Consider the following 144179-nt stretch of genomic DNA (forward strand, 5'->3'; position numbering starts at 1 on the left):
AACAAAAGGTATGAGTATGATTCTAACACCGCATTAAGCCAAACACCAAAAAACAACTACGTGTATGTACATCCACACACACACACACACACACATATATACACAAACACATTTATAAATTCAATATATTATTTCATTTCCATTTAGTTTGTTGAAGTATTAAAATAACACAAATTAAATAAAACAAAAATGTAATAAGACCTATACAGACATAATAAATTCAGATATAATTTAACTAAAATTAAAATAAATAACAAATACAAATCAAACGACAGTAGTTTATCAGTAATCCTTAAAAATAACACTGCCAAACACACATGCTGAAAAAAACCACAATTTAATAATTACACATAGTAAGAAATGGTTATAAAAACTAAAACAGAAGTGAAACAAGTAGTAGGAAAGAGGAGAAATAAAAAGCGATACATATATTATATATTATACATACAGTCAAGGCCAAAAATATCAGCACCCTTGGTAAATATGATCAAAGAAGGCTGTGAAAATTAATCTGCATTGTTATTCCTTTTGATCTTTTATTTAAAAAAAAATCACAAATATCTAACCTTTCATTGGATAATAAGAATTTAAAATGGGGAGAAATATCATTATGAAATAAATGTTTTTCTCTAATACACATTGGCCACAATTAACGGCACCCTTTTATTCAATACTTTTTGAAACCTCCATTTGCCAGTTTAACAGCTCTAAATTTTCAGAGCTGTTAGATCAGAGACCATTCCTTCATCCAGAATCACTCCAGATCCTTTAGATTCCCAGCTCCATGACGGTGGTGCTTCTTCTCTTCAGTTCACCTCACTCATTTTCTACAGGGTTCAGGTCAGAGGACTGGAATGGCCAGCAGAAGCTTGGTTTTGTGCTCAGTGACCCATTTTTGTGTTGTTTTTGAGGTTGGTGTTTGGATTATTGTCCGGTTGGAAGATCCAAACATGGCCCATTATAAGATTTCTAACAGAGTCAGTCACTTGTTGATTTTTTATCTGTTGGTATTTGATAGAATCCATGATGCCATGTGTCTAAACAAGATGTCCAGGACCTCCAGCAGAAATATAGGCCCACAACATCAAAAATACAGCAGTACATTGTACACATCGGGTACTTTTTATCCCTGTGTTCACCAAACCCATCTTGAGTGTTTGCTGCTAAAAAGCAATTTTTTTTGTTTCATCTGACCATAGAAGCCAGTCCCATTTGAAGTCCCAGTCGTGTCTGATAACTGAATATGCTGGAGATTGTTTTTGGATGAGTGAGGAGAATTTTTCTTGAAACCCTCCCAAACCACATGTGGTGATGTAGATGTTTTTTTTAAAGGTTTTCTGACCCCGAGACTAAACTATTTTCTGCAATTCTCCAGCTGTTGTCCTTGAAGAGTCTTTAGCCACTCAAACTCTCCTTCTCACCGTGCATTAGGACGATATAGACACACGTCCTCTTCCAGGCAGTTTTGTAACATTTTCTGTTGATTTGGAAATTCTTAATTATTGCCCTGATGGTGGAAATGGGAATTTTCACTGCTCTAGCTCTTTTCTTAAAGCCACTTCACTAATTTGTGAAGCTCAATTATCTTTTGCTGCACATCAGAAATATCTTCTATGGTTTTTCTCATTGTGATGGATGATTAAGGGAATGTGAGCTTTGTTTTCCCTCCTATTTATATTTCTGTGAAACAGGAAGCCATGGCTGGATGATTTTATGTTCATAATCACCCTAGATTGCTCAAAATTGTAAATATGAATGGGAATATACTTGAGAGATATTTTACTCATAAGAATTTCTAGAAGTGCCAATAATTGTGTCTGTGTATTTAAAAAAACCTTTATTTCATAATGATATTTCCCCCCATTTTAAATTCTTATTATCCAATGAAAGGTTAGATTTTTGTGATTTTCTTTTTTAAATAAAACATCAAAAGGATTAACGATGCAGATTCATATTCACAGCCTTCTTTGATCATGTTTACCAAGGGTGTTGATATTTTTGGCTATGACTATGTATATGTGTGTGTGTGTGTGTGTGTGTGTGTATAGATGTATGTATATACGTGCTTGGTGTGTATGTATGTAGCCTCTGACCTGTAATAACTGTTTTGTTTTGCACAGTAAAATATCTGCAAGTAGAACAAGGAAGTGTGTTCCGGTTTCTTGCGAATCCCACCCGAAGTGCAAATAATCAGCCGAGTCTGCATTATCCTGGGCTCAGTTTAGACATGCTTTTCCTGTGTGACTCATAAGTCATAACCGATCTGTGGTTTTGTTGGCAGAGCTCATCCTTGCATGGAGGTGACACACCCATCGACAGGATCAGTGCACCGCGCTCTGTCCAACCGCTTTATGAGGTACATCATTTCCCAAACATGAAGCAGTCACATGCTAGTTCGTTTTCATAAACCTGAGTTGCGTCACTAGAAGCCTCTAATGAAATTGAGATGCTCATATAGCTTGTGCAAGAGTAGTCTTTAACTCATTATTTTTGTCCCTACTGACTTGCTGTGTGCTGCAGGAGCTCCAGATGCGGCGCAGAAGTCTGAACGTCTTCCGGACTCAGATGATGGATCTGGAGCTGGCTCTCATGAGACAGCAGTCTATGGTCTTCCAGCATCTTAGTCCAGATGAGAGGTGAGGAACTCATAGATCCCCAAATCACAAGCCACAAAGAGCAAAAGCTTTACCCTCTGGCTCCTTTTGCCCAAATCTCAGACACTGTAAGATTTTCTGGTCTAGAAAGCCAAACATTTTTTTTTTTTTGTGGCATGTATCAGGGTTCTGAGGACCACAAAAAAATTAAGAAAAAAATATAATACAAAATGTATTTTGTACTGTTCTGTAAATATTTAAATGTTTTTTTTTTTTTTTTTTTTTTTTTTTTTTTTACATTCACCAAAATAATAGACTCAATCCTTAAAAAGAACAAACTTAAGGTTATGTGTATGTTTGCACCACGGTTCTAATGAAAATATAAATATTATATTAATTTCCTGTTGTCCTAAATGCCTAAAAACGGATATAGCCATAAATGAATCATTAAACAAAGAACCCTAAAATGTGTAAACAAATCATACATACTAATGATTTATCAGCATATCAGAATGATTTCTGATGGAGAATCATGTGACACTGAAGACTGGAGTAATGATGCTGAAATTTTAGCTGTGCGTCACAGGAATACATTATATTTTAAAGCCTATTAAAATAGAAACATCTATTTTTAATTGGAATAATATTTAACTGTTTTTACAATATTTTGTTTTTTAATTTCCTGTAGCACTGAATGGCTGTGCAGTTTGACATGGAGAAAAGACATATATAGCAATAAATCAATCGGAAAACAAATAACCCGAAAATGTGTGAACAAAACATAAATATACTGTAAAAAAAAAAAGTTTTCTTATAACTTAATTTTTTGGTGAGTTAAAGTAATATGGAATTCAACTTAATAACAATATAATTTAAGTTCAAATGAGAGCCAATTGAAGTAGTAGTTGTTAGTAGGTGGAAATTTTACAGCGTACTAAGGATTTTTCAATGTTGAAAAATAAATAAAGAGCATCAAATTGGTACTGGATGATCACAGTGTCAAAATATTGCTTTTCTGTATCAACCTTAAATTCATATGATCACTGCCTCCTCGAATAGCGACTTGTGATAAAACGAATTGTGAGAAACTTGAATCCTTACATCTTTTATTGCAGGCGGGAGGCAGAGCAACTTCAAGCACTGCGGACTGCAGTCAGGCAGGAGCTGCAGGATTTGGAGCTGCAGTTGGAAGATCGTCTGCTCTCCCTGAATGAACAGATGCGCAGCAGCTCGCAGCACCCCAGCTTTTACCGTCACCACATGGTCAGTGCATATAACTGCTACATAATGAAGTAATACTCTAATTATGATGTAATAGCATAGCGTACCTATTCTACTGTACCTAATATGCAACCTAAAGTATTTTCCTGTTAGAAAGTAATCGAACAAAACATTTATTTCTCATTTTTATTATAACCTCTCAGGATTGGAATTACAGACTAGTCTAAGTGTGAATTTCACTAAACCTGATGGATTTAGAATAATTTAACCATAAACAGACATTACATTGTGATTGTGTAATATCTAAAACATTGTTGAGTTAAATTTACAGTTTTGTGACAATTTTCAAAAATGACAATTTTGGTCACACCCTTAGCACAGACTGAAATATGAAAACTAGTCAAGTGAAGAGTACGGTTTAAACGTTTGTAGTCAGTAAATCAGTATTTTTTTAATTAAATTATTATTTTTGAGCAGGGATGTATTCAAATTGATCAAGAGTAAAGACAACTTTGAAGAATCACACATTTTTTTATTAATCAAAAAAACCTGAAAACCAAATGGTTTTCACAAAAATATTAAGCTGCACATCTGTTTTCAACATTGATAATACTTTTTCTAGTTTCTTAACTAGTAATGTTTCTTGAGCAGCGAATAAGCATATTAGAATGATTTCTGGAGAATCTTGTGACACTGAAGACTGGAGTAATTATGAAAATTCAGCTTTGTATCACATGAATAAATAATATTTAAAAATGTATTAGAATAGAAAGCAGTTATTTTAAACTGTACTAATATTTCACATTATTACTATATTTTTCTAAGTAAACGCAGCCTTGGAGAGCATAAGAGACTTAAAACAATAACAAATTTACAGACTCCAAACTTTTGATTGGTGCAGTTGATGTTTTTTAACCTTTAGTAACAGATATGTGTCTCGTAGGGCATGCACATAGGTCACAGCATGGAAAGCCTGTCTAATTCTTCAGCACTGCGGGCCATGGAGCCGGTGAGTGGATCATTCTCATGTTACAGGGCCCTGTATCAGATATCATCTGCATGCCTTATTCTACTCTCAATTTCCTCTCATCCATTATAAATTATTTTATGTGAATGTACAGGTGACGGACCTCCTGAAGGAGCAATTGTACCTTCAAACTGAACTGGGATATGAGGCTTTCACACCCAGTTCAGGCCGCTCATCGAGGGCGTCCAGCCCTGGAAGACTCAACCGAACGCTCGAGTCTAGCTGTTCTTCCCCACAGAGGGGCAGCGTTTACCGGGCCACCCTTAATCTCACACCCACCGTACCTCCACGGCCTGGAATGGAGGTTGCTCGGCCCGTTTCTCCAGAGAGAATGGAGGAGAGCATGACACCTGCTTCCTTTGAGTTGAGCAGAGATGAGGACGAGATGTCACTGGATGGTCGCAGGAGCAGGGCAAAAGAGGACTGTAGTCCCACAGAACGGAGGAGTAGAAGTGGAGGGAATGGTGACCTGCAACATCTCATACAGGAGGTGACAGAACTATATCTGACAGCTAAATGCCACAAATGACTTATCAGAATTGTATGGTCTTATTTTCGCCAAAGATTTTTTTTAAAGAAGATAAGATTTTTATCTCACAGTTCTGACTTATTCTGCAATTCTAAGTTTGCAATTAAGAATTGTGAGATAATAACTTGCCATACTGAGATGAAAAGTCTGAATTGTGAGATACAACACTCAAATCTGTGACGAAAGATGATTTGCGAGATATAAACACTGAATTCTGTGACTAAAAGCCTGAATCGCGAGACATAAACACTCATTTGTGATGAAAGGTTTGATTTTCTGATATATTAACACTCAATTCTGTGAGTAAAAGACTGAATTGCGAGATATAAACACTCAATTTGGTCAGGAAAAATCTGAATTGTGAGAGAAACCCTCAATTTGGTGGGGAAAAGCCTCAACTGCGATAGATAAACACTCAATTTTGTGAAGAAAAGCCTAATTTGCAAGATATAAACACTAAATTCTGTGAGTAAAAGCCTGAATTGCGAGATATAAACTCACAATTAAAATTTACCTTTTTATTTATTCATTCATTCTTTTATTCATTTTTTGTTCCATGGTGGAAATAAACTTCCATGGAGAGACTTGTAAGAAATACTGTTAGATTCTGCCAAAGAATCTAGAAATTACGCTGTCAAGCCTGAAGACACACAAGTGGCTTGTGTTTCCTTCTCCATCTCAAAAGAAAGCGGGAAAAAGCATATTTAACTGTCTTTGGCACCATTTGACACAGTTCTTTGTAGCTGTAATGGTTTTTGGTGGTGTTTGTGGTGATTGACAGATTTGCTCATGAAATATCATGCATCAGTTTATGCAAATTTACTAGACTCTCATGATGGTCCAGCAATTCTGATGCTTCTAAGGGAAACTTGGACTGAATTGGATCCTTGTAGTCACCTGGGTAATTTCATGGCCTGTGGAGTGATGTAACAGCCTGGCAAGACCTGATGTTCCTCATCGGTGTGTCAATATGTGTTTGACACTGCACAGCACTGCCAGTTCTTTGGATTTCATATATGGAGAACTGTTCAAATAGTTTAACATAAATGACCTTGTATTTTTTATGGCAGGTTTATAGATACCTATTCCCAAACAGTGTTGGGCTGTAACTAAAAGTTGTATCTTAACTTTGTCAGCAGTATGATCGTAGTTCAGCTGGTTTAAAAATAAAAAGTTTAGCTTTTCTAGTAACAAGACATTTAAACGCCAAGCCTAAATTAATTTATTTCATGCAAAAGTGAACTTTTTTTTCATGCGAAACCGTACCACTCTCATTCGGCACAAATATGCTTGTATTCCAGAAAATACTTTTTGGTAACTCTTAATTTTAAGGTGTCCTTGTTACACGTTACACTTACTATTATAATAATAATTAATTATGCATAATTGCATGCAAGTAACCCTAAGCCAAACCCTAATCCTAACCATATAGTAAGTACATGTAGTTCATTAATATTGCTTAGTACTTACATGTATAATTACACTGTAACAAGGACACGTTAAAATAAAGTGTAACCTACTTTTTTGATGGAAATATTAGTGGTGTGTTGCCAAATATGTGTAAATAAACAGATTAAGATAATTTTTTACCGATTCGAGTCCCTATGCAGCATTTTATGTTTGATTTCCTGCCTTTAATGCAGTCTAACATCATTTCTTATTCATCCTCCCACAGATTAAAGAAAGTATAGCACATGAAATCAGGCAGGAGATAGTGAACGAGCTTCTGGCTGCTGTGTCACCGCATAGGTCTCCGCTCCCAGCCAGGAAGCCCCCTGTGTAAGCATCATAACAGAGGATGGAGGTTGGTTTTGATGGATCACATTATGCTTAATACAGAACTGTTGATCTGTTGAATGTAAGATGAATACATTAACTTTTTGAAATGAGTCTCTTATGATTACCAAAGCTGCATTTATTTGATTAAAACACAGTAAAAACATAATATTGTGACATATTAGTACAGATGGTTTTCTATTTTAAAATGTTTTAAAATGTCATTTATTCTGTGATGGCAAAGCTGAATTTTTAACACCATTACTCCAGTCTTCAGTGTAAAAGTATCCTTTAGAAATCATTCTAATATGCTCATTTGGTGTTAAAGTAATATATCTTGTTGAAAAATATTCAGAATTTTATCCACTATTTGTGTGAGCTGTATAATTGTACTCTCAATAGAAGGCCGTAGGCAGGCAGGTCACTAGGTTTTGGAACAATCATATCAATCAATATCACTCTTTTGTTTCCTTTGGCAGGTGAAGAAGTAGTAGTGAATCCTGTGAAATAGTCACAACAAACACTGGTTAAAGCTTTGCACTGAGAACGGCCCAGCACTTCTCTCTGGCTCGGTCTGTGAAGCCCTTCCAGGCTCATCTGCTTCTGGACTTTAGTGCTGCAGGGAATCTTATGCGTTTGATTCCAGATCCCACATTTGCAGTGGTTGAGATCTTCCACTGTCCGAATCCACAAAGGGCACGCAACTTATTGTGGTATCCGTCTGGTACATATTACTGCAATGTAATGAATCTTTTGGGATGTATAAGTATGTGATGCAGGTTTTATTGGATGTTTGCAGCGGTTGAAAAGATTTGTGGGAGACTAAAGTTTTCTGTGTGAGTGTCTTTGTCTGTCTAGGACAAAAATGTCTACTGTAAATCAGACTTGTTTTCTAATTCAGCCTCTGTGAGGAACTAACTGTGCAATACATTTCACTTTTTTCTCTAAAACTTGAACTGACCAATCACAACTACTGTTCTACTCAAAATGCACACCGCTGTCTTCATTTCCTGTTGCTAGTCTTATCACATACTGTATGTATAGACACTTAAGCTTTCAAAGCACATTCCTAAACATACTGTGCTATGAGAAGAAAAAGCACTAAATACTATTTTTATATATATATATATATATATTATAAATATATATATATATATATATATGCACACACATTAGCACGCCCATAAATATATTTTTATTCTTGCAAACAGCAGAGGATAGTCTGTCAAATCTTCTGATGAGGATTTAAAGTGTTCGACTTAATTTTCCTCAGTGTGAATGAGTTTTTGTTTTTTGTCTAAGCTGTAATGAACTGTAATACTAATTGATTTATGCGACAAAGGGGACATGTTCCCTTTCTGCTTGGGATGCATGAGGGATAATTTTTAATGCAAATCATTAATAAAGATTTATTTATTTTGTACATACACTTGCTGAGTCATCATTGTGTTTGAGTTCCTGGAGATGGTGGATGGTGTTAGTATTATGTGTCATTGAAACAGATTTGGAGAAATTCAATGTTACATCACTAATGGATCCTCTGCAATGAATGGGTGCCGTCAGAATTAGAGTCTAAACAGCTGATAAAAACATCACAAGTAATCCATACCACTCCGGTCCATAAATTAACAACTTGTGAAGTGAAAAGCTACATGTTTGTATGAAAACAAATCCATCAAGTCCTTTTAACTTTTGCTTCTGGCCAAAGTCCATAATCCATAATAATGCTTCCTCCAGCGAAAACATCCATCCCCTGTTGTCCTCTCACATCAAAATCCACTGACATATTTGTTTAGAACTGTTTTAGGCGGATATGGCTTGTAAAAAGGTGCATAATATATGCATATTTCTCTCCTTATTCAGGTGAGACTATTTTTTCCGCATTTCATTTCTGGGTTAAAAAACAAAAAATGAATGGACGCAAAAGTACACGGACCAGAAAGGGAATGTTTACCTCTCTACCCTGCAAATTCCCTGTAGTCTGGATGATTTAGACACTTTTACAGCTGTAATAACACTCAAGTTTGTATAGAAGAGTTCATATAAGTACTTCAGTAAAAATATGAGCTGCACATTTGTGCTCTGCAAGTTGCAACCTCTGGTGTGCCTCGGCCCATAAACGTCTGAAAGGTGGCTTTACAATGCCTACTTGTTATTATTGTCATTATTAAGCTTTCCTTTTTAGTTTATTAATGAGTTTGAAATTAAATTGACTAATGATTGTTATTATTGTGCCATCAACAGTTCATTAGTCTTCTTAATCAAGTGCATTTATTCACAGCATGTTTTTAATCTTTTATTATGTTTACACGCTGTGTGTGTGTATTTAGGATCTGAGAGCTGACTGAAGATCTTGCCCAGTACAGGAATCCATTTACAGTGTTTAATCAGGTAACTCGGCTTCCAGAAAGTAAACATGCATTGACGTTGATCTTCATTTGTTGCCTTATGTTTTATGTTTCTTATGTCTTAAATTCCTATGTTTAATTATGTTCTTATTCTTATCTTGGGTACATGTGTTGATGCTGATCCATGAAAGAAGTACTTATTCTCACCAAGGCTGCAAAAATACAGAAAAAAAAGTGATATTGTGAAATATTATTACAATTAAAAATGACTGTTTTCTGTTTTGATATATTTAAAAATGTAATTTATTTCTATGAATGCAACTCTGAAGACTGGGGAAATGATGCTGAAAATTCAGTGTCACATGATCCTTCAGAAATCATTCTAATTTGCTGCTCAAGAAACATTTCTTATCAATGATGAAAACGGTTGTTCTGATTAATATGTTTTATAGAAGCTGTGTTACATATTTCAGGGTTCTATGATGAATAGAAAGTTCTAAAGAACAGCATTTGTTTGCAACAGAATACATTATACCTGTATTTACCTTGGCATAGTTGAATAATAAGAGTTCTGTACATGGAAATGACACACCGTGAGCTTCAAACACCATAGTTTCCTCCTTATGTAAATCTCGTGAATGCAAAAGACCACTGAAAAATAGCTGAATCATAATATAGTACAGTACGTTACAGTCGGGATCACTAATAGTTATGCCCCCAACATTTGCATATAACCGCCCATATAGGACAGCCGTCAGCCAAACCATCAGAAGTTCTGCAGGTATTGTGAAGAAACAAGCGAGGACATCAGCGAAAATGGCTGATCATGGAAATAAATGTTATGTTCCAGGCTGTGCAGGGGATGTGAAGTAATGAATGGGTTGTTGTCTGTATTGAGAAAGGCACTGAAAGCAAATAACGTGTTCTAATAAAATAACGCGAGCCACTAAAAGGACATGGTTAGCTCCTTGCTAGCGGTAGCCTGTTACATTACAGTACATAATATTTCACTTACCACATAAACAGAGTAAGGAGAGATGACTGAGGATGATGGTGAATGATTTACAGATCCTGAGCACCACTGACAAGCATCTGATCTTGTAAAAATCTTGAAAGTGAAACTAAAAAGCGGTCGTGCATTCGAAAGCGGTTTCAATGCCCAGCATATTAATAGCGGCTCCCTGATGCCCGCATTTTATTTGCAGTATAATTACCCAACTAAATAACTGCGCGAGAAAGCATTGAAATATCTTCCCTGTATTTCCTTCCTGCTGTGTGAGCTACTGAAATGAGCCCACTGTGAAACAGCCCATCAGAGCAGAGCTCAACATTATTATTCATGAACATTCCAAATAAGGTAATAACAGACCATTTCATTCTAGGGAGAAATCCAAGGGTTGTAATGAATGTGGCATTTATATAGCGCTTTATTGTGTATTGTTGTACACCCAAAGCACTTTACAATCATTTAAGGGGTCTCTCCTCAACCACCACCAGTATGCAGCATCCACCTGGATGATGAAAGCACAACGGCGCCAGTGCCCTCACCACACACCAGCTACAGGTGGAGAGGAGAGAGTAATAGAGCCAATCAAATGGATGGGGATTATTGGGAGGCCATGATTGACAAGTGCCAGTGGAGGGAATTTGGCCAGGACACCGGGGTTACACCCCTACTCTTTACGAGAAGTGCCATGGGATTTTTAATGACCACCGAGAGTCAGGACCTCGGTTTAACGTCTCATCAGGAAGACGGTGCTCTTTTGACAGTATAGTGTCCCCGTCACTATACTGGGGCATTAGGACCCACACAGATCACAGGGTGAGCACCCCCTGCTGGCCTCACTAACACCTCTAACAACAGCAACCTAGTTTTCCCAGGAGGTCTCCCATCCAGATACTGACCAGTCTCAACCCTGCTTAGCTTCAGTGGGCAACCTGTCTTGGGCTGCAGGGTGATATGGCTGTGGCTAAATGGACATCGTAAATGTACATGTAAAACATTGCCCTTACCTAAGCCACATACCTTCTATGTAGATATCAGAGAACAGTTTAAAATATTGTATCAATGCATTCTATGTGACCTTTAAGGGTTCCAAATATTAAGCACCCAATAGAACTGTCCTGTTTTGTAATCATGCTTGATCTGATACAGGCTACGTTTTTCGCTGCTCTTTTTTTTAGTCCTGATCGTGCTTGTACTTTGCTCTTAACATTTATAATGCGGACAACAATGTTAATGGCAGACTCCCACTGCTGTGTTTAGCCAAGTATGACGATGAAAATACCTGTGGGTCAGAAAAATTATTTTGATACATAACTCAATTCGGCCCACTGTTACCATGGCAACACATCTCTGAGATAGAAGGTTGGCAGGAGAGTGAGTTTGATATTGTGTACACGCTTGAATAGATTCAGAGGGCGGCCATTAACATAAAAAGGCTACATTAGACCTGGGGGATACTGATATACATAACAGAAATGGGTTGAATAACTTGACGATCGAGTGGGATTTTCATTTAAAACTGTTAGAGCAGCTCCAGTACAGCAGCATAAAGGTGTTTTGTGTTTGTCTACAGAAGAGACAGACTGGGTAGTCAGGAAAAATTTTGGTTAACAACTATTTGAGTTTTATTTTGTGGAACAGTAGTACAAAACAAAAATCAGCTGTACAAATTTAAAACCCATCCCACCCCTTGGTAGACTTAAAAAGTAAATAAAATAACATAATAATAATAATAAACACATATTAATTAATATTAATAGATAAACAAATAACAATAAAATAATTTTTACAAAGATTTTAGAAAAGACACAACATTAAAAGCTGAATGCCATGAATTTACAGTTTTCACGTTAGATCCATGTATACGAGAAGTAGAGAGTTCCATCGAGATAATGTCCAACAAATACACAGTCCAGGTTCGTCTGTCCATTCTGTGAGGAGGATTCCAACGGTTGACAAGCTATTATTTTTGCTGCTGTGAGAGCAGCTAACAGTAAAGATCTTTGTTGGACGGACAAGGTGAAGTCCCAAAAGTCATTCATGAAAAAATGGCGCGGAGTCAAACATATCTCAGTACCCAACTAATGTGATAGGTCCTGTGAGAGCTGAGTCCAAAAAAAGTGAGAGAGAGGGCACTCCCAAAAAAAATGCTAAAACGTGCCTAAAACTCCTTGGGAACCGAGATTACTCTTAGGAGAAGACGGCAGATTCATATAAAAACGTTTTATTGGAGTCAAGTAAACCATATGCAGCATTTTCCAATGAATCATTTGGTGATTAGGGTTTTAGAAGACAATTTAAACATACCCCTTACCTGATCGGAAAATAAAACATGCACATCCTCATTAAGATCCTTAGCCCAAACAGTAGTAATAGATAAAGGTTTGTATGAATGCTCAAGAAGAAAGAGATAGATGACTGAAGCAGAGGAGGGAGATTCCTCAGAAGGAAGGATTAGTTTGTGCAAAGGGTGAACAGGCAGTTGAGAGTTCCAAGGCACCCCATACACCCGTAGAGCCGATCTAATGTGCAAATACATAAAAAAGGAGGTGCCTGGCAGATTATATTGAGTTTTAAGATTCTGGAAGGATTTTAAACCACTATCCTCATATATATCTCCCAGAGTGTTTACTTTATTATTTACTTTACCATTGCGGACAATGAAATGGAGTACTGCCTGACAAAAGGTTATTATTGTGGAAAATAGGCGAATGCCTATGCCATTTTGTAGCTAGTTGTGAACGTCTTTCAACATCCCTCCATGTGGAGAGGAGATGGGTTACAATGGGACCAAACCGAGATTTACACTGCCTAAAAAACAAGATGCTTCAATTTATACGGATAAACAATAGATTCCTCAATTGCTCTCCAAGACACAGAAGCATCAGGATCAAACCAAACTGCTAAAGGGCGGAGGGAAAAGACTTGAGCATACAGTCTAAAATTAGGGAAAGAAAGACCTCCATGTAATCTACATCATTGTAAGGTAGTCAGTTTAATACGAGGACGTTTCCCATCCCATATATACCGTGAAACACATGCATCTAGTTTATTCCAGTAGCCAACCGGTGGAGCAAGAGGAATCATGGAAGAAAAGAAAAGAAAAAAAGTGAAAAACTTTCACTTTTTTTAAGTGAAAGTTAATTTCCCCATGAACTATGGCAGATCAAACCAAGAACAAACCTTGATCTGCCAGCACCCCTTAACATGGTCAGCAAAACCCTGCACATTACTGTAGCACCAACATTTGGCCCCATAGTCACATATTGACTAGTTAGTATTTCTATTTAATAAAATAATAATAAAAAAGATAGAAAGAAAAGAGAGAAAGAATGCAACTAAAACAAATAAAATATCATAATCAGTAAGCGATACTGTATGCACAATGATCTATGAATTAAGAAGTGAACATTAAATTGAACAGTGAAAGACACCTAACCATTTAGAGCATCTCCTCTCCGATTAGACAGCAAATGTCCAGCTGGAGTTCACTGAGAGTTGGTGGATGAAAGGGATCTGAGAAAAACTCTTGCTTCTTCTGGGGAGTATAGCATTTTAGGTTCACCTTGATTGAGAATGACCTTCAGCGTTGCAGGATAAAGGAGAAAATTCCGGATGCCAGCTTCTCTCATTTCCTTCCTAATTGGCGCAAATGCACTTCCTCTTTTTGTGGTGACCAGAGAAAAATCTGGAAAGAAAGACAGCGTTGCTCCGTCGGAAGTTTTCACCAGGGCATGAAGTCTGGCGGCCCGCAGAATGAGCTCCCTGTTCGTGTACCGCAGCAGTTTAAAGATGAAAACCTGTGGTTTAGCTCGATCTGAGGAGAGCCTTGTGTACACGCGATGCGCTCACTCCACTTCAATCTCTTTGCCCGCCAGAGACGGGAGCCACGTCGGTAGAGATCTTTTGAAAAAGCCCATAGGGTCATCCTTTTCGTAACCTTCAGGCAATCCAACCAGACGCAGATTGCTGCACCTATTGCGATCCTGTAAGTCCACAACCTGTTGCTCAAGCGCGGCAACGCGCCTATCGTGATCTGCGACAACTTTCTTTTGTTCTCTCATCTCCCCTGTAAGAAGATCCAGTTCAGAGCTTAGCGACTGAACAACTGACATGTGAGAAGTGAACTCGTTCCGCATCGCCGTCAACTCGGTTCTTAGAATGTCCTCAAAGTGTGTAACAGTGTTCGCCATCTTGTCCATCATATCGCTTGAGCTCGGTGACTTGGATGTCTTCCAAACTAGTCTCATGGCATTTATTTTTATGAGACCAGGTTGATTTCTTCTTAATCGGAGAAGCCGACGGAGACAACTCCTGATGTTTACGACTGCATGCCATCAGGTAAAGCACAACCAATGAATAAAACTTAAAACAAAATGAAAAAAATCAGCAAAAAGAGTCCAAACGTACGGAGCACTACTCAAGTGCGACTAGGTTCAAGAGCACGTCACGTGACTCCCCCAGTAGTCAGGAAAAATTAACTTTATTACAGGCACTATTAGATTTCACTCACCGCCACGTCTAAGAGAGGGTGCTGGATATGTTTCCCGACCGCTCAATCCCTCTTGCTTCAGGCAAACACCCATGAATACAAAGACTCTTGGACATGACAACCTGATCAGTCCAATGACATCACTTTGCTTTTTCATCAGTCCTCAATGATTTTGACAGCTTGTGTGACACAAACCTCTGCTGTTTAGATTAATTGCACTCGCTGTGAAATCTGTTAAATCTTGCATAACGCTCTGTCAGACGCACTGGGACGTGAGTAATAAACAGTGCCTGTTTTGTGCCTTCTCCGCTCTATGACGTTCACTAAGCTCCAGTAATTTCCTCCCTGATATTACCTGCTCCTGATGATAAGGGTCATGAGGTCAAGCTTGAGTGAGGTCAGGTGGTTTGGTACTGTTTGTTCCAGAGGTCAACAGGGTGACCCGATGTGAGTTCGTTTCTTCAGGATTCTTTGACTCCCTTTTTTTTCTCAGGCTAACCCCAGGTTACGCCAGCTGACTCCTGACTACAATATACTATTTGTTGAATCTAGTTTAACAAGCGGAAAAAACAGAAAAAAACCTGTTTCGGAACAATTTGTTTAGCTATGGCTTTAGTGATTTTTAAAAAAAATCAAGGAATAAATTAGCTAACTATTCATGAAAATAAGTTTAGTAACTTAAAAGAGTGAAAAACTGAAAAATATATTAAGATAAATAGTCATATAAAAAACTAAAAATTTAGTTAAAATGAAAAAAAGCACATAGCAAAATTACTAAAACTAAAATAAAAATAAAAAACTACAAATATAATAATAAAAGATAACTCTAAATGTTTAACCCTGGAGAACCCACGGGGTCAAATTTGACCCCTGTTAATTGCTGCTACCCAAAATGAAAAAAAAAAAAAAAAAATGTTAAATTTAACATCAAAAGCCCAGAGTGCCACTTCTGGCCCCTGCATAGAGACACCTAGTGGATGAATATTGAACTCACAAGTGCCAGAGTGGTAGTAATAATATGGCTGACCACATGCTGTTTTGTTGAGCTGGAAACCTAGCCAAACAAAATCGTTTTCTCAGCAAACCAGCGGATGGTAAAATTGTGTATTTTTTGTTAATCTATTTAGTATTAGCTTGCAGAATGCCTAGAAGTATGTTTTATATTATTTTTGGATAAATTAGCAACTCTGAGCTAGTTCAAAAAACGATGGGCCAAAAATGACCCTCTGGGTGTATGGGTCAAAAACATGTTGGGTCAAAAATGACCCTTTGGTTCTTTGAGTGACTTTTATGGAGAATGGTGACAGTCCTGTGTTTGGCTAAAGCCTTGAAATAATTTCATTTGTATAATATATTTGAATAAGTTACCTCAGTAGTACAGGGCCAGAGACTAATAAAGTAGTATATCTTTTCAGGGAGTATAGCCGCTCCCTTTTCAGGACAGGGAAAGCAGCAGAGAAAGGTCACTGTAACACAAGTATTGGAGCAACTTGAAGCTGATGATAGTGACTTTGGCCCTGAATTGGACAGCGATAGCGATTATGATGAATTGTTTCAACCACATGAAAGTGATGGTGGTGAATCTTCTGCCCAAGACAGTGACTCGTCCAATGACTCGTCCAGTGATGAAGATGTGCCGTTTGCCGAGACTGCTAGCCCACAGATGGAGCCAAATCGTGCCACAAAAACTTACAGTTGGCGATAGAAAGGCTTTGAGTTGCCTGACGTGAACTTTCAAGGTGAACAGGTTGAGTCATACCAGGATGCCGCGACAGACATGCCACTGGTTTACTTTCGACGCTTTGTTTCCCTTGATATGTTGGAAAATATTGTTGAGCATACCAATCAATACAGTGTTCAAAAGCAAGGGAAATGTGTAGACACTTCAGTAAAGGAGATGGAACAAGTTCTAGGAATGTATCTCAGGATGGGATTAGTTCAAATGTCTGGAGTACGTCAGTATTGGGACAGTGAAGTTCGTTATGGGCCTGTGGCAGAGGTAATGAGTCGCAACCAATTCAACATGCTACTCTAAGTCATTCACTTTGTAGACAATGAAATGGTCAGTGAAGAAGTAAAAAAGGATCGACTTTGGAAACTGAGACCATTTTTGGATTCTTTTCGTAGACAATGTCTGACTATAGCTCCTCGCCAAAAACAGTCCATCGATGAGATGATGGTGCCGTACAAAGGGAAATTTGGTGGCATAAGGCAGTACATTTGAAATCCAGTTCTAACATGCAACAAATAAAGCAAAAAAAAAAAAAAAACATTGTTAAATGTAGCTGTGTGGTTGACTGATTATTTTCCTAAATTTAAAATAGTTTGCATTGACGGTGTTTGTTATTGTTATTCTGTGAAGTTATACACCTAAAGCCCAATGGGTCAAATTTGGCCCTAATCCTAAATTAGGGAATAAAGGGTTAAAATTTAAAAAGTGGATATTTTGGTGTTCAGTGAACTTATAGAAGTAATTTAATGCATAGTTCATAATTTTCCAAAGAAGAAAAGGGTTCTTGGGTTCTCCAGGGTTTTAAACTATTCACACAATTTAATATATAAATGGATATATATATATATATATATATATATATATATATATATATGTATGTATATATGTATATATGTATATTTATAATACTAAAATACACACATAGGGCACACACTTAAACTTGAAATATTTTCTCCATCTCAATTCTCTCCAGTTCCTTGAAAAAGAAGCATTGGCATTGTTTTGTGGATAAAAGTAAACTGTGGCATATTAGTTGTAATTCTTCAAAGTGTGACCATGTATTGATCCTAACCATAACCCAGGACAGACTCCACCTATGCTGCTTGCTCGGGTCACTGGACCATCTGCCAATGAGATAACTGCTATCGATCCACCTGCCTGCTTTGAAATAGGTCATTAGTCTGCGGCCTGTCTAAAACACAACCTGAAGGAGGAAATGGAGATATTTCTTCAAAACTATAAACCATAGTCAAAATAAATGATAAAAACGGTTGGTTAAATGGTATTGGACATATTGTAATGGTAGGCTCCAGTTTGCAGCTAAAAGCTTTTTATTATCAAAAGGTTGGTTCTTATCTTATTTTTTCAGTTAGTTACAAAGGCAACATTTCTATTTTTTTCTAGTTTTTAAAGTTTTGTTTTAGGTTTTTCCATCTATGTTTAATGTCAGCTTTATGTCAAGGTTGTGGAAAAACTAGTTCATGTCTGAATATATAACAACATTCTTAAAGCTCAGTGGCACAAAGGGTGTTGTGGTTGATTGCCAAGGCTATGTTTTGTTGTTACTTATAGCCCAAGTCACCCCCCAAAAAAAAAAATCCCACTCCCAGTTCTCTATGATATTCAATGGCATTTATTTATTAATTTAATTATTTATTGCCTGTTTTATCATCTGCCATGCAAGTCTAGAAACATAATAGCACACATCTACCTCAATGTACCATATAATTTGAGCTGTCAATCATGTCTGTAGACCAGAGAGTACAGTTCAACATGTGCACTCAAGTTTAATATACCTTTTATGTATAGTTCAAGTTTTGTTCATATACCAAAACCTAGAAATAGTGATGTTTGCCTTAGAAAGTACTGCTAAATATAAAACATATGAGCTAGAAATTGGTCTTTGTGAGTGCAATCTTTATTTAATGAATCCCTATGCCAGTCCCAGATGCCACAAAAATCCATTGTATCAAAAGTACTGGAATCTTCATTTAATATTTTACATATTACTATACATCATAAACATGCTTCACTTTTGTCTCAAACCCTAGATTTATACTACATCCGCTCTGGTTAAAAATAAAACGGCTGTTTTAGCAGGACAGTGAATCATTCCCACCTCCCAAGAATCCCTGAATAATTAAAAATCCATAAATGAAGTGCCAGTGTGATAGAGCTTGTTATACATTATAAAGAACATTCTCTTGTCTCACAGTTTACCCATGTCCGTGCAGAGAAATCCGGCCATGTGATGTGAAAACTGCCGACAGCATCCTGAATCAGGATCATAAATAATGTAGGGGCATCAGCAGGTCCCGGTGGGGGCTTATATTGCATTGCTCTGAGTCTTGCTAATGATAGTGAGAGAAAGAGAGAGAGCGAGAGAGAGACAGCAAAGCAGAGAGAGATCTGAGCGTGTCCCGGAGCAGTCGGAAAACTCACACTGAGAAGACCTGCAGCCATCTCGGCTTCTCTGAGGTTTATGGGACACAGGACCACAGCAAAGTGAGTGGGACAACACAAATGTGGGAAGGACAGACTGACTATTTGTTCTGCTGTTTTTCTGTGTGGCTCATTCTCTCTCTCTCTTTCTCTTTGTCCGTGAAGTAAAGGAAGGCGGGCCGTACAGGAGAGAGAGGAAATCACAGGGGCTGATAAGTAGGGTCCAGTTTGTCTCTATCTCTCTCTCTGTCAGATCTCTTGTTCAGCATGGAGCCCAACAGCCCTAAGAAAATTCAGTTTGCCGTTCCACTCTTCCAGAGCCAGTTGGATCCCCAGGCGGCCGAGCATGTAAGTAGAGAGAAGCTCTTTTATTGCATTGTGCCTAATGGAGACTGGCCTGCATTGCTCTTCGGCTCCCTTGAGGCTGTCTTGAAGCATCAGATCTGTGCAGATTGCTGCCAAAATCAGTTTTATGATATGATGTAATACTGTACATAGTGAGATTGTAGGGCTTGGAAAATATGTAATTTTTTAATGCACGCCGCTGCAATGGCTTGATGAAATAGTGTTTTGCATGCACTTCAGTGCAAGGAGGGAATTAAGCATTTGCTGTTTGCTGTCAGATTTCAATACAAAAAAATTTGTGTTGACTATTTTGACAGGAGTAATTCAAAGAGTGTGAATTGCTGTTTTTTTGTTCTTTGTAAAATTGTCGTTCGTGCAGCAGAATAGATTCTTATTGTGTTCCTGCTATAGTAGAGCTGTTCATTGATGGATCCGCATCCAGCGGTGAGGCCTCATGCCCGGCAGTAAAAGTGTTTGATGTTGGTGCTGTTGCTGACAATGTCATAACAGGAAAGTGCTGGGCTGATTTTATGATGATGCCGACTTGTCCAATCAGTGGCAGTCTCTCTTGTGCTGAGCAAGTTCTCTGTCAGTAAAGGTAGTGTTTGCTCTTGTTTCTTGGAGCAATTTAAATATATATATATATATATATATATATATATATATATATATATATATATATATATATATAAGAACCTTGTCTGATGCAGGCTCAGTGATTTTATGTGTCAGGCTAGTAGTTCAGATTTTTACTGACCCTGCAGGAGGAGAAATACTTTTATTCATTTATCATTTGCCTTTAGAGGAACCCATGACTCCCACCAGAATTAAAAGATATTAAAAAGGTTGTTGTCAAATTAAAATGATGAACATGTATGGGGATTTTTGTGTTAAAAGTGTTGTATTTATGTATTTTACATATATTTTACGTATTATTAATGCGTATTGACCCTGATTAAATAATATCTGCAAATTGAAAGATGCTTTAAGATCTAATCCAAGGTCTTTTTTTTTTATAGGTAGTAGTTTTTGCTCAGCTTTTGCCATTTTAATATAATGTTACCTTGGTGTCATCAGCAGCATTCGCATCATATAATGCAGCAACATCCAGTAAGGTCATGAGAAACTTGTGGTCGTGCAACTAGTGAGTTGGCTGGGCTTGATAACAGATGTACACGATCAACAAACATTGATGTTGTGAGAACGCAGTACTGGCTCGATAGGTCAAGTGACGGCTCCTGAATCTCTCACACACACCGGGTCATTCTTATAGGTTATCTTATATTTAAAATAGACTCAGGTATATTTCAAACCGCATGGAGTTGGACGACATTGTTGTGTGTGAGTTCATGCTGTTTCACATGTGTTGAGACAGCACGTTGAGGCTAAAAGTGATCTAAACCTGGCAGCCTTCTTCAGGGAATTGATTGTATTGACCCCAGTGAATCACCCAACAAATGCTGGTGTCTGGACACATGGGGTAAATCAGTCAACATGAACATTTTACACCCATATTCCATCTGTTATTGTCAGTTAGTGCTTACAAAAGTACCAATAATTACCATGGTAGTACTACAACTGCAATCTAAATTCTGATTTATACATATATATATATATATACACACACATGGTATACGTAAGTGTTTGGAATGTTTATTAAATATAAGCATACTATATATTACTGCCCTATGCACAAATAGATCTATTAGTATTATTCTATTATTTTCATTTAGATTATTAGATTATTATATAAATGTTGCTGCTTTGCTAAACAAATTAACAAACAAAAAATCTTTAACTAGCTTAATCTGGTTTGCTGGTCTCCAGGTTGGTCTATTAACTGGTTTTAGAGGAGTTTTAGGGCATTTTCCTATTGGTAGGGCTCGGGTAGCAGCTTAATCCAGCGAATCAACTTTAGGCTTGGGGTTTTTCCAGCAGGACATTGCATTAAATTAAACCGATAAGCCACTCAAGGATGTGTATCATAGTGATTTTAACACGGTTAAATGGGTTTTACTACCTGCACGGTACTTTTGTTAATGGCAGTATAATTAGTATAATTCTTTTTTTTTCTCTCTTCAGATTCGAAAACGCAGACCTACTCCAGCCACATTAGTCATCTACAATGAGCCCAGTGCATCAGGTAAGAGCCTTAAACCATTAAACAAGTTGTATGCTTCTTTGTAGTCACATAAAGAGTGGGTTCAACCTACATGGACCGTTGGGTCATAGCAAACAAGGCACTATTGAACTATAGCCCTTCTGAGCATCTAAATTCAGAATCTACAGTGTCTCTCATTAAGATGTAATTTAAGGGTAAAGTTCTCAGTATTCTCTCATTGTGCAGATCTCCAATTATGTTTGCTTCGGTTAACTGGATCAGCATCCCTAATGCATTAGTACTAGAACTCATGACTTGAATGAGTTCTTTTCAAAAACAAATAAGAGTTGGTCTATTTGTGCATCATTTGGAGGTGTTTTTCAAGGTTCGGTTGCTATAGTATTTCAGCCGTGGAGTATTTCTTTTGAATTTCCGCTATTGTTTACATAAAGCCTTGGATTTCTCTATTGTTATGAAAATAGGCCCTCTCCAATTCTCATGTACAATCATTATATGATATTGTTGGACGAAATGTGCTCTTCTGGTTTAAAGGACAACTTGATAGGTCTGACGAGGTCATTTCATGTCGAAGCGTCTGTAATCTAGCCTTGGGTCGGAAGAGCACAACACGCTGTGAATATGGCAACGGTCAACAGGCCGCTATCAGCACAAACAACCCACCTATGGCGTCAGCATATGCAGCCGGACAGGCTGTGTGGCCCGTTGCACTGTAGCTCTTTCATCTTTTTCAAGTGTTGTCTCTTCTGGGTGAACTTTGAGTTTAACCTCAGTGTAGAACGATACGGCTTATCTATGAGTGTAATTCAGGGTTATTTGGGAAATGGACGGGATGTATTTTGCTGAGATTCAATTATAGCTACTATCTGCAAATGACCCTTTAGAAGGTTAATACAGAAGCCTGTACTTGCCTCAGAGTAAATAAAAAGGGAATTATGACTTTATATCCCACATGGAGACTTTACATACCACAATGTGACTTTATAGCTCTCAGAGTGACTTTAAATCCCCCAGGATGACTTCATATCTTACAATGTGACTTTAAATCTCACAATATGACCGTGTACCTCACAGTGGGACTATATCCCACAACCATGGCTTTATACGTCACGACAGTGACTTTATATGTGACTATATATCTCACAGTATTAATTTAAATCTCCAAATGAGATTTTATATGTCCCCAGTGTGACTTTATATCTCACAATAACTTTAAATCTCACAACAGTGACTTTATTTTTCATGATGTGACTCTGTCTCACAATGTGACTATATATCTCACAAATGTGACTATATATCTCACAAATGTGACTATATATCATAATTGGCTTTATTTCTCAAAATATTGCAATATATCTCACATTGTAAATTTATACCTCACAATATGACTATATATCTCACAATTGTTACTATGTAACTATGACTATATTTCATTATTGTGATTTTGTGATCTCACAATGTGGCTTTCTATCTCTCAATGTTAATCTATATATCACAATTGTAACTTTATATCTCACAAATAATGTGGCTTTGAAAACCACAACTTTTTTCTTATACTGTAATTGTGAATGTTTATATCACAATTGAAAATCTCACAGTGTGACATTTTATCTCACTTAATTTCTTATTTTAAAACTCACAATTACCCTTTTTATATTTTTACACTGAGGCAGAAACTGGCTTTACGTACAGTAAAATACTGTAGTTGCTCCTAAAGACTTTCATGGAACATTCATGTGGTCTATAGTACCTGAGGTCTTTTGTTTTCAAACCTACATTATGCTGAGGAAGTTCATATGTTTTCCACATGCAAGCTGAATCAATAAAGTTTTCCACTTGAGGGAAATGCCAGCACATTAGCGTCATCAGTAAACACGGTAACCTCGACCCTGATCCCACTCAACAGCCCACACGAGAAACCGGTTTTTGGCACTGTAAATGTAGAGAAACCATTCCAGAGAGTCTAAACAAATGCTGCCTTCAAGTCATGTCACGATTTGGGCATATATGAATGCCATCACAATGTTTTTGCTTGTAAATTAAACAGTGAAGGTGGAAGCTAATTAGTATAGTTCATAATTACGTTTTAATTGTAAACGTAGTCTGTATAATTTACTATGTACTTTGTATTTTGATGAAGAATAACAACAAAGCTCGCCAGACAGCACTTCTTATTTAGCTACGTTTATGAGGCGCCAGGCTTGTTGGACAAAACATAACATAATTCTCTGCGGCATCATGAAAATGATGAAATACACAGATAAAGCATCATTTCCACACCTAATGCGCATCCTTTGGTCTAGTGTTGCATTAATGCTAAAAACGCTTCCTGTGTTTGTCAAGTGAAAAGAGAGAAATATGAAATTGCTCAATGCGTCCAATTTATTCAGACCAAAAATCTATAACGCATCAAATTGTAATTGCGACTTCCAAGCTTGTAAGTTGAACCTTCCCAGAAACACTTGAATGCAGAAAAACACATAATGTCATATGCTCACGTTGTGACAGTGAATTATTTCAATGCACTGGCTACTCTGAGGTCAGACGTCTGTGATTTTTGAGAATTAGGACAAAACAGGCTAGAGAACTGAAAAATCAAGTTTACTCTATGTATTAAGGAATTGTTTAGAATGAATCTTTTTCAGCATGCTCAGAGGTTTTCATGTGTTTGGGTCTTGTTTCTTTAATTTCCTCACAAAGTTTGTGATACTGGTAAATTTAGCATTTGTTGCTGTTACATGATGGTTTCCAGTTGATTTTCAATTCTATCTACTAAACTGTTACTTCCGTCAGAGAGAATATTATATTTTCCGTTTTATTTTGCATATCGCAAATGTATTAAATTTAATTGCTAACAGGACCTACTAAACGTATGTGAAATTCCCAAACATTTTTGTTTACAATGTAAGCTGATATGCTGAAATGGTTGTGACAGAAAAAATAATAATCACTCTTATATATAATTAAAAAAAATGTGTAATTGTGTAACTCACCAGATATATCAGATACATCTATATATATATCAGATACCTGGCAATATTTACAAAAATAGAGACAGACCACAAACCTGTGAAACATTATAAAACAGTTTTTTTTTTTTTTTTACATTAAACTTTTTAACATAGTAATGTTTTTAAATATTATATTATATTATTTTTAATATGTACAAAGAATTGGTTTGAGGTGATGTTTGGGGTTGTGAGTGATATTTAATGTCATAATTTTGCTAAAAATAAACCATAAATATAATAAAATGAAGTGGTTTATATGTATTTTGAACATTCCAGTGATTGTCAAAACTAATGACAGGTAAAGATGTGATATGTTTTTTTCCCCGAGTCTCAAGAATCAGTGATATATTTTCTTAAACATCCAGTGTCAGAGTGTCTTCATAAATGGTTCAATACCAGTGAATAAACATAGCAATGATCCACCTCATCCGAGTGTTCAGGACTAGTCTTGGCTGGAAGCTCACAGAGATCATATGTGCCCATACTCTTGTGTTTGACTTGGCAGAGATGGCTGGTTTTCTTGATAAAGCTTAACTAAACCTCCTCGCTGGAGCCAGCATTGCCATCTGCCAGTTTTGCTGGAGAAGAGGGCCTTGTTATGAGCTCACAAGCTTCTCTTGACTAAGAGCGTTTATTGTCTCCCGTCGGTTGCCAGGTCTTACTCAACAGAGATGACATGCTCTCCAGCAAAGCCATTCAAACCTGACAAATGACTGGGAAGTGCTGTTAATTTCAGAGATGTTTGTTTTTCCTGATTAATGCAGATGATCGCTGGGTGGTTGTTGTGGCGTTGCGGTTGTGCGCGGAGAACGGCTGCCTATTTTCCCCTGCTGATTTTGGATGTAGATCGCAGGGGCGTGTTGAGGAGGTGGGATGCACAGAGCTGCATTCACAAAACAAGCACCTCTTTGTTTGGCTGGCATTTCTTCCTCTGATCCAAAACACTTGGAATTGGTCCCTTATAAAGAAAGTTTTTGAAGCTTTATGAACTTGCGTCACACGATTGCTGCTTGTCATAAACTGGGCACCGCGTAACCGCGAGCAGAAGATGAAGTTGAAGAGCGGCTTGGCTTATTGGGGTTAGAGTGGGAATTTGGTGCAGCGTTCATGGAGCAGAACCTGTGGCTTTGGCAGGGACGTTTTGTGCGATGCGTCTTTGTAATAAGGTCCTCGTGTGTGGAGCCAGTGGGCCCATAAAAGCAGATAGCTCTTCTGGCTACTGTGGTTCACTGTGTGCCTCTGATTCTACTTAACGTCAGGTCTGGAGTCATAATCCAGCATTTGCTCGGACTCCATTTAAAGTCTTAAGTGGCTATTAGGTGAAGGGATAAAGATGCTCAGTGGCTTTAAGAGAAATCAGGGGCTTTTAAAGTCTTCTTTCCACCTTAAACAAGTGTAACGTCAGTCCAGTAGTGGTGCATACAGTCCTTGGACTACATAATAGTTTTCATTGTATGAAAGTACAATACAAAACATAGACTACATTCAAAACAATTCAGTAAATGTGTCCCTGGACCACAAAACTAAGTAGCACAGGTATATTTGTAGCAATAGCCAACAATACATTGTATGGGTCAAAATTATAGATTTTTCTTTTATGTCAAAAATAATTAGGATAGTAATTAAAGATCATGTTCCATGAAGATATTTTGTAAATTTCCTACCGTAAATACTGTATATCAAAACTTAAATTTGGATTAGTAATATGCATTGCTAAGGACTTAATTTGGACAACTTTAAAGGCGATTTTCTCAATATTTTTTTGCGCCCTCAGATCCCAGATTTTCAAATTGTTGTATCTTGGCCAAATATTGTCCTATCCTAACAAACCATACATCGATGGAAATCTTATTTAGTTAAATAAATCTCAATTTCAAAAACTTGACCCTTATGTCTGGTTTTGTGGTCCAGGATCACATATGTTAAATATATACAGTGGCCCTCCAAAATATATGAATTTCATTATCAAACTAAATGGCATTTACAAGCAAATTATTTTGTCATGACTAACTGGACTATTTGAACCATTTTTGCAATGATTTAAGTTGATTTTAGTGGATGTATCGAGTCATGTGTCCTGTGCATTTTTCTTCTAAATAAATACAACTAACTAATACATTTTAATGCAGTAACATCTGAAGATATTTTGGTGGCAAATATTTACTACTGTTCAAAAGTTTTAGGCCAGTATGTTTTTTATCATGAAATTAATATTTAATTCAACAAGTATGCACTAAATTGATCAAAAGTGACAGTAAAGACATTTATACTGTTACAAAATATTTCTGTTTCAAATGCTGTTGTTTTCAACTGTCTATTAAACAAATAATCATGTAAAAAAGGAAAATGGTTTCCACAAAAATACTATTTTCAATATTTAGTTCCAAATTAACATATTAGAAGGAATTCTGAAGGAAGGAGTAATGCCACTGAATAAATTCCAGGAATAAAATACATTTTAAAATATACATAAAAAAAAACAGTTCTTTTAAATTTTAGTTAAAAATGTAGTCACAAAATTGCTGTTTTACTGTATTTTTGATCAAATAAATGTGATCATTAGAGATTCCTTTCAAAAACATGAAATAAAAATGTATTAAATAAAACATTTTTATCTGAGAAAAATAATTCTGTGGAATAAATTCCGTGACAAAATGATAAAGAATAATTTGATGATTCTGTTTTATTGAAACTACAGCAATAACAACCTTCCAATTATACTAGATTGCAAATGTTCCAGTCCTCACTGAAAAAAATCCACCATTTAAAAAAGGTTGAACATTCCAGAAATCATTTGGAGTCCATGGGCTCCAAACACTTCATGCAGGGATGACAGAGTAAAACTCAACACTGTAAAAACAAAATGTTGAGCCAACTTAAAATTTTAAGGCAACCAGCTTCACCAAATTTTTGAGTTGTTTTTTTTTACAGTGAAGACACATAAGCTTTGAGAGCATGCATGAAATTGTAAGATGCTCTGAAAGAAACATGATGACCCTGGACGATAAATTGGTCTTTCAAGTCCTGAAATGAACAAATAGCCCTTCATTTCAGAACATCTGAAATAATGTATAAGCCTCAGTGCAGTCGCAGAAAGAAATGGGTCGGCTTCCTAAAAGCAGTTTTGCATTATGAAAAAGAAACTTGGGAGTGGAATGTAAAATCAAATTTTGTTAGTTGCCTAACGCATTCCATTCTTGAATCAAGATATAATTGGTCTAAATTTGGCTTTGCTCTTAGTGTCCTTTAACAGAATTTGTGGAGATAGAAATTCAGGAGAAATGAAGCACGCAGAAGTGACCCAGTCTTACAGATTAGATGTGACTCTTCGAATGTTAAAAAACGTGTTGTGGTCCCTGAACTAAAACAACAAATTTGTTACATTGCAGCTAAGATAAATGTTTTTTTTTTTTGCTTATGTGAACATTAAGGCAACAGTCTATTTATTCATTTTGCAAACATTATGTGAATGTTCATTTTAAATGTTCTTTAAATATCCTGAAACAAGTATTGACACTTAACACTTAGAAAAAATAAGTGTTTTGTCTGAAACACCTAAAAATGTTTCAGACAAAACGTTGGAAGAATATTTGTTCATACTTTAGATTTGGATGAATCTGGATGTCATTCTAGTTTGCTGATTTGGTGCACAAGAAAAAATAATTATCAGTGCTGAAAACAGTCATTTTTGTGGAAAAGCGGTATTTTCCAGCATTATTTATTGAATAGGAAGTTGAAAACAACATTTATTTGAAATAGAAAGCTTTTGTATAAATGTCTTTAATGTCACTTTTAATCAATTTAATGCATCCTTGCTAAATAAAATAATTAATTTCATGCAAACTTTTGAACAGTACTGTATATATGCCCCCTACAAGTCACATTAATTAATATATATATATATATATATATATATATATATATATATATATATATATATATATATGTATATGTATATGTATATGTATATATGTATGTTTATATATATATATGTACATTGGTGGCCAAATTATTAGAACATTAGTATTTTGACCAGATAAAAAATCTTTTTTAAATCAGATATTTCTGTCTTTTGCTGTAGTGTGTCAGAATGAAATATCAGTTTACATTTCCAAACATTCATATTGCCATTAATTGTAATAATCCAGTGAGATCTTTTGTTTGCACAAGGAGTCTGACAACAGCCAGTGCTCCACACAGAGATCTGATCATCCATCATCCAGTCTGTCTGGAATGACATGAAGAAACAGAACAAACCGAGACAGACTAAATCCAGAAGAACTGTGGCAACATCTCCAAGATGCTTCAAGAAACATACCTGCAAAGCTTCCTGAAAAACTAAGTGCACCGAGGGCAAAAGCTGCTTTAAACGTAAAGGATGGTCACACCAAATGTTGATTTAATTTAGTTAATAGAAGTTCATTTATAAATCAAATCGATTTATGGCATTATTTTTGACAGCATCCTCATTTTACAGCATTTTTACACAAGTGCATAAAACTTTTAAAAGTACTGTAGCTTTGCAGGTATGTTTCTTGAAGCATCTTGGAGATGTTGCCACAGTTCTTCTGGATTTAGTCTGTCTCAGTTTGCTCTGTTTCTTCGTGTCATTCCAGACAGACTGGAATGGAAATGTAAACAGATATTTCCTACTGACACACTACAGCCAAAGATAGAAATAACTGATTAATACCATTTTTTAGCTGGTCAAAACCCCAGTGTTCTGATTGATCGATCAGTTCAAATAGCATTTATTTGAAATAGAAATTCTTTGCAACAATGTAAATGCATTTATTGTTACTTTTAAAACTTTTAAAGTATAAATTTAAGAATAAAGTTTTTCTTTGTAGCTACATTTCTAAAGCATTAAAATGGTATTAGAAGTAATTCCCCCTGTTATTTTTCCCCTTCAGGAGATGACAAGCAGACTACAAGCAATCAAACAGAGGTGAGTACTGTATCTAAAGCAATAACAGAGACGAGAGATTAACCCTAGCACTTAAAATGAGCATTAGATTTGATCTCCCTCACTCCTGTCTCCACCATCACTATATCAGACATCACACGGTGTTCTTTTCAGCCGTCTTAGTGGATGTGGCGGTATGTAAGCTAAGCCTCCGGCTGCTTCTCTGCAGAGCTCTCTATGATGCTCAGCGGAGGGCTTGCTATGAGATGGATGGAGCTCTGATGCAGTTGTCATTGATTACCTGCTGGAGCAAAGCTCCTGAAATAGAGTCTGCGTGAAATCAGATCCCCTCTCTCACGCTGTGCTTTTCCACTGTCCACGCTAGGCCCAGAGTGCCCAGCTGTCTCCAGCCCAGAGGAAACAGAGCGTCTACACGCCACCGACCATGAGAGGTATGAGGCCTGCATCCAGCCATATGCAGTACACCATCTGCATATTATGTGACGTTTCAGACTCTTACGTAACCACACCTTCTGATTCATTCCTGTTATGCAGTACCATTTGAGTTCGATAACATTTGAAAACACAAATATACTTTTGTCATGATTTAGTATTTCTATAAAAGGACCCGATTTTCAGAATAAAGGCCAAACTCAGAAACCTGAAATTTAATATGTATAACTTAATTATTTATACAATTACAAGAAATTAACTGGATGATGGGAGCTTACATTAGCTTACATTTGATATTTTTCTATACCTTTGTATACTAGTTTTATCATACTGTTTTATACTGTAACTGTACAGTATCAGTCAAAATGGATTGTTTTAGATTCAAACAACCCAATTAATATTTAGATTTATACAGTTAATATGAGTAAATATATTTATAATATATTATTATTGCCATATCATTTATATTTATAATGTGCACATCTGTACATAAGTCTTCTGCTTACTCCATTACATGTATATTATTTTTCATTTTTATACTGCTTTTTTATTCTTAATCTTACTTATTTGGACACTTGGCAAATAAAGATTGTCGGATTCTGATGCACGGAACATAACAGCTTTCATCAAATCCATTGATAATTTCTATACTGTTATATTACATTTTTTGTTAATATTCATTATTTTTTTATTTTTTTTATTTTAGTTAAAGTTTTAGTAGTCTTTGGCATCTTTATTAGCTTTTTCTTTTCTTTTTTTTTTTAAGTATATAGTTTTTATTAGGTTTTATAGTATTTTGTTTTCATTATTTTAGCTTTAAACAAAAATCAGAAATGTTTTTATTTGCTGAAGTAAAATTACTCATATTAGCTATATACAGATATATATCATGGTTTTAGTTTTTGGTTTATTTAATGATAAAAACCCCGGTACTTTTTTATTGATGGTACATAAACTTATTGATGTTTGTGCTGCTGTTTTCCCTCCAAAATTATATTATGTAATTCAGGAGCTGATTTTTGTTACTTAAAAGGATTTCAGAAAGGACTAACAAGATGGAAAGTGATTCTGGACGTGACACAGAAAAGAAATCTATGAATTGAGTTTCAGTAAAAAAAAAAGAAAACATATTTTGTTTTAAAAAATGAAACATTTGAATTAGTTCTAAATAATACTCCAGCTTTTTCATGTTATAAGTTATTTATTATCAGGGGTGTAAATTATGAAATAAATCTCTATTGAAATTATGTAAAATTCCCTCCTAATTGTGATTACTAATATGATTTAAATCTTTAAAAAATAATATATGAAGGCAATGAAAAGTTACTGCATAGTAGGAATGATATGTCTATGCCATCTGTGTGTACAGTATGATCCACAGTACACTTACTCAGTCATGCCATTTTCTCCATTAACATTCACACTACATATTTCACCGATGGAGGCGGCGTTTTGCATTCAATGACCCACACATGCATCCCACTCAACAGACTACTCGCACTGCACGTGCTTATAGATCAGTCGCTGATATTAATACAGTTCCTCCGCTCTTAACCACGTACAGTGAGGTCCAAAGTCTGAGTACACTAGTGAAGATGCATCTGTTTTTCCCAGCATGATTTGAGAATCATCCAAAGAGCATCTTGAGCTCCAACAAAAGAAAGAACATCTAAGAATCACATGATCATTGTCACAGATTTGATTAATAGCCTAGAAATACTGCAGAATTTTAAAAATGCCTTATTTAGAATGTTTCAGTGTTTTAAAAATTCAATAATCCCAAACATTTATGGGTTAAAATTCAATTCTGAATGCCTGATTTTCAATGTGGTCTCAGACTTTAAACCCACAGTACAACATACAATACACTGCCTGTGTCCATTCATAGTTCTTCATTAAACACCATTTTTATTTGAATCTGAAATATTTGTCCATTATAAGCAGTGACTTAATTCAAAGTAAAGTCTTTTGCACAGATCATGGCAATACATCTAGTGAACAGCTTTTCAGATTTGATTAAAATTTTAGTTTTCCTATCAAAAAGCACTTCATTTATTGTTCACTCCTTCCTTATTTTCAGCTGCCGTTATTTTATTTGCAATTTATTTATGTTTATGCAGTTTATAGAATGTTGAATCTAATTTTGTAATGATTCTGTCACTCTTAAAGTTTTTCAGTGTGTATGTGGCCACTGTTTCTCTTTTCTTGTGGGGTTTCCACTCAGGGTTTCTCAAAATGCATCAAAAAGCTCTCCCGCAAATTAAGCCTTAAAAAGGATTTAAATCAGAGCAGAAAGTCTTAAATTGCTTAAATTGCAAAAATTGCTAAAAAATTAATATCTTCCAAAATCTAAACATCCTTAAATTAAGATGCTTTTTACTTGAAATGCAAAATGAAGATATGATCTTGTTTCCTGAGAAATTTCCAAAACTTAGGTGAGTTTATGCTTAAAACAAGAACAAATATCTGTTAATGGGATATGCTTGTTTTCCTTTTTAATTAAGTTGACTTTTCTGAGCCTGTTGGCAGGTATTCTTCTTGTTCTAATCATAATCTCTCTTCATTTTGATTAGTTTGATGATTAAAAAAAGCCAAGACTTCTTTTCTTATCACTATGTTTCTCAAGTAAATTTATCTTGATTTTAGAATACTTGATTTGCACTGGAAACATCACTTGATTGCAGTGTGATCAGAAGTTACTGTAAAAGTATTTTAGTGGTTGGGAGCAGAGCTATTTAAGCCTTAAGAATTTAAGTGAATCATTTTAATTTAATGAATTTGAAAATTCAGGTTGAAAGTTGTATTTTCAAACTATGAAGTATTGCTAATGCAACTCATTGTGTGCACTCTAGACATTTACATTTAGAAAACGTATTTTGTTCCCTTCAATTTATTCCTTAAATTTTCTTTACTTGATCTTGAAAAGGTCTTTAAAAAAATCTTAAATTTACTTTCATAAAACCTGAAGAAACCCTGCCACCAAGCGATGTCACATGTGACACATGTGTGATCTTTCTTCAGAAATCACTTTTTATCAGTGCACATGCAATCTTAAGAGTAGAGTAGATTGCTTATTTTTTGTCAATGACAAGGGCAGTAGAGAGCAGGAAATTAGCCACACTGGATTCAAACTCGGGTCATCTGCACAAAAGTGCCACCGTGCAACATGCCAGAACATGTGCACTGTCCGCCAGGCCACGCTTGCGACAAAGTCGAGGTTTTAAGACAATGAGATGGGGGAGGGAGAGCGGTGGAGTCCACCTCGCTGACTCATAGACAAGGCCATTTCCTGGCATGGACCTGCTAAATTCACATTAGCTTGAGCTATTGATTGGAGTGGGGGGAGGAGAGGTAGATACATCATTCTAGAGAATGCCTCAAATGGACAGCCTGGCAGAGCAGTTTTGAATGAACACTCAGCATCCTTTCGGTCGGTGGAGGGCAGAAACAGCTAAAGCAATCTGATTTGCAGTGATGCCAAGCTAGTGTGCTGTGCTGGTGTGGGCTAGTCATGGTTCAATGGTGTCAGAACCTCATTTGTGTAAGTAGGGGTCTCTCATCTGTGAAAAGTTTTGAGAAGATTGCTTTGGATAGCGACAAAGTGGTGAGCTGAACTCATTCCAGGGTAAAACTGCTGAGTGTATGTAGCGGTTCATTGAGCGCCCACATTTTAGTGCTCTTGATTGCGGGAGTGTTTTCCCCATTCACTTTCTCTACTGGGATTTCAAAATACTCTTCAATTAAGAGTTCAAAGCCATGAATTAAACCAACTAGCTCTAAGTTCAATCAAAATATTATATTAGTGCTGTCAAACGATTAATCGCCAGTAATCGCATCCAAAATAAAAGTTTTTGCTTACACAATATATATGTGTACTGTGTATATTTATTATGTGTATATAAATGCACACACATACAGTATATATTTTGAAAATATTTACATGTGTAAGCATTTATATATTTATATTCTTATTTTGTATTATACATAAATATATTTAATATATAAACATAACATATTTTTCTTAAATATATGCATGCATGTGTTTGTATTTATTTATATATACATAATAAATATACACAGTATACACACATTATGTAAACAAAAACTGTTATTTTGGATGCAAATAATCGCGATTAATCGTTTGACTGTACTATATTATGTATTTTGATTTGAAGCAAAAAAAGAAAAAAAAGACTTGATTTCTTTGTTTCAAGATTTGTGGCTTCTACAGAAGCATATTTAAATAAATAATTCACCCAAAAATGAAAAATTGCTGGCCATCCAAGATGTAGAGGAGTTTGTTTCTTCAATGAATCGGTTTTAAGTTAAACCATCTTAATGATGGATTTGTTTCTTACAAACACACACCTTTTCACTTTACAATGTACTGGAGTTGTGTGGATTATTGTGATGTTTTTATCAGCTGTTTGGACTCTCATTCTGACGGCACCCATTCACTACAGAGGATCCATTGGTGGGCAAGTGATGCAATTCTAAATTTCTCCAAATCTGTTCTGATGAAGAAACAAACTCATCTATATCTGTTGCGCTCTATCGTGTAGATCACAGTTCTATTTTGTTACCAGTAGTCTATTATTCAGGATTCCCTGATTTACTTTTTGTTTTTATTGTATTTATTGTCTTCATTTGATTTAAATTTTTTCCCAAGGTATTTCAGTTGATGAATTCTCTCTTTTAAACAATCATTTTTAACACATTGGTAATTATGATGTTGAAGATGAGTATGTTAGGCATCATTATCATCAGACAGTTACATTTGGAGGTCTGCAGATGAAACCTTCTGAAAGCTCTTAAGATGCTTTCAGACCTGTTTCATGAGAGAGCTATCAGCTTACAGTGCATTAGCTCTCTACTTTGATACGTCACCAAGAAATATAGTGCTGTTGATCAAAACAATATATCACCCAGCGCCAGTTGGGCTGACATCAGAGTATTCATGATTTTATTTTTCATAGTTCCCTTCCAGGAACGTCGAGCTGCGTCCGGAGACGCTATGGCGTTCCCATAGCGTCTCCGGACGCAGCTCTCGTTCCCTTCAGGGAACCTGGGTTACATACATAACCTAGGTCGTTTTTTTCTGATTAAATAAACTGAAGCAGCACTGAGAATATCATTATTTTAATGAGATTTTTTGGCCATTATGTTACTTAAAGAGCTTGTCATTAGAGTAATTTCATAATTTTGACTTGTCTTGTGGCTCACTGCTAATATGCACAAAACAGAATAGCATTGGCAAGTTTATTATTATATTATATTATTAAAATTACTAATATAATCTAATATTTATAAAATATTATTATTTTTAGTAAAACTCTGTGTAAGAAATTATTTTATTTTATTTGTTTGCTATATTGCCAAGCCCTAAGCCCAACTTCTTAAACAAAACTGTTGCAATAAATACTTTTAATGACTAAATACTTGTCTTTTTGTTAGAACATTTTTTTGGTTTGAGATACACAGCATGCATACATCTCGCAAGTCATTCATTTTCCATTTCATAGACGCCCGTTGAGTTTACTTTGATGTCATACATTTGGATGGGGTTCGGAGGTCTCACACTGTTCTGCACAATGCACGCCTGTGCTGATAGCCTGTGGCCACTGTGTGGCGCTGTGCTGTGTGTCCTGTGTTGAGTGCAGAGCTGCAGCTGGTGGTGGAGCAGCACTTTCAGAGGCAGGAGCAGCAGGAGGCGGGGCTCTCTGACAGCCCAGACACGCCCAGTCCAATCACAGCACAGCATTTTGCCAACGAAGCTCAGTGGGCCAATCACAACAGCTCAGAGCCCAATGGCAATGAGACTTATGTCAGTACTGAGGGGCAGCCAGGCAGCAGTGGGGCTGGGGGTAAGTCCAGAACAAAAAATGGGACGCAGTGATAATATCGTTCCTTTGAACAATATACAGGTAGCTAGGAAAGTACATGTAACAATCCCTCACTTGTAAATATATTAAAATCAGGTTAAAATAAATCTGTGCAGAGAATTATGGAGGACCAATGTACTCTAAATGAAATAATGAAATCAATTAAATAAATCATTAAGTTATTTCAATTTATTCGATTAAAACTTTTACAAAACTACTGCATTTAAATAATACCTTTTAAAATAATTTAATTATGAAAAAATCACTCTGTTTCCGTAAATTCATGGTTCATCAGTAATAATTTAGAAATTAAGCATGGTATTATTAACAATGATATCTTGAAACCAGTGTTACTTTAGTATCATTGAGATACTATTGTTTATTATAATATTTTGAATCAGTTTGTATGTATTTTAGTTAAAGTTTTAGCACTTTGTAGTTTATTTTAGTACATCAAGTTAAACTAAATTAGAATGGTAAATTGGCAACTAGCTAAAATATATACGTACAGTAATTTTTTTTATTTTTTTTTCACATAACAAAAATGTTTCAGTTTTAATTAACTAAAAAAACCCTGCTGGAAATATAAACGTTTAGTATTATCAAAAAAAAATAATAATAAATATATATATATATATATATATATATATATATATATATATATATATATATATATATATAATGCATAGGTTTATTTTATGCAGTGGTTTAATGTAAGTGGATATCATGAAAATGTTTTTAACATTAATTTTTTTTATCAAATATTACCAATTAAATTGATACATTTATTGTTTAATTGTATCATTGCAAAATCTGCTGCAGTCTACTGACAAGACTTTTTTTGTCTCTCCACTTTTTGTTAAATTCTTATTTTTGTTCTATTATTATTTTGAATATTATTACTTCCATTGTTTTGTACATTCATATACAGGAGACAAAGCAGACACCTCAGGAAGTGAGCAGAAAAACTTGAGCAGTCCTTCATCTGTCTCTCGATAGCCGTAATAACGTACCTGGCACACCGTAGACCCTTCCTAAACATTTACTGTCCCCTCCACTCTTTGGACTCTGAATAAGAAGACATGCTTTCTCTAAATTCACGCATTGTACTTTCTCACCTCTTTCTAAGTACCAGTGATGACTTCCTTATAATCAGTTTTATTTGTGTGAAGTGAAATGCTTGTTCTTCACTTTGAACTCTGTACTAAAATGATCTGTCCTGTTTGTTTTTCTATTTGATAAAATGGCATTTGAAATATTTCCAATATGTATATCTGTGAAATGCGGGCAGCATATTTTTGGCACTTTCAGATCAGCTGTAATAATTTCTTTATGGGTTTGGATTTACTTGTGAAGTAGAGACAATGAAATAAACTTTTTTGGAGCTTGAAATAAAAAAAAAAAATAAGGAATGATGTAAATAATTTTGAGTAAGTGCTGTTTATCTAATGTTACTGTCCTTTTGGTTTTTCATCTCCCACTTCCAAAATGTCCCAATCTTAGATAAATAAATGAAGACTGAATAAAGCGTTGCAGTGATGATGTATTTTGGTAGGCATTTTTGTAAGTTAGCGTCACCCTGATTCCCTCAACAAAAACCCAATAGAATTGTTCCATTGGCTTTTGGATTATTGCAGATCTGTAACCAAAAAAAGTTTATAATTCTTACATGATTTGATCATCATGATAATCTTCACAAATTAACTTTTTTTTTTTAAGTAAAAAGCTACTATAAACTACACCAAGGTTGCTTGACTTCAACGTCACCACCATTATGCTTCTGCAATTATTTAGATCTTTATTTTTATTTTTTTAAATCCCTGAAAGTTAGAATAGTTTGCAAGAGTGTGAATATAAACAGCGTGATTGTAAAAGTGACTACTGAGTCGATGAGTTTACCTCTTTGTTGGGAGGATGTTTAATGTCCCTGACAACTTCAGAAGTCCCGTTTAGCCACTTTTTTTGCAACCAACTTTTTCAAGACAAGTAAAAAAATCACAAGGAGGTATAACTCATGTATTTTATGTTGTAGAATAAAACACTAAAATATCTTGCGTTAACTACAAACCTTATCTTATCCAATTAACCAAAAACCAATTCAAAAAATGCATTGGCTTCAGGACAGTGGAAACACCTAAAAGTACTAAAATGCAAACTCATTTCTAGGTTTTGGCCTACAAAAATATGTCATCCTTGCAGCACGCTATGCATTATTTTGCTATAATACATGTAATGAGGCTTAAAGGTGAAGAATGTCATTTCTGTGCATACTAGCAGCAGCAAACCAGATTCTCTTCTCTGTGGAAAGAGAAGAAAAATAATTGGGAAAAATCACCTCAATTAATATGGCAACTGTAAAAATTAAAGTCCTGCTTTTCAGTTCAGCTTTTTAATAAAGGCATTGTTTTTTTAAGAGACTATTCAAAATGTCAGATTTTAGTGCTGATTTGAAAATATGTCATAACATGTTGGTCTTTCCCCTTTGAAGTAGATATGAGCAGTAACTTTGTCTATTTTTTAATGTGAAAGTGCATTACAAAGATCAACAATTTTGTCCAGATGAAAGATAAAACTAAAAACAAAAATTTATTCTGCAGTTGGGTTTGCTAAAAAAAAAAAAAATTCTTCACCTTTAAGAAAAGGGCTTATCGTATCCTCCTAATCATCTATATTCTTCTGCATCAAGATGATCGCAATCAAACTTTGAACTACCTTAGTCTAGTCAACTGGCTCTAGATGGGTAAGTCAGGTCACACTGGGACAGGTGCATGCTGGGACTCACGCTGTGTTCGTCCTGCAGGTAGAGAGCACAGCGATAGCCAGCAAGAGGAACGAGAGAGTCAACATCCTCCGAGACTCTCTCAAAAACACCTGGACACACTGTCTGAGGAACCCGGAGACCTGTCACCACGGCGCAAAGACACACCGTACCAGCACCAGCCACCCTTCGTCCCTGGTAGGACCAGATCAGAAGCACATAATACATAGCCTAATACTGCAGAAACATGACATGTAGGACAAAGTTTCGATTTTGTTGGACCATATGTTCATGTTGGTATTTTATAAAGATGCTTGAGCAAAAGAGAATCCAATGCCACATGCACAAAGCAACAGAATACAGTCAATCCTGTATTTTGAATGTATGCTGTCGTTCAAAAGTTCATCTCTTTTGCTCTGCAAGGCTAATATTGTTAAATATTATTAAAGTTTGAAAGAACTTTGTGATGACAAAGCTAAAAAGTGTTGAAGTGGCGCTACACAGGCCGATCGAAGTATAACATCAAAGTATCGTGATTCGAAAGCATAAGTAGTAGTCTGTTCTCTTATCACTCTCGCGTTACTTTGATGTCATACACGACCGGTCTACGCAGCGCTGTATTAAGTCGAAGACACCTAAATTTTCAGCATCATTACTCCAGTCTTCAGTGTCACATGATCCTTCAGGAATCATTCTAATATGCTGATTTGCTGCTCAAGAAACATTTCTTATTATTATCAATGTTGAAAACTGTTGTGCTGCTTAATATTTTTGTGGAAACTATGCTACATTTTCTTTCAGGATTCTTTCATACATAGAAAGTTCCAAAGAACAGAATTTACAGAATCTTCACAGACATTTCGTTTATTTAACGTTATCAGTATAATCGAATTCTCGGCCGTAAATTTAAAGCGAACCTCTTCTATTTTCTTGCATGCTCCACCCACTGCATTGTCACGCATTTTAATTTGTAGTTTCGGTTACTTGCTGTACAGTTTGGAGATATGAGCTGTCTAAGCTGCGCCTGTCAGTTTTACTGTATATTCTCAAATAAATCACTTTCCGGTTGTTCTGCTATTGGTTAACTAAAATTTGGCTGCAATCTTGTTACGTAAACTAAGAAAATTATTTCCACTGTTATTAATGCCACTGTGGTTACAACCAGGTAATCTAGAGCGAGAACGGGGAAGGGGATTGACATCGGGTTATTCATAGGCCTATATTGTTAATAAGGTTTAGGTTCATATAGTAAGCTTTTGTGTGAACGGGATGGTTTAAGAGTCACACTTGTTGTGTTATGGAAAGGTGAAAGTTGACTCTTGGCCAAATCTCTTCTTTTCACAGGGGTAAAGATGCTGAAAGACCAGACAGACCCATCCTCACTTTTCCAGGAGGAAGAGGAGAACAGTCAGGAGGAATGGAAAGACAGTCAGACAGAGTAACACTGCTTGAATTACATGAGGAAACGAAGTCATTTATTATACTGTTTGGGAACTTTTTTTTTGAACAATTGAAAATGGGGGAAAATCTCATTATGAAATGTTTTTCTCAAATACACGTTGGACACAATTATTGGTACCCCTAGAAATTCTTATGAGTAAAATATCTCTGAAGTATATTCCCATTCATATTTACAATTTTGAGCACTCCAGGGGGGTTATGAACATGAAATTATCCAGCCATGGCTTCCTGTTTCACAGAAATATAAATAGGAGGGAAAACAAAGCCCAAATTCCCTTAATCATCCATCAGAATGAGAAAAGACAAAAGAATATATTTCTGATGTGCAGCAAAAGATAATTGAGCTTCACAAATTAGTGAAGTGGCTTTAAGAAAAGAGCTAGAGCAGTGAAAATTCCCATTTCCACCATCAGGGCAATAATTAAGAATTTCCAATCAACATAAAATATTACGAAACTGCCTGGAAGAGGACATGTCTATATCGTCCTAATGCACAGTGAGAAGGAGAGTTTGAGCGGTTAAAGACTCTCCAAGGACCACAGCTGGAGAACTGCAGAAGAAAGTTGAGTCTCGGGGTCAGAAAACCTTTAAAAAACAAATTGTCAAACAGCACCTACATCACCACATGTTGTTCATGGTTTCAAGAAAAATTCTCCTCACTCATCCAAAAACAAACTCCAGCATATTCAGTTATCGGACACGACTGGAACTTCAAATGGGACTGGCTTCTATGGTCAGATGAAACTAAAAAATTTGCTTTTTAGCAGCAAAAACTCAAGATGGGTTTGGTGAACACAGGGATAAAAAGTACCCCATGTGTACAATGAAATATACTGCTGTATTTTTGATGTTGTGGGCCTATATTTCTGTTGGAGGTCCTGGACATTTTGTTTAGACACATGGCATCATAACCTCATCAGGCATTATAGGAGAAAATTTAGAGCTGTTAAACTGGCAAATGGAGGTTTCAAAAAGTATTGAATAAAAGGGTGCTGTTAATTGTGGCCAATGTGTATTAGAGAAAAACATTTATTTCATCATGATATTTCCTCCCATTTTAAATTCTTATTCTCCAATGAAAGGTTAGATTTTTGTGATTTTTTTTAAATAAAAGATCAAAAGGATTAACAGTGCATATTAATTTTCACAGCCTTCTTTGATCATATTTACCAAGGGTGCCAATAATTCTGACCACGACTATATATATATATATATATATATATATATGCGCAAAATAGAGGCTTTTTTTAGGAGTAATCTCAAACTTTTTTGTCCCCACTGTACATTCTCTCATATTGTGATTTAGTTCATAATATTAACTTCCATGTAGTTGTATTTCATCATGAGTTGTAATATGAAAGCGAAAGAAAACTCATGCTCCACAGATGATTTAGCAATACATGGGGAGGACTGCGAAGCCAATCACATCCTGCCACATTATTTTGAGCTCGGGGCTTTGATGTAACTTTCTCTGACAGAAGCAATATTTTTGTAGGAATATGGCTGTTTTGTATGCAGACGTGACTCTGAAGTCCCACACGGCTGTTGTACAGCCCACCGGCTCTGACATCAGTGTCTGAAAAGTGGGCATTATACATGGAGTTAAAGCTTGATACTGTACATGCTAACATTATTAGAGTATTTTAGATCTTCTGCAACACCCCCCCCCCCCCCCCCCAAAAAAAAATCAGCCTGCATTAATGTTATAATACTGTCAAAAATACATGTTTTTTTTTAATGACAGGGCAGTTTTATTTTTTGTTTGTTTGTGTAAATGCTTTTGAACAGATGAGTGCTCCTTAGTATCCTACTAATATTGTTTGTAACATTAAATGTACCTGTAGTAAATTTGTGGAATATGTATTTCCAAAAATATATTATATGAATTACAAAATGTACATTTCAACATCTCATTGTTGACTTTAGTAGCATAAGTATAAAGAAAGTCTAAACAAGTATAGGCAAATCTCACAAAAACTGTTGAGAAACGTAGGTACATTTCAACCAAAAAAAAAATCAAATGTAGGTTTTTAGTTTTTTTTGCATGATTTCATTTTCATTGCAATGAAAATCTCCTTTATAATTTGTATTAATGCAAGAAAAAATTTAACTGTACAATACATCTGTACATTTCTTTTTTTGTGTGCTTAATTGTGCTCAATTGTGATGAAAATGATATCAATGCAAAAAAATTGATATGGTTCTCGAGACCATTTTTTCTTCATGAGATTAATCCTTATAAAACAATTCTTTAGATCAATTTCATCTGAAAGGCATTGAGGAGTTAATTTCAACAGATATTCTACAGGTGTTACTGTCATCCCTGATAGATAAATGAAATGCAGTTTTCTGTTTTTTGAAGCTTTTCTGTTTAATAAACTTTAAATAAACTTACTTTCTACAATTTAACAGACCCTGAGCTCAAATGTTCTTTTCAAAATGCTTGTGAGGGTGAAGACAGCAGTGTTACATCAGAATTTAAAAGAGATACAAATGACAAAAATCTTGTTTTGGGCGGTTTATGTCATATATAATGCAAAAAAAAAATTGATCAGTATTTTCACAAAGTTATAAAACATGATACAGTGATTTGGTAGCACATGTTTAGTACCTCATGAATGTTCTGAGAGAACAGTGTAATGCACAATGGCTGCGTTCAGAAAAGCATACTATTACTGTTTCTCAGTATACACTACAGGGCATAGTATACATATGATGAAATACCCAAATGATTTACCACATGTGCCAAATTGCTTGATTTGACCCCTTCATTTACAGTGTATCATGAAACGAATGCAATATTAGCGATTTCTAACATTAGACTAAAACTTTTTTTTAACACTAAACAGAGCATTTTCCTTTAAACTGTTACATAATGCACTCTGTTTCACAATTTAAACAATATATACTGCACAGTATTCGGTGAGTAGTAAGCTAGTATTCCATCCAAACACAGCCAATGTATGTAACATTTATTTAGACACTGCTATGTACTATAATACTGTATACTCTATCAAAGATTTAAAGGGACACAGTTTTGTTCATTTGGAGAATTTTTTTTTTTTTAATGAAATAACGTCCCCTTGAGGACATCTACCTCTACCGTTAAAAAATCGGCTCATGATTTAATAGGCGGCATGTTCTACAAAAATTTTACAGCTGTGCATACTATACCTGTCATGCTACAATAAAAAGATGCTCTTTATGGATTGTTCTGGAAATTGGAGGAAATAACATTCATAAGTCCACAGAGACATTTCATGCCAGAATGAAGTGAAATATTCTAGCCTTTCTGTCCTAATGTGCCGCAGAGAGCCGGTAAGCATGACCGTATCGAGAATAAAATACTGAAACTAATTGTGGTGCAAAGTGTAGCTACGTAATCTTTAATAAATAATGACAATCTAGAAACAAAACAAAAAAAGAGAGAAAAGAAAAACATTTATTTTACATTTGGTACTAATTGAACCAACAGGAATAAAGCCCGGGAAGCAAATAGGTAGCATTGTGTTTCAGGGACTTGCTAAATCCTCCTCAAGGGGACGATAGAGGTCTGTCTCCAGCAATAACACAGTCGCAATGACAACACTGCACACTACCGTTTCTACGATGCGCTGCATGGACATTCCACGCATCCATCTGCACAATTAGCCCTCCCAGCCCGAGAGTATAATAGCATTACAATACAATGAGGACAATGCTATGTACATCATCCTGTTTCTGATTAAAAACATTCAGGCTTGGCACCGTCCGTGTGACGTCAGGCGCTTTTGCCGTTCCAAGGCAGAGTTTCTGAGCTGTGCTCCTCTGGCGAGCCCGGGGACTGGGCACTCTGGTCCAGAGAGTCCTGGGAAGAGTGAGTGGAGTCTGTATTGTTTAGTTCGTTCAGGGACTTTGACTCCGAGTCGTGACTCCCTCTGGCTGGACTGCTGGGGGACAGTGTGACTTGTGTGTTTCTTATGGGCTCCTCTTCCAGGTCTGACATTCTCTCGTGTTGTTTGTTGGCCAACTCTGGGAAGAGACATGAGGTGAGATCAGCTGTAGGACAGTGTGTTATCCTGGGCACTATCTCTCACTAAACACAACTGATGGGTCACTATTCAATGGAGTAGAAAAAAATTTCACTCAGAAATTACTAGTAAATTTCAAGAATTATGACGGAATCAGCAAGTAACACTGAAATGAACAGGAAATTTTAAAGCAGAAAGAAACAATTTTTTTGTATTTTTTTTTTTACAGTGTAACGAGCAAAGGGGTCATGTCTGTGGAAGAGTTGTTATATTTTGAAGGAATACAATAGAAGTTAAGTTCAAGAATTTGTGGCATAATGCTAATTAGAGCTGCAAAACGATTAACCACAATTAATCACATTCAAAATAAAAGTGTGTTTACTATATATGTGTGTACTGTGTATATTTATTATGTATATATAAATACACACACATATGTACATATTTAACAAATATTTGCATGCATGTTTATACTTGTATATAATTTATATTATATATAAATATTTTATATATAAATCTAACATATTTTTCCTTAATATATACATGTGTGTGTATTTATATATACATAATAGATTTACACATTACACACACATGCATGTAGTATGTAAACAAACTTTTATTTTGAATGCCATTAATCGCGATTAATCATTTTGCAGCCCTAATGCTAATCACACACACAAAATACAAACAAACAACAACGAAGAGACTTTTAATTGAATCAACTGACTTTTGTCTCGTGTGGCTAAAATAAAAAAATAAATACAAAATAAATAAAAATAAGCACATAAGCTAGTAAAGTGTTTAAAATATAAATGGTGAAATCTTTTAAATTTTTGAAAACTATACATAAGTGATTTTATCACAGTCATAAAACAAGGTGTACTTTAATATTTAATAATAAAATAAAATATATAATTTTATACAATATTAAATCAAATAAAAATATTTTATTGTTTTATTTTATTCATTATTTTATTAATATTTTACACTTGTATTTAAATGTAAATATATTTGGAGGTTATTTATTTAATTTAATAAAATTTAAAAAATTATATTTTATGCATTATGTATTTATTTTTATGTATTTTGTATTTATACTTTATTAAACAATTTTAAATTAATATTAAAATTTTATTTTAGTTCATATTTTTTTTAACAAAGTGAGGTGCAAACTCAAAGTTATTCTTTGGTTTACAAACATTATGTGAATTAATAATCTACCATAATCTACGATATGTAGATACAGTATAGTACCACTATATGTTTGTTCCTTCTGTTACTTAAACACCACCACTCAAATGTTTAGAGACACTCAACTAAATTTACTGTATGTTTTTAATGATAATTAAAATGTTTAATCTAAAGGCTTCTGGCACATGCGGCACATTTGGCACATTTTTTATTCATTTATTTATTTGTAATGAGTGAATAGGGGATAGAAACACAATCAGATGTGTGCAGACCTTGAACAGACAGCTCTTTCCAGCGCTCCTTGTTGTTCTGGATGATCTCAGAGAGCAGGTATCGGACTCGTTTCAGGTCAATGCTGCCCAGTGAGTAATCTGTAGTGCCTCCAAGCTCGTCATTCGAACCCCGACCGCTGTGTCTCTGTACTGACTCCACCACCGCGGCCGAGCCCCGACCCGTCAAACTGCACCACCACAGCAGATTACACACAGATTATCATCTCTCTATCAAACACCTTTACCATCATGAACACATGACCGTCACCTCACCTTGACCTGCGGACACCCCCAGATTTAACAGCTTCCTCTATGAGAGGACTAATGATCTTCTCTGTGGTGTCGACCAGAACAGAGAACGTGGGCTCGACGATGAAATCGATGAACCCTTTGAAGAAAAAAATGGTATTTGTTTAGAAACCTTTGTTATTTATTTTACCAGCTAGAAACTCATTAGCAATAATGGCTTTTGATCCAATCAAGACGCCTTTAGTTATTGTGTCATTAAATCAAAACACATTTATTTTATGAGCTCCATTAAATATTAGAAGAGAGCATGTGATTGCCTTAGCAGCCTCTTGATGGCAGTAAAGAGCTGAGCATGACTGCACTAAAGGCACGTCTGTATGGATATGCTCACAACACAATAGTAACATACTGTTTTCTCTCATACTGTGATATTTCTACAGTATTATAATATGTATACTGTGCACAAATATGCAAATTTAGCATAGAATGCATTGATGTTCATGAGTGGCATCAAGTTATCATCTTGCAAAAAAGTTACTAAGCATTTCTAACTTTATATAGAATTATAATATACAACTTTATATATAATCTATAAATAACTTTTTGTATTTTATTGTTTTTCTAAAATATATTTTAAAAAAACTTGTTTTCATTGTCATTCTGAAAAAAACAAAAACAAAATTAAATATATTTCCAAATAAAAAAAAAAAATCTTTTAACAAAATATATAAAAGCACAGAAAAAACATAGAAAAAACAATGTTATTCATTTTACAAAGATAAAAATCTGTATGAGTTGCTCCGTCTTGACTACTGCTCTAACTAAAAAACATAATTTCATATTTAAATATGCTTTAAAAAAAACATAATACCTATTTAAGTTTATACAATGTTGAATCTAAATATTTCTTTCTAAAAGTAATTTTTGTAATGTCTATTCAATGCTTTTTCTCAACTAAAACAATAATCACCTTAAATTATCATTTGTAAAGGGTAATTTCTCAGCTAAAATTTTGATTAATTTGTGATCAATGCATTAATAATATAATTTGATGAATTAATAGTATAATAAATTAATAACATAATATAATGAATTAGATTAAAAACTGTAATCCCTCGACAGCCCTATTCTAAATAAAGTATTTGAAGGTGTTAAACAATTGTTTTAGTATTAACATTAACACCTAACATTTGGTAAAAAATGACTCAAAATAATATTTATTAAGCTGAGCATAAGGCATTATGGAATGCAGTATTACAATTATAGAAGACCGTCTGTCTATTTCATGCATAAACATTGTAAAGCAAGCAAATACAAGTACTATACAGTGAAGTAGAATGTGAGCATGCTGTTACTCTGTGTGTGTGTGTGTGTGTGTGTGTGTGTGTGTGTGTTAGCTATACTGTACCTATCTGAGACTGGGCAATCATGGTAGCTTTCCGGTCACACAGTGGAGAGAAAGGCAGCCCTAGTTCTGCCTCCTTGTCACCCTGCAGAGAAAATAAAAGAATCAGACAGAATTACTCACCCACACTTATTCAGAGTCCTGCGAATAGTCTAATAAAACTTTCCTCTTCCATCTTTGTGCTTGAGAAGCAAAGCAGACAGAGACATCATGTACCCGTGATTTCTGAGCCAATGGGATTCTGAGTGCAACTTCCAAAACAAACTCAGAATACAAATGGATCCTGGTTAAGTTCAGTTGCAGCTTTGCATGGTTCGTTTTCTTCTATTCTATTCTATTGTGATTAATATTTCTTCATTAAACGTATGTACACTTAAAAAAAAAAATAAGAAATGATTCACACACAGACAGACACAGAAATTCTTTGTTCATGTGCATAACTTCTTAGATATGGTTATTATGGTTTAAACTAAAATAATAAAACCATTTTTGTAATTTCAAATAAAAATAAGTTTTAACTTAAAATTATATTACATTTTTTAAATGTTTAGCTAGTTGCCCAAGATACTAATTTCTCACTTTCATTCAGTTTAACTTGTACTAAATTAACTAAAACTTAACTTTTATTTTACTTTGTTTATTGCTTTTCTTACTGTATTTCATGTTAAAGTTTCTAAAAATCAATAAAGACAGTTGAAAAAAAAATATATATATATATCCAAACTATATAGATATATTTAAAACAATAGCTAATAAAAAATGACAAAAACACAACAAAATTACTAAATATTAAAGTTTTAGTTATTTAATTAAACATTTAAATCAAAATGGAAAAAAAAATATATTTTTAAAAGTATCTTAAAATAACACAGCTCTTTGATGGACTCCAGTTTTCCCAGATAACGTTTGTATCTAGTAAGTGTGTGTCTCTGGGAGTTCTGTTTGTGTTATGAGAGATAAATATTATTAAGTGCACCTGTCTGAAGAACTCCTCCATGAGGGCTTGTGTCCAGCGGTAGTGCAGTTTCCAGCCCTTAGCGGGATGGCTGATATCAGCCGCGTGCAGCATGAGGGACAGCACTTTAGCCTTGTCTATTCTGATAGACACATTCATCAGAGCTTCATCAGTCACATACAAACACTTCATCACAAACACAAGCTGTAAAATCCACTGGAGTGCGTGAAAACAAATTATGAATCCATAAATTACACACACACATTCACAAAGGACATGAGAGGATCGTGTCTAAATGGCGCCATCATCCTCTGTCTATCACTCTGTTTCTCTGTTTAAAATGTGTAATTTGCAACTGTAGTAACTATATTTTGGCAGAAACACTACCTACAGTACTTTGTTTTTATTATAGAGTTTTTAAAAATATTTACACTGCTAAGTCAGTTTGGAAAAAAGACTACACTAAAGGAATAAATAAAAAATAAATACTACTACCAAATGTATTTACAACAAGTAACTTAGATATGGTCAAAATCTTTTAGTTCAAAATGATACAGTTATATTATATTAAGATACTTTGACTGCAAAAATGTATTTCCACAAAAATATTAAGCAGCACAACTGTTTTCAATCAGCATTGATAATAATAAGAAATGTTTAATGAGCAGCAGAAAATTACATTTCAAAATATATTAACAAAGAAAACAGTTATTTTAAATTGAAATATTATTTAACAATATTGTAGTTTATAGTATGCGGCTCATACAGCATAATTGTCTGACTACAAACTTTTGTATAGTAGTGCATATCCACTTTTCAGTTTATTATCTAGTCACTTTAGCATATAATTTGTCTTTGTCACTGGCAAAAAAAGTCCTAGGTAAAGATTAGACAAGCAGACTTTAAATAATTTAAAAATAAACTTAAAATGTGAAATTTAAGACATCAAGAGTCTTAAAATAAAGTCCTGTTAAAAATAATTTCTGCCAACGGAGCAAAGGATTTCTTCCATCAGAAGGATGCATCTGAAGGACAAAATAGAGATAATAAAGGTTCTCATAGATCTGAAATGCCTTTTTTTCCTGGGAAAATAGACCCTGGAGTTTTAGTTGTTTTTGTTAATAATCTTATGAGCCTGGTTAATGATCTGTGTCGACTGATTCTGTTTAGAGCTTAATGGACGCAAAAACAAATAAAATTATTTATAACAAGTGAATGAAGAGAAAAGTCTGTCGTCTTGAAGTATTTATTTCATCACACAGCACATCCTTCATACAGTACCACCCAGTCCTAACGGGTACTACGCAAGATATGAGACACATTTCCATAAGGCGGACACTCCATCACAGTAATTCATTAACGGCCTTGTGTTCACACACTCTCAGAAAACAGCAGGAGCGCCACTCACCCCTCCGGCTGCTGCAGCACGTTCCTCATCGTCTTGATCTGCTGGAAATGGCAGGACATATCTGTGCTCATGACCATCTCGATCACCAGCGTACGCAGCTCCCTGTGTAAAACACAACACAGCACAACTCAAAGCACATACACTTTACCAGAACAGACCCTCCATTCCACGTAGGAACAAACCGCAGCGTACCTCCAGTCATCCTTCGAGAGGTTGACCAGGATGTTCATCTCATCTTCTTGCATGAGTCTGTAGGCTGCGCTCACATGGTGGTTTTCCAGAACCGAGCGATCGTTGTACAGGATGGCCACCTCTGATCTGTGCAGGACCAAAGAAAGAAGAGTCCAAAAATATCCTACATTTTCTCAATAACTTTGTAGTACCTTGTTAGTTCAGTCATAAATGAAAATTTCATCATCATTTAGTTGCCTTTTAAGTTGTTTCAAGTCTTTCTTTTGTGGAAACACAAAATACGTTTTTTATGAAAGCTTATTGTCACCAGGGGCTGTCAAGCTTCAAAAAGGACCAAAAAAACAACAAAGTAGATGATATGACTCATACAGTACCTTTCAAGTGTTCTAAAGTTTTGTGTGAAGAAATGACGGAAATTTCAAAGTCATTTTGGCTGAAAATACTGCCCTCAGTTGTTCAAACCTGTCAGGTTGTAACCAGTCATGTGACGCACAAGAACTAATTTGGCATCATTGATGTCAAACTTGGCATGATGGATATAAAACAGCTGTTTTTAAATTTAACACAAGATTTGTGATCTCAGTTGCACTTGCACGTATACAAAATTTGACATACGTTTGGTTCTGAAAACAATTGGGGCTTTAACATTTAATGTCAATGATATATTTTAGCGCACCAGTTTCTTTTTTGTTATGAAAAAAAGCAGCTTGGATATGCATCAGATCATGTACTATATACTATATTAGCTAATATAGCTAAAGCAAAGAACCTGCTGTATATTGTAAAATAAAGAGCTTGTACACTACCGTACAAAAGTTCTCAGTAAGATTTTAATGTTTTTAAAAGAAGCATCTTATGCTCACCAAGGCTGCATTTATTTGATTAAAAATACAGTAAAAACTGTAATATTGTGAAATATTTTTTACAATTTAAAATATCTGTTTTCATTTGAATTATATTTTAAGTGTTATTTTATTCCTGTTTTCTCAGCATTTATCTTTCACCTATTACTGCAGCCTTCAGTGTCACATGATTCTGCAGATATCATTCTAATATGCAGATTTGGTGATGATTTGATTTATTATTATTATAAATGTTGAAAACTTGTGGTGCCTAATATATTAGTTTGATCAACAGAAAATAAAAAATAGAAATGACTTTACTGATACTGACTTTAAAAGACTTACTAAAACCCAAACAAGCAACTCTTAGGCCAAAATTGTTTCTTGATAAGAACAGGGCTTTTTCTGAACCAAAAGTCCCGAAGACTTAACTATATCATACTGATTTACTTTTCATTCTCTTGAGGAGTAAATTTGAGGAGAACTAGCTGAGGTGGAACATCGGTGGCAATCAGAGATATCAAGAGTAATGGCTCCATTTTTTCCATCACACAAGTCTCGTCTCCCACAACTCACTGATGATCGAACGCTCCTCCAAAATCACTGCATGCTGCAGTACCAGCGGTTTCTATCTGCTGCAAAAGCTAATGCCGTGATGTACTTCTCAGAATAATGACGTCTGCCATGAGCTGTCACACAAAATAAGGCCTGTTACTGTAAAAAGGATCTCAAGGATCCTTTGGCATGTATTAATGCAAAAAATATGTCCTGCCTGATGTGAACCAACACAGAGCAACAACAAAAACATGAGTGGAGATTCTGACGTAGATTCTGCCACTGAAGATTAATTGAAAACATGATAAATTCTGCTCCACAATAACCCACCAGAAGGAAGATAAACTGTTAGAATGTGACCAGTGTATTCTCTCTCTCTCGAGTACATACACACACACACTATCTCTGTGGCTTTTACACTAGGCTCCAGTCCAAAACCTAGTAAGCTGGCTATGTAGGCAGCATTTTAATGCATCATAGACACGCTCCAGATTGGAACACTGTTCCAAATGGTAGGTAGCATCATTCTAATGTTAATACTACTCCATAGTCAAATTTTAAGGCAGCAATGCAATTTAAGGCAATAATGCAAATGCATTGAGACAAGCTTGCTTTAAAAAAAAAAAAATTCAAGACATAAGAAATGCTGATTAAAATTATTTATAATAATACAAAATGTATAAATATTTTACAAATATGATTACATGCCATAATGTTTTCTTTTAAATAATGTTTTAAGTTTAATTTTTAATATATTATATTTAAAATATTTATTAATATTTTAAAAGAAAAAAAAGTTTAAGAAAATGTAAAAATGAAATATATAATCAACATATGATTTCATTTATACCAAGAAACAAGTATACTAAATATCAGCTTGCTTATGTCTAAATTTCATAGAACTTGCTGTAGATGCAGGTTTGATGTTATTGTGTCTTTGAAAGCCAGTCTAAAGCTAGTTTTCATAGCAGGCACCTTCATACAAAGACATTGTCCATCATTAGCTCACTGAAAAATTAAAGAAATGAAACCAAAATGTAACAGATTTTGAAAAATTTAACATAACACCACTTACTCACCAACGGATCCTCTGCCGTGAATGGGTGCCGTCAGAATGAGAGTCCAAACAGCTGATAAAAACATCACAAGCAATCCACACCACTCCATCTTGTGAAGTGAAAAGCTGTGTTTTTGTAAGAAAAAATCTATCATTAAAGTGTTTTAACAGTTTGGACTCTCATTCTGACGGCATCCATTCACTGCAGAGGATCTATTGGTGAGCAAGTGATGTAATGTTAAATTTCTCCAAATCTATTCCTGTGAAGATACAAACACATCTACATTTTTCTTATGGTCACCACACACCTGGTCTGGATGTGGAAGTTATTGGTGGTTCCAGTGTGTTCAAAGTCGTGGATAGCAGCAGCAAACACCATGGCCAATATTTCCAGTTCAGTGAGCCAGTGCTGTGGGAGAGCAAACCAGTCAGCCATTACCCAAATAATCATCATTACCATGATTCAACATCATCAAAATGAATTTCAACAGCTGCGCATATTAACCTGCAAGTTAAGACCTCAAGCGTTCAGCTCGTATTGACTACAAACAGATGTCATAGTTGTCGGTGCGAGACATGCATGCACAATTCACTTAGCACTCACTCACCATCATGCCAGTGTGTAGCATCAGATAGTGTGCTGTCTGCGTGACATCGGCAGCGTGGATCAGATTGTGGTAAGGGTTTCTGTGCTTGCTGTAGCCGATTTCCAGAGCTTCCACAAATGACACCAAAGAGGACACTGGTATCTGCACAGAAAAGAAGAAAATCACAGTACAACTACATTTAAACTACACTACTGTTCAAAAGTTTGGGGTCAGTAAGAATTGTATTTATTTATTTAGAAGAAACGAATACTCTTTTTTTCAAATGTAATTTTTATGAGTTTGACATGATATCTCAAAACTACAAATTTATTTATCTAAATGTATCATTATTGTGACTTTATATCTCATAATTGAAACCTTATATCTCACGATCTTAAGTACATTTATTTATTTATTTGAATTTTTTGGTTTATATTTGTTTAAAACTTTCTCTCACAATGACTTTATTTTTACCTTGAGGCAAAAACAATATTGTCTATTTTTTCTATGTCATGTTTCAGTGATTTGTGAGCCTTTTTGCACTCTATGTTCCTTCATTACATTAAATTCAGACTGCAAACTCACCACCATAAATCTTTATTTATTTATTTATTTTGGCTTGGAAACACTATCTTAAAAATCTGTATTCTTTCACCAAGCTGGATGAAATGCTGTACCAAAATATACTGACACTGTTGTTATTGTTAACAAATTTATTTTTACATTTTTCTGTAATTAAAACTAAATATAATATAAAATATAAAAAATGTAAAAAGCAGAAGCAAAATATTAGATGAAAATGTTACATTGGAAAGTAAAAAAAAGTTTAAGATGAAGTACTAAACTAAAACTGAAATAAAAAAATAAATGAAGGCTAAATAGAAATATTAAGAAAATTTTAAAAGCAATAGTTGGTTTAAGATCCATTAACAGAAAAAAAAAAAAAAAAAACGTGTTATGTTTTTTATTTTAATGGAACTGATTCTTGATTTCCAACCCCACTAGTGACACAGAATGTGCTTTCAGGCTTCAGTCTGAGGCCTTATATTTCCTACCACAGCAGATTAATGGAGCATGATACAGGCAACCGAAGTGTGAAGGACCCATTTGCAGGAGTGTTATATCCATGTGTAATCACATGAAGAGAAGGGACTCCATACCTGACCACCTAAACCCAAACACAGGCCACATGTGTCGCTTGCATTTATATTGTAATCATGAGGCTCTGTGTGTGTGAGTTTAGAGTCTGTCGTCACTGCACTTGTGAAAAGGGTAAGAATTGATGAGAGCTGACACAATGGTGAAAAACAAAGAAAGCATGCAGATGGAAAATGTCAGATGACTCATATCAGATGTATATCACATATAAATCTCCTGTTACAGGGGAAAAAAAACATGCATGCTTTGGAGACAACCTCAACTTTGGTTAAAACTTTGGCTAAGAAAAAAATATTCCAAAAGGATGAAATCATAATATATTATAGAAATACATAACAACCCACTTCAATGTTGTTTCAAACCTGTACGAGTTTCTTTCTTCCATTGAATGCAAACAGAAAGATTATTTGATGAGCTAGTTACTTTTTCTATGCAGTCACAAAGAATGGAGTCTGAAGCTTTTAAGCATCAAAAATGAATCAAAAGAACTATAAACATATAATAAAACTAGTTCATTTAACTCATGCATTATATTTAAAGTCTTTTGATGACAAATGATAGCTTTTTGTCAGTAGAACGGATTGCAATTTAAGTTGCTATTCTTGAACCATTATGAATTTTTTGTGAATAAATCATTATTTGAGTCAGATCTTTTTAATTGATCATTCAATCTGGTTCATAAGACTGAATCACTGAATCAGACTGAATCAGTTATAGAGAACTCCTCAGTGATTGGAATGATTTAGTGATGAAAAATGGAATGACGACTTAAATTTCAGTCCCACACAAAGTTACATGCTTTCAGAAGACTTTAAATAAAGTGCATAAGTAATATACACTAGGCTACAGGTATAATTTTGTAATGATTTTTTGTGTGTGTTCTTTTTAAAGCTTGAACACCTCAGTCCTTATTCATTGTAACTGCATAAAAAAGGAGACAAATACATATACGGTTTGAAAGGACATACGGGTAAGTAAATGACAGATTTAATTTTATTCAGTGGCAGCATGGTAGTTTGTGGGTGTATGGGTGTATGAGTCAGTATCCCAGGTAAACAATGCGTTTAATATCACAGTTTTGGTGTGAGTCTGGTTTTCAAGTCTCTCATACCCTGAAGCGGCTGATCAGGTCATATCTGGTGAGGAGTTCATACACCAGGAACTTCAGAGCATGTTCACTACTCGCCTCTTGAAGCGTGAAGACATCAAATGACCATTTATCAGCATCCTGAAAAAGAGGAAGACTCTTATGAATTGGTGGTAGATACAGTATAAAGTATAGAGCTATAGTCTACTGTAAAGATAATCTGTACCTTTAGAGCTGTAATTACAGATGGTGGATAGGTCAACCCTGCCATGTTGGATGTTCTTCTGTACATTCTGCAAACACACTCAAACCGTCATTAATCTTTTTTCCTATGACCTTTTAAACAAGACACATTTTAGTACAGATTTTTTTTTGTTAACAAATCACAATGTAATGCCAGATTTGCATAAATTCATAAATCACATGTGAAAATTGCATTTGGGTAGTTGAAATTGAATACTTTGAAAGTCTTGTGGTGTTACTGCATACTCCATCTAAAACTATTTTAAAAAGCTCATTCTTTTATACATGCATATTATCTGTCACGCCATGTAAAATGAACCAGTACAGGCTAAATATGATTAAAGTGGTTGGGAACTTCTGAATTTAACCTAAAATATGCATTTTCTTGTTTTACATTCATATAAACATTAACCTAAATTCTTGATGTTGATTAAAAATGGGTCAAGAGAGCTTTAAAAAAACTTAATTATGTTAATGATATTATTAATTATGTTAATGATATCAAAATTATGATATTTAAATGCAAAATTTTTTTTTGGAATTTAGGTAAGTGAATCTGCGAGAACCCTTTAAGCTTACACTGTAAGTGACATTATACAAGACCATTAAATTGTTAATCACAATCAGGAGGGTTTTATTAAGGTCTGGAGTATAAATGGAGCTTTACCGAAGTGTTTAAGAGATGAGGACGGAGGAAAGGATATTACATCCAGGGATAAAACTGCAGAAACAACACTGGACTTTCTGGATTTTAACAGCGGCAATAAATTCAGTTGTGATCCATCTACATATGGTTGATTGAACCTTCACAGAACTTTATTCCCCTGTACAAGTACATTCAAGTGGGAATAAAAACAAAGAATATGCAGGACATAACACTAAAACTTTCCTTTTTTAATGAGACTGGAAAAGCACTTAAAATGCTATGTTATTTCTTACAGTCCAGAGTCCAAAATAATAGTACATAGTGATCAAATTCAGTTCCAGCGTTCTTATTAACAATCACAATAATGGAAAATGAAGAGGTTTGCACTATGCAGAATTCTCTTATCTCTTAATATCAACTAAATATCTCTTAATATCAACTAAATCATTCCAACTTTAATTTTGATGGTAATTATATATATATATACAGTGGTGTGAAAAAGTGTTGGCCCCCTTTTTTTTGCATGTTTGTCACACTTTGTTTCAGATAATCAAACAAATGTAAATATTAATCAAAGATAACACAAGTAAACACAACATGCAGTTTTTGAATGAAGTTTTTTATTATGAAGGGAAAACAAAATCCAAACCCACATGGCCCTGTGTGAAAAAGTGCTTGCCCCCTAAACCTAATAACTGGTTGGGCCACCCTTAGCAGCAACAACTGCAATCAAGCGTTTGCGATATCTTTCAATGAGTCAGTTACAGCGCTGTGGAGGAATTTTGGCCCACTCATCTTAGCAGAATTGTTGTAATTCAGCCACATTGGAGGGTTTGAGCATGAACCGCCTTTTTAAGGTCATACCACAGCATCTCAATAGGATTCAGGTCAGGACTTTGACTAGGCCACTCCAAAGTCTTCATTTTGTTTTTCTTCAGCCATTCAGAGGTGGATTTGCTGGTGTGTTTTGGATCATTGTCCTGCTGCAGAACCCAAGTTCGCTTCAGCTTGAGGTCACGAACAGATGGCCGGACATTGTCCTTCAGGATTTTTTTGGTAGACAGCTGAATTCATGGTTCCATTTATCACAGCAAGTCTTCCAGGTCCTGAAGCAGCAAAACAGCCCCAGACCATCACACGACCACCACCATATTTTACTGTTGGTATGATGTTCTTTTTCTGAAATGCTGTGTTACTTTTACGCCAGATGTAATGGGACACACACCTTCCAAAAAGTTCAACTTTTGTCTCGTCAGTCCACAGAGTATTTTCCCCAAAAGTCTTGGGGATCATCAAGATGTTTTCTGGCAAAACTGAGACGAGCCTTTATGTTCTTGTTGCTCAGCAGTGGTTTTCGTCTTGGAACTCTGCCATGCAGGCCATTTTTGCCCAGTCTCTTTATTATGGGGGAGTCATGAACACTGACCTTAACTGAGGCAAGTGAGGCCTGCAGTTCTTTAGATGTTGTTGTGAGGTCTTTTGTGACCTCTTGGATGAGTCGTCGCTGCACTCTTGGGGTAATTTTGGTCAGCTGGCCACTCCTGGGAAGGTTCACCACTGTTCCATGTTTTCTCCATTTGTGGATAATGGCTCTCACTGTGGTTTGCTGGAGTCCCAAAGCTTTAGAAATGGCTTTATAACCTTTTCCAGACTGATAGATCTCAATTACTTTCTTTCTCATTTGTTCCTGAATTTCTTTGGATCTCAACATGATGTGTAGCTTTTGAGGATCTTTTGGTCTACTTCACTTTGTCAGGTAGGTCCTATTTAAGTGATTTCTTGATTGCGAACAGGTGTGGCAGTAATCAGGCCTGGGTGTGGCTAGAGAAACTGAACTCAGGTGTGATAAACCACAGTTATGTTTTAACGGGGGGGGGGGGGGGGTCTTAAATGCCACTATAAATTATAACATTATTGTCATACTGAATATCAAATCAAAATTAAATGAAAAATAATATACAACTTAGAATGTTATATTATTCTTAAATAAAATATTATAATAAACTTAAATTAAACCCCTAATGTAATGTAAGCTTCCTTACTGAGAAATTAGCTATTTGTTGGAAATTAAAACAAACAAATGTGCACAAACAAATTATAATTAATAACGTTTTAACACTTAATAAACATTCAATGCATATTTCTGAATTTCTGAGTTTGATGTAGCCTTTTATTCCTCAAAATAACAAATGGTATCATTAAGAGAGCCCTAGCATGCGTTCAATATCACACAGCACCCGGTGATCAGCGCTTCAAGCTCAACAGGTGTCAATGACATTCTGAATGAGTTTCCATGGAAATGAGGAGCTCTGCCCATGTAAGAGCGAGCGGCTCGTGCGCATTACTCAGACATGAGGGTACATGCCACAGAGACGGCTGCGATGCAAATGGAATGGATCGAGACAATCATTTTCAGTTACTGGAAAAGATTATGCAGAACAAGCCCTTAAGTGTGTTTTACGTGTCTGTAATCTTGGTAGACATTTTCCCAGTTAGTAGGAAAAAAACCGGCAGGTCTGTGAAATGGGACTGTCTGCTTGATTTAAACTCACTTAGAGGCCGCAAGTAAAATGGTCAAACAAAGGCTCTATCCCAAAACCTAGTGAGCAGCCCACCTAGACCGCTACCTTTAAAGGAAATACCTTGGTCAAGATGGAACCCAAGTAACTGATTTAGAATGCTCTACATTCTTTTTTAATTTGAGTTTAATGTTAGCATGTTTCTCATTCAACAACGTGATATTCATTCACACTTTATTTTAAGGTCAGATTCTTGCTATTAACATACCATTAACTATGACTTTTGCCTCAATAAACTTCTAATTTGCTGCTTAATAATAGTTACTAAGGTAGTTATTTAGGTATTGGGTAGGATTAGGGATGTAGAATATGGTCATGCAGAATATGTGCTTTATAAGTACTAATAAACAGCCAATATGTTAATAATAGTCATACTAATAAGCAACTAGTTAATAGTGCAACTTTAATAAAATGAACTTTTACTGATATTTTTCAGTACTGAATCAAATATAAGTATATTTCTATTTATTTTGAAGAATGTTGGTTATCAAGATGTTTCGGTTCCCATTGACTTCTATTGTATTTATTTATTTTTTTTGTCCGATGGGAACTGAGACTGTTTGGATACCAACATTCTTCAAACGATATCAGAACAACATTAGGGTGAGTAAACAATGACAGAATATTCATTTTTGGGTGAGCTTAATAAATATTATCATGAGGTTTTGTGTAAAATGTTACTGACAATGATTAACTTAGCATAAAGCACAATGCATTTATTATTAAATGAATCATTGAGAGTTTCCTAATCATGACCTTTGGTCATGTTGAAGCTAATTATAAATCATTTCTGATTATGGTGAACATACTAACTCTTGGATAACAAACAGAATAGATACCGTTCAACAAAGATCCCAGCCTGAACGGCGTGAACGATGCTGCGGAACCTGGGCTTTTCTTCCGGCCGTCTGCGCACCACTCCCATCTTCCTGGTGAAGGTGGAGGCCAGCCAATCTCGCACCTCCATGGGCACAGAGTCTGCCTGGATATCACTGAGCTCATCCTCTGTGTCCAGAAGCCGCCTGGAGAACAACAAACATTTTCACAGAGGACATTACCACAAAGAGCCTACAGCAGCTGCTGTGAAGAGCCTGCAGCATGACCTTTACCAAGATAAATATTATATGCGAAGTAGAAGAGTGTAATTGGTAGCAATTGTGCAACTGGTAGCAGTTTTTATTTAACTGATTGAAAATATTTCTTAACCATAAAATTGAAAATTGTCTGCTTTCAAATATTAAGTTCTAAATATTGCAATTAGAAAAATAAACAACAACATAAGTAAATAAAAACAGAAAACATTCATCACCATCATGTCAACTGTCAACACTGTTCTGGGCTGGGCTGTCAACGTTAACGCATGCGATTAATCTAAAAAGTTTTACGTGTTAATATTTTTTTAACGCAAATTAATCGTTTGATAAGGTTTGACCCCAACTTCTTGCCGTCATCGCAGCGTAATTATTGGTAATTATTGCCTGCGTCTCAATGTGCACACTATCCATTCTAAATTCTATGTGATATTAGTAATTTTCAATACTATTTAGGTGGATAGTATGCACATTGGGACGCAGAGATTGTGTGATTGTGAGGTGCCGGGCTAAACAAAAGTGACGCGTATGCGAGAGAGAGAGCGAGTGTGTCCGAGAGAGAGCGAGTGTGTCCGAGAGATATACACTCATATGTGATAAGGTTTACAGCGAACCAGTGTTGCCAGGGTCACGGTTTTCTCCCACAATTGGGCTATTTTGAAAATACAGTCGCGGGAAAAATTACAGATCCTTGGGTTGCATTTTTTTTACATTTACATTTATTAATTTAGCTGACGCTTTTATCCAAAGCGACTTACAATTGCTATATATGTCAGAGGTCGCACGCCTCTGGAGCAACTAGGGGTTAAGTGTCTTGCTCAGGGACACATTGGTGTCTCACAGTGGATTCGAACCCGGGTCTCTCACACCAAAGGCATGTGTCTTATCCACTGCGCCATCACCACCCCATTTTTGGGCTACTTTTACAATGTACAAATGTTGCCAGTATAAAGGCTGATAATGTCTGAATTAAAACAAAAGAATAAAAATAGGGATTATGTCTCATACCTGGCGGAGGTGTGAAAGGTTCTGTTTCCTTAAACTAGTTTGTCATGCATGTCTTTAGATCACATTTACAGGTAAATCCTAATATTTAAAATTTGCGATTAATTGTGATTAATCACAGTCCATGACTGTGATTAACGCGATTCATTTTTTTAATCGATTGACAGCACTAATATATATAAATATAAATAAAACAGATTCTCATTACTGTATATATATTACAATAATGAGAATAAAAAAACTAAATTAAAATGTATAATTGTCCTAAAATATTAATTATTTTATTTATGCAATAGATCTCTCTATATTATTAATAGTACTGTAGTAGTATAAAATACTATACAATTTCTTTATACTTTTATACAAAGTAGTAGTATATGGTAAAATGTGATGTTTTTTGTGACCAATAAACCCAAATGCAGTTCCACACCTGTGTGATGTTCTGAACTGAAGGTGCTGTTTACAAGTACGTGCAGACAGAGAGCAAGAAAACGTCTCCACAGTCACTTGCTCATTTTCTCATAGTGCCGTGACTCATCCTGCCCTCGCTCTATTGGAGAGAAAGCCGGCATTCAACGCTGAAGTACTTTAAGCAACCAGCATAAGATTAAATAAATAATCTTTTCCTGAGAAATGAATGCGGCAGAAAGAATAGCGACTGTTATTGCTCAGTCTTACGTAGGAAGCCCGACCGGCGCAGGAAATGCGACATGTTATCATAACAAATATTCGCCGAGTTCCAGTAACAAGCTAAAATTGTTCAAAGCTGCTACCATGGAAATACATCCTGTGCCTGTCATTAGGAAAACGTAATTAGCCATAGCCAAGTCTGTCTAAACACAAGCCCATCAAACGAGAGGCTGTCACGGCTCTAGTGGGACAACGCTAGCGCTCTGTACACGTCAGTCTGAAGCAAATCCGAGCGACAGAGCTCTAGGTCTCAGTTAATTAGGATCGAGGGCCCATGGGACACGCGGCTCTGCCGACTAACTGTGAGGCTGACTTCTGCAGGAAGCGAGCTGAACATGAATACTCTTCAGATGAATGTGAAACACCTCCTGCTAACTGCTGGAGATAGAGATGAGAATGCTTGAACAACAAAAGGGTGGACAAGATGAATAATCCTTCAGGGAGAGAGCACTCATACCATTTATATGTGTTGAACCCTTCCCATGGTCTCCATCAAAGTAAAAAACAGAGAAGGAGAGACAACCAAGCAGCTATGATTATCTAGAAGAAAACAAGATGCATCCTTAAATGGGAAGGAAGAAATGTTAAAATCATGAAACTACAAGAGCAGCTATAAGGCGTTAAATCCATATACTGTTTGTCCCATATTTTAGCGTTTTACTCTCAAACAACTGAGAATGCATTTGAATAAAATTACAGATTAAACAAAATATTTTGTGTTTTTTTTGTCTCTTATGCTATCTTATGTTAAGTAAAATCAGTAATATTGTGAAATGTCATTACAATTTAAAATAACTTCTTTGTATTTTCATTCAAATGTATTCAAAGCTGAATTTTCAGTTATTATCATTACTCCATACTTCTGTGTCACATGCTCTTTCAGAAATTTGCTGCTTCAGAAATATTTCTTATTATTACCAATGTCAAAACTGTTGTCCTGCTTAATATTTTTGTGTAAACTGCGATTTGTTCAGGGTTCTTTAATGAATAGAAATTTTAAAAGAACAGCATTTATTTGAGCAATGCAAACGTTTTATCACTTGTGATCAATTTAACACATCTCTGTTGAATTCAAGTATTAATTTCTTTTAAAAAATCAAGATCAAGGAAAATCAAGAGCGATTAACAGCAACTTTTATATGTTGGGTTTTACAATTTTGTCTAAATGCTGATGATATGTTTATTAATGTCTAATGCTGAAGTTGAACTGTCTGTAAATATTTAAAGTTCTTTACACTTTAAAAAATATTTGAATAAGTTGTATAGCCTATAAGTTGTAAATAAAACAAAACTCATTGAAGCTGCTTGAAATTCAAGATCAAGAAAATAATGTTTTAAACTTTCTACTTCTAAAAATATCAAGTATTACTTTCTGGTATTTGAATGTCCGAGTGAAAATTGTTTCAAAGCCTAAGTGTAGTGTTATAAATCACCATGGTAGAAGCTAAACTGATATGTATGTAATTAGAAAGTGACAATTTACAAGGCCATTAAAGATTTAATGAACTCATAAGCCAAAATCATAGCTAACAGGCATATACTGTACTGCGCTGTACAGCATTTTGATTTTGTTGACAACATAGTCTGCTGTCACCTGCCACCAGAATCTCAAATGGCATATATTGTACAAAGAACAAAAGAGTGTAACTTCTTTTCCACCGCTGAAGTTAGCAACCTTCTATGTGAGACTGTTGAAAGCCAAGCGTTCACTTACCTAGTTTCATCAATGTACACGGCTTCCAGAACCGATGCGGCATATTCAATGTTTTTCCTCAGATCTACGACATTCACCTCCCCCTTATCCAGCTGCTTCACCAGACATCTCAATCTGCAGGAAAACAACAATCGCTGCTTCAATGTGAGGAAATTCAGGAAAATTCCACATCTGATCTGAAAGCTCTGATGTTATTCTTTGACATTCCACTATCGGCTACAGAAATAGTTCACATTTTTACATCATTTATTCAACCTCATATCGGTATTATGTTCTTTCATCTGTGAAACGCAAACAGAGATGTTCAGAGTTTGGCTCCGAACCCTAAAGCACTGTCTATTTTCATTAAAAAGAGCAGCTCTGAAAGGAAGTCATACGGGTTTGGAATGACAAGAGGGTGTGTAATGATGATAAAAATTCTCATTGTTGTGTGAATTTTTCCGTGAATAACTACAATGAACACACACAGAGAGATATCTGTCCGTGACACGCAATCTGTTTTATAAAACAAATGAAATGGATAAATGAGACAGACACTGCCAATTCCACACCCACAGAAAAACAAAGAGCGTTAAACATATAAAATAAAAGATTACAGTTCATCAGCATCTTAATCATCAAATCTCATGAGCCAAAACGCTACGCTCAGTTAATCTCTCATGGCACTCACAATAAGACTTTTTTTTTTAATAAGCAGAGCAAATATCTTGGCAGAGTTAATGTGAGGTAACCCTGTAAATATGTAGGTCGAAAAAACAAAGTTAACATTTGACAGTAATGAATTCCATGTAATCCAATCACATGCTGCCTCCCATTCCTTGTTTTTTGAACAACATCCCTCTTATCGCTCCTGAAAAACGATAGCGTAGCAATGATTTACACTGTGCAATGAGATGAAAGCACAAAAATATATTACAAATATCACATAACTCCACCGAATACTCATTGTCATGTAACAATTTAGTCTCTGATGATTCTCTTAAAACAGTTATTAATAATAAAAAAAGAATTAGAGGAACTCAGAACATTGGTCTTTTTTATTTGGCAAAATCTAATCTGACCTTGTTTGCACCTTGTGGTGAACCCTGTGTATTTGCTCTGGTGAAGTCTTCTCTTGATTGTACTTTGACAGTGAAACACCTACCTCCTGGAGAGTGTACTTCTCTTGGCTGGATGTTGTGAAAGGGTTTTTCTTTACCATAGAATATTCTCTGATCATCCACCACTGTTGTCCTCCGTGGACGTCCAGGCCTTTATATATTGCTGAGCTCACTATAGTACAGTGTTAATTTTGGCAGGCATTTTTGATTTAGTCTTAGTCTTTATCTTGAGACGAAAATGCTTAATAGTCTTAGTCACATTTTAGTCATTTGAGTCTTTCATAGTTTTAGTCGATGAAAAGTCATTGCATTTTTGTCAACTTTTAGTCATTACTTTTAGTCAAACTGCAGTTACCAACATTTATTTTGGTAGCTATTTTATATGTAGTATTCAAACAAAAATAGTCATCAATACTTCTCTCTTTAGACCAAAACAATTAAGCTTAATTATGAGAAATTTGAATCAAGGATTGAATTTGGAAAAACTGGAATACATTTTCATTTTTTGGTAGAAATATAAATTAAACTCATTTTTCAGATACAGTAGGTTTACTTAACAAGTATACATTTATTTAACATCTTTTGTTGGTTAACATTTATGACAGATAATTAGGCATGCTGTCCATTTAAGACAGAAGGTATGTATGTAATAGCCTACTGACATTCATTCAGTTTTCACCCACCTGTTTAAGCTCACTTAAACCATAACGGACTGTATTTCCGTGAGATACTCTACATGAGAGACATTTGGACTGCTGTGTGTGTATTTGAGCACTGAGAACTGATCGCGCGCTGTATGAGAACTGAAGAAGTGGAGCGCGCGCGAGAGAGAGCACTTCTATCAGCGTGTTTCTGCCTATCGCACCTTCACTGACTTTAAGTTAATCGACAATGAATTGTGACTCCCGGGAAAAATGGGACGTCTGGTCACCCACTCCCTAACCCTTTCGGTTGCTGAGGCCATTGTTTCAGATCGCTAGTTCGCGTTTTGGTAGTCTATCCGTCCACCGCGGCTACTGAGACTAGATATGCAAACGCCCCTTATCCAATGACAGAGACGCACATTTTGAAAGACAAGACAGTTAACTTAGCCTATAGGATGTATTTTGAATGTCAGGTAGTCCTCAAATAACATTTTAGTCCCGTCTCGTCTTGTTAACGAAGATGTGGCATACATTTCGTCATAGTTTTTATCATCAGATATTAGTTTTACCTCGTCAACGTCTCCTCTTAGTCACAGAAAAAAGGTTCGTCGACGAATATTTTTCGTCGTCGTCTTCGTCAACGAAATTAACACTGCTATAGTACATTATTTTTTTCTCAGAATGTCTCCCAAAATATTGATTTGGCCGCTCCTAATGTTCCTGCTATCTCTCTGATGGATTTGTTTTGTTGTTGAAGCCTAACAATCGTCTGTTTCACTTGTATGGAGAGATCCTTTGACCGCATGATATAGGTTCACAGCAACAGCTTCCAAATGCAAATGGCACACTTAGAATCAACTCCAGACCTTTTACCAGCTTAATTTATGTAGAAATAACGAAGGAATAGCCGACGCCTGTCCATTTTTTACTTTTGGTTCCTTGAAAAAGAGGGGAGGTACATATTAAAGAGATGTAAATCCTTAACCGTTCCTCCAATTTTGATGGGAATATCCTCAAATTAAAGCTCAGAGTGAGCACAATAATCCCATATTCATTATATAACTGTAACTTGAATATGTTTTGGTCAGCAGCCAAAATAATAAAAAATTCTTTATTGGTGAGGTATACGCTAATCCATTCAGATGAGTCCCAGACAACACCGAAGTAGCACCCACTCACCTGTCAATCACATGGCACTAAGGTATCTAACAGGTATCTGTAGCTTTAAAAGAAACAACCATGTGATTGATGGCTAACATTGGCACAGTCTGTCATTCAGTTAATACAGGTATTCCACTAAAAGGGTAGGTAACACTTCTGTTAATCAACCAAGTGGGCAGAGTTATGGAGCGATAATCTCAAAATGGCCAAATGTCCTCTGATTAATGTCTGTTTTCAATCACCCAGTCGCTTTTTTGTTTATGACTGGTCTGTAACGTAACAATTTGAATAAACACCTCTTCATCAGTGTGCTATTGACAGATAACACGTACGCCTGAACTCAAACTGGATGAGGCTCTCTGCCACAGAAACGCCACGACAGGATGAAAGACAAACAACAGCAGGAATACAAACAGATGAAACCATTGGTTAAGTGAAAAACTGAGTGAAAGAAACAGCAGTGAACACAGAGCATGTTGTTTTTGTCGGTGTTGATTCTCTTGAAGTCTGACCTGATTCTCTAGCCATTTCCAATTCCAGTCACGATAGGATCTGGAATGATGTCTGACTCTGATTGTCGTCTGGGGTGGATCAGAATAACATCTGATTTGAAAATGATGCAAATGTTCACGGTAAACTGCTCTCAAAGCCAAGCTAGTCATTCTTGCATTCATTGCAAATTGTCTGTCAAGTGTGACCGGAAAGAATTAATTACCTTTACTGTGAAAATGTGGGTCTGATATTCCTGCGGCTCCTTTAATGTGAAGATTTTGTCAAATTACTGGATTTCATCACCACAAACTGAGAGCAGAAGTACGAAATGCTTCATGATATAAGCATAAAATGATATTCAATGACATCCAATGAGTTTTTGCAGCCCAGAGGAAAATATTATTGCTCACACGTTGTAAATAAAACTAATCATTCTTTTTTCTTCAAAATTTCATGTTTGATTAAATGTTACTTTGTTGTTCCTTGGTAATTATTTGTGAAATTTACTAGTGATTTCTGACTGAAAATAGTTTCAAAGTAAACCCTACACCTTTTGGACTATTCATTTCAACTTCAATTTAAACCGAGCTGCAAAAATAAGGAATGAAGTTTCCCGAAAACTTCCCCCATCTGCTATTGGTCATCCAAATTAATGCCATTGGTTAAGCCAATCAAACAATAAGAGCAGCAAACAACAAAGAGTTTTGATAGCGATTTTCCCCAGAATTTAACCAACAAATGGATATTATGCTGGGACAGGAGAAAGGAACCACATTTAAAGCTTAAATCAATAGTTCACCCAAAAATGAATATTAGCTGAAAACGTACTTATCCTTAGATTGACTCTTCATCTAAATAGATTTGAAGAAATTTAGCATTTAGCTTGCATATCATTTGCTCTCCAATGGATCCTCTGCAGTAAATGGGTGCCGTCAGAATGGGAGTCCACACAGCTAATAAAAACATCACCACAAGTAACCCACATGACTCCAGCCAATCAAGTAACATTTTGTGAAATGAAAAGCTGATTGTTTATTAAAATCAAATCCATCAAGTTTTTAAATTCTAACTAAAATACAGGTCCTCTATCCATAATATTAATTTATCCAGTGAAATTACTTGTGGATTATTGTAATGTTTTATCAGCTGCTTGGACTGTCATTCTGACGGCACCCATTCACTGCAAGGATCCATTGGTGAACAAATGATGCAATGCAAAATTTCTCAAAATCTGCTGAAGAAACAACCAATGAAGAAACAAACTCATCTACATCTTGGAAGGCCTGAGGGTGATCTAAATTCAAAAAGCCTTTAAATCTAAATTCATAAAGATAAACAAGCACATTAAAATAACATTAAACATTTGTAATGTGAATAGAGTTGTTGCCACACAACAATCAACAGGAGTATGAGTGAGGACAGAATTTGGCTCAGGTTAAGAGGCCGGGGGCGAACAACACTGCGGTGACATGTCAGCCTATCAGGGCCTATTTTTACCTGGAGTGTGTGAAAGTGCGTGAGAGAGACGGGCTCCATCTGACTTGTAGAGAGTGGCAGAGGAAAAGGGCAGGAGATTGATAAGGACTTTGGAAGCATTGTGAACAACACTAATTCCTTCCCTTGCTTTATGGTAAACTACTGTGTCGATCCCCGACTTTGAGCATCTGGGTAATGAAGTATAATGGAAAGAAGGGTGTGTATTACACACACAAACCCACCCACCCACCAAAAATGTCACAATATGTATAAGTATCACATAATTTCTGCAGGCTGTAGAAGGGAGGACTTTCCAAAGCATAATAACCACACAGCACTGTGTAAGGAAGGGCTTTACAGTTCACAATCAAGATCTAGTAAAGATCTTCTTTACTCTTTTCTCTGGTATCATCCTGTCTAAACATTGTTTCACGAGTTTGCGTGCCCATATAATCTTAGCATTAGTGGTAAACAGATTTGGCTTGATGTCTGCAATGGAGGGCTCAGAGAGACTATTCTACTCAAGCTCTGATAGCCCCCCTATAGACAGAAGGATAAATGAAATAAATATGCATAAAGGAGGAGATGGGGAGGGATGCCAAAAGAACTAACAACGGAAGTAGTAAGAGGCTGTTTTTAATATTCTGATATTAATTGGAAGATTAGATGGGCGTACTCCTCCCGAAATTATGTTAATAACTTCACTTCTTTTTCATTCTCTCTTTAAAACAGTTTTAGATGAAGATAACAAACATTTGAACTATAGGTTATTTTATAGTTAACTAAAACTAAAACCATAAAAAACATTGTCGCTACTTGAAATAAAATGAACTAACTTTAACTAACAAAAATATATCTAATATGTAAAATTTTAACTAAAAATTTTTTATAATAGCATCTCAATGATACTAAAAAAATAATAAATAAATAAATAAAACTGGTTATTTAAATATTTACCTTAAATATTGTATACCGGAAATGGCGCATTTCACAGACGAGAATCCATAAAACACATTATTAGACTGGTTTCCAAGGCTGCATAATATATTAAACCTATTTAAAATGATAATTAAGCATAATTGTGAATTCACAAACGCTATGATTTAATTAATTAATTATATGCAATGCAGTTCTAACACAGTATATGCGCTTTAACTATTTAAATGCGTGTAGGTTAAAGGGATAATTCACCCAAAAATGAAAATTCTGTCATCGTTTACTCACTCTCAAGTAGTTCCAAACCTGTATGAATGTCTTTGTTCTGCTGAACACAAAGGAATATATTTTGAAGAAAGTTTGTAACCAGGCTGTTTTGGGACACCATTGACTTCAATAGTAGGAAAAAAAATACTATGGAAGTCACTGGTGCCCCAGAACTGCTCTGTTTCCCACATTCTTCAGAATATCTTCCTTTGTGTTCAGCAGAACAAAGACATTCATACAGGTTTGGAACTACTTGAGAGTGAGTAAACGATGACAGAATTTTCATTTTTGGGTGAACTATCCCTTTAAGTACATGCATCTCACAGCGGCCCCGTTCACAGTAGTTCCACAGAAACATCATGTACATGTGTGGAGCGTCTCAAACTCCATCTCTGCATGTTGTTGTGAGTTTGGGTTTATTATAACGTTCATCTGGGAACGCAATGTGCGCCATTTCATCAGATTTGTAAGGTAAATAATTTATAAATCTATGCAAACACAGGAGAATACATCGCGGTTTCAAAATAAAAGCTCAAACCCTCACTCTGAGTTTACATGTTTTGATGTCCACATATTCATTTAATTACAGTGGCTATGGCATTTCTGTCCTAAAGAAATGGCCAAATATTAAAGATTAAGTGGCCATTTGAATTAAATGTTGCTTGGTCAATATTAAACATGGATTAGATCGCACAGTAATGTGTAAAAACAATGGTCAGGCCGTTGGCGCCCCTGCAGGCCTTTGTTGTAATGCGTAATTTACATTAGCTCTATTGTTTATAATACATGATGTATTATAACAGATTTGTTCAATAAAACCATATGATTTCTTGCTTTTGATACTTTATTTGAACTAATTATTATTGCATCATTGCTATTATATGTATTTTAAGTCATTTTATTATAGGGCAGTATGAAATCCATTTTATTTCCAAATTCAATTTTTTTTTCCATTTTCATTTTTCTATACTCTGCTTTAATGGTTAAATTAAATTGTATTAATCAAAAAGCCTGTCTAATTAATTGAGTTTTACAGTTTTATCTGTACCAAATTCTGTTTTCCATTATTTTCTGGATTCCATTTGAATGGTTCCATTAAAGTTTAATAATCAAAAGCATCTCCAATTAATTGATTTAATATTTTTATAAAAAGTATTTATTTATTTATTTATTTTTCAGAAATACTGCACATTTACATTTTTCACCTAAATAAATTCTGGTAAATAATATTTCTGGTAAATACTCCTTTAAAAAGTGTTTTTTTTAATTATAATTTTAGTATTAGTAGACTAGAACATGTGGATATGTTGTCATTCTTACACTATAATACTGAACTTTGATTTCAGTGATTTGGACTATGAGATGGATGCTTCTTGCACTCTATGTTGCACTTTACTTTTGCTTTAAAAAAAGGATTTCATTATCAAAATTTTAATTTGGATTTAATTTGGTTTAATAAAGTATAGTTTAATAAAATATTCCTAAGTAAAATTGTTGATTTTTGTGGGAAATTAATCGTTTCGATTAATCGACAAATTAGTCGATAGATTAATCGAAATAAAAATAGTCGTTAGTGGCAGCCCTAAAATATTAAAATTTGTTTTACAGGCAAAACATAATGTGCCTAACTTATAAGAAAAGAAAGAAAGAAAGAAAGAAAGAAAGAAAGAAAGAAAGAAATCAATCAATCAATCAATCAATCAATCAATCAATCAATCAATCAATCTTTTGGACACCACATACTTCCAATATCATCTTTTGTGTTACTTCATTATTTTGATGAATTTTATTTTTTTCCTACATTTTAGTAGAAACAGAATAGTAATAGTACGACTAAAGATGGTAATAGTAAGAAAATAGTAATAATAAAGAAATAAGTGTGTCCTTTTAACTGCTAGTGTAAGAGAACAAAAATGCAAATGCTTTTATTTCGCATTTTTCTCATTTAATGCACCATTTTTAATATATTATTTATAAAATAACATTTGCAAAAACTGATTTCAGAAAGTCTTAGTATTCAGTTTGTCTCTCTTTTGATTTAATGACAACAGCGCTGATGCTGACATGAACAAAGCCTGATGATCATGTGCTCCAGCAGAGTTCCAAATAACATCTTGTGATTTAATGGAAGAAAGAAACAACATCAAATCCTAGTTTGTGGTCTCAAACGTTTGAACCCCTCTGTATATGACATTTAATATGACACAAATGCAACGGGATGCAGAGCCTTGAGTGCATCACCCTCCCTCTGGTCCCCTCACAACAGCTGTTGTGCTTATCAGCATTCACATGAAGCCTGTAAGAGTGTGTTTAACATTGAGGACAGCAAGAGAGCAGAACCTCCGACATGTGCTGCTCACTCAGATGATATATTAAATGTACTCATGCCAGTGTACTCTCAGTCCTCCTCTGATGTTTGCTCACATTATATTTGCCAGAAACGTTTATCCAAAGTTTATTCTAAGTATACATTTTAGAATTCTACAACACCACTTATTGAATACTGTGCAAAATATACTTTATAGTGCCTGCTATTTGCCATAATAGTGTATGTGAAATATGTGAATATGTATGATATGTGTAATATAATATGCGAAACAGCATGCATCGTGCAATTTTGTTTAAAAATGTCTTAATTTTTGGCAATTTGGTCAGAAAGTAAGCCAAGAAAGAGTTAATCATTCAAAGCACTGAAGGTCAAAACAAGTGCATTAGATTACATGATGCAGCCTTCAAATTTGTTATATATCACACATATTAGCAAATGTAGTAGGTCACTGGGGCATCGCATGCACATTTTTTGCATATTATGCACATTATGCATGCTATATACTACAGAAATACTCAAATAAATATACTAGTTTACAATGCACAGTGCATAAAACCTTCTCAAATGTGATTAAAAAAACGACTGTAACAAAGTCATCTGGTTATTATCAGAAAACAAACACTGACAGGGTGATCAGAACACAAAGCAGAGGGGTCTTGCATCACTCTGAAGATTTTTTATTTGTTTGCGATAATCAGCTTGTATGCTTGTTTTCAACATACACAATATAGCCACTAATAAATTAACTTATTGTTCAATAAAAGAAAAGAAGAAAGTATAATATGACTAATAGTGTAATAATGTGTCCTTTTGTTTTTTTTCTAAAGACCTAAGATGCAAATTAGCCTGTGCAACAACCTTTCAGCTAAGAATACAAATAAACACATAATAAAATAAAATAAAATAAATGTTTTACATGACATATTCACTATGGAGAGTGCTACAGTATATGAAGCCGTTATTAAAAACTGTTGATTAAAAACTGAAATAAAAAAAAATTGTAAAAAAAAAAAAAAAAATTAATGAAAATGAGCAAATTGGCAACAAAATGAAATAAGTTGAAGTGCTAAAATGACAAACAAAACCTGAAATAAAAAGAAATTGAAGCAATAAATATTAAAAAATGACAAAAGCATAAAACAAAATTACTAAAACTTAAACTAAAATTAAAATGAAGACTACAAAAATATCAAAATAAAACCTAAATCAAAATATAAAAATATACTAAAGTAACACCAATATGGAATCTGCTACCAATAAAATCGCTGTTTTTTAAAAGAAGTTACTGACAATTTAGCTGCAATCATTTTTATGGTAAGCGTATACTGACCATCGTAAAACTCTGAAAGTGATTCAACGGCGCCAGAGCCATTATATGACAGGCTTACGAGGCACCAGTGCCATCTTCTCTGGTTTAGTGGCCGTTAAACAGAAATATCTGACAAAATAAAGCAACTGACCAATTAAAATCAAGTATCCCAAAGAGTTGTGTGAATATGACTGCAAGCCTAGCTGAAAAACACATGAGATGAAGCGTGACGGGTTGACAGACCCATCCTGTCGAGTGGTTTCAGAGCACAGCCACTTAGACTGACAGTATTTTTGGAGACTTTGCCGTGGCCCCTGACACAGTGTACTGGGGATGGTCTTCAGACCCATATGGAAATGAAAATAAGCATCTAAAAGAGGCCTGCCTGGAAACAGACTGTTTTACTTCTATAGCAGGCCTCCCAGAAGCAAAAACACAGTAAAGAGAGCTGTATCGTCCTCTTTTAGCTGCATCTGGACTCTTCTGACCATGCAGTAACATGCTGCTCCATCTCAAACGTTCCTCAGGGACCTGTTCCAATCCATCCCCACCCCTTTTCTAAGTCCCCTGTTTCAAAATCTAGACCAACCGAGGCTTTTCATAGCTCAGTGTATCCGCCCAGGTCAGATTAGGGATTGCAAAACAAAACAAACCCTGGAAGTTTGCTTTGAGTTTTTCAAGAAGTGCTCCAGCTCGTTCTCTGAGGGTGCATGAGAAAGCCCTGGAGAAAGGCCGAGGGGTATGTTTCTCGTCGTCACTAGCAGCAGCCCAGTGAGACGCTGGCACAGGCAGTCGGCAGGCCATTGTGCCCCAGTCACACAAGTACAGAGGAAGGTCAACCTCAAACATTTTCCCATGAGCTTGCTGTGCCATTCTACGCGCAAAAGTCCTAAACTCAGAGCCGCTGCCGTCACTGACGGTCCCTCGGGGATCCGGCGAGGGCTTGGCGATGGAAAGGAAAAAAGAAAGGACGTGCTGCCAGCCTCTCAGACAGCTCTACATTCCTCACCCCACCCAGATGGCACCCATAGGACCACTCTGACCTGAGAATAATTAGAGAGGTGGGGAAGAGCGTGTGATGAGTCCAGAAAAGCAAACCAGCTCCTTTTAAGTACGAAAAATCGCATGCATAATCTGCACAAGCCGCCGCAAGCTGTTTCCCGCCCCATTTATTCTGACAAATAAATGGAAGTGTTCTCTGATGTCACAAATATCCTGCTGCTAACTTTTTAGTTCCAAAAAAGTCCCCTTGGCAACAGGGAAAATATTGTCACAAATTGTCCTCCCTGGATGCCAAGACTGCTTACCAAACGTATTTATAGACAGATTGTGAACACAGGCGAATATTTGGAAGAAAGTGGACTGTCATCATGCGTCAGTCCAATTTACTGACTGAGTTATGAATTTGAATATGAGCGAATATTACATTGAATTGAATATTACAGTAATAGCATACAATTAAAAGGCTTATGAAATAAATTAAAAGAACATAAAACCAAACTAAGGTAACACCTTATTTTAAGGTGTCCTTGTTACATGTTGTATGTACTTACTATTATAATAACAATAAATTATGCATAATTACATGCAAGTAACCCTAAGCCAAACCCTATAGTTAATTAATATTACTCAGTACTTAAACATATAATTACACTGTAACAAGGACACCTTCAAATAAAGTGTAACCCAAACTAAAATATTAATCCAATTACTGAGTCATTAAAATATATATTTAATAATAATAATAATAATATATTATTGTTATTATTAATTATAATTTAATTTGACTAGTGCTTTCTTTTTTTCAGTTTAAGACTAGTCATCTCCTCAGTAGTGGATGCACCTGTATGCATGTTTCTTATGGATTACATAATCTGAGAATAATACAATTTTAAATTAGACATTTCACTCTCTATAGAGATTTTTTAATGTCGGTAAGGCAAAGATATACACAGAGTTTCACGCTCAAGTTCATAGAGAACGAGACTGCAGAAAGCGCATACTGTTGCCTTTCATTATTTTACAAAAGTGCATTTTGTTGTTATTGTGAGTGTACACAAATAAACGTAGAGTCTTTACAGATTCGAAAGATGTATTACTTTTATCTGTATGAGCAAAAATGACGGAGTATTTTAAGAGCAGGTGAACGCACCGGTGCCTCCATCTGTCCAGCAGTGCAGCTTCCACGCTCCGCAGACACCTGAACAGTGCACATTTTTCTACATTAACAGATTGAGCTGCCATGTAAAGTTGCTAATACTTACATATTTCAGATGATAAGTCATATTTGAGGTGGATGAATGATAGGCGAGCGTTTGGATGTCCTACCCGATATACTGTTACCACATAGATCAGCCGTTAACGATCTGTCCGTCACGGACTGCATGACTTCGCCAATGTGGATTTTTTTTTATCATTTTTTTTCTGCGACTAATAAAATTTTGGTCGACCAAGCCTCTTCTGGTCGACTAACGATTAGTCGACTATTAGGGGGCAGCCCTAATAATAATAAAAGAAAAGATTTTCATTATATAATAATGTATTGCAAACAAACAAACAAACAATAAATACTAATATAGCACTTTTTCAAAGCTCAAGGTCTTTTTACATGAAAAGAAAATTACTGCATCCAATTAAATACATGGTGGGAGAAAAAAGGTGCTGCCATTAGTTTGGAATACCACACATAAAATGTCCCTACAGCCTGACAAATATCACTGAAGTAAATGTCTTGTTTGGATCAGGGAAGCAACCCACACTTTTTTAGACAATCAGAAAACTAGCCAATCAGAAACTCTCTTAATTTATGAATCAATTTGTACATTCACAGTTAACAATTTCTTATCATTCAGACAATACATCTTGTAATTGCTACAAGAAAGGGCCTGCAAAGAGGCTGGTGCCCAGCAGTCACGCAGAACCATAATTCCTGCAAGATTGTGCATGCATGGATTTGACTGGAGTACTTCAGGCCCTCTGGTGATGTGTTAAACCCAGGTTGACATAAGCAGTCTGCAGTGATCTGCGCTGCCAGAGAACAATTCCTCGAGCCAGCAGAGCTCTGATTAAACAAACATCCCATTCTTTACAAGCCTCAGTTTCTCCACAGGCCAAGTACTGAAGCCACATCTTAATGCCCGCAGCACAGGTTGGTTTACACTGCGTTGTAAACTAACCTCTTGAGTTCCCATTTGGAGCAGTTAAGCTGAAGCTCTAAATGCAAGAAACGTCGGTCTAGTCGTGTTTTGGCAGCACAGAGGGCACTGATTTACTGGCTAAGACTATCTCTGTTAAACATCTCCCCGTGCTTATCCTCCGCTAGCGATGTAAATCCCAACCCTTGGGGGATGTGAATGACTTTGTCATGACTATGTTCAAGAAACTGGACTAAAAAATAATGCCAAGTTGTGTTGTGATTAATTGTAATTTAAATATTGAAATTAAGGCAATTTATCATCTCTACTAAACCTGTAGGAGCTGTTTACACATCAGGACACATTCAGGACACAACATGTTCTGCCACAATAGCATATTACTATCTCTGAATTATCTTCATTCTCAGCAAACACTGATATATTCAATTAACTGCAGTTAATTAGATTCAAATGAGGAGCCCTACTATGAATTTAATCACAATAATAAAATAGCCATATCATAAAATAATAATAATTATTATGATTAAGATTATTATTATAATTAACTATTTTTTTTTACAAAAATATAACAACATCCAAATACAAAATCCATACATCAGTCACTCACATTTTTACATGGTATCCCACTACCAGCATATAAATATTATTAATATGAATAATAACTAATCAATAAACTACTATTACAACTAATTATTATTATTAATTATACCATTATATTATCAAATATGTAATTATATTATATATTATTTACTATGTATCATTATTTAAATCTTTAACATGCTTTCCAAAAATATAATGACATCTATTTACAAAATCCTTACATCAGTCACTCACAAGGAATGATATCACAGCATATAAATGATATTAATAATAATAATAATAACAGTAGTAATAATAAAATAATAATAATAATACTTATTATTAATAACAATAATTAGAATTATTTATAAAATAAATCAATATTGTTACTACACCGAATAATAATAATAATAATAATAATATCTATACATTTTTCATTATGCAACAGCAGCAGCAACAACAACAACAATAATAATGATTATAATAATACAAAGCTTAAGGCTTAAGAAACATCCATCAAATTAGGAGCCCTATTAAAAATGTCATCACAAAAGAGACCAAAGTCTGCCTGCCATTGGCCCTGAATAAATCTAGTCACTTGCATCAAAACATCTTTTCCTGAAAAGGACATTTAAAGAGACAATCACAAGATAATCAGGCAGAGAATCACACTGGAGTCCTTGACTGCCCTATTAGGACTTTAACAATCACTTTAATTTTGTGATTATCAGTCAGATCAGTCTGCCCTTCAATAGAATGATGGAGCCATCGGCAACAAAAATGCTTCGTCAACTAAGTTACAAAGTCAATATTTGGGTTTTACAACTATTTTGAATTGTCCTGTTCATACCTCATAATTACTGTGAATAAAATATGTAACCATAGTAACAGTGACTAATGTGAATATCAAGGATGGTGATTTCCATAACAAACCAGAAAGTCTTATCGCAACTGACACGTTATTCAATAAATGGGAAAATTGAGATGTGATGCAATCAGTCAAACTTAATTAATTGAATGCTTTTATAAGTCACTTGACACTTAACAAAAATAATGAGATCATGCTGAGATGAGGTGATGAGCTTACAGCGAGCTGTATAAAGTGTGCATTTAATGCAGATTTAACATGAGATGAGCTTTAAGATGGGATTTTTTTAGTTGCTAACACTGATGCTAATATCTAGAAAAAAAAGGTCTCTGGTATAATACCGATATACAGAGGCACCTAATAGTACATCAGCAGTTAAAAATGAAGTCATTGCCTAAAGCAAAATATCAAACCAGGTGGCAACATAATAAAAAAAAAAAAAAAATTAATTTAATGTAATTTAATTTAAATCACAATAAAATCACAATTAGATATTATTTGATTAAAATGAAAAAATTATGCAAACTTTATCCAAATCTGTTGCAAAGAAGAAACACACACTCATCTAAATCTTGCATGGCCTGAAGATCAGTAAATATTCAGTAAAAACTATTCCTGGGTGAACTATTCCTTTAATTCAAGGAGGAACAGACTTCTGATAGTCCAGGAAGGCCTGGTTATCAATACTTTGCTCTGTATTCACAATGTTGAGTAAATTACACACTTGCCTATTCAAATTAGGAACAAGTCCAGGGTCATGAAGGTAAACACTCCTACAGCCGTTTAAATGATAAGAACCCCTAATCAACAGAAATTCAGGAAATTCGCCCGCCTTGTTTCATTTTCACTCTGTAAACAAGCTTCTATTACATCCGCCGCCTGCAGAGTTCTTCCGACCGGCTTCCAAAGGCACCACAACATCATGTCAAATGATCCAGAACAAATGCAAGTGAGCTGTAGAGATAACTATATAGTTACTTCTTTCAACAGCTCCTTCTGAAAGAATTTTTCTTCTTTCAACCAACCACTGAACCATTGAGGGCTATCATAGTGAAGGACCCATCTATACTGCTTACCAATGAAGGCATCTTAGTATAAAGGAAAACCTCAGAAACAGCTACATGCCCCTGAACTGGTCATTTATCACAAGCCCAACCATACTAACAAGATGTCTCTTTTTAAGACGAAAAGTTGATGCAAATCTGCAAATCACTCTGCTCTTGGTTACATTCTTGGCAGCTACTTTCCAGTCACATTAGCACAGCTTGGGTCTATTTCAATGGGGACAAGGCAAAAATCTCCAAAACAGAAACATACTTCAAATCAGCAATAAAATCTAAAAACAACTGTATCTAACTTTGCTTCTTTATCTCAAATCATGCCAAGAAAAAAAACCCAAAAAACTGTATTTCTCTGTTGATTCTAAAAGGTTACTGGCTCTTTTAACTAACAGCAGTTTATTAAAAAAGACTTCATGGAACAGGTTTGGAGAAATTTAGCATTACATCACTTGCTCGCCAGTGGATCCTCTGCAGGGTGCCGTCAGAGAGAAAGTCCAAACAGCTGCTAAAAACATAATAATCCACAAGTAATTCATACGACTCAGTACAATAATTAACATTTTGAAAAGCTGCGTGTTTGAAAGAAACCGACCCGTTGCTTCAGGCCAAAATACCGTAAGTCCATAATAATAATGCTTCCTCCAGTGGAAAACGCCACACCCTGTTGTCCTCTCACATCAAAATCATGTAAGTTTAGACCATTTTGGACTGTTTTTGCTTATTAACGGTGCTTGATCTGTTTGAGATTTCTCACCTGATTCAGACTAAACGACTTTTTACTGGACAGCAATATCTCCCATTTATTACTCTACTAGCATTCATTATTTCCATTCATTACTCTGTGTCATCCTACCGTCCCTGAAAGTAAACATTTCATACAAACTTTCAGAAAAACAAAACATAAAAACAGGCTTATTTCCATCACTTTATTGTTTTAAAATGTCACGTCATCAAATTATAAACTGATGGATTAATGTGGCAAATGAATGTGACAGAGTCACTGTGCCTGTGATTTATTTGACCAATGAATGCACAAACTCCTGAGTATTTACACATGAAAGGCAAATTAATCAGACAGCGTATTAATATGATAAGCAGGGTAAAATAGCAGTAACATAATCATCCAATCAATGTATTGCCGTGTCATGCCCCTTTAAACACGTGAGCGGTGATTGAGCTAACACTATTTTTTCACAATTTTCACATTTATCACATTGCATTAGTACGAGCTGTTTCTCTACTCTTAAAAAAAACCTTGACTAATTTCCTTTTAGAAACAAGCCAGAGATGTCAGGAGACGTGTTTCTGAGGTCAATGGTTTGAAAGCTGAATCTCCCCAAAGAGGAATACACAATATGCTCTTCGGGGTAAATAAAGGCTAGGTTATGATGACTGTGTTCATATTTTTCATTAACATCCTGAATGTTGCTGGCTTTGACGAGAAACTATGGGCCAAAGTTTTCCCCACTGGCTTATTCCACAGTGACAGACATTAGATATCATACTGTATGTTCTCAAAACAGATTATGGAGGACTGATTCTGGTTTGCAAATCCTTATATGTTTCAAAGATTAGTGAGATGCTATTGCATTATGGGTTCAAGTGATGAGTCATGTGATACAGAATGCATCTCAGTCTCACAGGACAAATTAACACAATCCAGCTAGAAAAAGCTCAACGAATTTCAACATGTATAATCAACCCTGGCAAAGACTTCAAAAGCAAAATCTACAGAAAGCTACAGAGGCCTATTAGGCTGATTTACAGAGGTTTCAGGCAACAACTCTGCATAATTTATGAAAGTAAAAATCTACTCTTCAGCTCATACATTCTACATAGTTTGGCTTCAAGGTAAACTGAATTTTTCAATCAGCTGCATTCTATCATTGCTATATTTAATATTTACATTAATGCACTACTGTGTAAAAGTTTGGGGTCGTCATTTTTTATGTTTTTGAAAGACGTCTTATGCTCAGAAAGGATGCACTTATTTGATCAAAAATATTAAAAATAGTAATATTTGGACATTTTAATACAGTTCAAAATAACTAGCTTCTATGTCAATATATTTTAACATGTAATTTATTTCTGTGCTGCAAAGTTGAATTTTCAGCATCATTACGCCAGTCACATGATCCTTCAGAAATCCTTCTAATATGTTTATATACTGCACAAGAAACATTTTTTTATCAATGTTAAACACAGCTGCTTAATATGTTTGTGGAAACCATTTTTCCATGATTCCATGATTAATAGAAAAAAACAACATTTATTTAAAATAGTAATCTTTGTAACGTTATAATTGTTGTTACTATATCACATGATCAATTTAAAGAATCCTTGATGAATAAAAGCTTACATTTCTTTAATAAATAAAACGGTACTTGAACGGTACTGTATATTTTGCAAAGTTATGCTTTACCTGTAATACATTTCAGAAACTATTACTCACATTGCAAAGTTTATTACTAAGAGTATACGGTATAGCATGTGCCCACTCTCAAGCAGACAGACAGCTGTTTTGTGTTACAAACAAATGTGTTTCATGTATGCAGGTTTCATAACCAAAAATCGTTTATATTCTTCTGTATTCAAAGCCACACTATGCCGACTATACAGTCCAACACTCATACTATTCAGCGTCAAATATTTGCTCTAAAGGTGTGAGAAAAGATCTGCATAAATATATTTTTCCACTACCTAACTGAGGCAACTAATGTCAAATGTAAGGAGTAAATTCAATTGACGTCCTCTGTGCTTTGTAATTAATTCCTAATAGCTTGCAAAAGCAAGATGTCAGCTCTGACAAAATGTGCAACACTCCATTGCTTTCCCTTGACATTATGATACTATCTGCAAAAAAATGCAATCGGATAGGTTCTGTTTAATCTACCTTACTAATTTAGTCTTTATTCTCTTGGACAGCTCCCTAGATGATTCCCAAAGCTTGCATATCCACAAAGATAAGACTGAAAAAGCAGCATAAAAAATATCATATAGGTATCATCAGAGATTGACCACTGAATGGTTTCAGCCAGTGTGCTTTTGATCAGACATCACATATGGACTATTTTTATGATAATTTTATGGTACTTTTGCATCATTTTAGAAGCATAACCTAACCAGCAATATTTTTTTGCTTGCTAAAAGTACCAAGCAGGCCAAACAGTTTCTCTAGCTAAGTTACCAGCATTAAATAAGCATAAACCAGTCTGGACCAACAAGCAAATACAGCAAGGAAAGGAAAAAAAGAGATGATAATTGGTTGGTTGAATCACAGCTGATTCAGTTTGTCTGTTTGGTCCTCATAGTAAACAACCATGCTTTAAAGCGCTCCATGTGATGGACTGCAGATGTCATGTAGAACTGCTCAATGGGATGTTACTCACTGCAAATAAATGATAGGAAAAGCTTGATTTCCAGAGCCTTGCCTGGAAGTTTCAGAAATCTTATATTCCCATGCAGGCCTCCCAGCAGGCTGATATTGGAGTCAGTAAGGAGAGGAACCTCAAGGGGAACATCAGGGATACAAAACATACCGTGAAACCCCCAAGACAGAACAAGAGTCACATACAGAAATACATCCCAGGATAACTGAAAAGCCAAGAAGTCCCAAGAAGCCAAGAAGTCCTTCAAACAACCTTATTGCAAACTCAGTACAGCTGACAACAACAGTTGTTTTAGGTTACATTCATTGTTAAAAAAAACTCAACTAAAAACTGTTTTCTATAATTTAAATACAGCTGAAATAAAATAAAATATTAGATGAAAAACTTAAACTCAGAATTGTAAACACAAAATGTTCCTTCTAAAACTGCTAAAAACTAAAATAATTTGACACTATATATAAATATATTAACAAATAAAACTATTCAACAAAAATGAAAATTACATTTTTAAAAGCATAAAATAATTCAAAATATGAATAAATTATTTAATAATTTTCTAATAATTCTGAGATTAACACTGGAAGTTAAGACATAGCAGGACGGCTTCTTGACACAAAAACTGTTGCAAAAACTTTTAAGACAACTTCTGGCTAAATTCTAAAGGCATTACTGCATATAGAAGGCAATCCCATAATGCACTGCAACAAGTTCAGTGAAAATTTCCCTCAAGATGAGAGATATGCATATTATAAGCATCTTTATAATACATTTAATAACAAAATTATCTATAAAAGTATTGTACTGAATATGTGTGCATGCTATGTATTTTTATGCTTATATAAGTACAATTAGCTTTGCAACACGTTGCAAATTAAATCAGTTGAGCTTTGTGTGAGAACTGCTATTTTTATGACGCATGTTGTTGTTGTCTATGCAGCACGTTCCAAATCAGTTGCTTATGAGGTCCCATGTTAGTTAGTACCTTGAGTACTATGTACACAGGCAGATCACTAGGTTTTAAAACAGAGCTATTGTGACTTTATCCTCAAGAACGTATAACTGTAAATCCAGTTTGAGACTACATACGAAAGTACCTGTTGCACATCTGCTTCCGTTTTACATGCAAAAAAGCAATTAGCAACCTGCTTCAAATAACGAAGAATGCAATTAACCACAGCTTAATATTCTGCCTCTAATGACCGCGTAACCACATTAAACGGGGCATTTGGTGAGGGTATTTTGCTCCCATTCTTTGGAAATGCACTATGGCTGATAACAGAGCAAAAAGCAGATACGGTTGGAAGTGCCCCTGGGAATCAAAGTCATGCTTTAGATGCACTATTCACTCTCAAAGTTTTGTTTATGTATTGACTTTGTCTCAGATGTTTCTCTTACAACTCTTAAAGAGAAATGGGACAATTGTTGTAAGAGTATATCTTTATGAAATTCACACAAATAACTTGGACAAAATTTGATAAATCCGTACTCAGATATTTAACTTTTGAGTGGTGTATTAACAAATCTGAACTGATCTCTTTTGAACTCAAGGAGAGACACGCAAGTTATTTTTCTCAGGAGAAACATCTAAGCAGATTACTTAATTACAATATTAAGCTAAAGCCAAACTTCTTCAGACTTATGACTACAGAAAACAAACTTACAACTTCAAAACAGAGTTCCCTGACAAAATTTAACTGGAGTGACCAGAGAGCCGCAGCTGAATCCCTCTTACCTGAAAATAGGTCCATGGAGAAGCTTCCTTTTGATGGTCACATACTCATCCATTTAAGAGCACGAGTCCAGAGAGTGTGTGAGCTGAGGTTTCATTCAGACTGTCCCCAGCTGCTCCTCACATCGCCGTGTGCTCTGCCCGATCCAGCCTCCCTCTCCTCTTTCTCTCTCACTGACGGCCCAGTGCAAAAGACCACAGAGGCCACATCATAGAAAACGGTCAGGCAGACACCAAACGCTCGGAGAGAGTCAGGTGCCCAACGGAGCTCCTGTGCCAACTCTTATCTCTTTGTCCCTCATGCAAAAACGCTTCCCATATGCCTGCCTCCTCTCGGAGTCACGTCCTGTACAGCCGCTCTCCCTTCCAGAAAAGCTGTCGAGCACGCAAATTAACGCTGGCGCACAGGGTCTGGTCAAAAAATGGGCTGGACCCTTGTCAGGAAACAGTAATTATATCACAATCTGGCTTGCGTTTAGTGTGATGTGTGGACAAAGTTATGCGATGCAGAGCGGGTCCTTCTTTCGGAGGTGTGCATTTAAAATGGTTGTGTCATGAGGAATCTGATTTTCCTTCATCTTTCGGTATAGTTTGCAAACATACTGTAGCTTTTAAACTCGGAATAACTTCTCCAGACGGTAAAATAGCTCGTTGTGACCTTCTGCTTCTAGATTTAACTTTCTGATGTCACATTTCAACATAAATTTACACTTCAACCATGCCAATTTGGTATTGAGAAACGTTATCTGCATGTGGAAAAAAAAACTGATTTGAAGCTTGTTGCATCATGCCTGGTTAGGACACAGTCAAAGGGTCAGGGAGAGAGTGGAAAATTGTCATGGAAAACTAAATACTGACTTTTTTTTGGCGCTACAAAAATGTTGCTAACATTATAAGTGGACCTCGGGGAGAACATAAAATAAGAAGAAGAAGAAGAGGAGAAAAGAAGAAAGATATAACCTCTTCAGGGGAGTCTCTCCTGCCTTAATCAAAAGGAACTTGGCTCTTTAGCTGAAGCGGGCCAGAGAAGCACCCAGTAATGACTCAGGAACAGTTGCAAACGCTAAAATGATCTTCAGGAGAGAGGGGATGTCAATCACAGAGACTAACGGCATGGACACAGATGGAGACACATCAAAAAGGGAAAAAAAAGAAACATATCTGGCAACTACATTTGCTGGATCATTAAAACCATCTTTAAAAAGAACACATAAATGACTCCAGGTTCACAGTCTGTCAATTGTTCAAAATATGCAAGGCACAACTTTATGAAAAACACCTTTTATTGTAAGATTTATTAGCTACTAACAAGTACTGATCTATATTACACTCTTAGAAATAATGGTTCATTATTGGAATTGATGGTTGCATGAAGAACCTTTAACATTTGCAGAACCTTTCCATTCTACAAACTCTTTTTTTATAGAGAGAAAAGATTCTTTAGATTATTGAAATGTTCTGTAATGAAATGTGAAATGTTAAACACAAAGAAAAAAACTCTTTGAAAACCTGTTAACTGAAAGGTTCTTTGAGGAGCCGAAATGATTCTTCTAAGGTATCTTTATTCTTGTCCGGAGAGAAAAAAATTAATAAAAATTAAACCTGTTCTAAAATCTCACGATATTCAGTTTTCTGATCTGTCTTGACATTTTTTCTTGACATAGACAATTAGGGATGGGACATTTTCGATGGGCTTGTGTCTTATTAAGTTCAGATATATCACGTTAAGTCTAAAAAGTGTTTTTTTCTCAAATCCAAAAAATAAAAAAAGCCACAAAAGTCAAGTTTTGATTTTGTGAGGTCTTGAAAGTTTTGGGTAAAAGTCTATTTCCTCCTTTGGTCAGAAAGGTAGACCCCATGTGCAGCTCTGGGGGAACAAGATACATTTAAACAAAATAATAAAAGAACGTGTCCAAAAGGGGGTAAAAGTGTCCAAAATAAACAGGGGATCTGGTGTCCTTGTCATGCTGCGGAATTCGTGAAGGGAGGCAGTGGTCGGAAGGGAAGGGTCCAGGGAAGGGGCGGAGTCCGGTGGCGGCACGCGCTTGTCATGATACGTGCAGAGAATGAGGCGAGAACTCAAGTGCAGGGGAATGGTGAAGTTTTAATAATAAAAAGAAACAAAACAGAAACATAAATTACCCCGAGGGGAAAAACAGACTGACAGAGCAATGCAAAAACGAGGACTAGAAAACAGACGTGACTTACTGCACCAAGAACATATGACAACGTGGCCGAACAGGACTGCAAACACCAGGATCATTTAAAGGAGACAAACGAGGAGGCACCAGGTGTACACGCTGAGACAATTAGGGAATAACAAGGAGGGCGGGGTCAAACAATCAACCGGGGGAACACATGGAACAATCACAACACAAACCCATGTGCTCAGACAAGACAGTGACATCTGGTGGCCAACCAGGGCACACCCACAGGATACGTGACAGCGCTCCCCTCTCGGGGCCGGGGCACGAGTGGCGGCGGCTTCTCCTGAGAGGCTTCGTCCAACGTCCGTCCTCGGCACTTCCAGGGGATTCGACGGCCCGGCATCCTGGCCCGTCAGCCGTCTCATGGGTACTCGGCTCTATCCTGACTGCGGGTCCGGCAGCTCATGTCTTTGGCGGTGCCGGAATCCTCTCAACACTCCCTTCCTGGACCCACGAGGACACCAGCGCACATGCACGGGGAAGAGACCGGTCTCCCAAGGAGTGGCGCGCTCGGCATTTAAACAGCGGCGGTCATGAGGCTCTATTCACATCAGGTGCGCCTCATCACACGCCGCCAGCCCTGGCTGTTTCAGGAATACGGGACGGGGTGGTGATGATAATAAGGGGGGAGGCAGCCGACGAGGATAAACTCAAATAACAGTCTTTAATGACTCCAAACAAGGCAGGGTAAGACAAGGCAAGGTAGACACAGACAGGAACACCGGGGAGTAATGAGTAGACCAGACGAAAACTAACTGAACAGACAGGACTATAAATACACAGGATAATCATAGATAATTAGACAAACACAGCTGGACAAGAATTAACTAAAACACTCTTAACAAGGACAGGAAACAAACCAAATATGGAAACATGAGGCAGGAACACAAGACACACATGACAGAGGACTGACATAACTCGCTCTGGAGGCCTCTCAGGACACACACGGACAGGCTTACAGGACGGGGTCTTCCAGAGCAGAACAGACAGATTGGAGGCCATTGCGGAACTGGGAGCTCTGGGGGCCATGGCAGTCCAGGGAGCTCAGGAGGCCATGGCGGGTGGTCCTTGTTCCACTCGGCCTCGCCACTACAGCCGGAACCCTTCTACCCCTCCAAAAAAAATCCATGGGGCAGCTACAGGGTATAAGGAGCCCTCCGGGGCTAGACAAACAGGACAGGACAGCCCACAGGAACAGGAAGCCCTCTTAGGGCTGAGCTCGGATGCTGAGGCTTCCTCTGGGCATGACGAGGAGTCAGGGGCCCTCCCAGGGTCCCTCAGCAACTGTCTCCACTTCAGCGACAGGAGAGGCAGGCGGCTGGGAATGGCCTCCGTAGCCACGACAAGAGGAGCCGCCGCCGAGTCTCCGTGGACAAGACAAAACCGACATGACAAGGTGATTAAAATGTTCCTGTGGGCACAACAAGACTTAAAAACCATGACTCCGGGGACATGGCACGGTACTCCTGGCCGTGATGTGGACTGGATCCATGGGACCTGGGCTGGAGTCAGCGGAGGGCCGGTGGGCTTGGGTGAGCCACGGATGGTGGCGTCGATCTCCCACGAATGGCGGGCTTGGGTGAGCCGCGGACAGAGGCGGACTTGCGGCACTCGTGGCGATCCTGCCAAACTCCCACGCGGGCTAGGGCGGAAGGACGAGCAGCGACTTCCATGCCGCGGGGGACAAAACAAACAGGAACAAAATAAAACTTTTCAAAAATGAACAAAACAAAACGAGGTGAAGGGGCGCCGCTTACAGTTACGGTCTGGTCTTCTGTCACGATGCACACAGCAGGGATGAACGAGGAACACGGAGATGAAGATAAGCTAAAATAACAGTCTTTAATGACTCCAAACAAGGCAAGGCAAGGCAAGACAAGGCAAGGTAGACACAGACAGGAACACCGGGGAGTAATGAGTAGAACAGACGAAAACTAACTGAACAGACAGGACTATAAATACACAGGATAATCATAGATAATTAGACAAACACAGCTGGACAAGAATGAACTAATCATCACACTTAACAAGGACAGGAAACAAACCAAATATGGAAACATGAGGCGGGAACACAAGACACACACGACAGAGGACTGACACCGGGGGTCACTGCAGACATTTAATTTGGGAAAATTGATCATCAAGATAATAAATATTCAGACATAACATGCATTGTTAATATATAACAAATTCAACAATACTCAGTCAACCAAAATAAAAAATAAACAAAAATCCAGACATGCAGAAAAGAGTGAGTGAAGAAAGAGTGAAGTGTCCTAATAAGGCAGTGGACACAACAAAGCCAAAAATATGAAGACCAGGACACTGATGCGTCAAAGAGAAATACTAGACTAGTCCAAATACAAATGAAATGAAAATTAAGAAGTACTATATTGTCAGCATACACTAATAAAATATGTAGCACTGGGCTAAAAGTGATAAAACGTCATGGAGATGTGTACTCAAATGTAGGACATTCCACATAAAGACAGCATTACTCTCAAGCAAACAGATCCCATGTTCTCAGGTAATTATCCAGGTTCTGTTATTAGTTACAGATGGAACATACATGTACATTTTTCAAAGAAACATTAATATGGGGGGGGGGGGGGGGGGGGGGGGGGGCAGACAGCAGAGTCTGCGTAATGTTTGAGTTACTCTGAACTGGCCCATCAAATAAAATACAAACAATCTAAACTGTTTACTCATCTATTATGAGGCTCAGAAAGACAGAATACAGCAGACGGTTTAGGCAGTCATCTCTGGCATATCTGATGCCATTTTAATAATGGCGTGATGCTCAGTGATAAATAAGGAGATCTGAGATGAGGAAAATGAGACTAGATTTTACATTTAAAAGAGCTTTGTTTTTAAATGTAAAACGTAGTTTCAAATGCAGGTGCCAAGTTCTTAGCAAATGCAATCTGTTTTCTTCATGCACTTTTGAAAAATGTTTATATTATTTTCTACAAAATTCTACAAAAACTTTTCTACAGAATTAATGAATCAAGTGGAAATCATAATCGTCTTTTTAAGGTAAAACCAATATTTGTTATTTATAATTTTCTTTGAGTCATAAAAGAACCCAACTAACCTTGCAGTGACATAATAGGTTAAAATATCCAATATTTTGATAATATATATTTTTAAAAACTACTGACCTTGCAAAATAGTCATGAGGGCCTGTGTGATATCATTTCCTGGTTTTCTTGTCACATGACAACAAAATGGCTTCCTTGCATGTTATTTTTTACCCCACTAGCCCCTGTTGGTAGATGTTATAACTACACCATCTGCTCCTAAAATGTAACTCCCTTGACAACAATTCAAAAGTAACAGTGTATTCTCACAAAATAATCTTTTTGTAAGCAACCTATTTAGTTTTAATTAGTCAAATTATAGCAGATGTGTGCCACTCCCTGATTCATTTTGGAGGCTATTCCTTTTTTTGGGATATTTTTCCACATCTGCAGCCTTTGACGTCACAGCACAGCATAGTTGCTAGTGAAGGCTGTAGGACTGTATGCATTCTTGAGAAGCCATCAGCAAATCAACATTGTCATGTAATTTTCCCACGACTCATATACAGCTCATATAATTGGCCATTGAGGTGAATGGGAATGCTAGATAACGCTCTCCAGGTATTGCACATCTCCTTGGTTATACATGGCTTTATACCAAACTACATTATTTTTTTAAACTTCTAATGAACATGTTTAGAGATGCACAGTACCATAGTGGCTAATATTAGAATTTTTTTTCAGTTTTGGCCTATATATTTAATTGTGCATCCTTATTTACCTAATTTTTAAATTTAAATTGCTTTTGCCATCAGCTAAATTTTGCACAAAATGTATCTTTAAAAACTCTAATAATTTAATAACATAGTTAAATGTTAACTTTACATATATCCATTTTTAGACTGTACATTAATATGCTGTGATGTCTAAATTCACTTGTAGCTTTAAAAATTTTAATTTTTGTTTTATTTTTAATTGATTTAAAATGATGTTTGATTGAAAAAATGACAGCCATTTATTATTTAAAGCAATAACATGAAAATAACGATTGGCTCATAGAAGAAGTGTATTCAAATAGTTGTCTGTATGAATATCATTTTGAATTAATTTTTTAGTAACGTTTTAGAAATGGACAAAAACAACAGCTGTAGAAACATCTGCCGTTTTCCAAATCACATATGAAAACACCAAGTCTTGTACGCTTACTGCAAGTTAGTTTTTGAAACAATACAGAATACCATATGCTGCCAAAAATATCTGAGATTGCGGTATAGAAAACTTATCCTACCACAATCCTTGTTGTTTTTTTTAAAGCCAGAATGGAAACGTGAAGATGGAATCACCACAATGTGGAAAACACTACATCGGCCAAATATAGACATGACTGAACATATTCATATGGTATCATCCAGGAGAAAGTAGCCAATGAAGAGATCAAAGGTGGAGGATAAGTCTAACACCCAATGAAAATCTCCAGCCTCAGTATCTATAGCAACAGACTTCACAATCCAGGATACAACAGATATTCAAAAGGACAATACAGACTTAAAGGATTATTACTGAACTTCTTTAGAGGCGAAGTTAAGAGCACAAACACACAGTTTGCTCTGTCTGCTCTTCTTGGGTACCACACCAAAGAAGCCACATGACACTAATATTGAGTTTAATGTATGTTTTCTTTATTAAAGCTCAAAGGTCACCACCATCCTGCATTATAGTAATGATAAAACTAGTCCCATTCCTGGCCAAAAGAAAAATACCAATTTGGCTTGTTTTTATGGGTGGATTTTAGTGCATGTGCATTATCAGATGGTCAATGGATAGACTGTCTGATGCCAAGACTATGATATGATAAAGCAGCACCTGATTCTCAAATTGATGTTGCGAAGTCAGACGATGTCAGGTCACAAAGCCACAACACTGACCTCAACTGATGAACGCTTTGGCTTATAATATAGACACTAGCTGCGTTTCCATTACACTACAAATTTTGCAAATTGAAAATGTGCCTAATGGAATCATGTCAATTTCGCAAAAACTCCCATATATTGCAAAAAAGTTTTTATGTTCACATGAGGTGGTTTTTCAGGCAATTTGAAAAAGGAATATTCGCAATAAGTTTTTTTTATCGACATTTATAAAATATTGCTAAACTTTTGCACAAATCTGTAATGGATTTGTGCAAAAGATTCACAACTACCACTTTTGCGTGTATTTCAGTGCAAAACCTGCGTCTTATTTGCTAACCATCTGCAATCAAGTCTATCCAAGCACATAAATGATCAACACGACATCTTGAGTATAAATTTCATCACTGTCCTTCTTTTCAGTGCTTTTTTTATTTAAATTAGGTTCATTATTGTGTTACTCAAAAAAACTTAATTAGCACCACACTGTTTTTATCTATAAAAAGTGGTAAATATGGGATGATTCTGTACAAGTTATAAACTTGAAAATAAAGAATTTTTTGACATTTTAAACAAAATAAGTCACTAATGATTACCAAAGCTGCATTTATTTGATCAGAAAGAATTTATAATGAAAGAATATGTAAAAGTATGGTATTTGAGGTAAAAAAGCACCCCTGCTGTTGGGGATAAAGGCGCACAGTAATTAACATCATAATTAATAGATTGCTGACTTTCCCATTTGTTGACATGACGTGTTTAGATTCAGATGGTAAATATCATATATTATGTTGGGCGTCCATATTAGAGATAATCACCATGTTTAGAATGAAACCATCATATTTAAAAACATGATATTAATCATATCATATAATAAAATATAATTTGCTGTTATAAATATGTATTCAATTATTATTGGATCTCCTTCAATGCTTTCAGAATCTTTACTTATTAAAATGATTTTGTTTCTGTATTTTTAAATATATTTTTTATATTAACATATTTTAATGACAGTATATTTATTGAACAAGAAATTAATTAGCAGAAAATAGTACAAACTTTGCTATTGTTTTGAACAAGTATTAACTAATTATTTTAAAAAACATGATTTTAGCTGAAGTATTTGTATCAGTACCGTGTGCTTTTTACCCCATGCTTGTGGGCCTTTTACCCCGTGTGTGGAGTAAAAGGCCCCTCTTGCCACCTCATACATTTATAAGATTTTTAAACAAAATAAACAACTTGAATGATTTATTTTCACACAAAATATGTTGCTCCATTAATGTTCAATACAAGGTATATATTTTTTCTGCAATTATACATTTTAGGCGCAGTGAATAGCACATTTTTTCTTAAGGTGGGCCTTTAGCCCCATTGTACCCTATAAGATCTTTGCAGTGTTGTAGCAGTAATTCATCAAATGATAGAAAAAGGTTGATTTCTATTACCCCACACATCATTTACTTCACCAGAACTCTAAACCTGCATTCCTTACCTCTTCAAATCTATATTTCTCTCTTGAAAAGTATTTATGTCTTGTAAATCTTGTAAAATGCTGTCAACCTTTTGTATCTAGATTAACTGCAGGTAGAACGCTGAACAAACGCCTTGCACCACAAGTTGCGCTTTTGGTCTCTATGGCAACAAACCACTGCTGCTTTCTCTGCATTCCTGTCCTAAAGTACCTTTAACACCTCATGATTGACAACATTTGTTCCACAATACAAATGCACTCTTTATCGAATGTGTTACCACTGCATCTTAAAACACCTTAAACGTGTCAGGAATCTCACTTTCAGGGACAGACGTAGTACAAGAGCTCTCAGTTATGTAGCAATGACATGTTAACTTCTTTTTATCCTAACATTTCTTGCACAAAATGTGCAAAATATGTATCTTTAGGGGTACAACAGCTTGTCACTGTGGCAATACCCTTAAAGTGACAACTTTGTACCTTATTTGCCCGTAAAAGATTTGATTGCACCTTATACAAATATACAGTACTTTTACTGCCCGACAAACAAGCTTTATATATATATATATATATATATATATATATATATATATATATATATATATATATATATATATATATATATATATATATATATATATATATATATATATATATATATAAAAACACCAACGACTCAGTTGTTGACATTGAGTAAGAGTATAGAGCTAGGAAATTACTATGCATCTAATATATCAGATATTTTGGTTTTGAAAGAATTCGGTGAGAAATATTTGCGGTCATATTGAGATCTCTGACATTTGATGGCACAAGGCATCTTTGCAAATATGATCACAGTTTTAAAATGGTAAAATCATAGATATTATATCTCAAATAATTCGTTTTCGAAAGAATTTGATTGTTCAAATGAGGTTATCTTTGAATATTGCACAAGGCATCCTTGAGCACATCAAATTGAATTGAGCACAGTTTGAAAATAGAAAAATAATATGGATATATATTTTGGTTTGGAAAGAATTTGATGAGAAATGTTTGAGTTCACAATGAGATCTCTGACTTCTGAATGCAGAAGACATCTTTGCAAATCTGAGCACAGTTTGAGACATTAGTGAGATATCTTCTGAAACTCTACACAGGATTTCTGTGAGATTTCAGTGAGATTTCTAAGGTCTTTTCTCAGGAGAAAAAGCAAAACAAACTCAATTTTGTCTGTATGTTATCTAGGAGAAACAACTGAGACATTAAAGACATTTTTTTCTTTTCTATGGGAGATTTCCACTGGTGGCTTCCAAGCTTCAGATTTCCTGTGGCTACAGATATGTAAAATCTACTAGAAAATATTTTTTAAGGTTCAGGTTTTAAAAAATCATTCTAATTCTATGAGAAAAGGGAAGTCCAGACCACAGCTATAATACTAACGACACAGAGGAACAATATTGTTGGAATCCCTTTCAGCTGATGAAATATTTAAAAACATCGACAGCCGATCAAAACCCATACTGTGTTAAAGAGCTCAAGCATTTAACCCTTGTGCTGTGCTGAAAATCCTCTACTTAGGGGCCGTTTACACGACAACGTTTTTAGCCAAAAACGGGAGACTTTTTATGCCTTTTTGCCTGTTCGTTTACACGACAACGGCGTTTTGGGGACTGAAAATGCATATTTTTGAAAATGAGTTTCAAAGTGCAAGTTTTTGAAAACGCCACCGTTATCGTTTCTTCCCTACTGTTTACTAACAAGGTGACAGCGCCAACTACTGGCCTGGCACACGTAATACAGCGTTTTTGGCCATTTACATGGATATGTGTAAGCGCGAATCGTTTGGAAAACATTGTCGTATATACATTGTCATATAACTTTTTAAAACGCAAGGGGAAAACATCGCTGTATTGTAAACATAGCCTCAATTTGGTGTTCCCAGTCAAAAATTACTAGCCTTCAATCACACTTTATGCTATATTGTCACCAAATCTTGTATTCAATTCTTTTTGTCTTTTTACTATTAGCACAGGTTTTGTATTTCTTTTTGGAGATGATAGATCACAGGCCTCATTCATGTGAGTGTATGCACCTCAGTTTTTGAGTGAAAAAGCATTATTTTTGGATAATAAAAACTGAGATACATAAGCTCAGCTCAATTAGGCCTATGACCAATCAGTTTCAAAAAGAAAGATGAAACCAGTGCTAACTGAAAAAAAAACATGTTGATAAAAAGTTTCTATCCAGTATAATATCAAAGGAAATTTCTAAGCAATGTTTTGTAAGCTGGTCACAAGTGTAACAAGGTGTGGAAAAAATCCACAAAACATACAAAAATTATAAAAACTTTGCTATGCCCTGTGTGAGCAAAGTCAGGACATTTTAGTCCAATGCTATAACATTAAAAGAATGTCATGATCAAAATGACTGGAGCACAACATGGCAGACAAAAAACTGTTCTTTAATCAACAGAAATGTATCATCCATTGGGCTGGACACTAATATACTGTAGTTAGTGTCGTAGATCTTGATGTAAATGGGTCTTTAGGTGTGAGAGATCCATCATTGTAGCAAATCTCAATGGTCTTCCTACGCTCTCCAGATCCATATGGCCCATCCATGCGATTTCACTAAGTGTCCTGAATGGAAACAGTGTTGCACTTCATGTGCAAATAAATGGCAGAACTGTTCTAGTGGGGCAGTGAAGCTCAAAGCTGTAAGTTTGAGACAGCAAGATGTAGGATTAATTAGCACGTGCAGGCTAACATGCTGATAATTAGCTTGTCTGCAGCACATTCTGTTAAGACTGAGCCCTGACTGAAAGCCCTTGGGAAGCATGAGTCATTCCCCGCAGGAGGCTGAGGAAAACATCACTCAGGCCCTTTTTACATCGCTCGTGCCATTATGAGGTTAAAGAGTGTGTTGCTAGTGGTAACAGCCCTTTTGATGAAATTCCTTAGATGATGATATTATGAGAATTGATTTGACATTTCAAGTAAGCATGGAACTTCTTATTAAAAAATCGTCACGCACATAAAATAAAATCATTTCTGCGATTCAAAGTGGCACTAAATACAACATAAGGACGATATGAAGAGTGTTCAGATTTTCTGTGCAAATGGCCTTGATTGCTTTTGACTAAACATTTGATTATTTGATATCAAAATGAGGTAATATTAGCTGTTCTTGAATATGAAAACACACAAACATCATTCACACAGCCGTTTTATCTTAATAGACTTTGAACTTAAATTAAAAAGTGTCATTGCTTGCCACAGGAAAGAAAAGTCATAATTCGGATTTCTTTAACGCCGCAGATTTTTCTCCTAGACAGCAAATGGAGGCTTTACTTTTTTTAGTGTTCAGATTTTACTTCATTAGAGTTTCAGAAGAGATCTCAACAATGGATCAAACTGTTCAAATGTCATATGTTCCAAGATATCAGACTTCTCAAAATGAACTCAAACATTTCTCATTAAAATTCTTCTTAAAAGACCAAATTCTATGTCAGTAATTGTCTATTTTTTCCTCCTAGTGATTCAAGGATAAAGTTGATCTGGGAACTGCTTATTCTGTCATCATTTACTGACATTTGTTTTGTTTTAAAACCATATTTTTCTACTTTCTTTCATTCTCTGAGGATAAACAATAAATATTAAGTCCATATGACTCAATTTTACTGAAGTTATTTAATGTGACTTGCAAGCAGACAACAATTTAAAGGGATAGTTCACTCAAAAATTAAAATTCTGTCATCATTTACTCACCCTCAAATTGTTACAAACTTGTATGAATTTATTTCAGCTGTTGAGCACAAAATAAGATATTTTGAATACGGTTGGAACCCCAACAGATGATGGAAGCTATACTATGGGAGTCAATGGCTACCGTCAACTCTTGGGTCTTCTGTCAAATCAAACATGACGGCAATGTTGTCAGTGCATTTGATCAAGCAATGCAAAAATCAATTGCACGCATCAATTTCCAGTTTTTGTAGTTCTGTCATGATGACTCTCGGAGAGTTTAGCATGGTAATATACATTGTAATGTTAATGTGTTTGATCTTGGCGGAATAGATCTGCTATGTTGCTGCTGCGTCGGCAGAGCAAGTACCAAGACTTGCTACTGCCAATACATTCACAGATATGCAGCTGAGAACACGTACAGTGAAAAATACTGCTGCTGCACATATAACATACAGTCGTGGTCAGAATTATTGGCACCCTTGGTAAATATGAGCAAAGAAGGCTGTGAAAATTAATCTGCATTGTTAATCCGTTTGATCTTTTATTTAAAAAATTCACAAAAATCTAACCTTTCATTTGATAATAAGAATTTAAAATGGGGGGAAATATCTCCAATTTTCTCTAATACACATTGGCCACAATTAGCAGCACCCTTTTATTCAATACTTTTTGAAACCTCCATTTGCCAGTTTAACAGCTCTAAATTTTCAGAGCTGTTAGATCAGAGACCATTCCTTCATTCAGAATCACTCCAGACCCTTTAGATTCCCAGCTCCATGACGTGCTTTTTCTCTTCAGTTCACCCACTCATTTTCTACAGGGTTCAGGTCAGAGGACTGGAATGGCCATAGCAGAAGCTTGGTTTTGTGCTCAGTGACCCATTTTTGTGTTGTTCTTGAGGTTGGTGTTTGGATTATTGTCCGATTGGAAGATCCAAACATGGCCCATTATAAGATTTCTAACAGAGTCAGTCACTTGTTGATTTTTTATCTGTTGGTATTTGAGAGAATCCATGATGCCATGTGTCTAAACAAGATGTCCAGGACCTCCAGCAGAAATATAGGCCCACAACATTAAAAATACTGTATCAGTATATTTCATTGTACACATGGGGTACTTTTTATCCCTGTGTTCACCAAATCCATCTTGAGTGTTTGCAGCTAAAAACCTCATTTTTTAGTTTCATCTGATCATAGAAGCCAGTCCCATTTGAAGTCCCAGTCGTGTCTGAGAACTGAATATGCTGGAGATTGTTTTTGGATGAGTGAGGAGAATTTTTCTTGAAAACCTCCCAAACAACATGTGGTGATGTAAGTGCTGTTTGACCATTTGTTTTTAAGGTTTTCTGACCCCGAGACTCAACTATTTTCTGCAGTTCTCCAGCTGTGGTCCTTGGAGAGTCTTTAGCCACTCAAACTCTCCTCCTCACCATGCATTAGGATGATATAGACACACGTCCTCTTTCAGGCAGTTTCGTAACATTTTCTGTTGATTGGAAATTCTTGATTATTGCCCTGATGGTGGAAATGCTCTAGCTCTTTTTCTTAAAGCCACTTCACTAATTTGTGAAGCTCAATTATCTTTTGCTGCACATCAGAAATATATTCTTTGGAATTTGGGCTTTGCTTTCCTTCCTATTTATATTTCTGTGAAACAGGAAGCCATGGCTGGATAATTTCATGTTCATAATCACCCTGGAGTGCTCAAAATTGTGAATATGAATGGGAATATACTTCAGAGATAGTTTACTCATAAAAATTTCTAGGGGTACCAATAATTATGTCCAACGTGTATTTGAGAAAAACATTTATTTCATAATGAGATTTTCCCCCATTTTTAATTGTTTTAGTTCATTGAAAGGTTACATTTTTGTGATTTTTTTAAATAAAAGATCAAAAGAATTAATAATGCAGGTTTATTTTCAGAGCCTTCTTTGATCATATTTACCAAGGGTGGCAATAATTCTGACCACAAGTATATAAAATAACCTCATATATAACATGCATGAAATTACCCTATAGTAGATCTATACAGGTGGAGCTGGGGAAGGTGAAGGGTTTCTGAAGTACGCTGCAATTGCTACAGCAAGCACTAGATAAGTGTTTGAATGTTGAGCAGCAAGCTCATTGGCTGCTGATGCAAACAGAAACCAATCAGCTGTGCCATGTGAATAATGATGTCATTACATCAGATCGGATAAGATTTCACATGGCTTCTTTAATCCATTATAGAGCATTTTCAAACTTGGAAAATGCTCTTAGAAAATATCTACCAGTTTTTATTAAAAAACTCACCTTTTGAAACAATGTCATATGGATTAGAAAAAGCATGAGGGTGAGTAAAAGCATTTCATATTTGAGTGAGCTACTCCTTTAAGTCTCGTGAGCTGTGAATGAGCCACCACTGATAAATGCAATTTTCCCCTGGGTTCAGTATCTCTTTTTCGCTCTCTTTCACACTCTCTTTTAAGCTGTTCAGGTTGAGGTAGTCACACTGAAGTTCCCGCAGTACCATTTCTAAGCCTTGTGTTCTTTTATTTTTGACAGACTTGTAAAAAAACAAAAAACACTTGAATTTAGCTCTGAAAATTTGAAATGATGTCATGGAAAGAAAGAGATTCAAAAATGTGTCGCATTTAGTTGTTAACGACTCTGTTTGTTTGTTTTTTTTTTCCATAGCCAGCCATAGCAGTTTTCTTCCGATCTCTGATAAAACAATCATAATTTAACCTTATAGCCTTACACTGTGATTCATGTTGCTATAGCAACCATCATACGTGAGCACAGAGCGGATAGTGCTGATATCAAGAATAAATGGGTTTTTGTTTTGTTTTCTGTTCACTTCTGTTTCTTTTATTGCTCACAGCCAGCTTTTTGTGCTTTGAAGCTTTACACTGATAGCAATTGATAAAATAATTGAGAACGGACAGTTAGCATTTTCACTTTTTGATAGGTGCTCTCAATATATTGATGATATTGTCATGAATGTACTTCCTTTATTCTTCCACAATCACACAGAAAAAGCCTCTTTAAGAAAGCAAGGATTTGGTTGTTTGCCGAAATCATTAGAGGCCTCGAGCATTCGCTGATTGAATGTGAGAAAATGGTAATTGCATTGCTACACTTTCATTTTCAGGCAAAATTGTTTGTCAGGGAGCTATTCTCTCTCCAGGTCATGATCTAATCAAGTCAAAGTCAGTCGGCCCTATTTAGACAGTCAACATCAGGTGGACATAAAACACAAAGTAAGAGAGGTTTTAAAAACTGAGAAGAGAGAGAGATAAAACCAGCAAGGACAAATGATGGTCTAAACTGCTCTCAAGAAATTGCTCAGATCACTGGACGGCTTCTAAATACAGCTGCAGATAACTGTCGTACAGGCTTATTGTTCTGGCCACACATATGGTGCCATGCTCTGGGATTCCAGTCCACTAAACAAATTGTTCCGCTGCCAGCTGAAGCCCCGTTCACACTGACAGCAATTTTAGCAATGGAGGTTCATGTACTGTAGGTTGTGAAGACACTCCTGCTGTAGGATGTCCTGATGTTATTTGTGGGCTTTTAAAGTTTTAGAAACATGATCACAAATGAGATAAAAATAAGGTATCGTTCTATTTTTTCTTGCAGCTAAAATTAACATTATGCAGAGTAATACCTTTCAAACGTTTGGGGTCAGTAAGATTTATTCATGTTTCTAAAAGAAAAAGTCTCTTGTGGTCAACAAGTGTAACAAGTGTAACACACAACAAGTGTGCTGTCGGTGTAAATAAGGAATTAAAGTGACTATTCACACAAAATTTGAGGTTTTGTCATCATTTACTCACCCGTATGTTGTGAATAATTTTTTTGTATGGAGCACAAAGGGATACATTTAACATAATCCTCTAATAATGAAAGTGGATGGGGATCAAGGGCAGCTGTGATCATTATTCACTTTGGAATTACATAACAGTGAGTAAATGATGACAGAACCTCCATTTTTATAATGAACTTCTTAAATAAAAGTGCACTAACCCAAACATGGTTTTTAGCTTGCTTTAGTAAACACAAGGAACAAAAGTAAATGGCTCTCGAGTAAATCATAGACATGCATAGGAAGTGGATAAAATAAACTACAGCATTCATTCTCACCACATGCAAGAGACTGTGTGGCTTATTTCTGACAAGAAGCAGAAACAGACGCTCACTTCTGGCATGTTCACGGTCGCCTCTCTGACAACTCCGAAACAACAGTAGATTAATAAACTACACATTCCCAAACGAGCTCAAGTAACACATCCAAAGACCCTAAAGCCTTTTTGCTCAAAGGATGCTGGTCTGTTTGTTAACATCTGCCAATTTCTGGACAGCTTGAAATGAATACAGATCCAGAGAACAGGAAACACTCAGTTGCCAGGAGACGTCACTAGAATGTTTTAGCAAATGCTGGAGAGGTGGTACGAGGCCTGAGAGACAGGAACCTGTTGACAGGAAGCCCACACAACACAATGCAGAAATATCTGGAAGGTCTACTGTGCAGATGTCATATTTTCTTTCTCGCATTAGCAGCTAGTTTTAAAATACACACAGCATGATGATCGAAACACAAAAAAATATGCGCTTGTGGGCTCATTCTGCCATTGGCTTAAGAAGAAGCCTGTTTTAAATAACAAATAGATTTTAAATAGCCATAAATGCTAATCACAAGCACAAAATTTTGTAGTGCAAGATCAGCCATCAATATATTCAGTCATTTTTCCAAGAAGAGAAAGCCTGTACATTTAAAATGTGCATACACTGTAAAAAAAAAATAATAAAAAAATTAAAGAAGAAAAGTTGAGCCAACTTAAAAGTTTAAGGCAACCAACTTCAGGAGATTTGTGAGTTTTCTCAACTTATTTTTTTAGGAAATTTCTCAACTTTTTGTTGTATAAACTTAAAACAAGAAGTTGAGAAAACTCACAAATCTGCTGAAGCTGGTAGCCTTAAACTTTTAAGCTTGCCCAACTTTTTTTTTTTTTTTTTTTTTTTTTTTACAGTGTACATGCAAAATGTTCATTTGGTCAATGTTTATTAGTAAATTAGTGTACCTCAGAACTGACAGACACTGGCTAAAGTTCTCATCCAGGTAACAAAAATATGTTCTATAAACATTTAGCTACTATTCCGTTTCTGAAAATTATTCTCTGAACGTTCAAAACGTCCAATTTTTTTCTTCATTATGCAAATGTTAAGGCAACATTCTATTTTACAATTTTGCAAATATTACCGGAATGTTACTTTTGAATTTTCTCTGAACTTTATGAAATAAGCAGTTACATTTAAAAAATGTTAGACAACCGTCTAAAAACACTTCAGGAAAAAAAAATATAATTAAGAACATTTTTAAAGACCAGATAACATTAAACAAACATTCTATTAACATTACTGGAAAAATGTTTGTTCGAACTTTGAGAAAACCTTGCCAGAATGTTCTGAGAATGTTCCCTGTTTGTTGGGTATGATCTTTTGAAGTATTTTTGAAGTACATTATGTGTACAATTGATACTTTATCTCTGAATTTTCTTTCCTTTCCTTTTACCACTCGCACAACAAAAACAAACGCAAATGCTGCACATTTTGTGTGGAATTGATACTTTATCTCAAAATGTTTTCATCTCACAAGCCTGTGTTTCAGACATTGCCTTTTATACTTCAATAGCTAATGACACAACACAGCAGGAAATTGTTGGATGGCTACTTGACACTCGGTGTACTATGCTTTATTCTTTTCTATTGTGTTTTCAGAGAGAGAGGGTCAACACAATGCTGCAACTCAGCCCTTCACACTTTTATATATACTCAACAGCCTTACAGACAGCGTTGCTCGAATGTAAAGGTCAGTACGAGCAAGCTTTTGGTGTCTCTCAAGTGGTTTTGCTGTAGCTGAAACCAAGAATAGGGTTTGAAAAGAAAATGTGTGCAGTTGCTTTCATGTGCAAATAAATTGACGCCACAATAACGGTAACTTTGCCATAAAAGACAAAGGTACTGAAAGTATATTTTTGTTTGTTTTTTGTTTTTTTGAAGTCAGAACCAGTCAGTTCCCCAAAGGACCTTTTAGAAATAATCTTTCTACACTATAAAGAATATTTTGTGCATTGTAAAGATTGCATTGGTGTTTAAGGTTTCTCATGGAACTATAGATGTCAATAGAGAGTGAGATGAACAAGGTTGTATTTAATATGCTTTTTAGTAAGAAGCCACATACTGCATGTGAATATTTTCAGTGAACTTTGTTGGGACAGTTTAATGGGGGCCTCTAGTGGATATATTACTCATATCTTCTATATTTCCAAAGATTTGTCTGAGGATCATTCATTTTAACACCATCTAGAATTTAATTCAGTATCATTTAGAGTAATTTAATCAATCAGACCACCATACATGATTCATTACTGACAGCTTGCTAAACACCCAGCGCTTAAAGCACTGCTGATATAATTAGTTGGATTGATTATCTTCTGCATTATAAGGTGTCTCGAGCTGTCACCTCACATTCTATTTAATTTCACACTATAGGACTAATTGTGGTTGAATATACCTTTCACACTACAAAACAACCACTCACAAAATTGGAGGTGCAATCTTATTATACAAATGAATCTCATGAATACATGTTTGTGTCATGTAAATTTTAAAACGAAGAGAAAAAATAATAGATTTTTTTTTTTCATAGCAGAAATAAAATTTTAGTACCTTTTTTTCATTGTGGCATTATTTTCATAACAATTAGACAATTTACCAGCAAATTGTCATTGCTGTAATACAGCTGGATAATATACTTTTGAGTTATTTATTTATTTAGTTTCTTACAGTAATGTATATATTTTTATCACAATACATTTAATCAATCTATCTATCTATTTATTTATGTATTATATTTGAGATTAAGGGAGAAACTGTCATAAAACAATGCATGGGACATTTTACTTTTGATTTGATCTTTTTTTTAATCCCATTATTGTTAATGCTGATTCTTGTTATAAAAATTTAATTAATTAATCAATTAATGTAATACATATATATGCTGGTCAAATTCATTTTAACCAACATAAATTCCACAATAACATAAACAATATATAGTTTTTATTTTTCAACAACAGATTATTCTCAATTCTGATTCTAATCATTGAAAATTACTGTAATCCAATATAAATATATTTTAACCATCATAAATTCCACAATAACATAAACAACAATATATAGTTTTTTTACACAGCACATTAAAAAAATCAACAACAACCCCATTATTCACAATGCTGATTCTCATAATTCAAAAATACTGTAATCCAACACATATATTTATGTTGGTCGAATTTATTTTAACAAGCATAAATTCCACCATGGCATAAACAATAATACACAGTTTGCTTTTTCCATAACACATTTTTTTACTTTTTGTTTTTAATGTAAATTTAAGGGGGAAATAATGTTATAAAAATTCCAATAGTCCTAAGGAAGATTTTGTTGTCTTTAAGCGAAATGTATTTCTTATTTCTTTTGAATTTGGGATGAAATGTCACCTGGACTTGTTCATGACAGATTATGAGTGGTTCGCCCAATTACAGTAACTACTGGTTTCCTCATAAACCTCTCCCACCTGCGGGACATGACTGATTTTGTCACATGAATTACCGATCGACTGAGGTTTCCTGAGGTGGATATTGATGCAGAGATGTTTTTGTCCTCTCCAGAGACACTCTGAAGTGCACACGCTGAGGTCCGCCTAACTGATAGTGGAGAGCTGTGCTTTGAAGGAAAGCCATTGTTGAGCAGCACCTCTCAGCGTGCATTACATAAATGTGGGGCTGTTAGTGAGGGCAGGCGAGCGTTTAGCATCAGAGGCAGTAATGTGGGGGTGTGTGAGGGCCACTTCACCTGAACTAGACTGCTCTGATTGGCCTTCACATAAGAGCTTGACAGAGGTTTCCACACAGAGGAGGGCCAGTGAAGGCATCAGGGCTCTTCAGTGTCAGTAATGCTTTGCGTGTGTGTGTGTGAGAGAGAAAATGCAATGCCACTTGTTTTATTTATGCACTACATCTTTACTATGTACTTTGAATGGCTTGGCAGATATTATTAATTTATGATTATCTGGCTATTATTTACTTAATATGTGTCTCTAAATTTCGCAAGTCGCAAGGCAGGAATTTTGTTAAAGTTTTAAGTAAGGATTTAGTTGTGGTAAGAAAGAAAAAATGCATTTGCCGTTATCATGATGCTCCAAAACCAGCATTGAAACAGTTATTGATCTGAATCGAATCAACATTGAACTAGCTTGAGCTGAATAATGACACTATTGTCTTCTGTAGAGCTGCTTGGCTGAATTGAAATAATTTCATAACTGATTAATTTTACAGCATTAACACTATTATTTTCTTGATTATTAGTGTGAAGCTAATTTGAAACAATCTGTATAATATAAAGCACTACAAAAAATTTATTTACGCCAAAATCCTTATAATTTTGGGATTTAATTCATAAGGAACAAATCAAATCAAATCAAATCACTTTTATTGTCACATCACCACAGCACGTGTGCCTTCGTGAGTGAAATTCTTGAGAGCGTGCTCCAGACACTGCAGAAACAATTTACATATAGACAATTTACATATAAACAATTTACATATAGACATTACCATACATACGTACAGACTTATACAGATGACAATGTGTAATATACACATACATATACTCAGTACACATAGTGTACTATTAGACAGACATACAGTTACGATACACATTATACACAGTATGTAGTACACATTCTACGTTATATACACACAGTAATATGCGAAGATGCAGCAGATTATATATAAACCGGGTGTGCAAATGTCATGGATGTGCATTGGATGGTATCCAGTGCTGGCAAAAAGATTGTTGTATTTGTGCAGTAGTGTACTGGTAGTCCAGTTTGAACTGTATTGGAATTAAAGTGCAGTGCGTGGTATATTGTAAAGTGGGAGTGTGCTGTAGGGTGTATTAGTTTTTACTGTTCATTAGCCTGATAGCCTGAGGAAAAAAGCTATCCCTCAGTCGGCTAGTGCGGGATCGGATGCTGCGGAGACGTCTTCCTGAGGGCAGCAGAGAGAGCAGTCTGTGGGACGGGTGGCTGGAGTCATTGATGATCCTCCGGGCTTTCTTTATACACCGCCTGGTGTAGATGTCCTGGAGGGAGGGAAGCTCACCTCCAACAATGTGACGGGCAGTTCGCACGACCCTTTGCAGAGCTTTGCGGTTGCCAGCAGTGCTGTTTCCAAACCAGGCGGTGATGCAGCCTGTCAGGATGCTCTCCACAGTGCAGGTGTAGAATGATCTGAGGATGCTGGGGCTCATTCCAAACTTCCTCAGCCGTCTCAGGAAGAAGAGGCGTTGGTGTGTCTTCTTCAGCACTGCATCTGTATGAGCGGACCATGTGAGATCCTCAGTGATGTGAACACCGAGGAATTTGAAGCTATTTACTCGCTCCACAGGAGTCATGTCGATGGTGATGGGTGTGTGTTCTCTGCTCTGTCTCCTGAAATCCACCACCAGCTCCTTGGTCTTGTCGATGTTGAGTGAGAGGTGGTTCTCTTGACACCATTTAGTCAGGGTTCTCACCTCCTCTCTGTAGGCCGTCTCATCGTTGTCAGTGATCAGGCCTATCACCGTTGTGTCGTCAGCAAATTTGACGATGACGTTGGAGCTGTGTGTTGCTGTACAGTCGTGTGTGTACAGGGAGTACAGGAGTGGGCTGAGGACGCAGCCCTGAGGAGCACCAGTGTTGAGGGTCAGCGGGGATGAAGTGTTATTGCCCATTCTGACCACCTGACATCTGCCTGTCAGGAAGTCCAGGATCCAGCTGCACAGAGATCCGTTTAGTCCCAGAGTCTGGAGCTTCTCAACCAGTGTGGCAGGCACTATGGTATTGAATGCTGAGCTGTAGTCCACAAACAGCATTCTCACATAGGTGTTCTTATTTTCCAGGTGGGAGAGAGCAGTGTGCAGGGTGAAGGCAATAGCATCGTCTGTGGAACGGTTTCTGCGATATGCAAATTGTAGGGGATCCAGTGAGTCAGGCAGCACAGAGCAGATGTAGTCTCTGATGAGTTTCTCAAAGCATTTGCTGAAGATGGGTGTCAGAGCAATGGGCCTCCAGTCATTCAAGCATGTGATTTTATTTTTCTTTGGTATGGGCACAATGGTGGATTTTTTGAAGCATGCGGGAACCACAGACAGAGAGAGGGAAAGGTTAAAAATGTCTGTGAAAACCCCGGCCAGTTGGAATGCGCATGCTCGGAGCACACGGCCTGGGATGCCATCGGGACCCACAGCCTTGCGGATGTTCACCCGTCGGAAGGATCGGGTTACATCTGCGACAGAAAAGGAAAGTGCGCTCGCCTCTTCTGCTACAGCCGCGGGAGCGCGCTCTGTGTGAGCGGTGTTGTGAGCCTCGAAACGAGCATAAAAGTGATTAAGTTCGTCCGGTACAGAGGCGGCAATGTTCACAGTAGCTGGTTTATTCCCTCTGAAATCTGTGATGTTATTGATACCCTGCCACATGCTTCTTGCGTTGTTGGTTTTGAATTGTTCTTCAACTTTGTTTTTATATTGTCGTTTGGCAGCTTTGATTGATTTCCTGAGATCGTAACTGGCTTGTTTGTGATCGTCAGAGTTTCCGGATTTAAAGGCAGATGTCCGCGCTGACAAGGCTGCTCGAACATCGCTGTTAATCCACGGTTTTTGGTTGGGGTAGATGCGGATTGTTTTTGTCGGTACTACATCCTCTACACACTTCCTGATGAAACACGTTACAGTATCTGAGTACGCCTCTATGTCGTCATCAGACGCTGCCCGGAACATGTCCCAGTCCACGTGATCAAAACAGTCCTGTAGTATAGCGTCTGATTGGTCCGACCAGCATTGAATTGTCCTGAGGGCGGGTGCTTCTCGTTTCAGTTTCTGCCTATAAGCAGGCAGGAGCAGAACGGAAGAGTGGTCCGATTTGCCGAAAGGTGGGCGGGGGAGCGATTTGTAGGCGTCCCGGAATGGAGAGTAGCAGTGATCAAGTACACGATCACCACGCGTGTTGATGGTGATGTGTTGGAAGTATTTTGGAGCTATTGTTCTGAAGTTGGCTTTGTTGAAGTCCCCCGTAACAATAAACGCTGCATCTGGGTACGCGGTTTCCTGCTCGCTTATATTCCCATACAGTTCCTTAAGTGCCTGGTCTGTGTTGGCTTGAGGGGGAATGTAAACAGCTGTGATTATGATCGCTGTAAATTCCCTCGGTAGCCAGAATGGTCGACACAGAAGCATATGAAATTCCAGATCAGGGGAGCAGGAGGATTTAATAGAGTGTAGGTTCCGTTCATCACACCACGAGTTGTTGATAAATAAACAGACGCCCCCACCTCTGCTTTTCCCTGTGAGCTCTTTCGTTCTGTCCGAGCGGTGCACGGAGAACCCCGTAAGCTCGATGGCCGAGTCTGGAACCACTGCAGACATCCAGGTTTCTGTGAGGCAAATAATGCAGCAGTCCCTTGTTTCCCGTTGGTATGAGATGCGTGCCCGCAGTTCACAGAGTTTGTTGTCCAGTGACTGAACGTTAGCCAGCAAAATAGTTGGGAGAGGAGGTCGGAGGGGACGGCGTCTGAGTCTGACAAGGACGCCGGCTCTCTTCCCCCTTTTCCGGCGGCGTTTCCTCGGTCGCGATCGTGCGGCCCAGACAAAGGGCTCTGATGCGGTGTCTGTAAACAAGGCGCCGGCGTTCAGGAACTCAAAGTCCGGTTTGCGTTGCGCGACGAAGGAACCAATGTTCAAAAGCGTGTGTCTATCGTAGACAGTTATACTGACAACATCTAACACGTGAAACAACAAAATAACAAATAAAACATAAGAAACATAAGAAAAACTGCAGAGTTTTCTTGGAGCTCGCAGCACGGCTGCCATGCTCGGCGCCATCTTGGTAAGAACTATGAAAAACTATGCTAACATTTTATGAAATAAAGAAAATTAATTCAGAAAAACAAACACTAGAGCTATTTCGAAACCATCTCTAAGCTTTGTTCTAACTGGCAATCAGAAAAGCTATCTTTAGGAAAGAAACCTAAACCAGTTTAATCCAGTAATTAAAGGCACATGAATATAATGACTCTATGTATGTGCCATTATGATGTCATGATAATCAAAAATTATGATGTATTTATGTCAGGAAATTCTTTGAAATGTATGCTAATATTTTCCAAAACCCCACCCAAACTTCGGAAGGCACAGTATGTCATTGTCAACACTCAAAAAAAGTTCAATTTAACTGACAACTGACTATTTTACTTAAAATTTGTGTATGCTATGTATGTTGCTGTATGTATTGTGCTGTAATCCTAACTATATTTATACAAAACTCTGTTTAAAATCATTTAAGTCAAGTCTCCATCTCAGGTTACTGTAGAATGCTGCCTTAGAAGGCATGTGCCTATGTATGAAGACAAGACTGAATACAGTTCAGTATTCAAATAGATATAGGAAAGAAGAGTGCTCTACTCAAAAATAAAGATTCTAACAAGTGGTTTTTGCAGTGATGCCATAAAAGAACCATTTGGTTCCCCTTTCAGTGAACAGTTCTTAAAAGCACCATTTTTTGTACTATTTTAATAATCTAAAAAAACTTTTTTTTCCCACTATAAATAACCTTTTGTGCAATGGAAAGGTTCCTTGTTAAAGGTTCTTTGTGGAACCACAGATTCCAATAAAGAACCTTTATTTTTAAGAGTGTATCAATGTTCTATGAAAGCTTACAGTTTACAAAAGCACACCCAAAGCTAACATTATCCACCAAACAGTTTAAATAAAGTCTGTATGTTAAACGGTTTGGGCTGAATCAATAGCACATGTTCAATACTTAATGTCAGGGCTTTAGAACAAACCCTAAGCAGAATGTTTGAGGAATATCAATACAGAGCTGCCATGCAAGCGTTGCGATAATCTCTTCAATGTTCCATTCCAGAGCTGCCCCACTTCTGTAATCCGTACATCATGCATCAGACAGTGAGTGCAGTTTGTATTGTGTGGGCTGTCACACATAGAAATGGAAGAACACCAATGTCTCGTTCCTGGATGATATTTTGTCTGGATCGAGATGCTTAGCCGTTAAACAAAGCCTAATTACAGAGACGGCCTCCTTGGAGCACCATGTTCATTGGCACAGGTGAAAGAGCTGGATTGTAATGTCAATATCTCTCCAGCTCCTTGATCGGCCTATTTAATCATGATTTTAGCTGCAACCTTCACTTTAGCACGCCAGATCTTTACCCATTACGCAACCCCCACACTATTGAGGTGGCAATGAAACCATTAGTGACCCAGCTGGAGTGATAAGATTGCGGTTAGATTCATCTAGCCTGCATTACTTGTCATGCATGAAATGTTCATTTGGTCCAATGAATTGCTGTGACACAAATAGAGACCAACTTTGGACTTACCTTTGAGATGTGCTTTTATACTTCTGCCTGTAAGACAAAAAATGAAAGCACATTAGCTTGCAGCCATAATGAGCACATGCCATGGGAGAAAGTAGTTTTACGTATGTAAAGGACAGGACTGACAAGAACAGCATGCTCTGTTTCCAGTGTGAACAAAGCCAGGATCTCAAGGAATTCTCACTTTCCCGCTGCAGTGAATTAGTCATCATATGAAGCTGCTGTTATCTGATGAGATTTAGAATGAAAATCTAGAGCTCTCGCTGAGCATAGAGGCATTGGAACATATTGCAAATCATTAGCTAATATATTTCATTATATATTAAACATCCTACATAATTCAGTTTGATTTTGATTGTGTTTATTCCAACTAGGAGTTTCTGATGAACAACTGTGGCCTGGATACTGAGCAGGAGGGCCGTTTCAACACATCCCAAAACGACATTGTGCATCCTCAGATGGGATGAACTGAAGAGTGTGATCGGTCTATAGAGATAGATGGAGCTCACCAAAGAGGCTTGGATGAGCTTTGCAGGGAGGTGATGGAGCTAGACTGGTTTAAATCCAGGGATCAGCCATTCAGTGACTTCCACAAATTTCCTTCTGTTGTAGGTCATAACATCTGATTAAATTGCCCTCTGCTTCAGGACCAATGCATTTAACATCAGACTGAAGGTTGTTTTAGCAACAACTAGAAGGTCATTTTTACGCTGGAAAATGAATTTATTGCTGTTACAAAAATAAATTAATATTGTACATCATTCATACTGAATAAAGAGTCAAGAGAATATTATTTTGTTGCTGTTTTGAATATAAAGCAGAGCAGTTTTTTTTTAACTAAAACCAGGAAAAAAACATTAACTGAAAAACTTTCAAATTAAAAATTATAAACATTAACTGAAAAAAATACATATAAAAAAAATCAAGCTTATTTCAGCTAGTTGACAATGCAGCATATACAAAATAAAATTATATATAAAACTATGTAGATATATTTTTAAAAAATGAATAAAAATAAAAAGAATTACAAAAAACTGTCAAATTAAAATGACACTGGAAAATATCAATATAAAATCTAATTTAAAATATTAAAAACTAGTATATCAATAATATTAAAATAGCACTTAAGTTTGATTCATTGTTGAAAAATAAGTTGAAATGCTTAGTTAATATTAAATTTGTGTTAATTAAATTGCACAACAACTAACAATACTTAAAAATATTTTGTAGTTTTATGCAAGGGTATATCCTTTTAGTTCTGTTTGTAGTATAACGTGTGATAACTGATCTATTATTATTTATTGTGGCTGAAAATTAATTTGGAATATTTAGTTATCTTAAAATTATGTTAAACTGACCTTAAAGTACTGTTGTGCACAACACTATTGTTAACTACAACTGTTGTAACTACCGAGTTTGTGGTGAAATGTAATGTTCGAGGTGCGCATTAAAAATTAAATCCACAAATGACGTTGGGATTGTTAAAGTTTCTCCACAAAATGACCCAATCCAAACACCGCAGAACCTCAACACTAAGACTCATATGAATTTATTAAGCAAAACTGTCAGCAGAAGCAAGCATGTGAACAACAACATTGCTTGATTAGGCTTGACAGTCTCATTAGTATTACGTTCACACACTTGCTGCCCCAAGAGTCAAGATTCCCCCACTCCCAGCATCACAGCGTACAGTGAACACAACCACACCGCTCTGCAGTGCAGGAATCAAACCGAGTGCTGCCGACGAAAGAGTAGGAAACAAGAAGCACTTACATTCCTTTCAGCCTAATCCACATCTTCTCCGTCTGGTCACACTTGGAGTACTTCAAGGAGTTTTCCAGTCCGTCCGTGTCGTTGGCCAGAGCATCCATGGTTTGCACGATCGCGCGAGCGTGTGGAGTGATCTAAGATGCAGAGGGATACGCAGGTATGCGATTCAACACGTGTAGCGCAGAGATCCGGTCTTCAAAGCATCTCCGGCAGTTTGAGCGACAAACGTCTCCCAGAGGGTCCTGCTCGCAGCTCCAGAGCGCATCAGTCCGTTGGAGTGAGTGTCAGCGCGCAGACCTGTCTCTCCGCTACGCACTGAGGGAACGCTGTCACACACACACACACACACACAAATCTTTCTCTCTCTCGCTTGCTCTTGCTCTCCCACTGACCGGAAAAGCAGGGCTGTGCTTGAAAATTTCACCCTCTCGCTCTTTCACCCTGTTGTTCTCAGCCTTTCAGTTTGCGCGGTCTCCTTTTGGCATCTCTAATCTCGCGCATTTACACAAACGCGCACACACCTCAAGTACCGAAATGGGCACCTGTGTCCATGGAATCCGTTGGCTGGAGACGGAACGGCGCCTCCTCTTCCTCACCAGAGAGAATCATCCCCTCACATCCTCTCCAGCATCATCATCATCATCATCCGGCTGAGATTCACCTGCCTTCCCCCGACAGAAGAAGCCATCGCGAAGCCCTCGTATTTTAGCGCGCCTTCCCTCCCGTTGGCCAGCTGAGCGATAAGCTCCCCCGGCGGCATCTCCTGGTCCCGAGTTGGCGTCGTAATGAAATTAACCTGCGCGCACTATCGTCCCGCACTGGTCTCGCGCCCGGCAGCCTAGTTTCAACGCGCTCTAATCCCCTCATTCCAGTGCAGCTGCAAGAAGCAGCGTGCTGATAAAAATTTCATGATTGTTTGTGAAGTACAAAAGGGCTGATTAGGCAGGGCAGGCACACACTCAGAGAGACCGTGAAGGGTTTTGGAGGAGAATAAAATCAAGAGCACCTTGCCTAATATAGCAGCACCCCTATATCTCGTTTCTGTAAATAAGAAAGGAATTGTGGGATTTTTTTTTGGTGCTGGGGCAGCCTGGCATGGCTGATTTTCATTCATTAGGGGGAAGGGCACATCATCTCCTGCCTACGGAGCATCCGCAGCATGAATAGACTGAATCCTAATGATCCCTTCTTCGGGGTTACCGGTCTATTGGATTACACTCTATAATGTAAAACAGCTTAATCATTCCAGCATTAGCATAGGAACACATTTTTTTTTCCCATTAGCTCATTTCATCACATAGGAATTGCCTATGAAATGAGAATATTCTGATTCCTTTTTTTTATTTCACATAAAGGTGGTTCAGACAGTTGCCATGCCATAACAAGATAAAATTACATTAGGTGGAAAAATATTTCCGTTTAATGAGATGGCATGTTTGTTGACTGTTGGAAGGTTGATTTAGCCATTTGTTTCATATAAAGCAGTTCTGATAAATGGAAATGCATAAAATGGGACACTTGTGTGTGTAAATAAAACATTATTCATATTCACTTTCGGCACTAAAATGGTGATTGATGAAAGGCGTTGCCATGGCAACACACACTGCCATACAAATGGCTTTGGAGGGAATGATTAAGGCTGTGAAAGAATGACTTGAAGGTTTCATGGAGAGACAGACACACAGACAGACAAACCTAGACAGAAGAGAGCAGCAACAAAGCCCCCAAATAACAACGGTGCAGGGTTATCTACAGAGGTCCACTTATCACGTATGACTGTCGTTATGATGACGGTGATTATCGACTCAAAAGAGCAAGTAGGACAAGAATAAGAAGGTGCAGTTTGATTCAGCACATCAGGGAAGCTTTTGTGCTTGTTGGCTAGCGAACGATCAGTAAAGATTGTTCAGACATATGTGGTATGATCACCTAAGAGGTTGTGACAAACACTTCCAGGACCTCCTGGCATGTCGTACACTTTGATTTGTGAGGTCAGAAGAGTGTCGACGGTTAGACGGTGCACAGAACTCCATTAACCAAACATAATGGCTCTGCTCCAATAACTAGCAAGCTGCCTTGCTGTCTACTGCCTTTTAAGGCAGCGTTCTAACTGACATGAAACCTCATAAGTGATTGATTTGGAACGCTCTACATATGAAGCAAATCTATTTTATATCAACATGGCTTTTTATGCAGAACACATGGGAGACACGACTGTTGATTTCAAGAGTCAGCGCTATGCAATGATATAGCCAGACAAATAATGGGTCAAATGTGATATAGTCAATCAAATATTGAGTAATTACTCTCTTTTTTGTTGTATTGAATGAATTATGTCTATATTCTTTTTCTGATTTCGGCCACCATCTTTGATGTTGTTATCACCGAGCTTGTAGAAGTGTATTTTGTAAAATACTCTTTTTGGTATAGAATCAGTGTTGTTATCTAAAACTAGAAACATTTACAAATAGTTTACTAAAAAGCTGAAATAAAAGACAAGTATTAGAACTTAAACATGAAAAGTAGAAATGTTGAAATTTTAGTTTAAGTTCTAATAAGTTGAATATTAATGTATATGCCTTTCAGTAAATATATATGAAAATATCCAAATAAAAGCTAATTCAAAATATTAATAAATACTACAATGGTGCTAAAATAACTCTGTATTGGATGAATTATATTTATCATTACATTTGTCATTTATTTTAGCTGAGCAGATAGCAAAGTATTGTTGGATTGTCTTTCTGCAAAGTGTACATGTGATGCTTCCTTATAATTTGGCCAATAAAAGGCATTTTAAGAGGCAGCATGATCTTGCTGCCTATGAAGACCGGTCAGGAACATAACCACTGTTTTGATGAACGCTTGTGTTTCAGAGATCATCACTCTTTCATTCATGGCTTTATTCTGTGGCAGAAGCACACAACTGATACGGGGGTGGATGCGGGTCACGTGTTCATGCATGTAAACAGCCATCACTCAAGTGTGTTAATAGCTGCAGAATTATCTGAAGCACTAAACCTTCACTTTTATACAATGACGAGCTCCAGGCTTCAGAATAATAGGGTGAATCTCACAAAACCTGTTCAGCTCATATTTCATCTCAAGATCAAAATAAATGAAAAATAAAGTATTTAATGTGTAGAGGAAACCGGTTTTTAGGTATATATTACACCAATATATTGTTTAAAAAAACAAAACAAACATTGCATTACAGTAAGTAACAAAAAAAAATATCTAGAAACACTGCAGTAAGAACAATTTGAGGGCAAAATGCTAAATTTGTCATTAAAATAATGAGATAAGGAAATAATCATAATGTTACTACCAGTGTTGTTTTAGTATCAAGCTAATATTATAGTTTGAAAAATTATATGAATATTAATAAAACTATAATATTAATACATTTTTATTCTTGTATTTTCTGTTTTTTATTATTTTATTATATATTTGTTATTATTATTTCATTTATTATTTATTTAAAGTTTTAGTAATATTGTTCTGTATTTTTGATTAAATTAAAATTCAATTAAATGTCTATGTAATTTTCAATTTCAGTTTTAGTGTTTGTTATTTTAGTACATCAAGTTAAACTAAATGAAAATGAGAAATGTTGCCTTGGCAAATAGCTGAAATAAAATTAAAAGTTGTTAATATATTATTAATTTTTATTTAATTTCAAAATGAAAATAATTTTATGGTTTTAGTTTTAGTGAACTATAATAAATCTGGATCTTACAATAGGATTCACTTACTGCAACATACTTATTTTTCTTTATTTTTTCTATGAATTCTGGGATGAAATAAAGCTTGGGGCTGTTGTAATTCACCAAGATTCACCCAATGACCCTGATTTGTCATTTAAAAACAATTGTTTTTAATCTTGACAGCTCTGTTCATGGACGGACGTGCAGCTTTGACGTCAGAGAACAATCATCATCAGGCAGGCAGGTTATTGTTATAATGGGAGAGTGGGTGTTTCCTTTTGGTTGGGCCTCTTAATTAAATGGAGTTTTAAAAGCCAAAAGCTTAGACAATGTTTATCTCCACACCCAGACATGACATGACATATGCTTTATAACACATTTGACACTTTAAATACATGGGCGGCTAATGTTTAATTCAAATAACTCCTGACAAGCTTGGTTTTTACTTACTTATGACAGCTTAAAACTAAAAATGCATTAGATTTCTTCAGGCATGAGGAGTTTTTATACACGTGACAAAGAAAATGTGACATATGAATGCAATCTTTGAACGATGTGAACTGAATGAAAATACAGTTTTTATTTATTTTATCATTCATTTTAATTACCGGTTTTATTCAATTAGACAGGAAAACAAAGTAAGCTTGCTATAAGAATGTGACACATGGCCAGATTCGAACCCACATTCAGTGTAATTTTTTATTATTATTTGTTTTTTTTTGTTTTTTTAATGATATAAAATGCTTTAATGTGTAACTGATGGAAAAATATTTAATTTAATAAAATAGCATGTTTTTTAAGACATTAAAGACCCATCTCTTTAACCTGGCTTACACATAATACACTATCACATTTCTATAATTCAAATCCATTAAAGGGTTGTTAGGCTGCATTAATTAGGTCAACTGGAACCGGGAACACTTCCCAAAACACCTGATGTACTTGTTACATTGCTAGAAGAATGGCATCTACGCTAATATTAGTCTGTTTCTTTCCGAGGTCACCGTAGCCACCCAGATCCAGACTGTATCCACACAGATGGTGGATCACCACCTAGAGATGACCTCTACAGCCAGGACACCTAGATGAGCCCCAGAGACTGATCCCCAGTGAAGACCCTGTCTCCAAGACGGCCATCGGAACAAGACCACAGGAACCAGAAGAGTCCTTTGCACGATCTGATTCTGCTTTAGTCTTGATTTAAACCGCTGATTTTGTCTGGCCAGAGGAGAATGACACTATTTCAACAAACTATTTCCCAGTCTAAATACTGTAAAGCTGATATAAAGCCACCCAGCTTTATATCAAGCCGATGTGAAGCTGCTTTGACACAATTTGCATTGTTAAAAGCACTATACAGATAATATTGACTTGACTATTGTTAAGTAAAATTAAACTATTTAAAACAATTTTTGATGATTGAAATAAAGCTGAAATAAAATACAACTATTAATAAGGTGAACATAAAACTTAAAACAATAACAAAAAAATAAAAATTAAAAAGTACTAAAGAAAATAGAAATATAAAACAAATAACACAATTATAAAAATGACAAGCACATAACAAAATTACTAAAACTTAATCTAAAATGAAAAATAAAAATAAAAGCTCATTTAAAATATTAATCAGCAACTAAAATAAATATAAATAATACTAAAATAATGCTCCAGTTCACTCCAGTAGAGTGTTCTGCAAACCTTAGTAACAGTAACTAAGGGGGCGGAGCTTAGCAAAGGGTCAATTATGGACTATGGCAAATATGACCTTCCTAACGGCTCAGTTAATAAATATTTAGGTTCATGCCTTATCAATCTTTAAATCCATTTCCCAATTATAGTTTACATTACAAAAGGTTTGTCCCCAGCTCTGTAAAGATCAGAGGATAATTATGGATCCATCATGTGTGTTGTGTGAATCATCTTTCCTGGCCTGTAGAACATTACAAAACATGCAGTTTTAATTACATTTAACAGAAAGGTCATTTCATTTCAATCAATACACAGGCCATTACATTAAGAAAACCAGAGGGGAACCATTAATGAATATAACGTAAATTAATGATCTCTAAAGATGTTAACATCAAACCGTTTAGACAGGATGTTTGTATATTCAGTTATCACATCCACATGTGTGTAATATTTAAAGGAACAGTTCACCCAAAAATTTAAATAAATGAAAATTCACTCACCCGTAGGCCATCCAAGATGTATATAAGTTTGTTTCTTTATCAAAACAGATTTGGAGAAATGTAGCATTACATCACTTGCTCAACAATGCAGTGAATGGGTGCCGTCAGAGTCCAAACAGCTGATAAAAACATCACAATAATCCACAAGTAATCAACACATCTCCAGTACATCAGTCAACATCTTGTGAGCAAAAAGTTGCATGTTTGTAAGAAACAAATCCATCATCAAGATGTTTTTAACTTTAAATCGTGGCTTCCGGTCCAGTCCATAATCCATAATATTGCTTCCTCCAGTGAAAAGGCCATCTCGTCTGAATCAGGAGAGAAATATGCACAGATCAAGCACTCTTTACAAGCTAAACAGCACAAAACAGTTGTAAACAAATAAATTGGTTGATTTTGATGGGAGAGGACAACAGGGGATTAACCTTTTCACTGGAAGAAGCGTTATTATGGATTATGGACTCGTATTTTGGCCAGAAGCAACATTTTATTGTTAAAAGATAGATTTGTTTCTTACAAGCGCACATTTACACTTCACAAGACATTAATTGATGGACTGGATTCGTGTGAATTACTTGTGGATTATTGTGATGTTTTTATCAGTTGTTTGGACTGACGGCACCCATTCACTGCAGAGGATCCAATGGTGAGCAAGTGATGTCATGCAAAATTTCTCCAAATCTGTTCAGATGAAGAAACAACCTCATCTCGGATGGCCTGGAGGTGAGTGCTTTTTTAGCATATTTTCATTTTTTGGTGAACAATTCCTGTAAAGCAAACAACATTTAAAGCAACCTGAAAATTTTTAATCATTTATTCTCCCTAATGTCATTCCAAAGACATTATTTTGTATTTTATATCCCGCCTATCCTCTCTTTTTGTGATTTATAAAGGACGTCATTTAGAGTATTTCATGAAGGTGAGTAAATGATGGCAAAATGTTAATTTTGGTTGAACGCTACTGAAATGCAGTACTGCTAATATTGTTTACACTAATATGATAAATTGTCTCCTCACTTCTAAGTCACTTCAGATAAATGATAAATTTTAATTAATGTAAATATAGCATAAAAATGATCAATCTGGGCACTATAAGGATAAAGGCAAAGATCATTGAGGCCAGTAATATGCAGTAAATCTCTTTCGTAGTGTTCCAGCAGCAAGCACAGAGGAACTTTATCAGTCTATTCTCAGGAGACTAATAAAGCAATGATACTGATGATACATCTTTATTCTGACCGCCTAATGCAGAGGCCCAACGACTGTCACCATGGATACCTCACATGGAGACAGCAAGAGTGAAAAACAAATATCCTGAATGTCACGAATGTGGGGGCATTCGGCAGGATCTCACGGGAGCGTGCAAATGACACGATCCACACCATGGCTTACAGGCACAGAAGATTTAGAAAGAGTCAGAGAGAAGTCAATGGAAAACAAATTAAAGGCATCGGATCACAGACAACCAATGCATTCATTTGTTCACATATTGAAAGCAGCAGAGGCAGGGGAAAGGTTATAATGACAGCTTCAAACTGAAAGTTGTTTTTTTCCAAAGTTCCAGGGTCATGGCTGAAATGATGCACCGATGAACCCTGCGTTATTGTTAGATGCTTTTTTGTGTGTCACTCTGCAAATTCAGAGCTTGTCTGATCTGCGTCACATTGAACAAGAGACAGCGAGACTCCACCTCTATCTTATTAGTTATTGATTGAGGCCCTCTTCCAAATGACACATTAAACTTCTGGACTACTGCTGTCAATACTGCACAAAAAAAACAGATACACAACAAAGTCTTTGTGATGATTTCTTCAAATGCCAACTAGCCATGACTATCATGTCTCAGTTATGTCAAACATCCATTATGTGCATATCTTATTATTGTAAATAATTATGCTTATTAAAAAATATTGTGTATAATACATATTATTTTAATAATATATTTATAATTATTATGTATTTCAGAGCTATAAAACCTGAAAAAAAAATAAATAAATATATATATATATATATATATATATATAATTTTGTTTTTTTTGGGGGGGGGGCAGTCTAACGAAGAGGAATCTTAAGCTAATGATGTCACCCGAGTGGATGATGTCATTCCTGGTAGGCCATTAGGTCATGCACACCCCACACTGCGCAGGGACCCAATGCAGCATGGGTAATTTAGGATAGTCTTTCACAACCTCTCAATTTGTTCTATATTAGCAGTAGTGAGCTGTGAGGTTATCCAGTGCACAGGGGAACGGTCAGTTCTGAGGCCACTCAAGCGCAGCTTGGCTAATTTAGCCTGTACTGACTTTAATTAGCATGGTTGTAATGTGATTCTGCTGGTATCACAGCAGTCTGACTTTAGCCAGACCACGAACAAAGCGGAAGAACAACTCTTTACCCATCCTCTCTATTTCACTGCCTCTGCCTGAACACAAAACTTGAATTCTTGCAAAGCCTGGAAGATCAGTAACACTAATGTCTGTAATGATGTGTCATTACTCCGAGCCATTTCCCTAATAGACAATTCAATTATGTGTGTAGGCACATTGAGCAGGTTTCTCTTTCTTGGACTGTTCAGATCCACTATTATGAAAAATGTTTATGAATGTATCTGTCCTTTGCTTCTGGAGTGCTTAATGCCGCCTATTGTGATTTTTAAGCTCTCGCATTTGCAATGGTAATTTAAGTCATTTTAGTGACTCATACAGAGATTTTCTATAGGCAGAGAGAAACATGCAAACAGAGGCGGTTCACACTTGAGCTCTGGCCAGTTTTCATCTCGCTGCATGATTAATGTTTTAACCAGATGAGTACCGTTACTTTGAGACGCAGAATGACACACAAGCCTTCTCTGAAATTGCATACTGTGTGTACATGAAAAAAAAACTTGGGATGAATGAAGACTAAGAAGCTGCTGTAAAGTTGTGTGCAAGTTGTTGTTTTTAATTATAGACACAGTACAGAGTAGGAGAAGGCGATTTATTGAATATTCACAATTTTACTAAGATTTTTCTGACAATAAATTAATAAATATTAATTTATATTATTTTAATTTTTGTTTTTTATTTAATAAACATCTTCTTAAAGAGTCTGTTATTAGACTAATTTCATGGCTGCTCCTTTTTTAGAAGTATGATAGTTAAGGCAGATCATTAGAATTGGTAGGAGTGATTCATTTCTGTGAATCTGTTCAAACTCAATGAATCACTGATTCATCAATAGAAAAATCAATTTAGAACACAGATAATGATTTGTCACTAATGATTAGACTCAATAATGTTCACGGAAGTCCCTGTGTGTTGTGTTTTTTATGTTTTTTTTGTCTTTTAAATATGTACGCTCTTATTCAAGACCTCTTTCAATTTGTGCATTAAGTATTTTAATTTTGATGTGCTAAAATAGTTTTTTTTGTTGTTGTTAAATACAAATACAAACACTGCCATTCAAAAGATTTTTATTAAATTTTATTTTAATTTTTATTATTATTTTAATTGATTTATTATTATTATTATAATTATTATATATATTTTTTTTTTTATTATTTAAAAATATATTTTATTCAAATATGTATTCAAATCTGTGTCTCCCATATGAACACCCATGTGTGTCTGGTTCTTGGGTGCTAAAGTTTTTTCAGAGATTTATATGCAGCAAATTTCCAATAAAGGTTCATGCAAAAACTCATCGACTTTCAAAATAGCTTACTGTTAAATACTGAAGGATTTTCTGATGCATGCCTTGAATCTTCACTTTCCCCTGCAGGTGGTGGGAATGCTTTTTAAATTCTCTGTGTCCATTTCCAGAGATTGACAAAACCCTGATGACTGTCAACACGCATCAGTCAGGTGTAAAAAAAAAAAAGTCTTCTGAGTTGCTATGGCGACCTGAAATGTTTCACCATGGAGAAACTGTGGCGCTGTACACATCGAACGCCCACAATCCATAAAACGGCAATAAGTCTCAAGATGTAATTACTGTTCTGGGTAATATGACATGCTATAGTCTACATAGCATTCAAAATGTGTAATTTCTGTGCAACTAAACAGAATTGCAAGCATAATTTGCGTGTAATTATATCAATTGTGAGAAAATATAACCAAAGTTGTGCATAATGTGCCTTGTCCAAATGCAACATATGGTGTCCTCACAAAAAGCTTGAAGCTGCATTGGCATGACAGTTAGAGCGTGAGGTATAAGGGAACTGGCTGTGGTAGTTGGTGGCAGTTGGTCACTTCAGGGGACTCTTACCTAATTCTGGGATCTTTGGCTACAGGCACATCCCTTCCAGCCAGTCCTCGGCTCTGGCCCCTCACTGAGCCCCACCTGTGCCTGAGGGCCCGAGAGCCGGGCTGCATCGCAATCATAGAGTGCACAGAGTCGCCTGTGGGAGACACAGTATGTTCTAGATTATTCTCATAATGGGAGACTGACGTAAACATTGATCATGAAAACACCTTATACTGATAATATCAGTTCTAGGAATGTCAAATGTACTTTACATTAAAAATATATATTAAATAAAAAAAATGTATTTAAAAAAGTAGTATTTGTAGGATTCACTCAATATGTATGGTGGTTCTCTTTTTTTCTTTGTTATACTATAATACAATTGAATTTATATTTTTTTGATAATTTTTTTGTTTTATGTAATGTACTTTTATACATTTGTCTTCGTTTTTACTGTTTATTGAAAAAAATAATAATTGGGTCATTTTAAATACTTAAAAGATTATTTGCTAAAAAAATATATATATATGTGTGTGTGTGTGTGTGTGTGTGTGTGTGTGTGTGTGTGTGTGTGTGTGCGTAATTTTACTGGTATTGGTGCAGGGTTATTATAGTTATCTAAAACTAAAACCATAAAAAGATTATTACTTGAAATAAAATAAATGTAAAAAAAAATATTTTATATTTTTATATATTAATTTTACATGTATTTATTTTTATATATTTAGTACTATTGTATATATATATTTAGTACTAAAAGTAAACAATTTACTAAATAAAAATTATATATATATATATATATATATAGTATATATTATACTGTATATATTATATATATAAACAATTTATAAAATAAATAGAAAATAAAATTATAAAATAAAAAATAAAATAACGCTATACTGGCATCAACTACTGAAATTTTGGTGTTGTGATAGTCAGTTCAGTGCAGTTTTCTTGAAAGTCTCTTCACCAAATTAGTTTCTCGCTCATCATAACTCACACAGCTTGTGTGAGAAGTTAAAATTAAAGGCAATAATTCAAACCATGATCAGTAGGTATTTAAAAGCTCTCCGATATTAGACTTCTGCTCGTTTCCTCGTTGCCAGAGGAGAAATATGACGATTTGACGTTCTATTAGAATTAAAATGTATTATTGTCATGCTGACGTTTCTAATTATTACCCTCCATTGGCATTTAGATGTGGACTTCATTAATCTCTTAGAGAATTATTTCAGTCGCTCTCTAAGGGTTCAGTGTGCCTGAAGCTCCAGATAGGAGAAATTGATTCAATTAAACTTTGTCTCACTGTGCAGTACCTTTCCTTTTCTCCATTTAGTATCTGTACAAAAACAGCTAAGGAACAAATTCAGTGAACAGTTGCAGCACTTTTGCACATGGTCTTGTAACACACACACACACACACAAACAAACCTTTTTAATCACAAACCTTCCATAATCCAGTTTAACCAGGTGCTAAATTAAAATACTAAATTTATTAAAATGTAATAGTAAATATTTAAATACTAAATGCGAAAGCAGGTGTATTTATTTCAAACACCACTAAATTAATTTTTAAATATAATTTATAGATATGTTTTTAGTGAACATATATATTTATATCAAAATAATAATATTTTTTTTTAATACAGTGAAAGATATATTTATGTTGTGATCACTAAATTACCATAAAAGTCTGGTGTATTGAATATGATACACCAAAAAATATGCATGACATTTCAGTATAGACTTTTTAGACTTATTTTATTTATTTATTCTGACTATTATTTCATTTGTCAGGTTTAACCCAGCATAAAATATATGTTCTAAATATACTTTGCTAACATTCACATTGAGTTATGAAAATGTCATGAATTCAGCAATCTACAGCATCCTCTACAAATATGCAAGACTGGAATTGTCATGGAATTGTGTTCAGTACAGATTTTAAGGGTCCATTTGTATCATTACTCAATTTGCATAATACCTTTTTTGAAGCAGGCGCTAAAACAATGCAGACATTGCTTTCAAATAAATGTTGCTATCAGCAAGCACATTTCATTCTTAGCGAATTCCACCCTAATTCTGCTTGAAGTGTGTTTGTGTGGCATTAGACCAAAGAGAGAAGACAGAGACAAGCGTGAGAATGCAGTAGCATGTGTGACTAAATATGGTGAGAGAGAGCAGTTGGGTGGACACGACAATTACGGCCTAATTTATGATTCAGTGTCGGTGAAATTGGGTTTTACTTGTTGCCATAGAGATATATTCTGAAAATTCCCTGCAAAGCTATTCATCCATAATGTCAAATGTTGTTGCCCAGAAATTCTCATCAGTGGAGGCTGATGCACACCACGAATCAGAAGAGCAGAAGATTTGTGTGTGTAAACATGGAGCCATTCTGAATAGCCTACAAGTGTAAGTCTTATCGTTGTATGTGTGTGTATGGTTTAAGACATATATGTGACCGCATGCGAGTGGCAGGTGTGACCGTGATCGCCTCGATTAAAATTTTACTTCTCGTCTGTCCAACTGAGCTTTTGCAGCTGAGGTCAATGGCATTGCATCTCACAGACAAACTGTCCTGAAACCTGCAGGTGATAAAAGCATATTGCAAACCTCATTTATAAAAAGGCTAGTTTCTCTAAACTCTGATTGGTTGAGCCACATTCAAAGCCATTGTAGACACACCTGTGACCACATATCAGTGTGCCAAATTGCTACGTTGCTTACCAACTTTAAACAGCCTAATGTTAGGCTAATTAAATGTATTACTTTTGTGGGAGAATTGTTTTTATTAAATGTAACAATTTATAAAACATTGGAGTCTTTTATTAAAGGGCACCTATTATGACTTTTTTACAATATGTAACATAAGTCTCAGGTGTCCCCAGAATGTGTCTGTGAAGTTTCAGCTCAAAATATCCCCCAGATCATTTATTATATCATTTCGAAAATGCCTCTTTCGAGTGGAAGCGGAATCATGCTATTTTCGTGCATGTCTCTTTAAATGCAAATGAGCTGCTGCTCCCCGCCCCCTTTTCCAGAATAGGACTGTGCCTTTACAGCTCGTACCTCATATCTCTGCCAAAAAAACATCTATTTGTTTTTGATTATCATGTCTATCGCAGTGAAATCTTGCATTTTAAACCACGGCTGTGTTTATAAAAAGCATCATAAGCTTAAATCCATCGTAGACCCATTGCCACCAATGGAGCTATGACATTTCTTATTTAAATGCTGCTTTTAAAGGGGTCATATGATGTTGCTAAAAAGAACATTATTTTGTGTATTTGGTGCAATGCAATGTGTTCACGTGGTTCAAGGTTCAAAAAACACATTATTTTCCACATACTGTACATTATTGTTGCTCCTCTATGCTCCGATTTCTGAAATTTTTACAAAGCTCATCATTCTGAGAAGCGAGGTGTGCTCTGATTGGCAAGCTATCCGGTGCGTTGTGATTGGCCAAATACCTCAAGCGTCTGAGGGAAATGTTACGCCCCTTCCCATGTTGTGATAGCGTGTCCCGGCCTTTTTACAGTCTATGGTCGCGGCACGACGAGATTAAAACAATAAAACCCGCTATAAACGAGGCATTTGTTGCATTCAGTGAGGACATAATTACTGATTATAATGACTTATGCTGTCTTTTTGCGCGCCGCGCTGCATAAACATAACACCGTCTGTATTTGTGATTGTAGAAACTCCAAACAAGCACTACTCTACAAACTCACGTTTGAATAGTCAGTAGCAAATTCTTTAAATATCGAAACGTACTTACAGGCTGTGAGTCAGAAGCACGAGACTGTCCTTGCGATGTTGGATTTGCTGTTCACAGCCATTCATAGTATTCACATTGTAGGCATCTCTCTCCCAGGATCAGGAAATAGTCCTCTGTAAAATGCACTGCACACACTCGAATATTTGCATAGTACTGTTCTGGAACAATGTTGTAAATACAACTTAACCACTGATTTCTAGTTGTGAACTTCATTTGGAAGCCCAAACAAAGTACGTTTGCTTTCACAACGAAACACAGCGTCTCCAGGACATGGCGGCGGCAACAACAATACTATAGTGAGAATAAAAGTTACGCCTTCTTTCATTGCGTATACGTTTGGGCGGTGTTATGCAAATCTCCCCACACCGTGACGTAGACATGTGGGGGCGTGTTTGAATGGACATTTTAGGGGGGCGTGGACGAGTCTTAACTTTTATAAAGAATATCTGTTTGGGTTTGAGACTTTAGTCTTTGCAACTTTAGGGATCTTATCTATGCACAAACAGCTTGTAACACACCAAAGAGAAAGGAAAACTTGAAATCGCATCATACGACCCCTTTAAATGCTCTAGCGTGAAGATAAACATGGAGGATTGGGTGAGGCTCACTCAGGGCAGGATATCTGCTAATAGGACAGTCTGTCATAAGACGTGGATGGGGCTTGTAAAATGTGACGTCACATTTTACGGATTCTATGAACAGCTTGTTCTGCTTATGATTTATGGGGAGTAAAAAAAAGGAGCAGGTGGATTTTTCTCAGTATATGTTGGTTGTGTGTACACACACTGCCAACACACATTCATGTCCAAACAACATGTAAAAGTGAATTTTGCATTTTTATTATGCCAGTAGGTGGCAAGATCTTATGAGTGTATCATTCAATGGCTGCATCCAAAATCGCATATTTCCCTACAATATTGTAGGCCATAAACAGTATGTGTAGGATTTCTGAATGGCAGTAAATGACACATCTGATGCTGGTAGGTCACGATAATGACGACATGGTGAATGTAATACATCCAGATTACATTCATACTACAGACATTCTAACTATATAGAACATATTTAGAACATACTAGTAGTGATTGCAAAGTAACTTTTGCCGCTTTTCCACTGCATGGTACGGTTCACTTTTGGGGGGTTTTCCACTGGGTACAATACCTGGTACCTGGTACTTTTTTCAGTACCACCTCGGCTGAGGTTCCAAGCGAACCATACCATTACCAAAACGTGACGTGTAAACTCTGCTGATCACTGATTGGCCGGAGAAAATCGTCACTGAACTTGCGGCACGAGACACAACAGACCAGCTAGATTTAAATCAGCACAGCCAGCGAAGGATCGAACGCAACTGTTTTGAATGAGCGCACCTTTTTTTAACAAACAAAAAATGTCTGTTTCGTTGTCTGTTGAAGAAGTACAGACGTTCCTCTTGTTGATAGTCTAGGAGCGGATCCAGCGAGAGCTTGATGGAGCGACGCGGAAATGTTTTTCAGGAGTCACGGCAGTAGAGGCGGTGCAACTATAACGACACGTGAATAATCCCGCCCACTCTAAAGAGGTACTAAACTGCAGTGGAAACGCAAACCGAGCCGTGCCGAGCCAAGTCGTACCACGCAGTGGAAAAGCGCCATAAGTGTTCAAAAGAAGTACCTACTCAAACAGTATGATTTTGAAAACAGCCCACCATTCATTCAACTGATTTGTTTAAAAAGTATTAATTTGAGAACAAACCAAGTAAAAGGCTTTATGAGTAAGTCATTGAATCATTCATTCAACCTAGGGCTGGACGATATGGCCAAAATTTATATCACAATATATTTCTTAATTTCGGTCTATACGATATATTTCCGATATCGATATGAACACTATTAAAAACTGCCAAGAATGCCCACAACAGATGTCTGTACATGCAAACTTATGAAAAATTAATTTGCCAAGTCTATGAACTCCTCCTATAAAACTATATAATATAACAAATAAATTAATGTTCACCTTTTATTTGTATTTAGCCTTCATAAAAACAAGAAATGTGAAATTACTGTCAAATAAACATCTCAGACTCACCTTATTAATATTAATATCTTTAACTTCAAACTACAGGCTAACACACACTATACCAGTCAACAGTTTTTGAACAGTAAGATTTTTGTTTTTAAATAATTCTCTCCTGCTCACAAAGCCTGCATTTATTTGATCCAAAATAAAACAAAAACAGTAACATTTTTAAATATTTTTACCATTTAAAATAACTGTTTCTATTTGAATATATTTTAAAATGCAAGCTATTCCTGCGATTTCAAAGCTGAATTTTTGCATTACTTTTGCATTATTTATTTTTTCATTACTCCAGTCACATGATCCTTCAGAAATCATTCTAATATTCTGACTTGCTGCTCAAAAAAACATTTATTATTATGTTGAAAACAGCGGAGTAGAACTTTTTCAGGTTTCTTTCATGAGTAGAAAGTTCAGAAGAACAGCATTTATTTGAAATAGAAATCTTTTGTAACATTATAAATGTCTTTATCATATTTTTTTCACAATTTAAAGCATCCTTGCTAAATAAAAGTATTAATTTCTATCACCCCCCCCAAAAAAAAGAAATGATACTGACTCCAAGTGAGTTGCTGCAGAAAACCAAAAACAAAATTGAGCAACAACAAAAACATGTTGCTGGAGACGGGCTTATTATTGAAATTGCAATCTGATTCTCTGCCAGTAGGAGAGCGGTAGAACTAGTGGTTTTAGAGCCCTGCACGGGCCTCAAATTTAGGCCCTAGCCTGGCCCTGGCCCGAGACGCTCAGGCCCTAGCCTGGCCCGTGTCTGAAAAAAATGATACCGTGATACATATTGCTATTGAATAATTGTCCAGCCCTAATTCAAACAATTCGCTCAAACACACACACCCTAATTCATTCAGGAATGAAACAAGTGGCTGCGTTGACTCATTCACTCAAAAGATTAATTCAGAAACACTGAGTCATTCAGGAACAGAACATCCTATTGTGTTTTGTTTCAGAGATGCACACTATTTTCAAATAATTTTCATTTTTCGATGCAAAAACAGTTAAGTTACTAGCAATGTGTCTCAAATTTAACTTTAAAATTAACTTCTCATATTGTTTATCTAATTACCTTCAGATATCTGTGTTGGTTTAGTGCTGCACCAGTCAGATTTACACAAAATCATTGCAATATTTTTCTGAGAAAATACGCATTCTTACAAATTAAGCCTGCAATTATCATTGCGCTATTAATGTCAGCAGGGAAAAGTTGGTAAGCTATTTTTTATTCAAAAGTAAGGTTTGTAAAGTTTTTTTTTCACTTTTCTGTGCACCTTCTATGCAAATGTGGCTGGTGAGTAAAGTATTGCGCATAAAAACTGCTCTGTTTCCTATATTTTTGGCAATTCACACAAGCTCTTTAGTGAATTGCATGCTAAAAATACAGACAGTGTATTAAAAAAAATGTAGCGATCAGTAGGTGGCTAGGTGCAACCAATTACAAGTGAATTCCCTCTCTGAAAACTCGTTTTTGTGTATGTGATACATTAAGTCTGTGAATTCATCCTTTTTCTGACAATAATTCACACTTGTGGGGATAGAAGAGCCGTCTAGGCATTGCAGACCGTTAGCAGGAAATTTGATTTGATCGTGGCAGTTCAACCAGATCTGTGAGGACATGTTTCATGTTACCATGGAGAAGAAGAGGAACATACACTCAGTGAAAATCCTTTCAAGACTCAAAAAAGCGCAATGGTTTTACATTAACATAAGAACAGTAAATTGCTATGGTTATCCAGTAAAAGCATTCAGATGAGTGACCATGAAGTGCCTGTACAATCACATGAAGTTAGATGACGTCTGAATCCAGTGGCTGACTTCCAAACAGATGATCCACTCATTACAACCTACTCCAGTTCTGCGACTAAGAAAAAAACAGGTAGAGCTTAGGTTCACACAAAAATTATAATATTTTTGTCATCATTTACTCACCCTTATGTCAATCCAAAACTGACCTAGGGGTCACTAAATACAAATCTCTTCATTTGATATTATGCTTCCATTTTGATATTTTTTTTTTTTATAATTTATGATATTATGCTTCCATTTTGCGTTCTAAAAACTGGCCACTTACATTTTTTCTGAAAATGTTTCTTAGGTTTGTAGCTTACAAAATAATTTAAATAAAAGTAAACAATAAAGATACAGTTCAAATGTATTTTACCCAATTATTCTGGCTTTAGTTCTTTGCAAACATGTTGCCTTTAAAGTAATATATATTTTTACATACACTGAACAAAATTATAAACGCAACACTTTTGTTTTTGCCCCCATTTTTCATGAGCTGAACTCAAAGATCTAAGACTTTTTCTATGTACACAAAAGGCCTGTGTCTCTCGAATATTGTTCACAAATCTGTCTAAATCTGTGTTAGTGAGCACTTCTCCTTTGCCGAAATAATCCATCCACCTCACAGGTGTGGCATATCAACATGCTGATTAGACAGCATGATTATTGCACAGGTGTGCCTTAGGCTGGCTACAATAAAAGGCCACTCTAAAATGTGCACTTTGTATTGGGGGGGTCCGGGGGGGTCAGAAACCAGTCAGTATCTGGTGTGACCACCATTTTCCTCATGCAGTGCAACACATCTCCTTCACATAGAGTTTATCAGGTTGTCAACTCCTCTTCGATGGCTGTGCGAAGTTGCTGGATATTGGCAGGAACTGGAACACGCTGTCGTATACACCGATCCAGAGCATCCCAGACATGCTCAATGGGTGACATGTCTGGTGAGTATGCTGGCCATGCAAGAACTGGGATGTTTTCAGCTTCCAGGAATTGTGTACAGAGCCTTGCAACAAGGGGCCGTGCATTATCACGCTGCAACATGAGGTGATGGTCGTGGATGAATGGCACAACAATGGGCCTCAGGATCTCGTCACGGTATCTCTGTGCATTCAAAATGCCATCAATAAAATGCACCTGTGTTGGTTGTCCATAACATATGCCTGCCCATACCATAACCCCACCGCCACCATGGGCCACTCGATCCACAACGTTGACATCAGCAAACCGCTCACCCACACCACACCATACAAGCTGTCTGCCATCTGCCCTGTACAGTGAAAACCGGGATTCATCCGTGAAGAGAACACCTCTCCAAAGTGCCAGATGCCATCGAATGTGAGCATTTGCCCACTCAAGTCGGTTACGACGACGAACTGCAGTCAGGTCGCGCCCCCGATGAGGACGACGAACATGCAGATGAGCTTCCCTGAGACGGTTTCTGGAAGTTTGTGAAGAAATTCTTTGGTTATGCAAACCGATTGTTGCAGCAGCTGTCTCAGATGATCTTGGAGGTGAAGATGCTGGATGTGGAGGTCCTGGGCTGGTGTGGTTACACGTGGTCTGCGGTTGTGAGGTCGGTTGGATGTACTGCCAAATTCTCTGAAACGCCTTTGGAGACGGCTTATGGTAGAGAAATGAACATTCAATTCACAGGCAACAGCTCTGGTGGACATTCCTGCAGTCAGCATGCCAATTGCACGCTCCCTCAAAACTTGTGACAACTGTGGCATTGTGCTGTGTGACAAAACTGCACATTTTAGAGTGGCCTTTTATTGTGGCCAGCCTAAGGCACACCTGTGCAATAATCATGCTGTCTAATCAGCTTCTTGACATGCCACACCTGTGAGGTGGATGGATTATCTCGGCAAAGGAGGAGTGCTCATTAACACAGATTTAGACAGATTTGTGAACAATATTTGAGAGAAATAGGCCTTTTGTGTACATAGTGTTTTGTGTACTTTTGTGTACATAGAGTTCAGCTCATGAAAAATGGGGGCAAAAACAAAAGTGTTGCGTTTATAATTTTGTTCAGTGTAGTAAAATGGGTCTATATACATGAAAATATAGACCCCTCACAAGAGGATCATCATATCTGGAGCTCCAAAACATCTGTTTTAATGGAACAATTTACTGATAAATTCAAATTTACTGCAACTCGTGCCCATTCGTCGTAATTCTCAAGTCTCATTTGTGTATATTCAAATATATAATATTATCAAGGATCCATTTTTGGAATCTTAACTGCCTTTTTGTGTTGGAAATACAGATTTGGAACGACATGACAGTATAAATGATGACAGAATTGAAATTTTAGGGGGGGGTGCTGTTCTTTTAAAAATCCTATTACAGGTCGAAATGTAAAGGTTTCGACCCATGAACTGCTAAAAGGACTAAGTCGATCGATCTGAAGGATTATTGAGGGTTGAATTACAACCAATGTGCTCCTGAGCAAATAACTCTATAGGGCTTTGTGCTTAAAAAGACACTGGATTAAAGTAAATGAAATACACATTACAGAAAAAGTGGCTCCTGATCATTCTCTAAAGGAGAACATTGAATAATTCATTGACGGAATGAAAGGATCTCACAAATGCTCATGTACTTTTTCATGAAATGTCTACATCAGTCAGGCTGCGAGCTCATTTCCTGCAGTTCCCAACCTGGGTGATTTGAGGTGTGTGAGTCTCTCTGCTACGGCCAGATGGTTACACTTCAGTGGATTTGATGGAAACGTCATGCCTGTTACTCACAGTGTGAGTCTATTCAATACAGACGCTACTAAGGAAATTTTTTAACTAACATTTGTAGCTAAAGTTAATTCATGAAAAAAATTAAGTTGGATATTTGTTTTAGATTAACAGATTTGTGGTGCTTAACACACACACACAAACACACATCAAATCTGTTAATCCAACTTTATTTTATATATATATATATATATATATACACACAAGCAACAATTCCTGTAGGCCTTTTGTGCATTTGAGTGTGTGTGTGTGTGTGTGTGTGTCTGTGTGCAAAAGTAACATGTGTGTCTAGCTGCTGTGACATGTGTTAATGGCATTCATTAGCACCACATAATGAAGCTACAGTAGGTAACAGGACAGTCACAAAAGGACTGTAAACACAGCGCGATATGACACAGACTTGGACCAAAAATGCTGTGAAACAACGAAGACCTCAAAGGACCCTTGATGGATGAAGACCAGGTTCTCTTTGTTAATAGAACAGGACTGGAATATAATTGTCTAAATATACTACACCTTGTCAAATGTCTGATTAATAGCATCCGCTCTGAAATTGAAGTTAAACTACATTTCTGCTGAAGGTATCTATCAGAGAAGATGTAGGTCTTGAATAAAATATGACACATTAGGGATGTAATACCTCACTTCTGCCAGTGCAAAAATAGAGCTCTCATTGGAAAGCTCATATATTGTCATTATAATCATGGGCCTCATTGCTCACTGACGCTGACTCAAAAGTCATGTAACAAACTCTGGTGCTAGACATCTCTGCATCTGCCTGGCCTGATGGCCAACACACAGCCAAGACTGGTTAGTGTGAGTGGCTGGAGTTTTTTGGTTACTAAGGTGTTGCTATGCAATACAGAACGATAGATAGAACGTTAGATAGAACAACAGAATTAACGATAGAACAATAGATAAAATTATACAACGATAGATAGATAGATAGATAGATAGATAGATAGATAGATAGATAGATAGATAGATAGATAGATAGATAGATAGATAGATAGATAGATAGATAGATAGATAGATAGATAGATAGATAGATTTTTTGGGGGGGGTCTTATTTCTTAAAAAAATTTAAATCTTATATTGTTTGCAAGAGATGATTTTCAAATATATTCAATATTCAAATATTCAATATTCAAAATGTGAATCATTCTCAGTCTCTGTTAAGGCTGCTAGTTTAGTGAGGCAAAGAAGACCAAGAAAAATTCATTTCCTCAGTAGCAGCTGCTGTGGCCGAGGGTCAGGTTTTGTTTATCTTGATTATGTATAATTTGGGGGTCTGTGTGGTGTGCGCTTATTCTTAAGAACCACAAGTACTGCAAATGTTTCAGCACTGGCTTTGCATTTATATTTGAGGCAGGCTACTGTCTTGCCTTTTGACTTGTATATTTTCCTATCTGGTATTTTGTAAAAGGCTAAATAAATAAATAAAAAAATAAAACATGCAAACAGATGAAACTGTCTTAAAAATAACTAAATAAGCATACTTATCTGCATCAATTAAAGTGGAAACTCAGTATTTCTGTTTTCTGTTCTAGCACTCTCATTTTAGTTCAATTACAAATTTAATGGCCAAATAAAAAACCATATTACAATAATTTGATATTCATGATGTTACCTAATTTTATACTAACAGCAAAATCATTATGAATGTTTATTATAGACTAGTCCAATTTATAGTTTGTCACTCTGGCAAGAAAGATTATGCCATTAACAGAAACATAAAACTGAAACCTATTTATCATTAACAGATTGAAAAGGAAATATGACATCAATTTCAAATTGTTGCATGTGCCTGGACCAAGTGTGTCTGAATTACATAAACATTAAGCATTGCATAACCGTTATATAAGTATTTTTTAATGCTGGCATGAGTTATTGCGACAAAAGGCATGAATCATGCTCACACACCTGTGTTTAAACAGTGAAAGCAGCATGCAAGTGTTGCACTCAAAAGACAATGTTGTTTTTAACCTTGAATAACTGAGATTGACACCTGGCATTTGGAGGCAGATATTAATCAATTCAAAAGTGTTTCATTATATCTCACCGGTTCATTGAGGAAATAAATCCGGATTTACACACGCTACAATGAGCCCAATTTCCTCTTCCTGGCAGGATAAATCATCCTCATATTGATAGGCAGCCTTTGTGTTTTTGATTGGGCATCACTTTGCGTTTCTTATCATTTCTGTCTGTCTAATTTACTCTTGGTGGAATGATCAGACCTTTACCTTAATCCATTTTTTAAAAAAAGTAAAATAAATGCATTAAAGGTCTTTAATGGTCTTTAATCTTACAGCACGTGACCTTCAAGGGAAACGATATAAAGCAATAGGATAAGTTTAATGAATGTTTTATCAAGGATCATCTCAAGGTGAGTAGATGTTCCTCTCTTGATTTAATAAGCTCAAATGTCAAATGCTATATCCGACACGATCCGTGAGTAACAATCACACTCCCATCTTTAGACCAATGACAGACTATACTCTGAGAGGGGGATGGATCTGACCTGGCCATAGGTCAGGTCATAGTACAGAGTTGGCACTCTTGAGAGTTGTTAATGACCTTCGTCTAATTAGAGATGCAGGTAATGCTGCAGCTCTAATTTTATTGGACTTGAGTGCAGCCTTTGATACAATAGACCATGAGGTTCTTATTAATCGGTTACCTCTTCTGATTGGAATACATGGAACGGTGTTAAAGTGGTGTAAGTCTTATCTTGCTGATAGAGCCTTCTCAGTAAAATATGGTAACTTTGTTTCAACAACCGTGCCTGTCACTTGTGGGGTCCCTCAAGGTTCTGTTATTGGCCCCATCTTATTTTATTTGTATATGTTGCCTCTGGGTTTGATTTTTTAAAAATATGGCATGTCTTACCATTTGTATGCCGATGATACGCAGATTTATCTCACTTTGAAATCAGTAGAGCATTGTGGTTCTAATTCACTTTTGGCATGTCTGGAGGAGAAAAGTCATCATATTTCTCCTATTTTGAATTCTCTTAAATGGCTACCAGTGGACTTCAGGATAAAATATAAAATTCTGCTGTATGTTTTTAAAGCAGTGCATGGGACGGCTCCTGCTTATGTGTCAGAGCTTATTGCTCTTCACCTAGGTTTTTAAGATCAAATAATAAGTCATTACTTATTGTTCCTAGAACTTATTTAAAGTCAAAGGGGGGCCAGGCATTTGCTGTGGCGGGTCCAAGACTTTGGAATAGTCTGCCTCATGAACTTAGGGAGGTTACTTTGTTAAATATTTTTAAAGCGTGCGTTAAAAGTTATTTTCAGTCTTTAGCCTTTGAGAGTTTGGGCTAGTATTCAATGTTTTACTTGGTTGTGTATTGTTTTTATGTGTTTATGTTTGTGCATTTTATGCTGCTTTTACAGCACTTTGGTCTGCAGGTGCAGTTGTAAAGTGCTCTATAAATAAAAGTGAATGAATTAATGAATGAATGGCCCAAAGTCTAGAGCTGTTCCCATGGTGGCCACTAATTTCTGTGACAGATAAATATAGGGAAGATTAGCTAAGACATTGAATCATTTCTGTATTTTTCCCGTTTCCAACACACTTATATATCAAGACACTTTTTTAAACATTCCTATGACTCATCTCAGTGTTATTTTAGTCTCACTAAAACACTATTAAAGTTCTACTATTTTTTATATTTTCTGTTTTCATTGCATCGCCTTCCTTCTGATTCAAACGGTAGGAAAGATTGAATGAACATTATTTTGAATGAAGATTCAAACTAAAAGACGATCCTGTGCCAAATATTGGATCTGGCAGTGCCACACTGTTTTTATTACATGGTCATTGTTGCTTTGTCTATTATTACAGATCATTTTATATGTATTTATGCATTTTTGACCTAAATCACAGCAGCGTCCCTCTATGAGGAATGTACGCCGTCAAACACTACACAACTCTTAGCCAATCATAGCAGTGGGCGTTTACTTCTGAGTCTACAATCCGCCACGCCTATTCAAACAGCGCGTTCTGATGAGGGGGGTTAAAAACAGGACAGAAAATAGCGTATTACTTCTAAATTATGATGCTTTTTGATGTAAAACATTGATAACATTATAAGGGGACCTTAGAGAACAGCACAAAATCATTTTAAAAAGGCAGTTCATGACTCCTTTAAGTATAATAATCCATGCGCGAAACAGTGAAAAAGCCCTGGGATGCATCACGGTAATCAAGGATTTATTTAGGTGTAACAAAAATTCAAAAACACAAGAACTGCGCTCGCTGATTTGTGCTATTTTAGCATCTGACTGCCTAAGGGTGTGTTTACAGGGTGTGTAGTTTGGTTCTCTTTATCCTTTTAGTCCGTACCAAAATGTAAACGTAAATGATTACATTTAGTCCTGGTCCGCACCAGAGTCCATTTGGAAATGGACCAAGACCCAGCTTTTCAATAATTTTCGGTCTGCTTTGTTTGGTGCGCATCAAGGTTTGGATTGCAGCATTCACAAATATTCAAATGAACCACACTAACAGAGCAAACACACCAATCAAAACCAAACTTCCAAAAAAAAACAAATTGGGGACAAGAAACTCTTTGATTACCCACATTCTTCAAAGTATCATCTTTTATGTTCAATGGAAGAAAGAAATTATTAGGGTTTGGAAACGATGACAAAATTTTCATTTTTGGGTGAACTATCCCTTTAAGTCAGACAGTTCACTGTGAGCAACTGAAATGCTTCTCTGCAAACTGCGTGTTCATCATTAGTTCGTGGACAGACCCACTGATTTCCCATTCAGCCCTACATCTGGAGAGCCTTGTGTTCAAAGGGCGGACGTGAGCTCCTAAATGTTTTAAAACCGCACAGGTTTGTTTACTGCATGCTTCGCTTGCGTGAAAGGGCTTTAACGGCTTCCTCCTCGTATGAAATTGATTTCATTAGTTGCTATTAGTATTATAAACAGTGCAAAATACTTATTTGTTTATTCAACTTTATGTTGGCATTTGTAAAATACGTACGGTGGCCATGAGAGCTCAACACGCTGCAACTTCAGAAAACACATGCAAATAGAAAAAGCACCAGCAAATCAAGAAAACATCTTCATCAGTTTGACAGCAGGTGCTGCAAATGCTCACAACGCAAACAAATAAAGAAACGCGCTGCAAATGCTCACAATACAACCAAATAAAGAGTTTTATTTGCAGCACGTTTCTTTGTTTGGTTGTGCTGTGAGTATTTGCAGTGTGTTTCTTTATTTGTTTGTGTTGTGAGCATTTGCAGCATGAGTGTTGTCAAATTGATTAAGTTGTTTTCTTAATTTGCAGGTGTTTTTTTTTCTATTTGCCGTGCGGGACGATTCCGTAGTTTAAGAGACGGGTGGCAAACCTAGTTGCCTGTTATGTCTCTGGAAGGCAGGGATTTGGAAAGTTTGAAGCAATTGGGATAGTATAATAAATGGATTTATCAGTGGTGGAACTTCAAATTGAAGCTGAAATGGCTTACTAGCAGCACCAATGTTAAAAATGATGAGTGTTATCAAACCAACAGATACTTTGCAGTGAATGGGTGCCATCACAATGAGAGTTCAAACAGCTGATAAAAACATCACAATAATCCACAAGTAGGCCTAATCCACACCACTCCAGTCCAATTAATGTCTTGTGAAATAATGACTGTTTTCAAACATGCCCTCTCTGTCCTCATACATAGTCCCACCCTAAACCTTACAGTGTTGGTTGAGCCAATGTTGTTATGTCCAAGTTGGATAATGCATATAATATATGCAAAGAAAACTGCATGATTTTCTAGATCCTTCTTCTTGTGTTATTCATTGCCTTTTTTCCAAACTATCATTTACAACACTTTGAGCTTGTCTGCACTGCGTTATTAATGTCACCCATAGATTTACAGCTATCTGGGAACATTCTTCAAACAACACATAACTCTCCACGTGAGCCTTACTGATAATACTGATAATGCTTTTCAGATGCATGCCATTTTTCAAACACTAAACTGATGGCCTTTTAGTTCCTTCCTGCACTCTATCACGAATTTTGGGTAAAGAGAGCCCTCTGGTGACTAAAGTCTCAACTCTTAGCATTAGTAAATATGCACCATGAGATTTCCATTTAAATGTAGTTCAAGTGCTATTGTTTAGAAATGATGGGTGTAACTGTAATTATATGGTATGGGTATAATCATATGGTAGATTAAATAGTCAACAGAGAGAACAAGTCAATGCTAAAGATCCATTAATCCAGCAGTACATTTAAATGGTATTTTAAGTAAAGAGTATGAAGAATTTTTCAGGTCACTAAAAACATTTTATAAAATATATATTATATATTATTGTAAAAATATTGTACATTATGTATTTTAAATATTACTAGATTTTAATGTTATATTATATTATATTATAATTTATTACTGTATATGTAGCTAATATATTATCAATATATGTCCAATGTGACACTTGTGCTTTATTGAACTGGATACATATTCGAGTGATATCTATTTTATGCACGCTATTCCAAATAAATCACTTACTTTAAAGCAGGAGAAATCACACAATGAACAAATCTATTGTAGCATCCTTTTATTTATCAAAGTAAGGCTAAACAACACAGCGGTGAATCACAATTGCACTGTCTATTGTCTAAAGGAACACTTTTTATCATAACAAGAGAGGACGATGATTCTCAGTAATGTAATTGTCACTTTCCACAACCCAGTTTGTTTCTAGAAATAATGTGCATGTTTATCAGTCATGAACATGCAAATCGGTCTAATGAAACTGCCATGGCCATACTCAAGGTCATCTAATTATCAGCAACAACGAACAGGAAATAGTCTTTGAATTTATACTAAATCAACGCTCCTATTCTTCCTTGATGACCGTGCAGGCACATCACAGGAAGAGTTTCTTTTGCTGCTCCAGCGACAGAGTAATAAATCTAAAACTGATACGTAACAGCAAGCCCTGGGTCTCAAATGAACAGAAGGTTTTTAGAAACCTTCTTCATTACATAGGCTCGCTGGTGTCCAGACACATTTGACAAGGCATGGGAGAGTCACTATTGCGGGAACTCAAAGACTTAATTATGCACTTTAAAATATAGATCACTACATCAATTAACACAACCACTGCCGTAACTCAACCTCCCTTCTGCCTGCGCAGTTGCGGAGAGGCTTCTTGTTTTGGCTGGTGGTGCCAAATGGCCTTGCCCTGTAGATCCTCTGCTTTGAATGGGTGCCGTCAGAATGAGAGTCCAAACAGCTGATATAAAAACATTGCAATAATCCACAAGTAATTCAAACAACTCCAGTTCATTGTGAAGTGAAAAGGTGCGCTTGTAAGAAACAAATCCATTATTAAGGCATTTTAACTTTAAACCATGGCTTTTGGCCAAAATATGACTCCTTAATCCATAACAATTCAAAAATTAATCTACTGTTGTCCTGTCACATCAAAATCTGCCAACATATTTATTTTGAACTGTTTTGTAAACAGTGTTCGATCTGTGCATATTTCTCTCCTGATTCAGGCAAGACAACTTTTTTATTGGAGAAAGCATTATTATGGATTATGAACTCATATTTTAGCCAAAAGCAATGTGTTGAAGTTAAAAACATCTTGATGGATTTGTTTCTTACAATCACGCAGCTTTTTGTTTCACAAGACATTAATTGATGTGGATTATTGTGATGTTTTTATCAGCTGTTTGGACTCTCATTCTGACGGCACCCATTCACGTTGCTGAACATGTGATGTAATGCCAAATTTCTCCAAATCTTTTCCGATGACGAAACAAACTCATCTACATCTTGGATGGCCAGAGGGTGAGTACATTTTCTGCAAATTTTCATATTGGGGTGAACTATTCCTTTAAGAACACACTGTGACATACTGAATTTGAAGATACTTTTTGTGATCTAACAGTAGATTTGTATGGAAGTTACTAGGGGTCAAAGGGTGGAAAAACACTGGGAACAAAGCACGCTGCCAGCACTTATGCTAATCTAACCACCAACAGCTCTTCAGTGTGATTGTGAAATAAAGAGGCTGAATTCATTCCTCTTAATTGCTCTTCATTTGGCTATAAGACAAAATCTTTAATTGCTTTCCTCGAAGCCATCCAGCACGGTTGGCAACCAAAACAACGGAGAGCAAATTAGTCCCCAATCTGCAGCATCCCAATCGACGACGCAGAGAGGCCTCGTAATGAATTCCACCGGCTTTGTTCTGCCCACTCAACCCCTTTACGTCCAAGAGGCTTGAAATAAAATAGTAAGATTCAAATCATTATAATGCATTCTCTAAAGAAACAAGACCTCCGATGACACTCTATTTAATACTGTACAGGGGTTGCCATGACAAAGACAGCAGTGAAATACTGGCCATGTCATGTCATTCTTGGAAGTTCATTAATATTCATATTGCTCGATAGTGTTTTGCACGTGCAGCCCATGCATGTGGCCACATATGAAGCCTGTTTAATACGATGTTCAAGTACACTTGTCTGTAACCCTTTACAAAACAATCAATATGGTCCAATAAATTGGTCTTTATTTTAGAGTTGGATTTTTACTTAAAAATGGATTTGACACAGCTTCTCTCTAAACACTCCCTCCATAAAATCAACCATTAAAATGTTCATTTTAGAACTCCTAAGATTTTGATGTGTATTATTTAAAGGCAAATTTTGATTTGTCAAATGATCAATGCTTTTCTTTTTTTTTATTTATACCAATTACAATTTTGGGGTCTGGCCTTTAGTGAGTAAGTGACCAACTGTACACCAAGGCAAATTTTAAACTGAACTAATATAGGTTCCCAAGGCAACAGGTTGTTTTGAGGATGCATGCAAAACTATGTCAAATTTCGCATGCTTGGACCCAATAACACTGTAAATACAGAATCTAGCTTTTGCCGAAGAAATCCCTGATGAATGTGTGGTATAAAGGAAAAAGTGCTTACCCCTCCCGAGTCCCTCATATCTCACAAAACCATAAAACTTGTTTATTCAGTGAGTTTTAAGGGGTTAGCTTTTTCAAACCTCTAAATTCCACCCATAAATATCCACCGAAACAACTGTAGCCACAAGATAGGCTTTCCAATTTGATTATTTTGGTCAATATGTGCTTGGGCGTGACAACATTATAAATACTGAATCCAGCTTTTGCTGAACAAATCCCTGGTGAAAATCTAAATAAAAGTGCTTACCTGAGTTTCTTAAAAATCATATGTATTAAGCCTATTATGTTTGTTCATTAGGTTTCAAGGTTCTTTCTGTTTAGCCAAAAAATGTATGAATGTAACCCTAGAGGTTTTAAATACAACACTAGTAGTTTTTGCTATATTTATGTTGTTTACATCTATAATAACAGTAATAATAAATTATTACTGTAGGAGTTTTTGTTGTTGTTGTTGTTTGTCGTCCCAGGCAGCGATGTCCACACTCTGACAAACTTGTAATCTAACTTTAATATTTATTTAGTGGTTTGAAGACGCTACTGTAGGCTAAAAAATTATAGAAAATAGAATAGAATAGAAAAGAATAGCCAACAGTATGTAACATTTTTAACCTACATTTTAAAATAACCAATCCTGTGTTATTATATGTGAATTAATTCCTCTTTGATATATATATATATATATATATATATATATATATATATATATATATATAAAACATAACTTTTATATAACTGCACTAACATTAACCAAATGTCTGACATCATTTTACCCCCCTGAAAGTTAATAAACAAACCCATCAGTGACCATGCCAAACTTTTCCTCAGCACGGACGGTGTTGAAAGCAGCAATGAAACTCTCATCACTTGCCTCCCTCGGTGTTGACAGACGCCCTCTGAACTTCCAGGCTGACCCTCTGAACTGCATTTTTAATGACCCGAGTCTGGCTCTCGGTCAGGTCCCGGTCATCGGACTCTTTGGGCTTCACGGTCACAATGTTTCTCCTGGAGAGCTTGGAAGAGAACGTGCCCATGTGGAAAAGCAAATGCCCGAGTTTATCAACAACATGGGAGATGGAGTCGGAGTGACGACAACTGCCCAAAGAGTTTCCCTGTGTTTTCGAGACAAGTCATCTTAGTTCACCCATAATATCCTAATGTAGGCAGTCCAGTTAAAAACAACATCGGCGGACGTGCGCGAGCCTTAAAGTGTCATTTCTATTAGAAACACAGAGGGCGCTATATATATAAAACCCTGAACAATCAAAAAATATATAGAGCAGATTTGTTCAGAGCATCACGAAAGTGGTTTGTCTCTTTATATATTTTTTTAAATTTCAAACATATGTTACTTTCACTACTATATGAATCAAATAAAAATATTTTTCCATTAAATATTGGAAAATAAGGTACATGAGAATGATGTTTAGGGGCCAGTTTATGTTTGTAGACTGAATATATTTAATTTGGTCTAGTTAAAAATCACCGTCAAACACAGAGTTTATACAAAAACATACAGACATGAAAAGTATTTTCGTATATATGTACACATTTTATTCAATAGCCTACAATCCATTCTACACATCCATACGTTAAAATCAAGGTTCAATCTACACCACAAAATTAATCCCAGAAGTGAAATAAACTTTCATGTCAAACATCCTCACAAGCACTGATGCACAAAACACATCACAACAGTGAAAAACAGGATTAAAGAAGAATCTTAAGACTTTTGTTTAAAAAAAAATCTCTATTACGATGCAATCTATGGACAAAAACATCAAAATAGGTCATTAAAATTACAAAATTACGACAAAAAAACTGAACTAAGATTTGATGTACCAGGAATACTTATTCAACTAGTCCCTCTCTTTTGGTTGATATTTAAGTTACTGCACAAATATAGCTTAACATCCCAGATACTGATCAAGGGTGTCAACTGAGGACAAAATGAGTTAGTGTTGCTATCAAAGTTACTGAGTATAAGAACCCGGTCTTTATTTAAAAAAATAAATCAAAATGAATTGGATCAAATTATTTCACTGGATCAATAATAATGCTACATGTAAAGGTTGACCACAAGATGTCACTATCAGGAAAGAAGATTTTAAACACCTGATGAATGGGAAAATAACTGCACCTTAAAGGATATGATATGTTAAGCTATTTTATAATGAAATGGAGCTACTAAAATTAGCTAGTGTATGCATGTGAATGACTTTTGAATGTGAATTCCTGAAATTAAACTGAAGCAGCACACAGGATGAGAATTGTAATAGAACTGAAGGAATTACCAATAAAATGGAATAGGTTGGGAATTTCTTTGTACTGCATTTCAGTAAATTCTTCTTCCCATCATTTCAGATTGCATTTCAACATCCTGTGGAGCGAGCTCAATTCAAATCCCAGCTGATAGGCAGCCATTTTTCTTTTTGTCATTTTTGCACCTATAAGACATTTCCAAATTGTTAAACTAAAGCCATATATGAAACTATGATGGAAGCACTGGTAGCTTTAACAGGGCAGTTCACCAAAAAATGAAAATTCTGTCTTTATTTAAATATTTTATTTCATATTTACTCACCTTCATATCATTAAAAACCCATATTACTTTTTGTCATTCCTAAGCTTAGTGTGAGGAATAGACTGCCTCAAACTTTCTCATAAATCTTACTTGACAGCCATGGTCCCATTCACTTTCACTGCAAGGAAAAGACCAGCTTGGACATTCTCTATAAATATCACTATTTGTGTTCAATGGAAAACAAGCTTTAAAAGATATTAAGTGGGGAAATGATGACAGAATTTTAATTTTGGGATGAACTAACTCTTGACATTGTGTTGATGCAGTTGTAGAATAATGTTCAATCATGACCCAAACCGTTTGCTTGTGTAGCATCCTGTGGTCTGAAGTTTTTCAGCTGTTCCATGAAACCTGGATTTGGACATGAGGCTGGTCGAGCTGACTTCACCAGCGCAAATGTGTCTCCAAAAGGCTGATTTTCCTTCAACATCAGATATCCAATGACGACCGAAACAGAACGTGAAACTCCAGAATTGCAGTGGACAAGTACAACTCCTTTCTGGAGAGAGAAACCAATTGTTCAGTAAATAAATTGCTTCCAGAAGCTACTGGAATCCCTCAATGGAGGCATTTCATTTCACATCATTACATACTCCATTATAAAGCATGTCATTAATCCTATGCTAATTGCAAGGAATTACAAAATTGCAAGTTACGGGTGAGAGAACAACTTTCTGCCGAGTTGAGAAGAACATTATTTGATTAACTGAGCTGTTGAATCATAGACGGCATACTAAATTAGGTGACAGGAGGTGCTACACTCGTTTTACAAAGGAATGGAAACTTATTTCCAGCGGCCATTGTAATCATAAACCTTAGTGAATTTGAATCATGAGGCAGTGTCAGGTTAAGGGTGACTGGCGACACTATTTAGTAAAGAGGTTGTATGACAAACAATGGCCCGTTAGTGATATGATCTTTCTACAACTAACTAAATAATGCATTGTGAAAACTCAGCATCCATTATTCAGCACGCCGCACGGTTACCTAGAATAACGGAGTTAGCCATT

At 36.1% G+C, this 144179-nt stretch overlaps 4 protein-coding genes across 10 annotated transcripts in view; 2 read left to right on the forward strand and 2 right to left on the reverse strand.

Moving 5' to 3' along the window:
- The window catches only part of LOC306877398 (protein ITPRID2-like), a 46826-nt gene extending 38302 nt beyond the window's left edge, over window positions 1-8524 (forward strand). For all 5 annotated transcript variants that reach the window (XM_079429164.1, XM_079429165.1, XM_079429166.1 and 2 more), the window contains 7 exons: window positions 2282-2356; window positions 2521-2636; window positions 3710-3857; window positions 4759-4824; window positions 4937-5332; window positions 7047-7175; window positions 7627-8524. In XM_079429164.1, the coding sequence (XP_079285290.1) occupies window positions 2282-2356; window positions 2521-2636; window positions 3710-3857; window positions 4759-4824; window positions 4937-5332; window positions 7047-7154 (909 nt within the window). In that variant the 3' untranslated portion in view covers window positions 7155-7175; window positions 7627-8524. The remainder of the gene's footprint in view (window positions 1-2281; window positions 2357-2520; window positions 2637-3709; window positions 3858-4758; window positions 4825-4936; window positions 5333-7046; window positions 7176-7626) is intronic.
- A 10843-nt stretch (window positions 8525-19367) lies between these two features.
- On the forward strand, window positions 19368-40399 carry LOC306876954 (protein phosphatase 1 regulatory subunit 1C-like). 2 transcript variants are annotated; one of them, XM_079428425.1, is made up of 6 exons: window positions 19368-19515; window positions 21595-21655; window positions 29556-29590; window positions 29934-30000; window positions 38684-38839; window positions 39986-40399. In XM_079428425.1, the coding sequence occupies exons 1-6, from the start codon at window positions 19435-19437 to the stop codon at window positions 40081-40083; spliced, it is 498 nt and encodes a 165-aa protein (XP_079284551.1). In that variant the 5' UTR covers window positions 19368-19434; the 3' UTR covers window positions 40084-40399. The 2 variants fall into 2 exon arrangements, with proteins under 2 accessions (XP_079284551.1, XP_079284550.1); XM_079428424.1 differs by lacking the exons at window positions 38684-38839; window positions 39986-40399 and adding exons at window positions 35662-35865; window positions 36815-37007.
- A 2060-nt stretch (window positions 40400-42459) lies between these two features.
- On the reverse strand, window positions 42460-112060 carry LOC306876951 (dual specificity calcium/calmodulin-dependent 3',5'-cyclic nucleotide phosphodiesterase 1A-like). 2 transcript variants are annotated; one of them, XM_079428420.1, is made up of 15 exons: window positions 111117-112060; window positions 109347-109373; window positions 63039-63152; window positions 59378-59560; window positions 55297-55363; window positions 55095-55211; window positions 52847-52987; window positions 52547-52647; window positions 49785-49910; window positions 49593-49694; window positions 48206-48326; window positions 47233-47314; window positions 45849-45963; window positions 45576-45763; window positions 42460-44113 (listed from the first exon to the last, which is right to left on the reverse strand). In XM_079428420.1, exons 1-15 carry the CDS (start codon window positions 111212-111214, stop codon window positions 43863-43865), a joined length of 1833 nt encoding a protein of 610 aa, XP_079284546.1. In that variant the 5' UTR covers window positions 111215-112060; the 3' UTR covers window positions 42460-43862. The 2 variants fall into 2 exon arrangements, with proteins under 2 accessions (XP_079284546.1, XP_079284547.1); XM_079428421.1 differs by lacking the exons at window positions 109347-109373; window positions 111117-112060 and adding an exon at window positions 83537-83921.
- A 30060-nt stretch (window positions 112061-142120) lies between these two features.
- The window catches only part of dusp19a (dual specificity phosphatase 19a), a 3336-nt gene continuing 1277 nt past the window's right edge, over window positions 142121-144179 (reverse strand). The window contains exon 4 of the mRNA XM_079429246.1: window positions 142121-143668. Coding sequence (XP_079285372.1) covers window positions 143450-143668 — 219 coding nt within the window. The 3' untranslated portion in view covers window positions 142121-143449. The remainder of the gene's footprint in view (window positions 143669-144179) is intronic.

Source organism: Barbus barbus, assembly GCF_936440315.1.
Source record: "Barbus barbus genome assembly, chromosome: 11".
In the NCBI taxonomy this organism is placed as follows: Eukaryota; Metazoa; Chordata; class Actinopteri; order Cypriniformes; family Cyprinidae; genus Barbus; species Barbus barbus.

Coding starts and splice junctions, on each gene's coding strand:
- LOC306876951 (XM_079428420.1), bottom strand. CDS start 111,214: ATGGATGCTCTGGCCAACGACACGGACGGACTGGAAAACTCCTTGAAG. Junction 109,374..111,116: donor TGGATTAGGCTGAAAGGAAT/GTAAGTGCTTCT, acceptor TTTGTCTTACAG/GCAGAAGTATAAAAGCACAT. Junction 52,988..55,094: donor ACCTGATCAGCCGCTTCAGG/GTATGAGAGACT, acceptor TTTTCTGTGCAG/ATACCAGTGTCCTCTTTGGT.
- LOC306876954 (XM_079428424.1), top strand. CDS start 19,435: ATGGAGCCCAACAGCCCTAAGAAAATTCAGTTTGCCGTTCCACTCTTC. Junction 19,516..21,594: donor ATCCCCAGGCGGCCGAGCAT/GTAAGTAGAGAG, acceptor TTCTCTCTTCAG/ATTCGAAAACGCAGACCTAC. Junction 35,866..36,814: donor AGGCAGCAGTGGGGCTGGGG/GTAAGTCCAGAA, acceptor ATTCATATACAG/GAGACAAAGCAGACACCTCA.